Here is a 144,179-nt window from a genome sequence, read left to right as displayed (position 1 = left end):
CCACCTCTTTCACCATTGAGCCTCATGTTGTTGCAGCTCTTTTCTCCTCAAGCCTCTTCCATGAGCCCTCTCTCTCCCTCTAGTAGATATCCTTTTCTCTAGTCTTGTGAGTCCATATCTCTCTAGTTCATTCTCTTTCTATTAGTAGTCTTGGAGCCCTCTCTCTCCCTCTGATAGATATCCTCTTCTCTAGTCTCATGAGTCGATATCTCTCTAGTTCATTCTCTTTCTAATAGTAGTCTTGGAACTCCCACTCCCTCTTGTATGTATGAAACCTCTTCTTCTCCCTTGTGTTTGTAGTATTTTGAGTTGCATTTGAGTAGAGTCTCACTCTATTGGTAAGGTCACTTTAGGTTCTCTCTCTTGAGTGTCTCTCCCCTTTTTCCATTGCTTTGTTATTCTCTCTCTTCCAAAGTCTTCAAAAAGTTTTTTTTATTCAATCGCTCACCATGCATACATGGTTTATCCATTTCTTGAGCCATGATGGGATCTCTTCCTTCTCTCATAGGGGACCTATGTGGGACTTGGATCATTGATAAAGTCTGAGCATGGAGGGAGTATCCTCCCAAGTGGGAATTAGTAGGAGTAGGTGTTTTTCATGACTATTTGACCCCATGTTAGTATTTTGCTCATAACTTCTTGCTTAATGCTCAATTTTGACAAAACTTATATCATCTCAAATCTCTCTTGAAGACTCATCATTTTATGTATTCATTTTTTGTATTGAATCTCAAATAATTAAAAAAGTAAGAGTATCTATGTGTGACTATTTATTTTTTAGATAGGAAAATGTTTATAACTTTTCAATCGCTTCTTTGTTTCTTACAAAACTAAAAGAGCAAAGCCCATTTTAAGGCACATCTCCTTATGTGGTTGGATATTTAATATCATGTCTTTGTTAGAAGCTATAGTCCTATGTGTCTGATGATAGTTTGGAGATTGTTTTGAGCTACTTATAGAGGTATCTATAAAGAAGTTACAATGTTTCCCCGGAACCTACATATCCAACCCAATCAACCCCTTCAAACCCCTAGATACATATCATTTCATGTCATATTTAGTGACAAGATCTTCTTTCAACAACGTATCGCTCTTCTCTTTGGCACAAACCACGGCTTAGTGAGATTAGGGCCTCTGTCGATCCTTTCCTTCTCCCTATGCTAGAGTACAACATCACTTTGGATGTTACCATCTTTATTCTCATCTAAGGCAAGAAAGGAAAGAATGTGTAGTGTGGTCTCTTGACATGAATGTTTCTATTTTATCTCCCCTTTCCCAATGATGAAGATCTCTATCACTAGGCTTGGAAGTAGTAGGAAGCTAAGAGGTGCGTGAAGTTTTATTACCCCCACCTTCATGTCACATCTTTTGGTGGAGATGATGTCTATGTTTGGTATTGGATTCATCCCTCCTTAATGGTCTCGGGTGTATTGGATTCCATGTTATGCCTAATATATGCATGTATTCTTTGATGTGATAAAGAGGATGCCCATAAGAACTCCATTAGAAGAGATTGCAACCCCTTTAAGAGAACTAAAAGATTTTGAAGGTGATGCACAAGCTATTCACATGGTCATCATGATCAAATCATTTATGTTTTCACTATTGAATATGTTGGTGAATTGACAGCACCATCAAGCACAATGATAGATTGGGGTTTGATTAATGCATTGGCAACCTGGAGTGAAGAAGAGTTGAGTCTTTGGGTGGTTTTGGACTATAACAATGGAGTGGTGATTCTCAATGCTTTCAACTTCTTTTGCTATGCAAATGATGAAGAAAAAAATATCTTGAAGCTATTATGTGCACTTCTAATTGTTAAATGCATGTATACACAATGTTTTCACGGTGTTGGTGGGTCTCTTATTTTCAAAAATTTGGTTGAGGATCACATTGTGGAGGCTTTTGAACAAGTGGTTATGCATGATAAGGGGGACGAGCATTTTTCGAGCGAAATATTCTGAGCATCTGAGTGAAGGAAAAAAAAAGCTTCCAACTATGTAAAAATATGGCAACAATAGATCAGAACAAAACCTAGTTTCACATAAAAATATGTCTATTTTATACACAAATATTTACATGCAATGCAAATAATTAGGAATGGTGAGTAACATAATGGGAGGATTTTTAAGAAACCCACGTGTAGAGTAGACTTCTCTATGAAAATTCCCTTATAATCCTTCTTACAACTTTTACTTAACAAGGGGTGACATTTAAAATCCTCTCTCAACCTAGCCTATGAAAGGGTTTATCCAAAGAAACCTCATTGAGGTAAGCCATCAAGGTAGTTTCGCTAGCGAAACCCCTTTGAAGTAGGTCTTCCAAGGTAGTTTTGTTGGCGAAACTACCATGGACAGCACTTTTAAAAGTGGCATAACTTTCACATCCAATGTCCAAATATGGTCATTCAACCACTCAAATTGATCGAAAAACCCCATTCGAGGACATCTATGGAGTTATATTTTGAAAAATCTTTCATCTTTAGTACTAAATATTACATATATTATATGAGAGTGATATATAAGTCCGAGTTAATACTTATTTATAGTAATTTAAACTTCTTTAGAAACATATCCATAAATATCTAGTTATCTATGCTATTAAAATGCTAGAAAGCTCTTGTTATATTGATATAAATGTGTTTAATAAGTAATTATATATGTATAACATTATTACATTGAGAGTGATTATGAGGGATGTTTCTTAATGGAATTATTTTTCAACACTTTTTGAAGATAATGGCAAGAGTACAAAGGATGTCTATGAAGAAGAAAATTTGTGTTATGTAAAATTGAATGAGTGACAATTCTGTATGTTTTTATGATAAAGGGATCTAGTTCCAATGAAAATAAAAGTGTAAAAACGATGTTTCCTAAAGAAATATAATTTTTTAAATCTCTTGAAAAACACGCTCGGATAAATCCGCTCATAGGTTTTTGCTTGTAAAATTGACGCATCCCATGATAAGTTGGTCTTCATATCTATGGGAGCTTGCTTATATCTTGCTTATGATATTGTTTGGATCTTGGTGCTTCCTTTTTATGTTTCATCATGGTCAAAAATCTTGTGTTTTGAGGGACTCAAGGGGAAGACCCGGAGTCTTAGCTTTGGGACTTTGTTCAAGGATGCCAACTTTCTGGATGGTCCATGAAGGATCACATGGAGATTTTTCCCAATTTTCTTGAAGGTGTAGCCTTGAGTTGGCATGAGGCCTTGCTAGACTATACCAAGGAGGATGGGGACGAAATTGTGGATGCAATGAAGCTGAGATTTGGGGTAGTGGACTTGCCAAATGCTTTGATGTTGCAGTTGGACCAGTTCTATCCAAGGAGAGGGTGAGATGGTATCTATGTTGGCAACCTAGTATGAAACTTTGTGGACAAAATATGAAAGGGTAGCTTTGTGAGCAATGGCATCTGCATCATCAGCCCCTCAAAGTCTCTCAAGGATGGAGCACTTAAAAATGATCAATCTTGTGATGGCTTTGGAGCTTTGTCTTTGCTAAAAAATAATGAGTAAAGATCCAACAACATACATGGAGGCACTCCACATTACGACCAAGAAAGAATCTTCTCTACCGATCGAATCCTCTTTTGTGCCTTCACCAACTTCAACTTCTAAGGTGGAGGTACTCCTCATGTATTGAAGTCCTTTGAGTTAGATCATAATATCTCCCAATTGATAATAAAGTTTGCTGATTTGAAATTGCATTTCATTAATGAACGACAACAACCTAGCACCTACGAGTGAGGATAGGCCTTGAGATAAGAGTGGGGTCACTTTTTGCTATGAATGCAATGAAAAAGCTCACTATTGCCTTGAGTGTCCTAGATTGAGAAACAAAAAGGAAAAGCAAGTATCCTTGATAGAATCTTCTTCAAAGGATGAGGAAAGGGAGGTAATATGGCTAAACGAGGGCATGGTAAAGCAAAAGAAGAATAAGGAAGTGAGAAAGAAGTAAATGAGGGACATTAGGAAGAGGAATGCCATAGTAAGAAAAAGAAAGGCATCTAGAAGGAGAGAATTAGCCAATCAGACTTTCCTTTAAGACAAGGCATTGGAAGCTATGACTTATTATTTGACCTTAAAGAATATCACCTTTAGTCAGTTACTTGCTTTGTCTCCAAAATTACAAAAAGAATGTGGAAAGCTAGTAAGCACAAGGGTGTCAAAGAAGAAAAAGAAGAAAGGTGCCAATCCTGTTGTTCAAAGGTAGATATAATGTTGGTGATGATGTGCATGTGATCATTGTTGGTCAACTCATTTCCAATGTTTACATTGATGGAGGTGCATCGATAAATGTCATGCGTGAGAAGACCATGATAGATGTTGATTTAAAATACTCTAGTGCTACCTCTCCTTATTGCATCAAATTGGCTGACAATACTAGGATAAAAACCTTGGGAGTTGTGAAGAATCTAGAAGTGGATGTATGTGGAATTTCTATGCTAACTACTTTTCAAGTGATCCCTACCAAGCCAAATGCACACGCCTATCCATTGATTTTGGGAAGGCCTTAGCTACGTAAGGTGAAAGATATTAAAAAGGGTGATACTAGGGAATTGATTTTGTAGGGAAATGATAAGAAGGTGCGCTACAACATCATAAGCCACACAAAAAAAGTTGTCAAGGAGTCGTCTTCAACATTAGAAAGTTTGAGCTATGACGTAATTGATGAAGAAGAAGACACATGGTATAGTTGTGAGGAGTCTTCAACATTAGAAAGATCAAGCTATGATGTAACTGATGAAGAAGAAGAGACATGGTATAGTTGTAAGGGGTCCACTAACTCAGAGGGTGAGGTGGAAGGAGTGGCCTTTGGTCTTTGTCTTGGTGGTGCTAATCGGGTAGGAGTCGGGAGGAAACAAGGTGGCAATACAAGAGTATCCTACAAAGACACTTCACGTGGAGGATGTGGAGCATACTAAACGATGCCAATGCAATGAGAAGCTTCTTGGTGACTATCTATTAGGCAGTGAGAAGCTCTAGTACTTGGATATGTTACATAATTTCCTATATCTCTTTACAGCAAGCTATTCATAGGTTTGACCAGCCTTGCTTGTGGAGCACAAGATTGAGTTGAAGCCAAAAAGTAGGTCAGTTGTGCAATGCTTAAGGTGATTGAGGGTGATCCAAGCTAAGGCACTAAAGAAAGAGGTAACACAGCTACTTAAGGCTAGATTCATCACTCATGTTGTTGATTTAGAATGGATTGTTGGTAAACTGAAAGGAAAGCAAAGAGTGGACACAAACTCAGAATACTTGGAATGAAGAAGAGTGAGGTCCTTAAGTAGGCACCTCATACATGCTTATTGACATTACTGATGACTTCAGAGCTCCACAATCATCTCCTCAATCTGCTCCTAGATTCTCTCAATCATCCTATGTGTCTCTCCACCACCTAACTGTGCTTGTGGGCACCTAACTGTGCGTCTAGCACTCACACATAGAAACCAAGGTGTGCCTGAGGCATACACCTTGAGATATCCCATAAACCCCCCCTCAAGGGAATGCCTCAGGCTATGTCAAGGATACATCTAGTCTCATAGTTTCTCATGCCATCTCATGGTGGTCAAGGATAAATCTATGGCTAGGTTCTCATGCTAGCAAGGGTTCCCATGGGTGTAAGGTAAACAAAAAGGGATTAAAAAAAACCTTCCAATGGTTATCTCCCCTGCATGTACATGCACACAATGTCTGCAGGAGGTACCATGGAGCAAAACGTACACATGGCCTACATCATAAGGTGACCAGAGGTGTTTACAAAACACACAAAACACAATAGTTTATTTCATTCATTTTGGAGGACTATCCAGGCTGAGTACCTTGACATAAAAAGAGAGATTTGGAGCATACATAGAGATGATTTAAAATGCATAATCTTCATGGGATGCCTCATCTTGTGGAGGCTCATCAACTAAAAGTAGATTTGCATTTTCAGTCTTTTGCTTTGGCTCTGCAAAACTTCTCATGATGGTTGTTCTTGCCACAGTGTTTGCATGGGTTAATTTTGAAGCAGTCCTTTGAAAGGTGATTTGTCTTTCCATAGTGATTGCAAGGGGTATACTTGCCCTTCTGGACTTTTACAACATAAATAGTGTCATTGCCTTTCCTAAGCTCCATATGCCTTTCTTCTTCTTGGAGAGCAGAGATAATACCTTCAAGATTAGGATTAGGAAGATTTTTCAAAGTGGTAACTATGTGATCATAATCTTCAGGCATACTCTTAAGTAACATTGCCATAGCATCATCTGGAGTAATAGGAGAGTTGATAGAAGCTAATTGAGTCATAAGACTCCGCATATAGTTGACATGAGCTGCCAAAGTAGTGCCACTAACCATCTTCAATTCAAAGAAATAGATTTTAAGTGATAATTTAGAGATGTGAGAGCTAGCACCAAAAATCATGTCAAGCTTCTGCCAAGCTTCTGAAGGAGACTCTAAGTCAGAGATGTGGTGAATATAATCATCTCCTAAAGCAAGAGCAATGATACCATATGCTTTCTCCTCTCTAGCGGGATCCCTTGTCGGGCGTGTCGGAGTTGAGGATTCTCCAGCATTGGAGGCTGTAGAAGAAGCGGTTGGAGTCGGTTTGACAAGTCCCCAGAGGTTCTCCCTCATCAATGCAAATTTCACCTCATCTGCCATGTGTGGAAGCCCTTTCCATTGAACTTCTCTAGATTCAATAGGGTAGCCATGAGAGGGTCTAACCCAGATATTAGGCAGTGTCTTTCTCTCTTACAAGGCAAAAAATAACTGAAAGGCTTCCAAAATATAAGCACTTGATGTAGCAAAGACTAGTGACCAATATTCAATCAATGATGCTTCTTCTTACATGCTTCATAGAGGTGGCTAAAATGAATAGTTTCCAATCAAAACCAGGTCTAGCAATTCAAAGAAAAACTGAAGCCACACTTATACTGATGCTATTGAAAACTTCAAAAACTCAGAAGTGCTAGAGTAGCATTTTATGTAGCATCATCTTCAAAAACTTGTCAAAATTGTTAAAACCAAAGGACTGAACTTGGAGGGCTTGTAGCTCACTCTTCAAAGCAAGGAAAAGAGGGCTTTCTAAAGCAAAAGAAAGCTCATATACCAGAGAGGATCCAGCACAGAGGTTGGACGAAATGGCATGCGCTATTGCCCGGGGGAGTTGCTGTAGGCTGAACCTGAGTTTTGATGATTTCTCCTTTGTTACTGAACCAAATGAGCTGAAAAATGACTCAAAATCTTCGTCTTGATGTCGCCCATCTACTCCTAAGAGGGCTCAAGCAATGGCACAGCAGGCAGGGAGTATTGTGCAATAGAAGAATGGCAAAAAAATGCACTATTTGGAGAATGGCAGCCAACAGAGACGTTTTTTTTTCAATTGCTTGCAGGTGGAAGTTCGCCCATATAGAGGAGTTTGTAGCTCAGACGGTTTGGGCAATGGTCATTTGTAGGCAGAGAACCAAGCTCTCAAAGATTTTGGGAAGAAGGAGGAAAATGGGGAAGAAGAAGATGAAGAAGAAGAAGATGATGTGGCAGAAATGGGCTCAAGGGGGATCAAAGGGCTCTGATACCATGTTGGTAAACTGAAAGGAAAGCAAAGAGTGGACACAAACTCAGAATACTTGCATTATGGAATGAAGAAGAGTGAGGTCCTTAAGTAGGCACCTCATACATGCTCACTGACATCACTGATGACTTCAGAGCTCCACAATCATCTCCTCAATCTGCTCCTAGATTCTCTCAATCATCCTATGTGGCTCTCCACTACCTAACTGTGCTTGTGGGCACCTAACTGTGCCTCTAGCACTCACACATAGAAACCAAGGTGTGCCTGAGGCATACACCTTGAGATATCCCATCATGGATATCCCCTATACTTGTCACACCAAAGAAAGGAAATAAGTGGTGGGTTTGTGTGGACTTTTGTCCTTTGAAAGCATGCACTAAGAGGGATAATTTTCCTTTGCCATTCCAAGATGAAATACTAGACCAAGTAGTAGGGCATGAGATGTGTTGATGGGTATTCTTGGAACTTTCAAATTCGCATTTGGGAGGAAGATCAAAAGAAGACATCATTTGTCACACCTTGGGGAGTCTTTGCTTATAGGGTGATGCCTTTTGGGTTGACCAATGCACCAACTACATTTTAAAGGTTTATGAGTCAAGTGCTTGAGCCTTACTTGGGAAAGTTTATAAGGTTGTTTTTGGATGATTTCTGCATTTATTCTCAGTGCATAGGTCACATATGGAGAAGTTAAAGATGGCCTTAGCCAGAATTGATGTAGCAAAACAGTGTCTAAGTCCAAGAAAGTGTCATTTGGATCAAGAAAAATTAGTTTTGTTGGGGGATATTGTGTCTGAAGAAGGCTTGCAAATGGATCTTGACAAGGTTCAAGCAATCATGTCATTGCCAAGTCCTAACAATGTGACTGGTGTTCACGGAATTCTAGGAAAGAGCAAGTATTATCAACACTTTTGTGATGATTTCATAGAGATAGTGCATCCAATGAACTTGTTGACAAGAAAAGGAGTTTCTTTCCAATGGGGTGTGGAGCAACAGCAGTCTTTTCAGCAACTTAAGGATCTGCCATGAGTAAGGGCCCAATATTGAAGCCCCCTAGTTGGATTGCCAAGACTTTTATGTAAATCCATGTGTATCTTTGCATAAAATTGGTGATGTATTGCTACAAAAAGGAGAGGCAAGTAGAATGCAACCCATCTATTATGCCAACCAATAGCTTACAGAGGTGAAAGAAGGTATGAAGAAATGGAGCAACAAGCTCTCTCTTTGGTGTTTTCACTCAGAAATTTTTGCTTCTATTTATTGCCTCGATCCTTTTTCTTCCTTACATCTTAGTTTGTATTAGCATATCTATTTTGCAAGCCTAATCTTGGGGGGAGATTCACAAAATGGTTGTCAGAGCTTCAGGAGTTCTATTTCTCTTTTGTCTGAAAATACCACTAGATCCACTATGGCAGATTTGCTCACATGACGGGAGGATCTAGGAGAAGAAAATAAATGTAAGGACTCGCATATTAAGGATGAAAGGAAGACACCACCAATATATTTTATTTTCTACTTTGATGGGGCTTTTAGTCCTTCATGCCAACAAGGAGACAAGGGGATGGTCTTGATGAATTTTGAAGGTCAAAAGGTATGGGCAAGAGGACAAGAGCTTCCAGGTATCACAACTAATAATGCAAATGAGTATAATGCTTTAATTCTTGGTTTGGAAAGTTGTCTTCAAAGTCAAGTTAAAGCATTAGAAGTAAGAGGAGATTCTCAGCTTATTATAAAGCAAATGCAAGGGCATTACAAGACAAGAAGTCCTCATTTGAAGGAGCTTAATCAAAAGGCTATGGCACTATGTAGTTAGTTCGATTTTTGCAAGTTTGTTCATATAATCAAAATAAAACCAAAGGGCAGATGAATTAGCTACTCAAGCCATTGTAGTACAAGACAGGGGGTGGTTTCTTTGGTAGACACTAGAGGGCAAGGACTGCAAGATGTTTAGCAATATGTGGAAGAAGGAATGTTTCCTCAAGGGTTAACTCCACAATAAAATCATAGATTAGTAAGGAATGCTTGCCCCTATACTATTGTTGATGACATTCTTTATAAATGGGAAAAGGGAAGGTGCTTTGTCAGGTGGTCCATCCTATGGAAACTAGGAGAATTCTAGATATAGGATTTTTTGGGGAGATCCAAGCTTGTGAATTGAAGGGAAAAGCGGACTCCTGCGACCTTTGTTGACACACCATTCACTATTCCCAAGGGTTTAGCCTGTGAATCATCAGCAAGGCATATGTTGAAATTAGCCTTTTGCATTGGTGGGAGGCCCCATTCATCTTAGAGCTCCTTTGATAAGACATTTACACCTGCTCCACCATCCACTATGGCTTGGACTTCATTATATGCCTTGTGGATCAAAGGCACAGTAATGTTGCATATGTCATCTCTCTCATCCATCCGCACAAGGATATCTTCGATGTTGTTCATAGTTGGAATCTCTCAACATGCCCCCTCCCCCCCTTCTAGCCTACACCCCCCTCCAACTCCAACCCCAACCCCCCCTCACCCCCTTCTCTCTCTCTCTCTCTCTCTCTCTCTCTCTCTCTCTCTCTCTCTCTCTCTCTCTCTCTCTCTCTCTCTCTCTCCCCCTCTCTCTCCACACACCTCTCTCTCCCTCCCCCTCATGCCTCTCTTCCCGCCCTCACTCATACCTCTCAACCCACCAGCCGCCTAAGCAGTGGCCACCTTTGTCGTCGTAGCGCGCAATGCCCACCAGCGGTGGCAACGGTCCCCCCAAGGCAGTGCTTGCCCATGCTATGATAGTGGTGCCCACCATGTAGATGGATGCTTCGCACTATGCAGCGCTCACCTACCCATAGGATGCAATGCCCACACACACACACCCACCAACCGATGGTGCCTCCCTACCTACCGCCCACTTGCTTGCCCCGGTGCTTCTCCTCCCTCACAAGCCTCCACCACCACCCCATGCCATGCCACCCCAACAAGTTACCACCTTTTGTGCTTCTTCCACCTCTGTGCTCCTTTGCCCCACCTAACCACCGCGTTCCTCTGCCTCGCCTGACCAGCGCGCTTTCGCTCCGCCACCCTACTCTCATCTCCCCGCTTTCCCCCCCTCCTCACACCCCTCACCCTCCCTAGCCCCTCACACCCCTCCGCCCATCCCCTTCCTCTCGACCACTCGCCCCCACCCCCCTTAACAAAAAAAAAAAACTAACCCTACCCCCACTAATCCTAGGTTAGTTAGGCTAGATTAGGTTATGTTACTAGCTAGGTTAGATTAACTACAGCTAGCTAGCATTAAGTTAGGTTAATAGTCAAGTTAGCTTAATAGGGATTAGGTAGGTTAAAGAACTAAAATTAGGTTAGTACTAACTAGTTAGGTTACTTAGGTTAATTGGGTAGGTTAGGTTAACTATGTTCAGGGATAATTAGCTTAGTTGAAGTAACTAGCTAGCAGACTAACTAGACAATTAGGTTTGTTAGATTAACTGGGCAATTAGACTAACTAAACCGAGCTTATTTCATTGAGTCTAATGTCCATTTAGACTTGCACTTAAAGTCCAAAGACCCCTAAAAACCCTAAAATTACCACAACTTTGAGGGACCATAACTGGCCCATTCGGGACCCATAATGAACCCGATTTAAACCTAAGTTCACACACAAAAACATCACAATATGGGCTATTTTTCTAGCCCATTACACACCATTTCATCATGGCTAGAACTCATTAATTTGCGGCCCCATGTGGGCTAGATTTTGCACTAATTCGATCATAACTTTCAATCATGACCTCCAATTTGACGATTTGTTTGCACCGGTGCACACACACTCTCAAGGGGGGACAATCCTAGGCACATTTTCTAGCACAACATTTCCCTAATTACTAATGCATCTCTAACCTCCATAATGCACACAACTCAACTTCTAGGCTAAAGGAAGACACACTCAATCAACACATGGCAAGCGTGCATGCAATTATGATCCGCGGTCGGCATCTATGACAACCCTCCTCACTAAATCCCCCTCCTTAAATTAATCAAAACTTTCATTCTCGTCCAATCCACAACATGGCAGATTGTCATCATCACGATGATGATGATGACCTAGATTTGGACAACAATGGCAAGAACTTCTTCAACTGCCCAAACTTCAACAATGGAAGAATACTCCTAAGAAAGCTTAAACTTCCAAATGACAATGGCGAAGGTGATCTAGAGAGGTTCCTTCAACTCTTTGATGTTGCTTGTAGAGTGGGAGGTGATCAACTTAACGAGATTAAATCCACTTAGTTTCCCATGGCATTGGTCGATGAAGCCTCCAAATGGTACTTAGATCTTCTGGTCAAGGAACGTACCATAGGGGCCCTCCTTTCAAGTCAATTCAAAGCAACAATTCAAAACGGAACGTCTTTAAGATAACTCGGCTCTCCAATTGGGGAAGATCAAACAAGGCTATTGAGAAGTCATTCGCACATATCTAGGCTAGATGATGCACCTAATTGCCACATGTGAGCCACACCTAAATGACAAATACATAATGGCATGGTTCATTGCAAGACTAAAAAAGAAGATTCGTAAAGAAATGAAGAAGATAAGTAGGTACGAGACGTTTAGTGCTACTCATGTGGCAGCCGATGGACATTGAAGATGGCATGATGGATTCTCACTCCAATAGTGATGATGGCAAGGACAGATGCTCCAAAAAATGCAAGTCTAAAGCAACTATAGAAATGTATGATCAGGGTCACTTCTCGGCCATGATCATGAAGCTAAAAGACAAAATGATGCAATCAATGGAGCAAAAGCTTCGCATTTCTCAACCACAACCTCCAACATATCCAAGGCACAAAAATTGTCTAGTACCCACATTGCATGGCAAACCATACTGCAAATGAATGCTCTATCTTGAGGTATGGGATCAATACACAATCCAATCCCCCTCCAAGACTATGGTGTCATATTTGTGCAGTAGATGGGCATGATGAGAGCACTCATAGCAATATGCAAGAGCACCAAATCCCCCTCCTCTAGCAGTTCCATTACAACAACTTCAAGCCGAGCATGTGGATCCACCATTTGAATATGAAGTTGAATACCCAATGTACTATGTGGAAGGAGCAGAACGATTGATATCAATCCATGCAAATCGAGTTCGACCAAACACATTTTGAGCACAATCAAGTGCTATGATCGTGGGAAGAATCACTAAGTGCCCCCATCGTGGTAGCCTTGCTTCTTTCCAACCACTCTATAGAGACAGTGGCACTGGCCAAGCTTGCATGGATTGTCCCCTTAGGTCCAAACCCTCACAACAAAATGAGGCTAAGCTTGATGTTCCTATAGGCATCATTGGGGTTGATCAACAAAGTGTAGGGCCCAAAAGCACTATGTCACCACTTGTAAATGTCATCACACGGCAACAAAAAGAGGCAAACAAGCAATCAATTCCTATCCAAGCAAAATGGTTCCTCAAAAGAAAGCACTAGTGCCAATTCCTTTGCCAAGCAAAGAAGCACCGAGTACTTCAACCTCCAATTTAGATCCACTTGTTGCAAAAATGCTTTATACCCTGATGCTAAATTGGAGATGGCTTGATTTCAAGCACTCAGGCAATGGGTAGAGAAGGAACAAGCACAATTTGAAGCTGATAAGAAAACACAAGATCCAATCCCTGTCTTGTCTCCACCAAGTATCAACACCATAATTGAGCCTTTGTTCCCATCACCCAAGGCTACAACATAATGCTCTACAATGCCAACTAGAAGGTGCATCCCTCTCAAGCATCCTGAGTTGCCCTGTCTCCATTCCCATTGGCATCCTCTTATGGAATTATTTTCCCAACCTTTGGGCAAGTTTCAAGGGATGGGTTGAATTAGCAAATCTCCCTCCACCTATGGAAGACATAGAAGACATCCCGATCCAATTGGGTGAGCTAGATGACATAAGCAATATCACCGTGCCTTTGATCCATAAAGCACATGATGAGGACCAAGCCATTGCAGATGGAAGTGCAAGTGTGAATGTTCTAAACTTGAATGGAATCCAAAAGGACTTCAAGGAGCGTGCACAACAGATGAACCATTACTTGGGAATACTTTGCCAATGGAAAAGTTAACCCACAATTCCCAACATAAAAAGTTTTATAAATTCAAACCTCATGTGAGAACGAAGAGTGATCCTGACACTATAGCAAAAGAAATGCACTAAGGTATTAAAAGGAATGATGGTGATAATAAGGCCCCTGATGATGTTATCACTTGTTCAAATAGTTCAAAAAAATCAGAGGTGGATATCCATGAAGTACCAGATTACTTCAAGAACAATACAAGTGGTAATGCCCCCATAGCAATGTCAAGACCACTAAGGGAGTCAGAAGTACAAGAATGTGATAGCATTATTGAGACTCTAGTTTATGAGGGCCTAAACAAAACCAGAACAATCAACCTCGCCCTTGAAGGGGAGGAAGAAAAATTAGTGTTCATTAGGAAACAAGCTACCCAAGAAGAAAAAACAAAACTCAAGGCTCTTCTAGTGGAATACCATGACTGCCTAGCATGGTGATACAAAGAGATGAAAGAAATTTCACCAGAAGTGTCCGTACACACCATACCTATATAAGAAGGTGCCCACCCTAAGCTATGTGGACCATATCGAGCAAATCCCAAATATAGCACCATGGTGTATGATGAAAAGCTATTAGATGTAGGATTCATCTATGAGATAGAGCACACCGATTGGGTTTCCCCCATCTTGATTCTGCCTAAACCTAACAAGAAGCTATGGATATGTATGAACTTAAAGAATGTGAATGTTGCCACCATCAAGGATCACTATCCCTTGCACCTAACAAAAATAGTATTAGAAAAGGTGGCAAGATTGGAAATATACAACTTCTTAACTAGATTTAGTGGCTATAATCAAGTGCAAATAGATCCTAAAGATCAATCTAAAATAGCATCTACGACGATAAATGCAAAATATTAGCCTACAAAGTCATGCTATTTGTATTATGCAATGCCCCTAACACATTCCAACGAGTCATGTTCATTGCCTTCAAGTCTCGACTCAATAAGTTTCTACAAGTCTTCTTGGATGCTTGTGCATCCATTCCAACAAGCAAGACCATGTTTAATGCCTTGAAGCAGTTCTCATCAAATTCAGCCAAGGAGTACAATATCTCCCTAAATCCAACACAAAGTTTAAGGTCACCCACGGAGTTGCTTTGGGACACGTCGTCTCTTGTGGTATTGCAACCAACATGGGCAAAATCAAAATCATCATGGAATTACCATCCCTGCATAATTCAAAAGGAATACAGGTCTTTATGGGACATGCCAGCTACTATAGAAGATTCTTCTTGAGGTATGCCATGATAGCTCGCTCTCTATACAAGTTGTTGGTGGAATTCTTTTGGACAGAGGAGTGTGACCAAGCCTTTGAGCTTCTAAAATGGTGCCTAATCACAGCATTAATGCTCATAGCTCCCGATTGGGATATTGATTTTCATGTCCACATTGATGGCTCTAAGTATGCAATTGGGAGTGTATTATGCCAACCTAGGGATCACAAGAAGGATTACCCAATTTATTTTGCCAATAGCCACCTCAATGATGCCAAAATCAACTACACAATCACCATAAGAGAAGCACTGGTAATGGTTTATAGTGTCGAGAGATTTTGACACTATTTATTAGCAAATTATTTTCTATTGTACACCGACCACCAAGCACTATTATATTTAATGAATCGTCCGCATACGATAGGCAGAATAACTAGATGGCTTCTCTTGCTTTAATAGTTTAATTTCAAGATAGTGGTCTAGAAATGTGCTCAACACTACATTGTCAATCACTTGTCTCGTGTCAGATCTGGGGAGAAGAATCCACTAGAGTCAAAGATGACTTGCTTGATGCCACATTATTCCAAATCGAGGAAGTCCCAAAATGGTGTACTGAAATCATTGGATATTTAATAATGGGAAGACCCCCACTATAGTTGCAGCCCATGGAATCTCACAAACTCATAATCAAATTTGCACCATATCAACTCATAGCAAGCCAATTGTACAAAATCCAGCTTGTCATCCATGAAGTGCATGAAGGCATTGTAGGAGGACACTTTGCTGGAGAAGCCACAACTTGATAAGTTCTTTTAGCTAGCTATACCCACAATATGGAATGATGCCTATGAGCTTGTTTAAAAATGTGATGTATGCCAACAAACTGCCAAACCCCAACACAAAGGCTTCAATCCCCTAACTGCAGTCATGGTGCAATAGCCCTTTGAAAAATGGGAAATTGACTTTGTAGACCCATGCATGCTACTGCTAAAGGAACACAAGCCCAGTACATCATTGTGGCAACATATTATTCACTAAATGGGCTGAGGCAAAAGCAGTTGCAAAGCGAATGCCAAAAGTACTCTCAAGCCTCTGCCAAGTTCCTTTATGAAAATGTTATCACATGGTATGGTTGTCCCTTGGAAATAATCTCTGACCGAGGAATGCACTTTGTCAATGATGTAATCCAATAACTTCTCTTCAGATTCATTGTTGTACACCAAAAGAGCACTCCCTACTATCCCCATGGGAATGGGCAAGAAAAATCTACCAATAAGACCCTTTGCAATATTCTTAGAAAGGTGGTGGAACCCAAACGCTCTGACTGGATGAAAAGGCCTAACTCTGCCTTATGGGCCTATCGAGCCACTTTTAAGATCAGCACAGGTTTTACACCATTCTAACTCGTATATGGGTTGCAGGTAGTAGTCTCATTATAATTCATTATCCGCAATCAAAAGTCAGATGATCTGCACTCCCACAAGGTAGCCATCTCAAAGCTTAAACTCCAATTGCTAGTGCAAAACAATGAGGTAATGTATGACACCACAAATGAAGTCCCACTATAGTGGATGATCGTGGTGTACTACAAGCTTGTGGCTACTCTATAAGTCGAAGATCATCTTAGAGCATGAGCACTCATCCAATGGAAATAGATCCAACTCAAGATCATATCTACTCACCCAAACATAAATTGGAACATTCCATAGGGGCAAAAACTCTATACAAAATTTGCCAAGACTTGTCAAAAGATGAAAAAAAAAAATATGCCTATTCACACATGCAGGTTTACTAGCATCCCACCCTTGTAGCCGATGATCCCATCTCACCAACAAAAAGAAGTGTCTGAGGATGATATGGCTTATCTCACATCTAACTTGCCATATCTAACCACTCTCTATGCCAATCTCATAACCTTACTTTCCCTTGCTGCTACCACCCTCTTAACCTTCCTCGAGCTCTAGCCAAATATCTACTCCCTTCATTTTCTCTTTGCTCATTCCTCTCACCACTTCCAATTCACCCAACAGTCGCAAACTTACCAGCCCCTCACTCCTAACTTCTTCCCTACCCTTGCTAATCCTACCCTCGAGGATTACCAACTTGCTCAATCCATTTGACTAGCTTGTCCCTCCCTCACCTCAAATAACCCTCCCACATATAACACTCTTCCATATTATTTCCCCATGTCCCCAGATTCTCTCCATGCACCACCATAGCCTCCAACACTACTTGAGATGCCATCGAACATCAATGGACCCTATCTTTGATTTTGAATATCAAGATCTAGATAATCCAAATTGCACTCCCATGCCAGATTCCAATGATGGGTATGATTTTGATATAATACCAAGTCCAATCAACCCCATCAAGGATTTCTAGAACAAAATATCCAGATATGAAAACTCGAGGTGGATGAACCCTGAAAAACTTCACAGTCAAACTTCATCACCACCAGCAGTTTACTGCAGCTTGTATTTGCAATTTGGATCCCCAACCTAGCTGGCGCTGCCCCAAGCTCTTTAATGTAAAATTCTTGAATAAATACCTCCGCGCACCTCTAGGCCTTAGAAACCATCCCAACTTCTATAGCAGTTACATGATGGCACAGATGGGAGGCTAGCATACACACTTTGGGAGAGGAACACACTGTTAGTTGGACAATGATTGAGCCATACTCTGGCGTAGAATGGAGCATCCAGAGCACTTCAAAAGCAATGCGAGGCAACATTGACCGCATCCTCCGCCAAAGTGCTATATTTTGTAAAACCTTGGAGTATATTCTGGAGGTCCCTAGCCACATCGACCATCATTTGCCTACACTAAGTTCAATCCTAATGGTCGGATTGATGCTCACACTACAAGTAGACACTATCAAAGAGTCATGTTCTTAGAAGCATGCCACATATCGTGGATATGAGCTTCCTGGAAACAGAGTAGAAATTGTATGGTGCAAAGGCATTACAGCATGATCACTAGCACACCACAAGTTTCATGCATGGCATCCCAACTCCATGATCACAATAGGCCATAACCCAAGGAGGATGGGGAATAAAATAGATCCAAGGGTATGTTAACTCTGTGTCAACATGGACTCAAGTAGCATAGAATGTGTGTGTGGAGTAGTGGCAAAGCTCCGCTTATACTTACATAAGGCTAGGAATATTCTCTCTTAGGAGTCCAACATGCAAGTTCTACATTACGATTCCTACATGCAAGTCCTATATGCAGTTTCTACATGTAGTTCCTACACGCAACTCCTTCAACATGCAAATCCTAGATGCAAGTTCTACATGTAGAGAGAGAAAGTACTAAAATTCCTACATGCAGAGAGAGGTTCTCCAACTTGCATAAATATCCCATAATGGAATGAAGCCCACACTCTTTGGGGCATTGTGTTGAGTTCTATTTTCATGTTCATTGCAATTGCCTCCAAGTGTCCATCCTCCCTTGCACTCCACATCCAAAAGCATGTCCTAGCCTTGCCTCCTCTCCCCTCTCCTCTGACGTTCCAACTCCTCCTCTCCCTCTCCTCCTCCCTTGTCCTCTCTCTTCCCCACTCCCATCCTCTTACACCTTCTTCCTCTCTCACTCCTATGCTTGCCGTAAACCTATACATAGTCTCATATGTTCCATATCCAATATTTCCATTGATATAAATCTCCTTCTCCACGAATAATGTCACAAAAGTCACATTTCTTACATGATGTAGGCTTTTTTTTTTACCTCCTTGCACCTTTCCTTTCAACATGGCATGTCTCCTTTCTTAGCTTGCTCGGTTCACTCCTCAACCATCCCAAATATTAATGTTGAATTTTTATCCCAACTTTGAATCATGAGGATTTTCTTATCATATCATAGGATGCTACTTTTATGCAAAGACCATATTGACCCCCATCTACAATGCTATGATATTGTTCTTCTCCATGATGAATGTCATAAAGTCACATTCCTTATATGATTAGCTTGTTGTTGATGATTTTGTGCTTCACCCCCTTGCACCTTTCTTTTCAACATAGGGCTACCTCCTTCCTCAACTTGCTTGGCTCCTTAGCTATCCCAAATATTAATGTGGCCTTTTTCTCCCAAATTTCAATCATGAATTTTTTCTTGCCATATTGAAGGACTTACTTTTATGCAAAACCCATGTTTAACACTCCAAATGTGATGTAATGATATTATCATGCAAATGACTAACTTGCAACATATGCTTCTCTAAACTATCCCATGACACTACCTATGTAGGATTAAACCCAAAGCAATGCATCAGATTCCCATTTCATGATACTAACAAGGTCCTTATTTTGGGCATGTACTTATAGGAACCTCCAAGGTCCTTTATAGCCTCTTGTTTCAAATTTTATAACATATCTATGCTATCTTCGTAGCCTTTCTCTCTCTCTCTCTCTCTCTCTCTCTCTCTCTCTCTCTCTCAGGCATGCTGTTTATTTGCTCTTACAATTGTGCTTGAAGCACTTGGTTGAATCGCTTGCATTATGACTTTGTTAACATAGTACCAAGCTTGCTCTTAGAGCTAACATAGCTTTGTCTTGATGCCATCTCGTAGAAAAATTGTGTGCGCCTAATTTTGCAAGTTGCATTCAATATCTACATATGGCAACCCACAAGATCCACATGTTGGTGCAACTTGTGGTGTATAGATGTCTATTGAATGGACATCCTACATGTTGCTCAGCTAACACACCCTATGTGCATATGTAATTTTCATTTAGTAGACAAGTTGCTTGTAACACATGATGACACATACACATGACTTTATCCATGCATGACTTTAAAAAAAATACATGAAACTATGACACAATCCAAGTTGCAAATGGTGCATGCCTGACATATGAGGCATGCATGAGTGTCTTAGATATTGTGAATTATTTTTTGTTTTAGGTTGAGTAAGTTATAATACGGAATAATTTGTTGATATCAATGCAATTTAGAATAAGTAAATGGAAAATATAAACATGAGCAAACTAATGAGAGGATTGGGGGGTATGGAGACCTTACTTTCCTATAAAATTTATTAATTAGTTGAAGGGACATGGTATAATGTTTAACAATGAAAAAACTAACTTTCTCGCTAAGGAATCCACGCACACGGATTTACATACACGACACTCTTGAAACATTTGAATACATCTACCTACTAGAACTGCTTCAAGCTAAATGCTTCTTGATAATGATAATGTGGATATTGATAATAGAACATTAAGAAATGCAAAGACTAATGTAAGATGGGAAATGGAAACTTTGAACTTCAAAATTTGCATTTCTAATAACTAGCATGCATTTCTATTAGTAAGCTAGTGTCAACATCAAACACAAGGTCCAGTCCCAAATACAAGCTGGGTATTTAAAGAATTCCTATCTTGATGGAATCTGATGCTGGTTGCTTGCAAGAAAGTAACGCTTGCACTCATGAATTTTCAATTATTGGGAAATTTCACAAGAGTTACGTCATGCCATTTGGTAAGGAATACGATTTGCATATAAAATTGATTATGTTCCCTTTTTGAATGAAAATTCAAAATTCAAATTAGTATTATTCTCCCTCGTCAATTTATGTGTGTGAAGCATAGGAGAGGCATCGATTAATAAATTATAATGTTTATACAATATTAGTACATTAATAAATTAGGGTATTAAGGTGGGAAGGTGGCGCATCATGAATTGATCCCAGTTTGAGGGGGGAGGAGGGAATATGCATTGAGGTTAGTCCCATTCCTACCACTGCAATGAAAGGTGGAGGGATAGAGGGGGGAGGGAATGAGAGAAGAGGGGAAAGGGGGAGGGAGGGAGGGGGCACTTAGTGAGCGAGGTAGAGGGTGGGGAGTGGAGGGGGAGGGAGAGATGGCGAGGGAGGTGCTGAGCAACAAATGGTAAGGGGGATCATGGGAGAGGCTACGGTGGTTAGGGAGAGGAGGGGGAACATGGGGAGAAGGTGAGAAGGGTGGGGAGCGAAGAGATTTCTAGGAGGGTTTGGGAGAGGGTGAGAGGGGCGTAGGAGAGACGGGGTGGGGAGAGGGGGAGGTAGATGGCGAGGGGGATGGGGAGTGGAGGAGATGGCGAGGGGGAGAGCGAGATGGCAAGGGGGAGGGGGAGGGAGTGATGGCCATGGGTAAAGAGAGTTAGGGCTGCATAGAGTGGGGGAGGGAGTAGGTTAGGTTGAATTAGGTTAGATTAGGTTAGATTCTAGGACAATCTTGTGCTTGGAATCATGCTCATTGGAATTATGTAGCATTAGATATCTATTTAGAAGAAACTAGAGCTATTGTATTCTCATTGTTTGGAATCATTTTATCATAATAGTCATATGTCACATATTCATAACTATGGATTGGTATAGTTTTTCTTTAAATGATTAAGACACATGATGTAACTAAAGTCATGGTTACAAGACTCTCAAAACAAAACCATCTATACAGCATGCTCATTTGGACTAGTATTTGTTGGTTCCCCTTGACTCCCTCTTATGCCACCTTCCTCCTTTCGTTCACCTTCAGGGATAGATGAGGACCAGCTATCATCCCCAATCATACAAGTTCGAGATATTGGTGCAGAGAAAGTGTGTACCTTTTGGGTACCTCTCTAGTCTAGGCTACCACTGTAGGCCAAAATAGCCATAACACCGAAGTCAAGGCCACTATAGCTCCCTTGTCATCTCCATTGTCAACTACCCCCCTGGGGCACCAACTCAATATGTATTATGTTACTAACCTCGTCCAAAATCTAGGGTATCGGGGGATAAGGTCCACATAGAATGCATGGATTTGCTTAAAAATTTTCAAATATGCAAGGGAAAAATATGAAAATCTCATGTCCCCCTTCCCATAAAATATAAGGCATATAGCTTGAAAAATATGCAAGATTTTAAGATTTTTACATATTTTTCATAATATGTGAGGCCCAAGGGCGGGTCTTTTAGATGAGGGGGGGGGGGGGGGATAAAAAGTACACTAAATTATGAAAACCCATCTCCTTTCAAATTAATGTAACTTTTTCATGTGTTACCTAAATTTCAAGGTGTAAAGACATATTTGAAGCTCTTTTAGTGTAGAACACAACCATGTTAATTTAACTAAAATCTACTTATGGCATGTTGTTAAATTCATCTCATACTCAAGATTTTGATAGGTTTTTTTGCTCAAGGGAGTTGGCACTCTAGGACTACCCCTATCTTGACCCTCCTCTCAGTAGGGCTTGAGTTAACTTAATTTTGCTCTTTAACTCGATGAAAGAGACACATCAAGAGTAAAGTTAATATTATAATAGTCATATGTCACATATTCTTAACTATAGATTGGTATTGTTTTTCTTTAAATGATCAAGGCACATGATAGGACCCATTTGTGAAAAACTCCACAACACGAAGGAACTAAAGTTATGGTTACAAGACTCTCAAAACAAAAATATCTATACATCATGTTCAATGTTTACTGTCCATTGACATCCAATCACAAGAGCTTCCTTGATCCAATGCCTGAGAAACCTCCATGCGGTGATCACATATTGATCCTTAGAGATGTTAACATAGACATGATGAAGAAAAAAACATAGACACGATCACATGTGGATCCTTGGTCATATAAGATAGAGATGATGAAGGAAAAAGCACCAAGTTTATCTCTTGAACAAATAATACAAAAACACAATCTTCAACAAAACTACATAGGTACAACAAGATTTAAAACCAAGAATCTATTAAAGGTTCTTTGCATATTCGACTAACATTTGCTGGCCCCCCTTGACTCCCTCTTTATGCCACCTTCCTTCTTTCGTTCACCTTACTGCTTCCATCCTCACCCCCAGTACGAAAGGCCGACATAGTTGTGTTCTACAAGAAACAAACACACAAGATATGGGGCGCATCGCGGTTCACCGAAGAGGGTCGGAGGGATATACAAGGACCAACTATCGCAAGATATTGGCGTAGCGAAAGTGTGTACCCTTGTTAGGCCTAAATAGCCATAACAATGAACTCGAGGCCACTATAGTTTCCTTGTCATCTCCATTATCTCTCTTAACCATGTCTTTAACTCGATGAACTTGCCATATAACTTTGTCTAAGGGGGACATACTACTCTCGAAAGGTCTTGCAATTTGAAAGAAGAGTAAAATTAATTTAATAACAAATAAAAGACCCAAACCAGGACTGCACACTCCTTAGAATCATGGCTAACGTCCCAACAGAGACACAGAGGCAGCAAAAGGAGCTGGAGGAGAAAGTATCCGTGTTTCTGCGTGCTTTCGCGTCTGGATCGGGACAGCAACATTCAGTTTTGTAAGAGATTGTGATTGAGTTCCTTTCTTTCAACGAGCGCATAATGTGTGAGTGTTAGCTGAACTGGATATTCAGTTTTTGGCCAGGTTGGAATTATGGCGGGATGAACACGCCAAGTTCCTTCTGAAGGGACTGGAGGATTTGGGTCCTAGCTACTGCGTTTTGGATGCAAAGTGCGGTACTCCTCCTGGTGGTTTTGCGAGAGAGAGAGAGAGAGAGAGAGAGAGAGAGAGAGAGAGAGAGAGAGATGATGATGATGATGATTGCATTATCGTAAAGAGCTATGGGACCCAAACAAGAAATCTGTGCAATTGCCTTAAAGCAGTCTATAAGACATGCAAACTATGGGAAACGTTAGTTGTACTTTTATACGGAAAAAGAATTCAATTGCAGTTATAGCATGGCTTGGTAAAAGCTGATAGAGCGTGGCAATTGTGGTATCGATGAAGACCCATCATTCCTTGCGTTTTCATATAATGGACAATTTTTGAACTTCACAAGTCCTGCAAATTCCTCTTTTGTATGTGAAGCTGAGGAATTTTGCCCTGGTATTGTTTATTAGAGTCTACTGGCATGTTAGTACTCAGCCCTGGTATGTGCCTTATAGTAAAGGTCAACTCCTAGAGTTTATTTCACTAGTCAACCATATGGTTGACTTGGGGGCCAGATAGGCCACCCCTTTGTGCTTTCTCATCATCCATTTGTTAGAAATCGGCCAACAGAGGGTACGCACAGCAGAACACTGATATAGCCCAGGAGCTCACATAGTGTGGTGTGGGGTGAGGAATCACAAACTTCTTAAACTTATGTGCATAGGATAGATGTGCAGACTCATCAATAGACAATGAACCAGCCATATATAGAAACCACCAAAATAATATATTTCCATCCAAGCTATGGAGACAATACAAAAGAGAGAGGTCCAGAGTCCCACCAATGGTGTGGTCCTCTGATCTTAACAAAAGGTACTTCTCCTATTTGCCGGCTATCTCTAGACTCGAGCCCACGTGCTCCACCTCGAGCGTAAATAGACTTTCCATCTAGATCCCTTCCACCTTGCTGTCTTTGCACCAGCCTAGGTAGGCAGCACTCTGAGCTAGGTCTGCAGCTCTACAACCCACTTGTCTCCTTCTGGCTAGAGGCCCATAGGTGGCTGATCTGCTGCTCCTTCTACTCCTTGAACTGCTGCTCCAAGTGATTGAATGAGGGCCTAGAGGTCCTCCTCCTTTTATAGGCCCCCAAGGGGCTGCAATAGAACTGACCAGCCATGCCTATTCTGGCCGACCAGTCAGTATGCTGGCTGACTTGGTTGGCTGGTCCAACCAGCCCTATAAAAGGGCCCTAGCCAGGCCCTTTTGGGCTGCTGCTATGCTGCCCTTTGCTGCAGCTGTTCCAGCATCCACAGGCCCTTGTGTAGGTCCCAATCCTGCCCCATACGTGTGCACCTTTGCTGCTGCAGCACCCCGCTATCACAAATGCCTCTGCTCCCTCTGAACATGCTCAAGAGGCAGCAAACATTGCTCACGATGAGTGGGCATTTGTTGTGACATGCCATTACCATCCAGAGAAGCATGCTACAGAAGATCGGTACTTTGACAGTGGTGCTTCTAAGCACATTACTTCCTACAGATCTATCTTTTAGTCTTCCACATTGTGACACAGTGACATATGCCAACAATGCATCTTATCCCGTGAAAGTGATTGACCAAGTTGAGGTTACTTGAATATCATTACTTGTGGCATGCTAGATTTCTCAATTATAAGTCTGGTCAAAATGCACTCAAAATATATGGTGGTTGCATTCCCACCCATGCATGCATCTACTAAACATGTTTGTAACGGTTGCTTATTGGGCAAAATGCATAGGTTCTCATTTCCAAAGGATGGGGCTGTTCGTACATAGTGATGTATGTGCGTCGATCTGGACAGCATCACTTGGAGGCTACTTATATTTTTCCACGTTTGTGGATGACTTCACCAGGTTCACGTGGATTTATGGCATGAAAGCCAAGTCAGATGTCTTCTCATGTTTTAGACATTTTCTTGCCATGGCTGAAAATGAAAGTGGGAATAAACTCGACTCGCTGCGCTGACAGGGGGGGTGAATACATGTCATGTGACTTTTTTGAATTTTTAGCAGCCTGGGGTATCATTCATCAGTGCACAGTGCCATATACTCCGCAGCAGAATGGGATTGCAGAGAAATCGTACAAAGATGGAGATGGGCAGATGCATGCTGAAGGGCAAGTCTTTGCCAAACAAATTTTGGTTGGATGCCATCATGTGTTCCAACTATGTACTCAATTGAGTACCCACCTGAGCATGGAAGACTATCACACCTATGATGCATGACGGAAGCCTGTTATTTCACATATGCGGGTGTTTGGGTCATTGGCATATGTGCAGTTCCATCTCAGATGAGGCATAAGCTTGAGGACAAGGCCATCAAATGCATATTTATTGGCTACCGCTCAGAAAGCAAGGGATATCGGTTGTATCAGCCTAGCACAGGCAAGGATCATCAGCAGTAGGGATGTTGTTTTTGCTGAGAATGTGCCTTTACCTTGGCTGGATTGCAAAAAACAGCCATCCATTGAGGCCTTAGATATCTTTGATTCTTTGCTGCCCCTCTTCCAATCACCTATAGATTCAGAACAGCCAGTGCAGAGCACAATGCCACATGCTTTAAGCAGGTCACATCCTCCTCTCGTTGCTCCTGCTCAGCTTGATATGCCTCCAATTGATCACCATGCTATCGAGCAAGCAGTTGAAGAGGAGAGAGCTGTCATTAGACTGCAAATATAAGTCCCTCGTTGGCTTTTGGACACCCTCAGGGATAGCAAGCGGACTGAGCCTTTACCTGCCTGCACTAGACATGCGAACAAACAAATGCAGGGTAATTTCTTGGCTGCGGCTTTGATTGCCACTGCTTGTCATGAAGAGCTTCTATGTCACAAGGATGCTTTTGACAGCAAAGAATGGATGGATGCCATGAGAGCTGAACTTGAGTCCATTCGTGCAAATGGCAGTTGGGAGTTGTGTGACTTGCCGGCAGGCAAGTGTGCTATAGGCACAAAATGGGTTTATAAGGTCAAACAGCCACTTGGCTTTGAGCAAAAAGGTTTTGAAAGTCCGGTTTTCCGGCTGAAAAAGGCCCTTTATGGATTGAAGTAGGCACCCCGAGCATAGTATGCCAATATATATGGATATTTGACAGCCCGTGGCTTTCTGAACAGCCCTAGAGAGGCAACCCTTTATGTCCGAAAGAGTGTTGCAGAATTTTTAATTATCATTCTTTATGTGGATGACATGCTTGTCATTGGGCCAGATATGGGAAAAATTACAGTTTTGAAGGCTGATTTGCAGAAATCATGACAGACATGGGCCTATTGCACTATTACTTGGGCATCGAGTTTGCATACGTTGAGGGGGATATAATGATGAATCAGTCCAAGTACATTGGACAACTCTTAGACTGCTTCCAGTTTGAGGATTGCAAGCCAGTTTCTACACCATTGGAGCTTGGCTTCCGTTTCTCCTATGAAAATAGGAGTGTCCTTTATCAGTAGGCTGTGGGTTACCTCATTTATTATGTTATATTCAGCTTGATCTTCAGTATGCCATCTCCCAGTTGAGCAGATACATGCATAAGTCCAGCACACAGCATTGGCAAGCATTGAAGCGGGTCTTCCGTTACTTGAAGGCCGTGCAAAATTTGGGACTGTTCTATGGTGATGAGTCTTCACTAGTCTTGCATGCTTTCACAGACAGTGATTGGCAGGTTGTTATGACTCAAGAGTGTCCCATAGTTGTTAGAATTATTATTATATTCTAGCAGTGACCAATGTAATGTAATAAGTAGGTTAGGGGCACTTTTCCCTCATTTGAGGTTTTTTCCCCTAACCACAATTAGTTCACTAACTACGGTTAGTGAAGGATAAGGTTTTGTCACTTAGACAAAACCTATCCCACTTCTTGTACTACTCACTTCATCTATTGCAAGCACTACGTTCAGCTCTCTTGCTCTCACACTCTCTTTTCTAACATTTGGTATCATAGCAAGATCTTGCTCTTTGCTTCCTAGCCCGCAAGCTCCCTGCTCCCAGCTCCCCGCTCCTTGCCCGCAAGACCTCCCTGCTCCAAGCTCCTTACTCTTGTCCGTACAATTTGTACGGACTGATTCTGTACAGCAGCCCACGCTTCAGTTCTCGAGGTGCCGTACACCTTGTGCTGTATGTACTTGCAACGCCGTCAGGTCCATACAGCCGTACAAGCACACGGAGCTCCCGCATTCTGTACATTTGCCGTACAGTTGTCGTACACCCGTTGTACTATTTCCATACATTTGTCGTATGACGTCTGTACATGCATGTGTGGATCGTCGTACTGCTTTCGTACACTTACCGTACACCTTATGTACAGTGTCGTAATGTTATCGTACACTGTCACAGTACATTCCGTACAGTCGTACGGACTGGTTCTGTAGATCTTGCAAAAATTTGGGGCATTCCGTATTTGTGGATAGACATTGCAGTTGGGTTGCAAGTTGTCCAAGAAATTGGGGCTTTTGCAATTACACTGCAATTTTGTAGTGAAATTTGGGGCTTTTGCAGGCAGAGTGCAATTTGTGCAACATTTGGGGCTTTCAGACCTTTTGTCCTCTTTTGTATGCAATTTCCCACAAGAAATTGGGGCTTTTGCATTTGAGTTGCAATTTTGCAGGTAAAAGAGCATTTTGGAAGTCTGCAAACAGTTTTGGACTCAGTACGAGTCAAATTGCAGACTTTTGCCACTTTTTGCAGAGTCTATTTGGGCATTGAGCAGAGCATTGTGGTGCATTTTAAGCCTTTGACAGGCTGTGACAATATTTGTCACTGTGGGCATATTTTTCTTTGCAGATTTTACTTGTGCATTTCATATCCCAGGAAGGGATTTCACTTGGTCAGTTTGCTGTATTTTTTGAGATTATCTGGTGCAAATGGCTCAGAACAACTCAAATGAGGTGTTCGGGGTTCTCACACAGGAGGATAAGCTGGATGGCACCAACTACTCCTTGTGGAGTTTCATGGTTCGCAATATCTTGGTTGGCATACATCTTTGGGATTATGTCAATGGAGATGAAGAAAGACTAGATACAACGCCTATACCTGTCACTCCTACTGCTGGAGGCAGGGGAATAGGTACAAATACAACACAGGTGATTGGAGCAGCTGCTTCAGGAGCTCCCACAATAGAGCAAAAAAGATGGGACTCTAGAGATGCACAAACTCTTTCAGTAATTTCTCTTTCTGTCAAGAGGTTCATTATACCTCATATTCGGTCATGCAAGACATCTATGGCAGCTTGGGTAATACTTGAGAGTATGTTTGCAGCAAGAAATGATGCCAGGGTTTCCTTTCTGAAGCGAGAACTTTCCCATACAAATATTGAGGAGGGAGATTCCATGAACTCTCACCTCACAAAGCTTCAGGATCTCAGGGAACAATTGCTGAATATTGATGAAGTCATTCCAGATTCAGAGATGATCACTACCACTCTGAACTCTCTTCCTGAGTCCTATCTCGGCTTCCACACCTCGCTGAATTTGTCATTGAGGGGGGGCAGCAATCCTCTCTTCTTTCACGAGTTGGTAGGACTTCTGTTGCAAGAACAAACGCGTAGAAATATGGCAACCCGGGCTGGTGAGCATGCTATGCTCTCCAAGTTCAAACCCAAGGGTAAAGGGCAGCATAAGCCACATGCCAATCAGCCCACACATCAGCATGAAGCTGATTCTGGACAGCCTTCTTATAAGGCAGAGGGTGATACAAATAAGCAGAAAAAGAGGGCATCTGTCATTATTGCAAGAAGCCAGGTCATTATATTGGAGAGTGCAAGAAGTGCATAGCCAAAGAGAAGAAAAGGGATTCCGGTATGGCTGTGTCAGATGCATCAGTTCCACATTCTCATGATGGAGGAGATGTTGCAGCCAACTTGGTTGAAGAGCACTATGCCTTTTTGTCTTGCACTTCAGATTTTTCAGTGGGTAGTTCAGATACTACAGCCACTAATGATGATGATCCATATGCTTTCTTGACTTGCAGTTACGATCCTTCAAAGGATGAGTGCTCTTTTAGTGTTGATGAGACACTACATACTTGGTATTTTGACAGTGGTGCTTCAAAGCACATAACTTCCAAGAAAAATCTGTTTGTGACTCTACATTCTTCACCCACCAAGAAGAAGGTAATTTGGTGCAAATAATTCTTCTTATTCAGTGTGTGGAGTGGGAGACATTATTCTCACATTCACTGATGGCACAGATTTCAGAATTTCAGATGTACTCTTTGTGCTAGGCATTAAGAAGAATTTACTTTCAGTGTCCTCCCTCAATAGAGGAGGATTTCAGGTTGTTTTTTATGATAACAAGTGTGCAGTCAGAGACAAAGAAAATGACTATGCTTTGAGGTTGTCTGGCTCTTTGTATCGGGGTCTTTTTCAGCTTGATTTATATGAAAAAAGATCCCATCTTGCATTATCAGTTAGCACTCCCACTGCTGCGATGCAGAATGCGGAGTTATGGCATGCCAGGTATGGGCACATGAGCTATGACAGCTTAATGACACTTCAGAGGCATGATATGGTTGATGCATTACCTCCTTTGGAGTCGCCTCCTCCTCATGCATGTGAAGGTTGCAAAATGCATAGGCTTCCCAGCAAGAAACAGTCTACAGTGGCTACCTCCTCATGTGAAGCTGAGTATAGGGCAGCTTTCACAGCGACAGTTGAATGTGTTTGGCTGCGTCGTTTGTTTGCTGATCTTCATCTTTCATTGGAAGGTCCTTCTCCGATTCTCACTGATAGTCAGAGTGCTATAGCAGTGGCAAAGAATCCTGTGTTTCATGCTCGCTTGAAGCACATTGAGGTTCACTATCACTATGTCAAAGAGAAGCATGCAGGAGAGATCAGTATGATCTATGTGTCAACACATGACAATGTTGCAGACATCTTCACCAAAGCACTTCCACGTGAAAAGTTTGAGGCATTTCGCAGTGCCCTGAACTTATTTCCTTTTGGTGATTGATCATTTCCTTGTACATGACATTGGCACTGCAGGGGGGTGTTAGAATTATTATTATATTCTAGCAGGGACCAATGTAATGTAATAAGTAGGTTAGGGGCACTTTTCCCTCATTTGGGGTTTTTCCCCCTAACCACAGTTAGTTCACTAACTACGGTTAGTGAAGGATAAGGTTTTGTCACTTAGACAAGACCTATCCCACTTCTTGTACTACTCACTTCATCTATTGCAAGCACTACGTTCAGCTCTCTTACTCTCACACTCTCTTTTCTAACAATAGTGGCAGCTGTTTCATGCATCTCATGGTTCAGCAAGAAGTAGCCTACAGTTGCTTCTTCCAATTGTGAAGCTTTCGTAGATCCAGTAGAGTGTGCCTAGCTCTGCAAGTTGCTAGCAGATCTTGACATCAGCCAGCCAGCTTCTACTACCATCTATACTGACAGCTGTAGTGCTTTGGCGGTTCTACGTAACCCAGTGCTTCATGCCTGTACAAAGCACATTGAGGTTCATTATCATTATGTTGGAGAGCGATTGTTAGTTGGATGTTGGAAAGGTCACCTCCCCATCTGTAAGTCCCCACATGAGGAGAGCATGGGGGAGGGAGACCTAGGGCATTTGCTTAGAGGGAAAAGCCTGGAGAGGGGGTTGCCACATGGGCAACACCTCACAGTAGATAGAGGGGCTGCCACATGGGCAGCAAACAGGCTGCCATGTGGGCAGCATATTCATGGACTTACTTGGCCAAGAGTGGAACCTCTGGTGGAGTAATCCTGTACGAGGTGGACACATGGCTGGAGCAGACAGGTTGCAGCAGTTCTGGGCTGGTTCGGGGCTGTTTGGAGCTCCAGACAGAGGCGGAGATGCTGCAGCAGATGAGCAGGCTGGAGGCGCCTGCTTGGCGGGCTATCTGGCAGCGAACGTGGGCAGGCTTGGGGCCTGCATCAGGCCTGACAGAAGGCACAAAGGCAGCAGCCCAAAAAGGCCTGCCAAAGGCCCTTTTATAGGGCTGGCTGGGCCAGCCAACCAAGTCGGCCAGCATGCTGACTGGTCGGCCAGAATAGGCATGGCTGGTCGGTTCTATTACAGCCCCTTGGGGGCCTATAAAAGGAGGGCCTCCAGCCCTCATTCATCATTCTCTGGAGCAGCCTTCACACAAGCAGCAGGAGCAGTCTTCTACCCATCTTGGAGCCTATACTTCGGAGGACCAAGAGACCTAGAGAAGCTGCAGACGGAGCTTGAAGGGTTGCCCACCTAGGCTGACCTATAGGCAGCAAGGTGGAGAGGATAATTTTGGACAGAAAGTCTACAGACGCTTGAGGTGGAGCATGCAGGCTCGAGTCTAGAGATAGCCGGCATTTAGGAGAAGGACCTTGTGGTAAGATCAGAGGACCACACCATTTGTGGGACTCTGGATCTATCTCTTCTTGTATTGTGTCCATAGCTTTGGACGGAAATATATTATTTTGGTGGTTTCTCTATCCGGTTGGTTCATTGTCTATTGATGAGTCTGCACACCTATGCTATGCACATAAGTTTAAGAAGTTTGTGATTCCACACCGCTCACCACACTGTGTGAGCTCCTAGGCAATTCTATCAGTCTTCTGCTGTGCGTACCCTCTGTTGGGTGATTTCTAACATTGGAGACATAGAATTGTCCTATGTTCCTATGGAGGAAAACTTAGCAGATCCCTTCACGAAGGCCCTATTGTGACCCAAGTTTGAGGCTTTTCAGTTTGCCTTACACTTGTCTCCATTTATTACGTGATGATGATCTCCATGTACTATCATAGGTTGCTATATCCATCTTGGACAAACATGTGCAACCGTGATATAGATTCTAGGTATTGGTGAGACGTTTCCAAGATACTTTAGTGATACCATGGAGGGGGGTTCGGTAGCACTTAGCCCTGGTATGTGCCTTGTAAGTCAGGTCAATTCATAGCCTCATCATCCATTTGCAAGTACTCACATTTGCTTCAGCTTGTTGTTTGCTCCCTCGCACTCCACTCCCATTCCATTGCTTCCTGCACCTAACATGGCAGTCATACAAAGGATAATGTAATCAGCTTGGACACTTGGAAGCAGCCTGGTTTAATTTGCAGTAGATTAAGAATTCGAATTTTAGAGGAAAACATGTATCCAATCACTTCTTCTGGGAGGAAACTGCAACGGATTGCTTTTGGGGTGTGACATAGTTGCCCGAGCATAAGTCAATTGGATTTTGATGACCTAAGCTCACTTCTCCTAGAGGAGGAATCTATTCTCATCTCCCAGGGGAAGCTTAGGATTAGTTCAGGTGCTACTCCAAGTGGCACTAGTTCTAGGTCACCCCAAGGGTCATAGCCAAGGACGGATTCTGGCGGGTGTGTGGGCTGCTTCTGGCCCTAATCAGTTAAATCTTGGCAAGTAAGGTAATAGTGTGGAGCCATGAACCAAATGCATTCAAGGTTTACAACTTGATGGCGTTGGGACTATGGACCTGGTAAGTACTGGCATACGAAGTCTGGAGTTCTATTTGTGATGAGTTCACTGGAGGATTCAGGTCGTGGTGGATACCACAGACGATTATACCCACTAGGAATTCAATGCAATTGGCTCGGCAAATCACACTCGAGGAAGATTCCTTCTCTGTTCGAGGTGGCATTTTGGTGCGGAATGAGGTGAGGGTTGCCTATCTTCGCAAGCAGTTGAAGGACTTGAAGAGGGGGGTAATATGGATGCCTATCTTACCAGTGTGAAGGATTTGAAAGAGAAGTTGGCCAACATTGATGAGGTGGTTTCTGATTCTCAGCTTGTTTCTAATATCCTTGATGGGTTGTTTGACTCATACCAGGGCTTTGCTACTACTTTGAGGTTAGTTGTAGGTGGCGTAGTGATCAAGTCTTTGCTGCATAGCATAAAAACAAGGCAAAGGCAAGGTTTCAGCTGGTAAGCCCCCTCATACACATGCTGGACTCCCATGATGCCTCTTCTTTTTGGGAGAAGAAGAAGAAAAAGAGATGCAACTATTGCAGGAAACCTGGACATGATATCTCTGAATGCAGGAAGGTGAAGAGAAGAAGAAAGAGTCTGGTCTTGCAATTTGTGGTTCTCCTACTCCAAATGATCGACATGAATCAGCTAATTTTGCACACGACCAACATTGGGATTTTCTTGTTACTTGTCAGTATAATCTTGATGTTCATGATGCCTACACGATAGTTTCCTGGTTCTTTGATAGTGGTGATAGCAAGCACATCACTTTCTGCCAGAAGTTGTTCAGCTCACTTGAGCATGCATCTAAGGGAGGGACATGTACATGTGCAAATAATGCATCATATACAGTGAAAAAGTTGCCATTACTTCTGTTTTTTGTGCTTTATGTTCCAGGCATCCGTAAGAACCTTATGTCTTACGTGTGGCTATTAGGCTCTCTTTGATGGTGTTGGGTGTGCGGTCTATGATGCTACACATGCCTTTACCATGGTGTTGACTGGCACATTGACTAGAGGTCTCTATAGACTTGATGCATATGATAGGCTTGGATGATGTTGGACTTGCAGATGTAGATGCCTATGCGGTTGATACTTCTACCGTGTCAGATACTCATTTGTGGCATGAGAGGTTTGGACACCTTAACTTTGGGGCTTTGGTGAAGTTACATAAGGATGGTATGGTTGTTAATCTTCCTAAAATGCATATGTCTTTAAAGCATGTTTGTGAAGCTTGCTTGGTTGGTAAAATTCACTATTCTGCATTTCCAAGGATGGGAGAGTTGGTGCATCTCGCAAGATGTATTTGATTCATAGTGATGTTTGTGGACCCATGCGGGTTGCAGCTCTTGGGGGATTTTACTATTTTGTCACATTCATTGATGACTTCACCATATACACTTGGATTTTTGCCTTGAGATCCAAATTTGAAGTTTTTGCATGCTTCAGATATTTTATTGCCTTGGTAGAGAACGAAAGCGGGCTGAAAATTGCCCACATTAATACAAACAGGGGGAGTGAATAGATGTCAAAGGAATTTGCTGATTTTTTGGTCTCACGTGGCATACATCATCAATGCACTGTGTCTTACACCCCTCACTAGAATCGTGTGGCTAAGAGACAGAATAGATCAGTCATGGAGATGGCCAGGTGTATGTTGAAAGGCAAGCACTTGCCTAACAAGTTGTGGTTGGATGCCGTTATGTGTCCAAATTACATTTTGAACAGATGTCCCACAAAGGCATTGAAGACCATTTCACCTTTTGAGGCTTGGGTAGTCATAAGCCAAGGATTTCTCACATGAGGACTTTTGGATGCTTGGCATATGCACATGTGCCTTCTCAGACACGCACAAAGTTGGATGATAAAGCTGTCAAATGCATTTTTATTGGGTATAGCTTCAAGAGCAAGGGCTACAAGCTCTATCAGCTCCACACGGGCAAGGTTTTTATCTATAGGGATGTTGGTTTGATGAATTTTCCTCTATGCCTTTGCTGGACTGTCAAAAACAGCTCATTGTTGATGTCCCATATCTCTTTGACAGCTTGATGCCTTTGTTTCCGTTAGACTCTCATGATGATGTCACATTTGAGGTTGCTCCTCCTTCATCTATTGGTCATTTGCAGCCACATGTGCAATCTGAAATTCAGCATGATTTACAGCCTGATATGCCTCAGCTTGATCAAGATATTGTGTACAGGGGTCTTGCCAAGAGAGAGCTGAAATACAGGAGCCCAAAAAAGGTCTCCCCTTGACACTATAAAAGACAGCAAAAGTGGGTTTATAAGATTAAACGGAAAGCTGATGGTTCAGTAGACCGTTACAATGCCGTCTTGTTATGCACAACAGCAAGGTATTGACTTTGAGGAGACTTTTGCCCCAACTTCCAGGATCACTACTATCAGGGTTGTTATTGCCTTTGCTACCCACTTTCATTGGGAGGTACATCAGCTTGATATTAAGATAGCTTTTCTTCATGAGCATTTGTAGGAAGAAGTCTATGTTACCCCACCTCGTGGCTTTGAGGTTGAAGGTTTTGAAAGGAAAGTATGCCGCTTAAAGAAAGCCCTATATGAATTGAAGCAGGCACTCCGGATTTGGTATTCCAGGATACATACTCATTTGCTTAGTCTCGGCTTTTAGAATGGCCCTACAGAGGCTACCCTTTAAAGAAAGCCCTATATGAATTGAAGCAGGCACTCCGGGCTTGGTATTTCAGGATACATACTTATTTGCTTAGTCTTGGCTTTTAGAACAGCCCTACTGAGGCTACCCTTTACATCCGTAAGAGTTGGGCAGTGGCTACTTCTAGGTGTGAGGTTGAGTACAGAGCAGCTTTTACAGTTACAGTGGAGTGTGTTTGGCTCCGGAAGTTACTTACAGATGTTCATGCTTGTCAGATTGCTCCTACCATCATCTTCACTGATAGTCAGAGTGCTTTGGTTGTTGCACAGAATCCAGTTTTCCATGCTCGCACAAAACATGTTGAGGTTCAATATCACTATGTTACAGAGAGATTATCAACAGCAGTTGATATTCAGTTGTCTTATGTTCCCGTTGAAACTTGGCAGACCTTTTTATGAAGGCTCTTCCTCAAACTAAGTTCGAAGCTTTCCGGCAAGCTTTGAACGTAGTATCTTTTGTGACTTGATCTGTCATGCTCTGTACAGTCATAGGTTGCTATATCCCTACAGGATGAACATGTGCAAGCATGACATTAGTTATTCAGGTATTTTGAGACGTGTCCATGATACTTCAGCCCATACCATGGAAGGGGGGTTTGTAGGCCATTCTATGGGCTATTCATAGGTGCCACTCATTCCTTGGTATGTGCCTTGTAGGCCTAGTTATAGGCAGTTAGAACAGTTGGTAATGTTAGTACATGTACCAGCTAGGACACTTAGTCCAGTTAGGACACCCTGTCCTAGGGTTTTGTTATATTGGGTGTCTCTTGTACTCTCATTTAGTTTTGCAGTAGTTCATTATAGAAGCTCGTTTTTGCCTCCATTCCTTGCATTCTTGAGCTTCCATTGCTTGCCCTAGCCTACATTGGGCACTCCTTGTTGCTGCTCTTCATGATGAAGAGTTTCAGTTTGTGAGTGCTCCTCTACTCTCTGGATCCCTAGACCTCCCTATTACTAAAACTGAAGCCACTTCTGAGGCACCAGTCATCTTGTGGGACGATGCACAGAGAATTAAAAGAATGAGGGTGCATATGCAATCCTCAAAAATACCTGGCAAGACCTTAGAAAACCTGAAATATATTTGGGAAGACTCATGAAGATGGAATCCTGGTATTGGTTTATGATAGCTGCTACTGCAAACACTTACAAAATTGAAGGCAAGATAGTTTGTCTTATTTTAATTAAGAAGGTCACATTTTTATGGTACATTGCGAATGGAGCTAGGTTGAAGCAATATAGCACCGTGAGATACCACCAGATATGATTTCTGAGGAAAGGTGTGCATTGGGGTATGATGGATTCCCTGATGCTCTCTACATGCAGCCAATGTGGGGCTTTGTGAATGAAAAGACCCTTGCCAAAAAGCTTTTGTATATAGGGCAGTGATTGCGATAATTCTTTCTATCTTAAATGGTGCATTGCCCTACCAGCTAGATTTATATTTAGATGCTCGTTTGGGAGAGACTAAAATGAAATCGTTTAGACTTCACAAGCAGTTGTAGCTTGAATGAAGAGATTTGGACTACTTTTTGATTAGCCTTCTCCTTTAGTGCTAGCCTTCATCATGGCTGAGTTTGCCCTTCACCTCCGGAGTGCCGACAGAAACTCAGTACGGAGACTTTGTATAAATGGATGCTCAAGTATGTGTGGGTGTGTGGATTTGTATGTGTGAGAGCATACTTTTATACTATGGTCTACACCCACTGTTGGGTGTTGATGACGTCAGTGGGGATGTCATAGTAGCTAGTTCCTGCTATGCGTGATGGAGTTTATGGTTTTCAATCTTATGAGTGACTCTCGTGAGATTGAAACTGCACTATGTTGTGTTTTTTGAGGATGAGTTTGGGAATGTTCCTGGATTCATCTAGGTATAGGGCAGTGAATGCCGTGAATGCCTGCTAGATCGGATTGACCAGATCAGTTTCAGCCTACTAGTAGAGATTGGGCCGATCCAGCCTGTGAAGATGCTGACGTCAGCTGACTGTACTTGCCGTATAGGCAACCTATAAATAGGCATGTACCTTGTGATGTACGCTGCGCCTATACCCAGCCTCTTTCTGCAGTGTGTGTTGCAGTCCTGCGCCTATTGCTATCACCGTGCCGCAGTCTCTGCCAACCTGTGGCAGTCACAGTTGAACAACTTGAGGCATCTGCCGACCTATTCCTGCTACCCTGCTGCCCACTTGGCAACTCTCCTTTTTCTCAGATCTGCCCCTGTGGCACCCTTCTCATTTGCCCATGTGGCCTCCCTTTGAGCCCATCCTGTGTTGCTGGTACAACTCCCCCATGTCCTCCTCATGTTGGGCTCACAGGTCGAGTTGATCTCATTTGCCCATGTGGCCTCCCTTTGAGCCCATCCTGTGTTGCTGGTACAACTTCCCCATGTCCTCCTCATGTTGGGCTGACAGGTGTGGAGTTGATCTCGAACCTCTGACATGAGTGACCAATGAGATATTGTGATGTGGATATTTTTTACCAAATCGTTCCTAGCATGCTAAGTTCTATAGTCATAGAACAGAGGTCTTTGATAACAAAAAGTAGCATATCTACTCAAAATTTTAGCTATGTTAGCCTTCTGGTTTTCATTTTACCTTCCTGTGCTTTTCCTTCAAGCTGCTCCATATTGCATGGCAGCAAAAAACTGAAGTGGCTATAACAATCAAGAAGGATAGCTTCTCTATATCTGCTCATTAAGTTGCTACAGTTTTATACAAAACAAAAATGCTGTTTTATTTATCCGGTTTTTGAATCTCTGAAGGCTTCTCTTTCTATCTCTTCCTCCTTGTTGCGGATTTAGAAAGAAGGGTTAACGTAGCAAATACGTAGACAGGATAAGGTCCTTCAACATACCTAGTCTTGTCTGTCAAAGTTTTCTTACAAGAATCTATTGTTGGGATGTACACTGATGGAATCTATATTGACAACATGCTCAACCTTTAACTGAATGAAATGGTCTCGCAATTGTTGTATTTGCATCGTAGTTTGTGCACAATTTTGGAGGAAAAAGCATGAGACTCCTATTTGCTACGCTTCTTGTTATGTCTTTGTATAGTGGTCCATTGTTGTAATTTCCTGTGGCTTGTCTTGATTCTACGATATTTGATTTATTGGCATGTTGGGCTTGAAGGTTTAGTTGCTTTGAAGAAGTAACTGGATCAAGTTTATGATTGACATAATTATTCTCTTGTTCTTTCTGAATTTCAGCCGACCTTGGCTATGCTACTGGATAGTGCACTCTCTTGCCCTTCTTGGAGAGCCCATTGATGTAGAGCTTGGAAAACGCATGATTGACTTCGTATCACGGTGCCAGGTTACTTGCTAGCCACCTTACTTCCTAAAACTCCCCATGAATCATTGCAACATGTATCTATACTTACAGTTTTGGTTTTTAATGCCGGCATTTAAGCTTGTGTGTGAGTGTGCACTTGTGCATCTTTTTTCTTTTCAAAGAAAAGACTTCGATGAAGTATGAATGAAACTCTGAGAGCAAAGCTCAAGGGAGAAGTACATCATGTGAGGCATGAGAAAACAATACCGAAATAGGGCAAAATCAAGCTCATAAAAGAGCTAGAAAATATCCAAGGTTGAGGCTGAAAGTGCCACCTCAACCGTGTGGGCGATTTTGAGAAGAATAGGGAGCCACTCCACTCTGTCAAGAGATTATTACTCATGGTAGAGGGTTCTCGTGAAGACCCCTGAATGATCCCGCAAATGGCTCTAGGGTGTGTACCGTGTCTGTTCAGATACTAGCCAATGTGTGTGCGGGGTGGACCTGGGAACCATCTAAAGCCTATGTACATCTAGATCTCTAAATGTGCCATGCTGATATGCTTGCCAAAATCTCCCATGCAATATCCACAGATGCATGCGCATGTTTATACAGAGAGCTAGAAACATCGTCTAGAGAACATGACTCAACCAAATGTCATCGAATTGAAAGACTTGTGCGTCGTTTGTGTGTGTGTGTGTGTGTGGATGGTCTGTCTGTTGTGGTTTGTGTCGTTCGTCATTTATATTGGTGTGTTGTCATTTGTGTGCATTCGTGGGTTAGTTAGTTGGTTGTCTCGTCTTCATCTCAGGCTGCACCCAGAGAGGAAGGAGAGCTGCTATAAGCAGCACACAAGGCTACGAAGGGCCTGGAGCAAGTGTGTGCAGGCAATAGACTTGGTGATCAGCCTACTAGTACTACCTCCCCCTAGCCTCATCATGTGCTGCCATTGAATCTCACTAACACCCCGCAGTGAGCAGGGTTTCCAAAGACAGCACACAAGGCCTTGAAGGCTCCGGAGAAGACACAAACAGCCCAAGAGGGGTTGCCAATTTCCAAATAAGTCGCTAGATGAAAATTCGTTTGGCATTTCTGCCCTTAAAGCTTAATCATCTGAACCCACTAGCTTATCTCCAATGACAACGCATTCAAGTTTCAAATTTTGTTAATGAAACTGGATGTAAATTGTATATTTTTGTCCACCTTTGACAAGCTATATTCCCTTTTTTTATTGCATTTTTTAGATTTCCATTGTATTGCATGAAAGCATATACAATGCATTCCAGGTCCAGGATGCCAAAAGCACTCCAGAAGTGGATAGACTCTATCCACTTACTACTTCCATGGAGGGCTTCATAGTGCTCAAGGAGGCAATGGTGTTATGCTTGAATGAGCTTGATGACATTGATGCCTTGAAAAAGGCGAATGAAGCATTGAAACAGAAGCAGGATGAGCAAGCCTCCCACCTCAAGGCTCTTGAGTTGGAGTTGGAGCTAGCTAGACAAGAGCTAAAGTAGGGAGTAAGGGGGTACTTGGATGCCATTCTCAAAGAAAACGCTGCATTGAAGACGAGCTTGGAAGAGGCAAAAAGTTGCCCAAGGTAAGGTGGTGGAGTGTTCCAAGCAAATGGGCGCTAAAGTGGAGACAAGCTAGAAGAACATTCAAAGGAGCCCACGACATGGTCCAAGATGGTAAGTGGCATAATCCAACAAGATCATCTAAGATACCTTCTAGGAGGAAACTAGAGGATGCAATTAAGCTCTAAATCTCAAGACTCATGGGGATTAAGGAGAATGCAACCAGCTAGGAGCTTTATGCATCAAGAATTTGGGGTGGAAACAATGCAGCTGGGGCGTAGAGTGTAGGGAGAGATGCTATGACGGAAAGGCTCCTTGTTGCTAAGTTTAATGATGCATGGATAAGCCAAAATGTATTTTTACCAGTAAATGTATCTTGAAAAATCGTGTTTGCCAATGAAGATGGAGCATAAGAGAGGGTCTTGAAGCTTATGAGCATAAGAGAGGGTCTTGAAGCTTATGGACGCCTAATGAAAAGGCAAATGGGCTGTTTATTGAGACGGAGAGTTATCATCTAGGATTGGAGCCCCCCCTCCCCTTTTTGTCAATGTAGATGGAGCATAAGAGAGGATCTTGAAGCTTATGGGTCCTAAGGAAAGGGCAAATGGGCTGTTTATTGAGATGGAGAGTCATCATCTAGGATTGGACCCCCCCCCCCCCCCCTTTGGACACAAGGCTTGTGAGGCCACTAGTTTTTTAGTGGTTTGCTATAGTTGTGCGGTAGCAGAAGTGCAATTCCTAACTAAATAACTTAATAAACAAAGAATTTCAAATAGTCATAGCCATGCATCATTGAAGATTCACCCAAGTGGTAGGGTTTAGAGAGAGAGAGTAGACAATTGCACGTGTAAATGAGGTACATTATTTACCAAGGCTAATAACTAGTATAATTCTTTATTGCAATTGTGCAAGGCTTCTATTTCAATGTAATATAGATTATTGAACAAAGTCCATCACCTACCAAGGCTAACCCGTAGTATGTTTCTTTGTTACAATGATGCAAGGCTTCAATTACAATGGTAATACACATTGGGATAGAACCCAACAGACCTAGAAGTCCTATAATGTATCAATGGATTACAATGATTTTGCCTTATAAGGAAGTTAAAATTTGTGAACCAAAATAGGAAAAAGTAGCCTTATAGTCCCTAGAGATATCTAGGTGTAGAGGAGGTCCAAAACTCCAGATAGAAGCTACTTTCAGCAAGAATATCAGGGCTGAGGTCAATACACTCATTGTATAGGCAACGTTTGCCTCTCAGGAATGAATTGGACAATAACATCAACTATCCCTTGCAGTTCTAGTTTAGAAAATAACAAGAATTGATAATATTCAAATCCAATCGAGTTAGAACCATTAGATCAGGTTGGGATACATAAGATATAAGTAGATTTACCTCCAGGTACATATATAGATGACAATCGTGGCATAGGACTAGAAAATTACAGCATGTGCTGAAATCACAGGTTGAAAAGTGGGAGATTGTGCAAAATGTTTTGGCTTCTAGGTATGCTTGGCATATAAAGCAAGTAGAAAGGAGATTCTTTGCTAGTAGATATAGGCTAGAAGGAGAATAGATGATGTAACATGCAAGATTCGTAGGCATAAGTGGCTAGACTAGTCCATTACTGAGATTAGTGTCGTTGAGAGATATAACCCTCGATAGAGCATTGCTATCGATTGAGCTGTGTGGTCCTCTATGGCTGCCTTGCAGTAGCTCTCCATCAGACAATTGCTACTGTCACCCCAATTGGCTATGTCCCCAGGGCAGCGAACATGGAGGAAAGATGCTTAAGCCTCATATGTGTGTCAACACACTGGTCGGTCTGTCGTGTCTCTGTCTTTGCATCTCGGGTCTCAGTTGTCTTACCTCCTTGTGGACTGCTGGTCCATGCTGCTCCTCTCTTATCGAATGGACTAGGAGACTGGAGAGAGGTTCAAATGCATCTCTGAATAGACAATGGTGGTGGCCTCAGATTTCAAAGTACACAGGACATCTGAAAGCAAAGTGCTCTAACTCAACCTCTTGCAGGGTGCATAAATTGCAAATGCAGCCCTCTTGAGCCCATTGCGTCTCAATGCGTGCATATCCTCAATGACACTCCTGGTGTGAGTATGTGATCCATAGCCCTATGGTCTCGCCTGAAACCGGCCTGACCCTCTGCTCTGAGCCCTCTCATCTTTGCGAACAGGCTGACCGATGCATCCAATACAGCTGCATAGATCTTGGACATCACGTGTCCAATCATGATAGTCTTGTAGTTACTCGGGTCCATGGGATCCCCTGCCTTGTGGATGGGGGTGATGGTGCTGAGTGTCCAAGTGCGGGGGAAGCCAAGGCAAACAGCGTCATTGAATAGCTTTGCTAGGATCGGGGCTAACGTGTTGATCCCATATGCGATAAACTCAGTGCATAGCCCCTCGTGATCCTTAGCTCGGCCATTGTGCAGTTTCAATGTCGTGTCCTTGACTCCCCCTCTGGTGAACAACGTGCAAGTGGTGGGGCGAGGTGTGTGTATGAGATCTAGAGTGGGCTGGTGTGGGACATCATAAAGATGGTGTGCATACGTGTGCCAGACTCTCCATCACAGTTCCAAATGGTGCAGGCTAGGGTCTCGAAAACCTGAGTCTCATAGGCCCCCCGTCCCCCTAGGGGGTACGGGTGCTGGTCAACAACCTACCATCTCGGACCACAGCCCATTTCCCCTCCTTGCGGGCAGCATCCCATTGTTGCAGAAGAACTCGTCGCTTCTCAATCTATAGTGGTGTCAAATCCTCGTCCATGAACAGGGTGGGATGCTCTCGTAGAGCGGCTCGGCGTCGGAGTGTCGCTAGTCAATCTCTCAAGCAAATGACTAGGGGCTGCTCTCGGTTGGGATCTCTCCCAACATGCCATGCTTCCTCTATGCCATGGTTGGGGACCCCCATGGTGGTGGTCACAAAGGTGATCGCCTCCTCCATGGGCATTATAGTGGTGCAGGTGTTGTCTCACGTGATCCCTCGTATCCAGATGTTGAGGGCCTTCGAAGCCCTCTGCTACTGCTCTTGTATGGCGGCTGAAATGGTTGCCTTTGCAGGCTCCCGTTTCGCCACGTCCACCCATCTAGTCATCTCTACTATAGCCGACTGTATTGTGGCTATCTGTGCCTCCATCTCTGTGACTGGGGTCCCTCGAGGCGCTGCTCTGAGGGTCTCGAGCTCCTCTCGAAGTTGTGTGATGTCGTGTCTGAGTCCTTGGATAAGGGTGCCCTGCTCGTGTATAATGCGGATCTGCTCCTGGGTGTAATGTGTCAGATCTGCCTGACGGGCCCGGATGCTGTGTATCTCAGCCAATAGGGAGTCCCAAGCATTTGGTGGGGGCCTAAGATGTCCTGGTCCAGGTGGGAACTGGATCTCGAGAGGGGTTGGAATGAAGGTGGGCTGCTGAGGTTGTACTGAGGGTGGGGACAACATGATCTGGGCGGGGGAGTGGTATGTAGGAGTAGCGAGGCCAGACGAGGTGATGAAGGGTGGCTGACTGAGAGGTAGAGGTGATACGAGGGGAAAGTACTGTGGAGTCGTGGCCGGTGGGGCCAGTGGTGAGGCTACTGGAGAGGAGACCTGTGATGATGATGCAGGAGCGGGGGAGGAGAGAGGTGGCATAGATGATGAGGCGGATGATGGTGGTGAAATAGTGGTGGTAACCATAGAGGTCGAGGATGTGGTGAGCGGCATGGGCTTTGGGTGGGCCCTTTTCTTCTGGGCCGCGGTGCTGTCCACTGTCAAACCGCTCCAGTTGCCTACGTTTGTTGAAGTCCTCCAGACTGAGTTGCTTTTGTGTTTTCCCCTTGTCACCGTTCCCCTTCCCCATCTCCACGCGTATGCAAATTTGGACCGAAGGGTCTCCCGCCTAGTCTCCTGTCCTCATCCCCCTGTTCCCTTCATTATGGGTGGGGGGGCGGGGGGAGACAGCAACGGGCAAAGAAGGGATTGCAGGAGGTCGGAGCTGTTGGAGAGGGGGGGGGAGGGGTCGAAGCTGCAAGCGGGGGTTTAAAAAAAAAAAAAAAAAAGAGCGAGGGGGTGTGGGGGTGGGGCTGAGTGAGGGGTAGCGGGGGGGGGGCGGGGTAGCGAGGGGGTAGCGAGGGGGAAGTGGAGGGGTAGCGGAGGGGGTGGCATCGAGGGGGCAGCGAGGGGGTAGCAACGAGGGGGCTAGCAGAGGGGTAGCAGCGAGGGGGTAGCGAGGGGGCAGCGAGGGGGTAGCACACACAGAGAGAGAGAGAAGAAGAAGAAGAAGAAGAATATATTATCGTCCTCTGAAGACCAAAACCGGCCTATGGGACCTGAGCAATACAATATCACAAGTACATGAAAGCTCCTCCCGAAGATGGGAGGGTGGAAAGAGAAACCACCTTCTAGGATTCAGGTGGATTCCTATGCTTGAAGAGCTTATACACAAATGTTCCTAAAGCTGAAGGTGACCCTTTATGCAGCAAATCAGCCAGTTTGTTATGTCCCTCAAGGAGGTGATTGAACTCTTCCCTAATGTGTGCATAGTGAGGGCATATCATTACCATGTGTTCTTCTGTTTCAACCATACCTTGATCACATAGTTGGCATATTCTACTCTCCCTTGGCATCTTTTTCCATCCCCCTGTTTCTATTTGCAGCTGGTGTGATCGGGTGCGAAGTGAGGCTAAAGCCCTCCGTTTATGCACTGCTATAGGTGTACATATGTACTTCTGCGTTGTTGTCTCCCTTCCTGTATAAATTGACCAATATTCGGGGTTGATATATGTGCGATAGTACTCAAATTTATCTTTGTTTTCTGCTATTTGCCATTTCCTGTGTAGTGCATTCAGCAGGTCATAATGAAAAGCCTCTTCATCAATCTCCTCTGAAGAGTAGTTTAAATACTCTTCTACTTCCCACTTCTTGAACCATTTTTTTAGGTCCTGTGCCCATCCGGATGTCAAAATCTTGCCCTTGTTTGTCTTTTGAAGCTTCTGACTTTCATTCCATGCTCTCTTTGGTAGCCTTTCATTATCCATGCACTTGACCTTTGTGATGTATCTGAGTACTCTCTTCAGAGCATGTAGCTCTATGGGTATACATCCTGTCTCTAGGAGTAACAAAGAGTATGGTGTAGTAGCCTTGATGCCCAGGTGCCTCCTAATGAAAGACTTTTGCATTTTCTCTATCTCATTCCACGTTGATGGAGATATACTCCCACCCCATACCTCTACTCCGTAGAGTACTGTCTGTATCACATATGCCCCAAAGATCATATTTCGTACTTGCCACCTTCTCGTATTGCTATTGTTGCACTCATTTTCAAATTGGAAGTATTTTGCCCATCCTGCATCAAGTCTCCGTTGCACACAGCTGTTCCATCTATTATTGGCAGGGATTTCAATACCCAAGTATTTGAATGAGTGCACTGTCTCAATGGGTTGTCCTTTATATAAGATTTGGAGGGGGCTGCTTGGCTGTATAGTCTTGACTATCATGAGTTTAGTTTTGTTGACATTAATAGCCATCCCACTCTCTGCACAAAATATGCTGAAGATATCCATCATTTTTTGCATCTTACTTTCACTATCAGTGAAAACAACCACATCATCGGCGTAAAGAAGCAACCAAATCACGAGACCTGCTAGATGAGGGCTGTATAACTCATCTTTACATGCTTCTTCATTCACCAACTCCTCAAGTCTATCAATGCATAGGCCGAACAAAGTGGGTGAGAGCGGACATCCTTGTTTTACCCCCATATTACTATAGAACTCTTGTGACATCCCATCCTTACATTTTAGTTGACATTTTACTTTCTCATAAAGTCTAAAGACAGCAAACCTTATTTCCTCGGGCACCCCTATGCCATTCTCTCCCATAGCACATCCCTAGGCACTGTATCAAATGCCTTCTTAAAGTCAATGAAACAACAGAAGAGTGGCTTCCCCTTGAGGCGGCTTTCCTCCATCAAAACTCGAAGAGTGACTAGGTGATCCACTGTACAGTGTTTTGGTCTGAAACCAGCTTGTCCCATTGCTCTTTTATTTTCTTTCTCTGCCCAAGCACTCAATTTTGCCTCTACTATTGTGCTATATAGTTTGGCTAGAGTGGAACATACCATCATTGTTCTGTAATTTGTTAATTGATTGCGGTCACCCCCTTTGTAGATTGGTTTGATCCAATTCTCTTGCCATTCTGTTGGGAAACCATTCATCAAAGCCTGATTTAGTGCCATTGCTATGTGCCTTTGCGTGTGCTCATTGGTCCACTTAATGAGTTCAGCCACTAGGTGTAGAGTGTCTGCTGCCTTTCCATTTACCATTTTCTTGAGGCCATCTTGTACATCTTTCAATGAGAAAAGACCCTGAGTATTACTGCTGAGAGGTATGCTCACCATGGGCCGAGCCTTGGGATGTGTGTAGAGCTGTTGAGCATATTCCAGCATCTGTGTTTCTGTAAAATCTCCCATAATGTCATTTGACCTTTGTTTAATTCCTTTCCATGCTCTTCTAGGATGCTTGATAAAATCAATTGCATCAGTCCATTCCTTGTTCACAATATGTGCACGTCTTTTTTTACGTGTAAGTGCATGGAGTTGTTTCTCAGCTGCTCTTTTCTCATCCCCCATTGGGATCCCCTTTAGTGCATTCCTAGCTGCCTTGCACTCAGCATCAAACCAAACATTGTATGGTAGCCCTTTCTTGCATTCTTTATTGCTCTTTTTGTACCCCAAAACTGACTTGGCTGTAGTGAGAATAGCATTTTTCAATTCTGTCCACCCAATTTTCTGTTTTCCCAGCAGACACGTCTCTAGAGTTTCAGCGTACTCCACCTTCTTTGCCTCATTTATATGATAGTTGCCTTCAACTGTTTTGCGCTCTTCTAAAGTTGCCTTGGCAAGTAATATATTAAGCTCCACATATAGTGGTGTGTGATCTGAATCAGGGGACTTTGAGCCAAGTGAGAAATTGTGAATGAGATGGCAAGCTTCCAAACCAATCAATGCATAGTCGATCACACTAGCCCCTCCACTGGCAGGGAAACAAGTAGGGGTATTTGATTTTGGGAAAAGGGCTGTGCCATTCACCACCAACATGTGCATTCCATTCATCAATTGCTCCAATGCCCTACCATGTGCATTCACTTCCTTATCCTTAGAGCATCTACACCAAATGGGGTCAATGTCTATCTCATGTTCCTTGATGTATTCTTGCTGAGTGGGATAGTGAAACTGTAGATCTCCTATCCGTGCATTGAAATCACCAATGAGCAAAACATTTCCTTTTTTGTTGAACATAGCTATATCCAAGCACAGGTCTCCAAGTGGCTGGGTTGGGTCAACCTCATGTCTTTGGTAGAAGGGAGATTCTCTATGAGGAATGTAGCACCCTGCAATGTAAAGTGGTGAGTGCATTCCTTTTACCATGATCCATATGAAGCGTTTGTGGATGTCATCTTTGGCTATGGAAATCATGTCTTGTATATGCTCCTTGTATATGCATGCTACCCCTCCTTGCCCTCGTAGGCCAACTTGCTTTTGCCAGATGGAGTGCACCACGTATCCATTAATTTTAGGAATTCTGCATATGTCCCTTTCCCAAGTCTTTGCGAGAAAAATAATGTCTGCATCATGCATAACTTCATTCAATCCAGCCCCTTTATGCCAAGGGAAACCTCTACAATTCCAAAACATGATCTTCAACTTCTTTTGGGTTCCATAGGCCGCGTGTTCCTAGAGGGCCTGTTCAGCTCCTTGCTCTTTTTTTTTGATTCGGGCCTCATACATACGTCTCCTTTCTTCTTGCTGCTTGGGGGTGCGGTCTTCTGTCACGTAGAAAGATGTTCCCTTTAAGTAAATCTTGCTGCTGTCCAAAATGATTTCTCTCTTGCGCGGGTCAAGCATGGTGCAAACAATTGCTCGCTGACTCGAATTTTCATATCTCTTTCTCCCTACTCTGTGTGCCCCAAAGACCACAACCTCTTGCATGGCAAAGTGCTCCACAAAAAAGTCCCCTACATCCTTTGCAAGTGAGAGGGGTGTTTCCTTTTCTTTTTCTACTAGACCTCGTATGACAATGTTCTGTGATCTTTTTTCTCTCTCTCTATACTCATCAACATCTATCTTATCTTCTGATTTTCCCCCCTTGTCTAGATGTGCATCTGGCGAGGCATGTCCATTTACTATATTTGCCCATGTCACTGAGGTGTTTGTCTGTGGCTTGCATTCTATTTGAGGCTGTGGTGCCGTATTTTCTTTCATCTTTTCCAAAGTCTGTTCCAGCTCACATAATTTTTCCTCTTGACTGATATTTTTTTCCTCCAAACTGTTTATGGAGCTCTCTTGCATGGCCACCTTTTGCTCCAAATCTTTATTTCTGTACTGTAAGTGTTGGCACTTCAAAGAGAGTGCATGTATCTCTTGCTGTTGGCGATCCAATGTGCTTTGCAGAGGTGTTAGAAACGCCCAAATTCTAGATTCATTAGGAAAATTGTCTATTGTAGCTCCTTGCACTGACATGAGCGGGGCTGCTAAAATGTTTCCTTGAACAGGAATAAAAGGGACTGCTTGTCCATCTAAAATGGTGGGGGGTGGCTCATCTCCGACTGTCATTTGCAGAGTACCTGTTTTAGTTGGTGTTAGAGAAAAAGAGTTTTTCATACTTGTACTTCCTGCAGAGCTCTTCGTCATTGGAGTGGAGGCTGCTGCCAAACCACTCCTGTTGACTCTTTTGTTGAGAGTGTTGGACGCCAGGATGAAGACTGGCGACGCGCGCGATAGAAAACATGTGCACCTGATATCACAACAGCATGCTATGTGCTGGGGCGTAAAGGGATCCTGACGGCCAACTGCGTTGGAGTTTTACCCCCTTTCGGAGCTGATGGTGGCCTCAGATTTTTGATCTGAATTGAGCAACTACCTGGAACTTCTTTCGCGATCGCCGCGCGCGGCAAATAACAGGAGCCACCGGGTACACAGCAGGGCTAGAGATGGGGGACGCAGAAGGATCCTGACGGTCAACTGCGTTGAGGTTTTACCCCCCATTCGGAGCTGTTGGTGCAGTCCAAATCGCCATCGAGAGAGAGAGAGAGAGAGAGAGAGAGAGACGTCCGCAAAAGGCCTCGCGGGCCTATGGGACAAAGTATAGCGCGCTAGGGCCCTTGTTGAATGCTATGCCATCAGAGAGAGAGAGAGAGAGAGAGAGAGAGAGAGAGAGAGAGAGAGAGATCTGGATTCAAATTTCATAGGGTTTTGCAGTTATCATGGAAATATGTATTAGGTGAAGCATATATATCCTTAACAGTATAGATATTGAACACAATATTGAAAGGAACGTAGAAGCTTTTGAGAGAGAGAGAGAGAGAGAGAGAGAGATTCCAAGTCTATCTTTGTGAGTTCCGTTGTGGCCTATGCTTCAGCAAATGGTTGTCACCTCATTAAAGGTCATGGTCTTGCTATTGTCCTTGTGTGGAGCTGCTTAGTCTGTCGGCTGAAGGACCTGTTGCTGTTGAGGAGGGATCTATTATAATTCTTCGTAGTTTCTCCAAGATTCGGCTGCTTGTTCATCTTAGAGAAAGCATTAATACTAGGAGGTTTTCTTGATAGTTTGCTGGTCCTCGAGTGTTTGTATTTGGTCAAGTAAATGCGGGCTCTCGATTTAATTGGCCAAAGGGATCCAAGGCATAATTATAATTATCTATTAAATTTTTATAAAAATAAAATCTCTCTTTCAATATCTTAAATGTCAATAAAGATTCTAACATGCTTTTCTCATGAAAAGGGGAAAATCAATTTTGGATTTGCATTTGGCAAAACCAAAATTTTAACCCAACTGTACAATCATCACATAGACAAGCCCGTAGACATGCAAGGCAACCTTCATCCTCTTTCCAACTTAAACAATTCTCACAATTTCGAACTTGACTTCAAATTGAAAATGAAAAGGGACACGGACAGGATCGGTAACACAGTGTGGCGCTCAAGTAGATAGAGCATATGCACCAGTATCCACAGCACGTGGACATCAAGGCAATCTCTCACACAATTTGATTGGAAAGCAATCACACAAGGTCACATAGACACTTTCTCATCTCACAAAAATCCACTAAACTAGCCTCTTCAAACTGATAGCGCATCCACACGCCTTCTCACAGGGCCTATGATCCTCTGAAAACCAGCGTAAATCCCATGATCTCAATCGGCCCATCCTTTCGTTGATGGCATAAATTTTTTGGAAATCAGGCTTGGCCACCTCCTGGCTGATGGTGGAACCCACAAAAAACCATGACTGCTCTCTAGTCCTTGTCTCTTGGAAACAACAAAAGCTCCCTTATGGCTGAGCTCTTGCGAAATCAAATTGGCATCCTCCTCTAGATTGCTCGTGACGTGCCCATGCCAACAGTAAAAGATTCGAGCTAGTTCTCTTCAGCAATGTTGATTGCTCTCTTGCGTGCATGATCCATTCCCTAGAACTCTCCAGCAATTGCAATCTCCAAGTGTCATCGCCAACTCGCCATCCAAAAGCATGGAGATTAGAGTCACGTAGCCACCACGCATGCAACATGCACGTCATGCTTCATTTTCCATATTTCCAGCCACGTAATCAGATCGATTTTACCACTCTTCCATTCTCTTCTGAAAATCTTAGACCAAGACAATTAAACCTCGCTTTTAGACCTTAGGCACCACCCCCACACACAAACTTCATGAGGGCAATTTATGCATGAATGCCCACTATGACCACTCTTAAATCAACCCAATTCCATAACATGGATGTTCAGCTGACTCACAACAAGATGGAACCCACACATAACAACATAATCACACGACAATGAATAACAATGATAGACACGTGTCATCCCAAAACCAACACTAGATACCATGATGCTCTGGAGTGCCTAGTGCACCCACATTGCAACTCATCATCCCATAGGAGTTCTTGCAAAACACATTTTCATAACTTGGAATATTTACATCAGTCCATAATTACTTGCAAAAGAGCACCCACTAAATCCCAAAGCCCCTAGCTACACTAGCTATGTACATCTAAGTGTCTACCTCCTATGTACATGCAGTTCACAAAAGCCTTAATACATTTTTAAGCCTATCATCGCTCTCATCTTGGAGGAACCACGAATTGCTTCAAGAAAAAAATGGTAAGGAAAAAGAGAAAGATGCAACCTCTTTAAAGGATGAAGAAAGTAAACGTCTGGGTGAGCATGCTCTCTTTCTGAAAAAGCCATGTATCTGCTATTACTGCAAGCGGCTTGGACGTATAATTAAGGAATGCCGTAATAAGCAAAGAGATGAGAAGGTTAATCATAAGGATGCCTCATCCAATGATCAAGCTAATCTTGCTATTTTGAAAGTATATTGTAAACTATGTGATGTTACATTTGTTTGTGATTAAACAAGTTCTTAGTGAGTCTTAGGGTCCTTGGTCAAGCATACCCTACGTGGTATGGATGCTTGATCAAAAGGGAGTGTTAAGAAATGGATGATCATAGCATCCATAGGTAGTGATTCTATGTGGTGATTCTATATGGGAGATATGTTTTACTTTCGTTTTCTCCCCTCCGGTCACACGAGGTCAACCAGGTAATCCGTGAGGATCTCTTACAGCTACACACATTCTGGACCTGGTTGGGACCGAGCGAACTCCCAATAAAGCTTAGCTTCTATAGAGATCACAACTTACAAATCACAGAGGAGGGTTTCATTGACTCACTAGGATACACACAGATCCACTTACCTCACTCACTGAGGGTCTCTATTGGGTAGTTCCGGGTCTCTTCACATAGACTTTGTATCGAGAGTGGCAGAGCAGAGCGCCTACCCAAGGAGAGGCGCTTATGCACATTATGTGACATGCAGGAGGTTGAGACAGAGGAGCACAGGTGTCCTGTTTACTATAAGATCCGAGGGTGTTTCTACTGCCTTTTCAGAGATAGCTATGGGGTTTTGTCCCGATTCCTCTCCTATCCAGATCAGAGATGCTTGGCAGGCTTCATTCATGAGGTAGTCAGGTACCACGACGAGTGGATACTCTGATCATAGAGACAGGAGCGGATTGCTTCTTCCTTGGCAGACCCCTCTCAGAGTTCTATCACAGAGGTCTTTCAGCCATATCACTTGGACCTCCACTAGATGAGGCCTCAACATGATCGTGACCTAGAGCCAGTGACTCCATAGCTCAGACAGAGGGTTGACGCTTAGATCACACTTGGGGAAATTCCCTCCATGTTTAGCGTTGGAGCCCGGCCAACAGGGGTTACTGTAGCCTTGGTTAGGGGCAGAGCTATGACCAGGAGACGTCATAGGGCTGCACCCTCGAGTGGTCGACAACACTCTATCACCGATATCATGCTTCCATTACCTCATCCACCCTGATGTCCTGATGATGATGAGATTGATATGTAGTCAACTATCGACATGACTATGTTGTACTTAGTACTTAGTACTACCATTCTGCATTGGTGTGGATGCTCGTTTAGTAGCTCCACCCTCACGGCTCGTTTGTACTAGGATTTTTATAGTCTCATAGACCCATCGGTCTTCCAAATTTTCTTTCTTTCTTTCTTTCTTTCTTTGTGAAGAATTAAACTATGTGTTGCTTTGTGACATCTTGCCTCCATCTCTCATTCCAAGTTTCTCTTCATCTCTCTTCCTAAATGTTTAACACATGATGGTGTTGGGGCCTGGAGATGAGAGCACAAAACAGATTACAAATGGTTGTGTGAAATTGTAATGGTAACCTCTGGTCCGACCTCAAGGGCTTCTTAAAGACACACACTTACCAAGATGTGATTTTTTACATTGAGACCCACGAGAGCCCAGAGAGGGGATTGCCCATGGTGATAGGATACATGTGGGAGTCAACCGATAGGAGGGAGACGTGGAGAGATAGTGATGCATGAGGCTCTGGAGGAGTGACAATCCTTTTGAGATCACACTGGAGACCTTGCATATTTTTGATGCGGAAGGAGGAACACACATGTCACATGTGGATGCAAATTCAGCCACCTGACACGCATGATCTTCATTGCAGTATGTGACTTCCCCCGGGACACATCATCATATGCGCATGAGGTCACCATAGAGGGACATAGCGCATACGAGACGAAAATCGATGATATCTCAGAGTTCTCCAGGTTGGGAGAGATCCTCCTTTCAGGTGGTTTCAATGCGTGTATAGGGAGCAGGCAGGTGGGCCTACTTGACTTTGCGATTGACCCCCTCAGAGTATCTGTTGGGATCCATGCCACATAGCTCCCTTTTCTTCTTACATTTTCTCATTTTCCATTCTGATGTTCTAATTGCACACATCTCTACCTTCCTCTTTTCTCCCCCTCCTCTCATATCCGGCACTCTGAGGATATGCTATCATTACACTTAACTCACGAGATTTACGAATCAAGATTCTCTGACAATCTTACAAGTTGAAAGGGACCAAGGTATGGATAGCCGAGGAACTCGCACGAGCTCAATTGAATGAATTAGCCAAGATTAAAGCTGCTAGGAAGGATAAAAAATGAGCTACTATACCACGAAGCCATAGCACTCATCAAAGAATTTAAATCCAAACCAAAAGACTCTTAGTCTTAAACGGATCTATAATCAATTATGTTTTTCAGACTATTAAGTACTCTGAAATACTAGATGTTTTTTTGCTGTCCCATAGATCTGTTGGTCTCTTGTGGACATTGATAGAGTTTCTTTCTTTCTTTCTCTACTATGAAAGACAAAACTACTGGTGATGATGTGGCGTATTATAATCAGAAGACCTGGCATTTCCATGTTTCCCCATTCTTCCCCTAGCTATGCTTGTAGCTCTACATAACTTTACTCATATACTAGCAATTGTCTCTACCAAGCTGTCATCCGGGCCACAAGACGCCGATTGGCATGCTACACAAGCCATCATGCATGGGCTGCAAAAAGCAAGGTGGTTGACAGGGGGTATTGGAGCCAGGGTCAAGGGACCAATTGGTAAGTAGCCACAACCGGCCCATGAGCCATCCGTAGAGCAATTAATCCATTGAGTGGGGTGTAGACTAATCAGATTTAGAAACTTGTAAAATCCCCTTCCAATGTCATCTGGATTATCCATGGCGTACAAGTAAAGTTCTAGTTAGCATAAGGAAAAAGCACTTTATTCTCAGCAAGACAGTCTGCTGGTCATGTGTCATTGCCAAGACTTAAGGGAAGACACTATAAGCAAATTGCCGCATAGTTCTCTTGATTAAAGTGGAGCACAGCAACACCCTCTAATCCACCTTGCCTGAAATTGGAGAAACAAAACCCATTCACATTTTGTTTGTCATCATCGACGATCACCAAGCAAGCAACAAGCTGATTCAGAATTGCTACAGACCATCATTTCTAACTAGTTAAAATCTGGCATTCACTCCAAATGTCATCGATGCCGATGCTCTCCATCATTTTTTGCATTCTTATTTGAGTCTCGCCACCTTGATACAAGGCCAATCTTAAAACTAGATAGGTATTGCACATCTAGGCAAAGGTTTGAGCACTAAATACTTGCAGCAACACATAGCAAGAAGCAATATATAAAGTTTTCTCAGATACTTTTATGTAACAAACCACTATCATTTTTTTAATGGTGACTAGTCATCAGTCCCATAGATCCTACAACGTCTCCAGAGGACTTTAATACAAGTACATCATATCAGCTCTAATTAGGTTAGCCCCTGGTATGGCCTTGTAGGCTAGTGTTAGTTTAATGTGGTAGCACACTAGAACTATTAGTGCATTATACCTTAATTTTGCCCCATGGGGTTGACCAAGCTAGGGTTTTAGGCTTAGCCTCAGAGGGATATCTTATCACTACAATTGCCCTTTTTCTTGAACTCTTGTGCTGCTGCAATAACATTCAGCTAGTTTTTCTGCTCTCTTGCTTCGTTGATTCCACGCAACACTTTAGTGGCATCAGAGCCAGGTTCCAGCCTTGACCTGTGCATTCCAGCCTATTTGGAGCAATTCCATTGCATGAAAAAGGGAGCTAATGCCTCAAATGACCATCTCTGCAGTAGCCACCATCTGCAACACGTTTCCTGCATATTTGTGACCTATCCTGGAGCGGTTTGGATTTGCCTAGAGCTGTTAGGTTGATGTGCAACTTCATCTGGAGCTATCTGGATCTGCTCACAGCTGTTCCCCGTTGTGTGACTTCTTTTGGAGTTGTTTTCAGCTGATTTCTGCTGCGCAATAACTTCTGCAACATTTCTGAGCTCAACTATTGCAGTTTTGGAGCTCTAACAGCTTCTCTTGAAGGTGCATTTTAGGCGACTCTTGTCTGTGTGCATTTCTAAGCTGCTCTGTGAATTTTGAGTCTGTTCAGCTCTATTTCAAGACATTTATGTGCACTTTTGTGGAGCAGCTTCTTCAAAAGAACATCTCGAACTGTTTTGGCAGTGGTTTTCTCAATTTGTGAGCTTCAACCTCAGTTTTGAGGTTCACTTCAGCTCTCTTTTGCTGTTCAGAATGGGTGGGGCAGTTCAGCAGTGCTTTTTCTGCCATTTGGTGCCCTTTGGAAGGATGCAGTCATCCTTGCTTGCAGCAGAATGTTACTTCAGTTAGGCCTTGTTGCATTTGCTGCACTCGCCGTGCAAGCTTTTCTGTAAAGAAGTTGGGCCTGCTTCTCCGGGTAGTGGGGCCTGGTATTCACTCCATCCTCTGATACTCTTAGGAAGTGGTCACGGTAGGACTGGATATTGATGGGAAACTCCAAGTCCGTGATGTATAGAGCTAGAGTTCCAACAGTATGTTACAGTTGATCTCATCTGTTGGGATCTAGAGGATTGGGCATCCAAGCTGTACTGAAAGGGGGGGAGGTGATCCATCTAAATACCCTAATTACGAAACCATTTGGATATGCGTGCATACCAGGCTGTGCTGACCCCACTCTCAACCAGTCGTCTGGATGACTTTAATGCCAACCTCGGTACCCTTCAGCTAGACAAAGCCCATATCTTGTGTAGATTTATCATTGTCTAAAACATGGCATCAATTTGCAGCATTGGTACCACAGAGAACTATGCCTGTATGATCTGATGAGGGACCGAGGACTTACTCAGAATCATCCTCAATCCCATAATCACTTGTGGCCTCTCAAATCTCCACCACTCGACTGTCGGTAGGTCACCCCCTAGAAGGGTGCTGCATATGTGGTTGTCGGTCTCACAAGTGTATCAAAAAGCCATCCCTTTGTCGGGGGGTCCTAGAAGTGTTCTTGGAAGCACTGTCTCTCTAGTCAAGCTAGAGCTCCCTGACCTCGTGTGAGTTGTGCCCCAGCCGCGTCATTGTGAAGACTAGCCCTGTAAAGACTGCCACAAGGTAGGTCTATGACTATACAATCTCCATTGGCTCTCCTTGGTGTGTGAAGTTGTGTCAATGAAGTATTGCTCGTGAAGTGTTGAAGATCATAACCTTGGGCTTGCCAATCGACCGTCAGGTCTCTCTCCTACAAAACACCTCTAGGGCCTCTAGATGTCGTTGTAGGCCTACTACTGAAAAGGAGATGGGGACTGTGTCATTTGTGTACAACAGTATCTGTATCATCAAATTAGCAAGCAAGAATCCCTCCCATCCTAGGCGATCAATTAAAGTCGAGATCTCATCGATGTCGAGCCCAAAGAGTGTCGGGGAGAGGGGGCATCCTTGCTTCACCTCCAATCGTGCTCTCAATTCAATCTGATAGAACTCTAGGGGTGCATCCCTCTGGCTGACTCATATAGGCTCATCGCCCCCCAGATCATGACTCCTGGTATCTGCATCTCTCGGAGTCTCCAAATCATGCGGGCTCGTGGGACTGTGTCAAAGGCCTTCCATAAGTCTCCAAAGCAGGCATAGACTTTTTTGGATCTCGTTTTCTCATCCTCAATGATTGCCTGCAAGATCAAGGGTGGAATGCTGCCGTCGACTGTCCCAATGCCATGTGCCTCTTTGTGTATGAGTTGATCTCTCTCTCTAGCACTGATCCATAGATCTTGGCCAGTGTGTGGCCTATCCTTAAGTACCATAGTTTCCCATGTCCAAGGGGTCCCCTGCTTTGTATATCGATGCAATAGTGGTGGTACTCCAAGCAGGAGGGAAGCCATGGCGTAGTGCGTGATTAAGCATCTGTGCTAAGATTGGGGCCAAGACCTCCTGCCCATGTGCAAAGTACTCCGTCCTCAACCCCTCATGGTCTAGGGCTTTCCGGTTGTGGAGACGGCATAGCGCAGCCCACACATTCTGTGCAATGAACCAGACGCCCGAATCAATGATGGGAATAGGTGACTTACCTTGAACGAGGAGCCCCCACACAAAAGTGGGATCCCCTCCTCAAAAAAATCTGATCATCTCATCCATCTTATACGAGAGAAAAGCTCGTCTCTTTCGATAAGTCAAGTGACGTGATATTCGTTGTGCCTCAGTCCTTGTAAGGTGCCCTAGAGCTGCTCACATGTGAGGTGGGATCTCATCTCTTGACACTCATCATCGAACCATGGGTTCTGGGGCATCTGCCTAGTTGGGGAGTGTGATGTAGATCGAGTCGTGGGGAAGGACCTAACCGCGACATCTTGAACAATTGATACCAAAGTGTCTTAGGCATGGGCAATGTCTGCATCATCTCCAAGGGAGGCATGGTGGCTCATGGGACAGATGGCCTCTGTACTCAAGGGCATGGTCAAAGTGTACCTAGACTTGAGTGGGGGCTGGTGGATCCCGTCTTGTGGTTGGCACAGAGGTCGAGACACTGAAAGTCAGATAGGATAGTCAGCGCCTAGTGTGTGTGTGTGGGGGGAGGGGTGAGATCATGTATGTGTGACACAAAAGTTGGGCAATGGTGAGCTGGGGAAGCAACGTGGAAAGATCTTAATTAATCACAAAATGTATGACGGCTTGAAAAGAAAACGCTTGAAAGTCAAAGCGGCTGGAAAAGCTGTTTTTGAAGGAGCAAGCATTGGTGCATACACATGCCTGAATATTGTTGTGTAATGATGGGTAGAGGTCTCAACTCCCTGATGCTTTGAAATCTACAAGTAACAGCATGTAAGCTTAAGGCATCATTTAAGCTAGCTAGATGAGCTCCATTGGTAGTTGCTTGCCAATTGAAAGATCTATACTGGTTATACTTCAGGACTGGTCATTCCATTGAACAGTGATGTGAACTTCTTCATACGTGGGCTTGAGTTGAGAGCCTAGAGGTCGAGCAGGGAACGAGTACAAAAGTGTCTGTCAAGTCTCTTTGTTGTGGAAATTAGAATATTCTGATAAGACATGGATATGCCGTCTCTCTTGCAGTTTTTTCGTAGACATTTATGCTTGGGTTTTATGTTCTGTTTTATTTTTATTATAAGACACACTAGGGAGCAGCTTATAATGGTCTTGTATTTTGAATACCAAGGTCTCATTGTGACTACCGGTTATTAAGAAGTATTTTGCAAAAATTGTGCTTTGTATATTTGTTTTTTGGAGATTTTCTTTTTGAGCTTTTGAGGCTTACCAAAAGTTGTATCATAGTGAACTGAACTGGCCTGAATGTGTCTGTCTTCTATGTCAGGACCCTCATGGCGGCTATGGTGGAGGGCCTGGCCAGGTAGGGTATGAGTTCCTTCATATGGTTTGAATCAAACTATAAGGTTCTTTATAGTTTGAATCAAACTATAAAGATTTCTTTAGTATGGAAATTTGCATTTATTATAGGTGATCTTTATTTGTTATAGGTGAATGTATTCTGTATACGAGGCTTTTCTTCCAGATTGTAAAGCTTAAGCATTTTACATTCATTTAATGACAATATTTAAATATGATTCAGATGCCACATTTAGCAACTTCGTATGCAGCGATATGTGCTTTGGTTACTATTGGGGGAAATGAGGCCTTGGATTCAGTAAACAGGTAACAAATTCGAAATCAAATCAATGTTAACGTTTTGGCATGATGCTCCTGTATACATGCAACTGCACTGCCTCCAGTTTGTCTTTCATACTTTTGTAAAGGATCCAGTAGAATTCTTGATACATGCAACCACCACCAGTTTCGGCCTTCATATCTCCACCAAGATATGCTCCGTATATGGCATCACACTCTTGCATTTTCCACTTTGGCAAAGAAATCACACATACTTAAAATGCCATGCTTTAGTAGCTTTTTCAAGCTCTTTAATTTCCAGGCCTGAGCATGAATAACATATAAGATGTAACCTCAGTTTCAGTCTTAAGACAGATGTGAGAGACATAACTATCACTTATAGAAGACAATGGCAGCATCTAAACTTGAGAATAGGTGTTACACATGGAGAGGATGAAGTAGATCTGAATAGATGCTGCCAAAAAGGCTGAAGCCGATGCCACATCACCTACTGACGTTGTAGGATCTTAGAGCATGAAACCTTACAAATGAATGAACACAAATTATTATGAAAGAGTGCTCGATTGAATTTTCACATTTGCAAACTGCCAGACTTTCCTTCTTTTCTAAATCATATAACCTGTAAGCTTTTGACTGATCATTATATTTTTAAACGTGCACATTACTGCTTTGTCCCCAACCTTTCTTCTTTTTGCTCTAAGCACGTGAGCATATGCTACACAATCAAACATCTCAACACTAGGTTCATGTCCACAACCAGCTTCCTCTGGTGTCATGTTCTTCATGTAGGCCATCTTCTCCCAGTTCTAGTGATGCCCTATGGGCCCTGGTATGTGCCTTGTAGGCATAGTTATAGGCACTTAGTTTATTTTGTGCCTTTTATGCCACATAGGACACTTAGTCCTATGTGACACCTAGGATACTTAGTCCTAGGGTCTAGGTACAAGTACTATGTACTTCTCTTTTCTTAATACACTAGTTGACGTGACGGCGGTTCTTCTTCCACCCTTGTACCTTGTACTTGCTCTTTCGTTTATCGATCCTACAGTGGTATCAGAGCTTGGTTCAACTTGTATCCTGCCCTTGGATTTGCATCTATTCCTTTATCCGTACAGTCCATATGATTGTATGGACGCCCGTACACACAGCCTGCACACAGGTCGTACAGCCGTACAGAAGTTTCCGTACTTGCTTTGTACTGTGTTGTACACTTTTCATACATCCGTACGTTTTGCTCCGTACTCTGTGCTTCGAACTTGTTCCGTACATTGTACTGGCGTTTAGTACAGTCACGTACCTGAGTCGTACTTGCATCTGTACAATCATGTACTTGCTTCATACCTGCATTCGTACAGTCATGTACATGCACCGCACACTGCAATCCGTACCTGCACCGTACAATGTACCCGCTCCGTACATTGCACTTGCTCCGTACGTTGTACCTGCACCGTACAATGTACCTACTATGTACAAGTATATCTGTACTGTCCGTATAGGTATACATGCAGTGTTGTCCGTACAGCTTGTACTTGTTCCGGTTTTGCACGTGCGAAGCTATATACATGACATTCTCAAAATTTGGGGCTTTTGAGGGCTTTTGCTGTCCTTACCTTCCTTTTATTGTTTAAAGTTTTATCAAGCTATTTCAACAGTTTGGAAAGCCTACCTCTTGAGGTCTATACGTTGGGACAATTGCACTTTTGCAGTCACTTTGTGGACAGCAAGTCCTAATTTTGCAGTTGCAAGCCTTGAGGCTATCTTTTGGGATTTGGTCTGCAATTTATCTTTTGGGATTTGGTCTGCAATTTTTTGTTTGATTGTAGTACATTTGGGTCAGATTGCAGGATATCGAGTCACTTTTGCAGGACATTGGGTCACATTTGCAAAAATCTCAGCAAAATTTGGGGCTTTTCTGCATTTGCCCTCTTTTTGGCCTATTTGCCCTAATCAAATTTGGGGCTTTTGCCAGATTTGCTGTTTTTTGTAGTGAGCATTGCCTGACATAGTCACATTTGGGTCAAATCTACATTTGCCCTTTGATTTGGGTTGGAAATTTGCAAAACATTTATTTGCAGATATTTGCTGTCATTTTTGGACAGCCAGCTCTTTGCAGTGATAGCCTTGAGGCTTTTGGGTTTTCAGGTCTTTTTCAGGGTATCCCATTTGCAATGGCTGGCAACAATCATGATCTATTTGGCATTCCTTGTGAAGATGATAAGTTGGATGGCACCAACTATCCGATGTGGTCTTATCTCATGAAACATATTCTTGTTGCAAGGCATTTTTGGAATATTGTTTCTGGGATTGATCTGAGGCCAGCCAATGCTCCAGTGGCTGCCTCTACTGCTGGTCCCTCTGCGGAGGGTACTCCTCCTGATGCCTTATCTTCTAGCACCCCTGTTGCTGCTCCCCCAACTCATGAACAATTAAGATGGGATGCAAGAGATGCAAATGCACCTGCCTGTATTGCTTTATCATGCAAGAGAATCATTATTCCACACATCCGGTCTTGCAGGATAGCAAAGGATGCTTGGGACAAATTGGCTTCTCTTTATCAGATTCACAATGAGGCATGTGTTGCATTTTTAAGACGACAATTGCAGGAAGTTAGTATGAATGAAGGTGACTCTATGGATGCATACCTGACAAAGGTCAAGGACCTCATGGAACAACTTGCCAATATTGATGAGGTGGTGCCAAATTCTCAGCTTGTCAGTACCACATTGAATGGACTGCCAGATACATATCAAGGGTTTGCTACAACCCTTCGATTAGTGGCCATGGGTAATCCAGACCACTACTCTTTTGATCAGCTAGGCACATTGCTTTTGTAGGAAGAGCAAAGTCGAGCTAATAGACAAGCTATTATTCCTGATCATGCATTTGCTTCACAGTAGACAGGAAGAGGCAAGGCTTCCAAGCCTATGGGCAAGCCTAAATATGGGCCTAGCAGTGGCAATTCCTCCAATGCATCTAAAAATACAGCAGATAAGTCAAAGAAGAAAAGATGCAACTATTGTCGCAAGCCTGGATATGGCATTTCAGAATGCAGGAAGCGTATTGCTTCGGAGAAAAAGAAAGCAGGATTGACAGTTAATGCCTCACATGCAATTGAATCCCACGAGCCAGCAGATGCTTCACATGCACATGCTCTCCAGGATGATTGGGCATGGGCTTTCCATTGCTCATTTGATCCCTCCAAAGTTGATGCACTCTTTACTGCTAATGATGCTCAGTCTTGGTATTTTGATAGTGGTGCTTCCAAGCACGTCACATCTTGCAGACAGTTGTTTCATTCCTTAGCTGACGCACCTTGAGGAGGGACTGTCACATTTGCTAATAATGCTTTCTATGCTGTAAAAGGAATTGGAGATGTGCAGCTCACATCCATTTCAAGCAATCCTGTCACTTTGACAAATGTTCTTTTTGTGCCTGAACTTGATTTCAATTTCAGCAATTGCCACTTCAGGTTTCAGAGTGATTTTTGATGGATACAGATGCCTAGTATATGATCTTTGTAATGACAATGCCATAGTTCTCACTGGCACTTTGAAAAAGGGCCTTTATCACCTTGATGATCAATCAACTGCACTCTCTATTGAAGCATTTGCTATTTCAGATTCACAGCTTGTTGAAATTCATCTTTGGCATGAGAGAATGGGTCATTTCGATTATAGAGCTCTTGCAAAGCTACATTCACAGCAGATGGCAAATGATGTACCTCAAACTCACACAGTTTCCAAACATGTGTGTGAGGGTTGTCTTTTGGGTAAGATGCATTAGTTTCCTTTTCAAAAGAATTGTCCAAAACTCTAACAAAGGAAATTGCAGCTAGTACACAGTGATGTCTGTGGCCCAATGAAGACAACTTCCATTGGAGGGTACAAATATTTCATGACTCTCATTGATGACTTCACAAGATATTTTTGGGTATATTCTTTAAAAGCCAAATCTGAAGTGTTCTTATGCTTTCAGAGGTATGGTTGAGAATGAATCAGGATGCAAGCTTGTCACCCTCAACACAAATAGGGGGGAAGAATATATGTCAAAGGAGTTTGATGCATTTTTGTCTTCACGGGGCATTGTTCACTCATGCACTACTCCTTACACTCCTCAGCATAATCCTGTTCTTGAAAGGAAAAAGAGGTCCACTATGGAGATGGCCAGATGCATGCTTAAGGCCAAGTCTTTGCCCTATAAATTTTGGCTTGATGCAGTGATGTGTGCCAACTGTGTGCTGAATAGATCACCTACAAGGGCATTGAAGACTATAACACCTTACGAAGCATGGAAAGGCAGGAAGCCTTCACTTCCACACATGAGAGTTTTTGGGTCTCTTGCATATGTTCATGTACCATCTCAGCTGAGACATAAGCTTGATGACAAGGCAATCAAATGCATATTTATTGGTTACAGTCAGGAGAGTAGAGGGTATAGGTTATACCAACCAAATACTGGGAAGATTATTGTCAGTAGAGATGTAATCTTTGCTGAACATTCGGCTTCTCCTCTTGTGGACTGCAAAGCTAAACCAGAAGTTGACCTATTTGATGCCTTTGAATCTTGGTTACCTTTGCCATCCTCAGAAGAGGACTTTGACCAGCAACATGAGCCTCGTGCAGGCCCTCAAACAAGCAATGATCAGCCAGTACCCCATGCTGATTTGTAGGTTTCTCTTCCAGCACAAAATGATCCCACTATTCATGATGTAGTGATTGAAGAAGGAGCTGTCAATAGACAGCAAAGGCAAGTTCCCAGATGGCTTCTTGATACATTGAGGGACAACAAACAAGATCAGCCTTTTGCTGCCCGGACAAGATCAGGGAATAGACAGATGCATAGTCACTAGTCACTTTCTTGAGTTTGCACTCCTTGCTACAGCTTGCAATGAAGAGCCTTTGTGTCATAAAGATGCTTTTGACAGCAAAGAGTGGATGGATGCAATGAGAGCTGAGTTACAAAAATGACACATGGGAATTAGTAGATCTCCCTCCCGGCAAGCATGCCATTGGTACCCAGCGGGTCTAGTATAGATCGACACAAAGCCCGTCTTGTTGCCAAAGGGTATGCCTAACAACAAGGCATTGACTTTGAGGAGACATTTGCTCCCACATCCAGGATTACTACCATTAGATATGTCATTGCCATTGCAGCCCATCACCATTGGCAAGTGCACCAACTTGACATCAAGACTGCTTTTCTTCATGGGGATCTGCAGGAAGAAGTCTATGTGACATAACCTCCTGGCTTTGAGGTTGTTATTTCTGAAAACAAGGTATGCAGGCTTAGAAAAGCCCTTTATGGTTTGAAGCAGGCACCCAGGGCATGGTATGCCAAAATTCATGCACACTTACTATCCCTTGGTTTTCAAAATAGCCCCACAAAACCCACTCTTTATGTCCGTGGGAGTGGATCTGATTTCTTAGTGCTGATTTTATATGTGGATGAAATGCTCATCACGGGCCCAGATACTCAGCATATTGCAGCTTTCAAGGCTGATTTGCACCAGGTTTTTGAAATGTCAGACATGGGACAGCTCCACTATTATTTGGGCATTCAGTTTGCTCATGTTGAGGGGGGTATCATGATGTCAGAGTCCAAGTATATTGGATAGCTCCTTGATCGTTTTCAGTTTGAGGATTGCAAGCCAATCTCTACACCACTGGACCCTGGCTTCAAGTTTTCAGCTCATGATGGGAGCCCACCATGTGATATCACTCTTTACCAGCAGGCTGTTGGATGCCTCATTTACTTATGTCACACCAGACCTGACTTACAGTATGCAGTATCTCAGCTCAGCAGATTCATGCACATGCCCAGTTCACAGCATTGGCAGGCAGTGAAGAGAGTTTTCAAATATCTCAGAGACACTCAGGATTTAGTCCTCTTCTATGGTGATCAGGGTTCACTTACCATGCATGCTTACACAGATAGTGACTGGGTAGGACGTTCCGACACCAAAGTGTCACATACCAATTGTTTTTTGCTTGGCAATTCATGTATCTCTTGGCTTAGCAAGAAGCAACCAATAGTTGCCACATCTAGCTGTGAAGTTGAGTACAGGGCAACCTTCACCGCTACAGTAGAGTGTGTCTGGCTTTGACGATTACTTACAGATCTTGGTATTCACTAGACATCCTCCACTATGGTCTACACTGACAGTCAGAGTGCCTTGGCCATTGCGCGTAACCCAGTGTTTCATGCGCGTACCAAGCACAATGAGGTTCATTATCATTATGGTCGAGAGCGGTTGTCAGCAGGAGACATAGAGTTGTCCTATCTTCCCACAGAGGACAACATAGCAGATCTGTTTACAAAGGCACTTCCTCGTCCCAAGTTCGAAGTCTTCCGACAGGCTTTACACTTGGTTTCCTTTGTTACGTGATCTGACATACCTTGTACATTCATAGGTGGCTATATCCTTTTGGATGAACATGTGCCACCATGACCAAAAAATACCAGGTATTCTGAGACGTTTCCAGAATACTTGAGCCCATACCATGGAGGGGGGTTTGTAGGCCATCTTCTCCCAGTTCTAGTGAAGCCCTATGGGCCTTGGTATGTGCCTTGTAGGCATAGTTATAGGCACTTTGTTTATTTTGTGCCTTTTATGCCACATAGGACACTTAGTCCTATGTGACACCTAGGACACTTAGTCCTAGGGTCTAGGTACAAGTACTATGTACTTCTCTTTTCTTAATACACTAGTTGACGTGACGGCGGTTCTTCTTCGACCCTTGTACCTTGTACTTGCTCTTTCGTTTATCGATCCTACACTTCACAGCCTCTGTAGGACTCTTGTTTATAATATATGCAGTTGTGTTTACAGCCTCAGCCCAAAATCTTTTCGGTATTTGTTTTTCGTTTAGCATACATCTTGCCCTTTGAAGCAGGTTTCTATTCTTTCTTCCAGCTATACCATTATACTGTGGAGAATGTAAACCAGTGTATTATGCTTATGTCTCCTGCAAGAGCTTTTGCAATCTCCCAGCATGTACTCACACCTCTGTCACTCCTAGATTCTTTATTTTGCATCCTGATTGCCTTTCAGCACAACTTCTGAAGTCTTTTAAAACATGCAAAGTTTTTGATTTTTCCTTCATAAAATACACCCCATACCTTTCTTAAATAGTCATTAATAAAGCTAAGCATATATTTGGCTTCACTTAAGGATGTTGCATTCATGGGCCCTGGAAGGTCTGTATGTATGGTGCACCTCATGAGCTGCTCCTTTCCAAATGGCTTCCTGTGGATGCTTCACACATTCTGATATTCATGTATGTTGTCAGTGCATTTAATGATTTTCAGATTTCTCAAGAGCTTGGGAGCTTTGTAATTAAGATGTCCAAATCTTTTGTGGCAAAGTTCACTGAGATGATCTTTAACTGCTTTGTAGGCATGGTCTTTTAATTCCCTTCAACTCTGAAAAGTCCTGATCTTTTGCAACAAAATTCATATCTTTAGGATCCTGCGGGTCTTTAGAAACACACTATAGCTGCTTATGCTTGGGCACTGATGATGACATAAGCATTGCTCTACTTGCTAGGTATGTCTACCTTTTGTTTTTCAAAAAATTTTTGTTAGCTCATTTTTCTTCTCTTTCGCCCCCCCCCCCCCCCCCTTTTCCCTTTCTCTTTTATTTTCATTGTAGATTTTTGGACTTGAGAACAACAAAAATCTAAATTTGTGCGATTGGATATATTCTAGTCTTACAAAGGTATATGAACTTCATCTCTCTCTTTTTGTCCATCTCAGCATTCATCAATATTAAACACAAACTTATACTTTTGAATTAGCAACTTTCTGACTGAAATTGTTTTCCTGCTAAAGTCCGGCACATAGAGTACATCAGCCATGGGTTGTTGTACATAAGGACTCAAGGAAGTCCTCATATTTATTATTCCATCTCTTGCAATATACTCCTTGCCTTTTGCAATTTCTACTGTTTCATGTGGAGTCTCTTGCAATTTTGAAAACCAATTTTTTCTTCCAGTCATGCAACTAGAAGCTTTCGAATCAAAATACCAACAATTTAAAGAGGCTGCATCAATCTGGCTGTCTTTTTCACATCTGCGGCAATACATGAGTTTGCATTTGTGCTTGCTGCACTTTCTATTGGGATGTCTGAATATCCATTTGCATATCCATACATCAGTTGGCATAATATCTCCTTCTGGTATAGTTATCATTGTATTGTCCCACTGTAGGCATGGCTACACACACCTGTTCACTTTCTTGTGCCATGAGCAAGCTTTCATTCTTGAAAGTTGTATTTTCTTGCAGCATATGACCTTGCTTAGGTTCATTGATTTTTTCTTCTACATGTCCATGCTGACTTCCCTTCATATCAGCTTGCTTCTTTTCACTTTCATTTTCCCAAAGACTGGTTTTACCACAATCGTGACAAGGGCCTTTGCTAAAGCCATGATTATGACCTGAATTGGATTTATTACCATGGGATGAAGCGTCTTTGTGGAATCAACTTTGCGGCTGAAGAATGGGCTTTTCTTGCATGCAGTTAAATTGCCAAACTGGAAGTTGCATCACTTAGTGTGGCTGACTTCAGATGCTGTTTGGTACTTAGATAGTGGTGCATCCAGGCACATTATCTCATAGAGGGAGTTATTTTCAGATTTGCAGGATGCTCCGGTTGGCAAGAAGGTGTCCTTTGTGGCAAGAAGGAGTTGGGAAATTAGTGCTGTCATCAGTTGATGGAACTGGTTTGTGTCTTCTAGATATACTTTACGTGCTGGGATTTAATAAGAATTTTCTTTCAGTTTCTTCTTTTTGGAAAAGAGGTTATGCTGTCACCTTCGAGGGTGACAGGTGCATAGCCAGGGACGGTAAAAAGGATTATGAAATGGTTACTACTGGCACTTTGTACTAGAGGTTATACTAGGTGGACAGATTTGATAGCGACAAGCATGATACTTGCTTGGCAATCATCTCTATCTTGACATGAAAGAGGCAAAGTTATGGCATGCTGGATTTGGACCTGTAAACTATGAAAGCTTACAGCTATTAAGGAGACAAACAATGATACTGAATATGCCTTTACTAGAATCACCTCCTAGACATATATGCGAGGGATGCATTTGGGCGAAATGCATTTCCTACGGATGGATTAGTCAGAGCTGACAGGAAATTACAGCTCATTCACAGCGATGAGTGTGGTCCCATGAGTACACCATCACTTGGGAAGTGTCTTTATTTGGCGACCTTCATTGATGATTACTCCACATTTGCTTGGGTGTACCCTTAAATGCAAAATATGAGTTATTTATAAGTTTTCAGCGTTTTGTTGCAAGGATTGAAATTGAAACAAGCTGCAAAGTGCAAACCCTTCGTATAGATCGAGGGGAATATATGTTTGATGCTTTTAAGGCATACTTGAATGAGAAAGGCTTAAGCATCAATGTACAGTTCCATACACACCTCAACAAAATGGTGCTGCTGAGAGAAATAATAGGTCTCTCATGGAAATGGCCAAATGCATGATCAAAGCAAAGGGGTTGCCACACAAGTTCTGGATGGAGGTAATCATGTGTGCTGCACATATTTTGAACAAATGCCCCACAAAAGCTTTAAGGAAACCCAAAGCGGACTACTTTAGTGTGTTCGGATGCTTAGCCTGTGTACATGTGCCTCCCTAGATGAGATGCAGACCGGATGATAAAGCTGGCAAGTGCATTTTTCTTGGCAATAGCAATGAGAGTAAAGGTGACCACCTCTACAGTCTTTTGGTACATAGGGTGGTTGTCAGTAGAGATTTGGTGGTTGCTGAAAATCCAGATCCATCCATGACTGAGTTGAAAAACAGCTGTAGACAGTTTAGACAATGTGTTGGATATGCGTTGCCCTATTAGCTAGATTGTCTAAGCATTTTTTTGCTTAGGTGCTTGTTTGGGACAGAAAGAAAGAAAGAAATTAATTTTATTAGAGTCTTCGGAAGACCGATGGGTCTATGAGACTGAAAGAAAACCTGATACAAATCACAGTAAGGGTGGAGCTACTGAAACGAGCATCATCACCCGTGCTGAACCCTAAGTCTGATCATACATAATCAAATACATTTGGATGTAACAATGAAAAGAAAAGAAAAGGACTAGAGCGGAGCGGAATCCTCCGTATGTCATGTCGCCCTGGCTGGTGCATAGCTGGTCATGGGACGCTGGCGCCCGTCAAGGTGTGCCGTGCGTCTCGGTCTCTTGGACGAGGCTCGACACTAGACCAGAGCCACCGTGACTCCCATGGGACGTATCTAGGATCTAAACAATGACGGGAGGTCCTCGAGAGTGATCTGTGTCTCCCCTCGATGTCTCGTGTGTCGTGTTGTAGTCGTCGGGTCGGGGTCTCTGTCACGTCTGCGGCTAGAGACTGGACGATCAATGTCACTCGATGGGAAGAACTCTGTGATCTTGCTCTGAGAGGTGTCTGATGATGTGGCCAAGCCTCGTCGCTTGAGTAAGTACTCTGTGTCGGACCCCCTCGTGAATGAAGGCCGCGAGACATCTTTGATCTAGGTAGGCGAGGAATCTGGAAAGGAGCCCGGAGCCGTCTCTGAAGAGGCAGTGGTAGCGACCTTGGATCTCGTAGTACACTGGGCACCTAAAAATAAAATGCTCCTCCGACTCAACCTCCTGACAGTTGCACAATATGCATAAGCGATGCTCCCTAGGAATCCCCTCTGCTTTGCCGCTCTCTATGCGGAGGCGGTGTGATGATATCCGAAACTGTCCGATGGAGATCCGTAGTGAGTGAGGCATATGAAGCTCAGTGTACCCCGGTGGTGTGATGAATCCCTCCTCCGAAATACAAAGACAATAATCTCTGTAGAAACTCAGCTTCACTGGGAGCTCCCTTGGCTAACCAGGTCCTAAAGGTGTGTAGCTGCAGGAGATCCTATCGAATGACCTGGTTGGTGTGTGGCCCAATGGGGATGGTGGGTGGGAGTATCGGAGGGGCATCTAAACTGTACTAAAAAGGAGGTATCCTATCGATGTGGAACCCTAGTCTCACAAACCATCTGTGAGTCCGTGCATATCAGCATCGCTCGTCTCCCTCTGCTGCCAACCTCATGGAGGGATTGAGAGCCAACCATGGCAACCTCTGTCTCCCTGATGTACAGTCCCCATATGATCTAACCCGGTGTAGATATGTGATGGGCTGAAAGGCTGCATCTAGCTGGAGTGGAGAAGCACCAAACTCGGCCTGAATGATGTGATGTGGTACATACGGTTTTCCTCGGATCATCCATGAGAGCATGAGGATTTGCAGGCGTTCCACCCGTGTCCACTCTATCTCTGACATGTCAGGCCCCTAACAAGGGCTGCCGTACATACCGGTTGGTCGGACCAAGGAGTCGAAGAGAAGAGCCTTGGTCCGAGGGTCCTGGAAGTGGGAGTGAAAGCATTGTCTCTCTAGCCGAGCTAGTGAGGCGTATCCCGTGCTTAGTCTGGCCTGCATTGCTGGTCTCATCGTGAAGATCGGGCCGGAGAAGATGACCCCCAAGTAAGTGTATGAGGATACGATCTCAATTGGTGACCCACCGAAAGTAAAAGTAACCTGCTTCCGTTGCATGTTTGCTCGAGAGGTGTTAAAGATCATGACCTTGGTCTTACCAAGGTTGACCTCCAAATCATGGGATAAACAAAAAGCATGCAGTGCATCCAGGTGTCGTTGGAGCCCCTAGGGTGTGGACGATAAGAGTGCCACGTCATCTGCATAAAGAAGAATCCAGATGATGATCGTGGCAAGTGAGCAACCGGTCCCTCCGAACGCCCCCATGAAAGTCTCAAGCTCATCGATGTAGAGGCCAAACAGGATCGGTGATAAGGGACAACCCTGTTTGACCCCTATGGTACTCAAGATCTCATTTGTCCAACTTGCGCCTGTCCGAACTCTGAGACTCTCTCATACAGTGCCATGACTGCCCATATGATCTCCTGATCAAATCCCAGTGTTTGTAGGCGTGTGATGAGACAAGCTCGAGGTACTGTGTCAAAGGCTTTGCGGAAATCCACAAAGCAACAATATACCCTCTTCTTCCGTGATCTGGCCTCCTCAATGACACTCCTGAGTGTGAGTATGTGATCCATAGTCCCATGGTCTTGCCTGAAACCGGCCTGACCCTCTGCTCTGAGCCCTCTCATCTCTGGGAACAGGCTAACCGACGCATCCAATACAGCTGCATACATCTTGGACATCACATGTCCAATCATGATAGTCCTGTAGTTACTCGGGTCCATGGGATCCCCTGCCTTGTGGATGGGGGTGATGGTGTTGAGCGTCCAGGTGCGGGGGAAGCCAAGGCAAATAGCGTCATTGAATAGCTTTGCTAGGATCGGGGCTAACGTGTCGATCCCATATGCGATAAACTCAGTGCAGAGCCCCTCGTGATCCTTCGCTCGGCCATTGTGCAGTTTCAATGTTGCGTCGTTGACTCCCCCGACTCCCCCTCTGGTGAACAACGTGCAAGTGGTGGGGCGAGGTGTGTGTATGAGATCTGGAGTGGGCTGGTGTGGGACATCATAAAGATGGTGTGCATACGTGTGCCAGACTCTCGTGTCGGTGAGGGGTGATGGGGACCTACGCTCAAGGAATCTCCGCCGAAAATCCTTAGAGTTGCTGTTGTACAAGATGTGCAGCAGCTCCTCCTCATTTCGACGAAGAAATGCCTGCTTCTTCCGACGTACGAGACGTCGGTACTTGTGTACCGTGTCTGGTATGTTTGGGAGGTGACATCTGGTTTCAAATCGGAGCTGTCGGCAGTTGTAGTTTGAATGAAGAGAATATTTGATTAGCCTTCTCCTTTAGTGCTAGCCTTTGTCATGGTTGAGTCTGCCCTTCACCTTCAGAGTGCTGACAGAAACTCAGTACGAAGACCTTTGTATAAGTGAATGCTCAAGTATATGTGTGTGTGTAAATTTGTATGTGTGAGAGAAAATGTTTATACTATGGTCTACACCCATGTTGTGCGTTGATGACGTCAGTGGGGATGTCATAGTAGCTAGTCCCTGCTATCATGATGGAGTTTATGGTTTTCAACCTTATGAGTGATTCTCATGGTATGGAAGCTGCATTATGTGTTGTGTTTTCTAGAGGATGCGTTTGGGCATGTTCCTGGATTCGTCTAGATGTATAATGTGTTGGATATCTTGCTCTCTTTGACTGTGGACAGCAGTTCAGAACAGCCACTGGAAAATCAGCGAATGAATGCAACATGCATAGCAGCATATGGATGCCCCAGATGAGGTCAATGATCAGCCCAATATTCAGGATGATGTGTCAAGAGTCATCAGAGCAGAGAGAACAGCAACTCAGGACTCTAGATCAGTCCCTAGGTGGTTGATTCAAACTCTTCAAGGGAGTAAGCTTACAGCTCCTCTGACTAGAAGGACAAGGGCTGGTTCTAGAAGTTCTGACGATGCACATTTTGTGGATGTTGCTTGAGTGAGCAACTTATGTGAAAAAGATGAACGTGACAGCTTTGAGGATTCTCCATGAGTGAGCATTGGATGAGAGCCCATGCAGGCTGAATTAGGACCTTATCCATAAAAACAACACATGAGATCTGATACAGCTGCCCATTGGCCAAAAGGCTATTTGAATAAAAGTGGGTTTATAAGGTGAAAAGAAAATCTGATGGTACCATTGAAAGTTACAAGGCAACCTAGTTGTTAAAGGCTACTCCTAGCAAGAGGGGATATACCTTTGCCCAACACTTCTAGGATGATAATCATCAAGTGTGTGTCACAGCATTGACTGCTTGAAATTGCATTAGTTGGACATTCATACTTCTTTCGTTAATGGGGGTTTGCATGAGGAAGTCTATGTGAGTCAACCCAGTTTGGGATGCTTGGATAGGAAGGTAAAAAGTGTGTAAGCTGCATGAAGAACTTTATGGTCTCAAACAAGCTCTTCTCGCACACGTGGGGGCTCCTATTGCGTTTTGGAGTCCTAAACCAGCCGCCATACTTGCTGGTTCTTCATCTGTTGCTGCGAATTTGTTACCTCAGTTTGCTACTATGGGGCCTCGTCCTCGTGGTGAAGACCCATCAGCACAACTCCCATCTTGGGATGAGCAGAATGACAAAGCATTGGCGCCCTTTTTTTTTTTTTGGCAAAAAAGAGACTTCTATTAAGTAAGAAAGAAACTCGCTAGAGCAAGCTCTATGCGGAAATACAACATGCTAAGCATGTAATAAAAAACACCTCAGAGGAATGAGGTAGAAAGAAACCAAGGCTGAGGCTGAAAATGCCAACTCAACCCTGTAGAAGTCTCAGCAAAGAAGGGATAGTCTCTCCAATCTCTGAGAAAAGTAACTCTCTTGGAGGAGGTTGCTCGAGATGATCCTTGCATGGTTGCCCAAATGGCCATTAGAGTGTGTACCGTATCTGTCCAAGTACTGGCCAAGATCTGAGAAGGGTGAACCTGAGAACCCTCCAAAGCCTCAGTGCATCTGGCTCTCCAAATGTGCCATGCTGCAATGCTAGCTAAGACCTCCCATGGAGAGTCGACCGAGGAATGAGCAGCCCTGAAGAGAGTGGCCAGAACATCCTCTAGAGAGCACGACTCCACAAGGTGTCGTCGGATGTGAAGAGCCAAAGAGGAGTCAAGTCTCTCAAAAAAGACCTGGGGCCCTGAAAGAGTAAGCCAAGCCACTGATCCCCAGGTCATATAGAAAGGTAGGCGAACAAAAGTGCTGAAAAGTCTTGCAATCCCCTTCCATATGATTCTTGCCTGTCTGCAATCCCAAAGGCAGTGCTGTATTGTCTCCAAAGCAGAAAGGCAACGAGGGCAAGAAGGGTCAGCTCCGAACCTGGATCTCCATTGGTTTACTGCTATCCCACCATGAATAGAAAGCCAAAAGAAGAGAGTGATTTTTCTATTCCGGTGGGATTTCCAGAGCTTCTGCCAAAAAAACTTCTGCAAGTCAGCCGAAATCTGAAAGTTCTCCCAATGATGCGCTCTGGTAGGTCTCCAACCCCTACAGCTGAGCTGGAATTTTCTAGCATGACTAACCGTGTAACGAAAGAAGTGGATGCCCTTCTCTCGGTGCCCTTCATCTATCCATTCCCATTTCCCAGGGTCCCACTGCAAAAACTTAATTGGGACACCTCCATAGAACCACAACCTCCATGAGCCCAGGGCGATGAGAAGTGGGTCAGGATCCAAGTACTACTGTGAAAGAGAGCCATGCTTCATGAAGCCCACTATCCTGACTGGCTGAAACGGTACCTCCAACAAGATATTGTCTGTGGATCTGGACAGCCTGCCCCCCAAAGAAACATCAAAGACTAAGGCATCCTCGTGTCTCATGAAAAGGAATCACCTGTAAAGGAACTCCTAGTCTGGAAAATGCCCCCATCCAGGTGGAGCAAGTAATAGGCATGTCATCTATGTCCACCCAATCCAAGGGCAAGGTTGCATCAATCTGTCGGACTCTCCCTGCACTCCCTCTGAGATTAAGAACCATCTGGGCGTGTCGGTCTTCAGGAAGCTTCCTGAAGGCTTTCCATGCTCTCACAGTAGATGCAGGGCCCCTCTCCCATCTTGGTCACTGCATGTAGGGAGAAGCTCCAAGTGGTCTGCCATGCTCATCCAAAATCCTGTCATTCCACATGATAGGCTGCCTTTCAATCTCCACAGGTGGATGGGGGAATCGTGCGAAGAGTACTCCTGAAGCTGGCCCATGCTTTCAGGATAGCAACCATAAGAGGGGAAGAGGGAGATCTGAGGTGGGCTGTGGTGAAAACCCATCTGGTACTGTGTGTCCAATCCTCTCCTGAAGTGGGTGTGCGAGACTGTATGCATCTGATAAAGAAATCCTTCCAAGGCTCTTGCCCTGGCATAAGTCCTCTCACTGGCGCTTATTGGTGTGAGGCTGGCTGACAATCTACTTCATCATCTTGACCTTAATAGTTCAGCCAAGGAGACATTTGACAAGCTCAAGAATATTTTTTTCACCACATCTACTGGACCTGAGGAGCAAGCTTTATCTACTGTTTTCCATGATCTATCCCTCTCTGAGGTGGTAGATGATGATTAGTGGTACTAGTCTTGTTGTGTGGAGTCAATAAAGGTCCTTAGCCTTTAGTCTCTCTAAAATGAATGTATTTGGAGTCAATAAGGGTACTCTGCCTTGGATTGTCCCCCAAAAATGATTGTATGGTTTTTTACTTTGGTATGATGGTATTGACTACCTAGTTCAGAATAAGGGGGTTGCCGAGTGATGGTCTGTCCTTGCCAGTCGCAAGCTAACTGAGAAGTCACTATCACATAGGAGGTGTTGGATAGTTGGACTTGCTCTTTGCAATATTCAGGAGGGATCGGTCTACTCCTTACATGTTGGGTCTCACACTCTTATCTCTGAAGGGGGGCGTTGGAGAAATCATATCCAAGGGGCTTTAGCTGTTGAGGATAGACACAGGGAGCTCGGAGCTGCTTGGTGAGCTCGGCCCCCTCGACCGCGGCGGCTTGTTGCTCCGTTGCCCTCTGCTCGCTGCCCCGTTGCCCTCCGCTCCTCCTCGCCTCCCTTCCACCTCACTCTCCCCTTAGCCTCTGCTTCGCCATGCCTCCCCCGCCTTCTCGCTCTCCTGCCCCCCTTGCTACTCCTCCCCTCCCGCCTTCTTGCCTCCCCGCCTCCTACTCCGCCAGCTTCGCACCTCCCGTTGCTCCCTGCCTCTCTCGCCCGAGGACCTCCCTCCGCCATTCCGTCTCCCCCCTTCTTCCTTCTCCTTTGCCTCCTCCCTCCCTCTTCCGCCTCTTCCTCCCCCCTCCCTCTTCCGCCTCTTCCTCCCCCCGCAGGCGCTCCCCCCCAACCCTCCTTCCACTCCTCCACTCCATCCTCCTCCTCTCCTTCCCCTTCTCCCTTTTCCCTTCCCTCTTACCTCCTCCACCTCTCTCCTTCGTCTCTTCGCCTTGCGTCCGTCTCTCCTTCAGACACTCTTCTTCCTCTTCCTTTTTCTCCTCTTCCTCCCTACAGTGGGAGCATTTGCGCTTGTTCAGGTGAAAGAAAATCTTGGTGGTGACCCTTGGTCTGGCCAAAGGGGCTCTATGGCAACATCCTCGACTCCCATAGCTGTTAAGGTTCTTCTTTCCCCAGTTGACAAGCAACAGGTACAATAGGCAGTTCAGTCTCTCCAAGACAAGGCGCTTGTGGGCAGAATTGTGGGCCTCACGCCTACACGGAGACAGGTGCGAGAGTGGATACAGGCAAGCTTGGCATTAGAGGGCGACCACATTCAGGAGGTCACCATCTATGGAAGAGGCGTTTTCCTCATCTAGCTGAGCTCCCCTGACACTGCCTCGACACTCGTGGAGCAGAGCCCCATCCTCCTTGGCCCGCACCTAGTTTACCTCTTTCCTTGGTATCATGGGTTTACAGTGGAGGACATGGACACGACACATCATGTTCCTCGTTTTTCAGTTACGCTCTGCTTTCTAGGGCTCCCCAAGGAGTATTGAGCTATTCTGCCCTCCATTGGTTGGGCATTTGGCACTGTGCTCGAGTCCTCGCCAGAGTCGGCCGCCTTAGTTGTAGCAGATGATGGAGTCCCCAGGATCAGACTGGTGGTTGAGAGCCCAGAGTCCCTCCTAGAGTTGATCCTCCTTGAGACCCTTGAGGGGGGCACACTTTGCCAGCGTGTGGAGATTTCTGGGCTACTAGGCCAGTGTCCTTGGTGCACCTCCAGATCCCTCCTCCCTTTCCCCTCCACTCCCCCCTCCCCCCCGCCCCCCGCTGTGATCACTCTTACCACCCGCCCCCTCCCCTCCGCCCCCCACCTCCTCCTGCCCTTGCAGCCCTCCTCTCTACCTCCGCAGCAGGTTCCTTAGCCTCCCCCGTCTCCCAGGCTTCGACACCTGTGCCAGCAAGCAAGGGTAAGATGTCCCCTTTTGATTCCTCACCGCAGCATCAGGCCATCTTGGGAAGGAGGCAGAGGGACGGGGCTTGTCCTCTAGGTCAGCCACCCCCCACATCCAGCGTGGGGCACCCATTACCGCGGGACTTCTGGAGGCTAGGACCCTGGAACTACCTGGAGATCCCGGACTCCTATCCTCTACCACTGGAGGTAATGCTTATGATCCTGTAGCCACGGTAGGGGGTTTTGATTAGTGTAGTGGGCTCTTAGACACACCCCGTTTGGAGCTTTTAGTTTGCCTCCACAAGAGGTGTTTGATGCTATTATGGGAGACCAGATAGCACGCATGATGGATGAGTGGATGGGAGCATGGGGACTAGACCTTTGGTATGCCCATGGGGCGGAGGTGAATTTCCAGCTGAGCTTCACGCGAGAGGAGCCAATATGTGGTTTGGCAGTAGGAGTTATCAGATTGCCGCTTGATGCATACTACTAGCCCCTCCAAAAGTGTGCGGAGCGGTTTGGGGTGGAAGTCTCCTTCATGATGAAGTGGGCACGGAAGATCGGCATTTAGCTAGTATCCACCCTAGTACGTCGTCGTACAGACACGGACTATACGCCCTCAAAATCCCCAACTAAGTCAGCATACACGTTTAGGATCCCAATCCTGGACTCTCCCGACCTGACTCCCATCAAAACTGCCAGTACAAGGATAAGCTCGCCTTGGTCGTAGACCTCTGGAGCCAAAGTCTGTGAAACCGAGATGCAGATCCCTCCACTCCGTCCTACTGCAGGGGACCACTTCTCCGGACCTCTCCCTGGGAGGAGGTGATGACGCCGCTTGATGTCTGCTGCTGAAAACATATGCTCCTAAATCAAAAGGATATCCACTAGCCGTCCTACCATGGCCCTCTGCAACTCCTATCGGAGTATCAGGTACTGCGGTTGACTACGAGCATGGTCATGGAGCCCGTGCACGTTCCAACTCACTATAGTGTGCAAACAACACCGCCCGGCCTTTTGGAGGAGACTGACAGAGAGTCTTCCGGATGTAGACTCTTGGATTGTTGGAGGAGGCTTCAACAACCTAGAGTTTGGTGAAGACAAGTAGGGCCACGCCTCATTCGCTGAGATACCTGCAACAGAGCGTAGCACCTGGGAGCAGTTCATTTTCATGATCAGTGTAGAGACCCGTGGCGAGAGCTGGATTTCAGCAGGATACCTGGCAGCCTCCTATTCTCTTTTGGACAGAGGAGACATGATGGACTGCTTGAGATACTAGACTGTTTCTACGTTGGGGATTGGTCATTGCACATAGGCGGCTCTACTGGGATTTTGGCAGGTACCACGATGTCAGACCACTCTCCCGTAGTACTTCACTTAGAGCAGCCCCGTCGAGGTCTCCCCCAGAAGGGGGTCCGCATCCCAGAGGACCTCCTGCAAGATCAGGAGATTCAGTAGGCCATGGCGGAGATTTGGGAGCACTCAGAGATGACACTGGGCGAGGGATGGGCTTCGTGGGTGGCCGATGCAATTCAAAGGAGCAATGAGGAGCTACAGGCTCACACTCTTAGGCGGAGGAGGATCCTTCAGGATCGTGAGCGGGCTTTGAGGAGGGACCTCGCCTCCATAGAGCGGCTTAGGGAGCAAGACCCAAGTTCCCAGTGGCTTAGAGACAGGCTTGAGAGCGCTCGCCTTGAGCTTCAGGACACGGAGATTCGGTGCGCTGAGTTCTCTCATCACTCTTCCCAAGCCTGATGGGTACAACATGGGGATAGGATGACGAAGCAGTTCTTTCAGAGCATTGGGCCTTGTTCGACAGGCACAGAGCTACAGCGTCTCCGGGATCCACAGGGCATCATGCACACTGATCCGCAGGAGATACTAGACCTGACCATAGATTTCTACAGCCAGCTTTTTCAGATGGAGAGGATGACTCTTGCTGGTATAGTGGCCCGAGAGGTAGTTTGGGATCACGTTCCGGTAGTGGTCTCGCAGGATTTATGCAGCAGGCTAGAGGAGCCTTTCACCGATGAGGAGCTCTGGGATGCCGTCAAGGCTCTGCTGACCTAGAAGTGTCCTGGCGAAGATGGCTTGACTCCGGCCTTCTTCCGAAACTTCTGGGAGATCATCTCCACCCCTTTCCGACTAGCATGCCAAGAGATTTTTGACACGGGCTCCCTCTCGCAGTCCTTGAGCAGGGATTGGATTTGTTTGATCCCGAAAGGGGAAGATAGGTCCGACATCCGACAGTGGAGACCGATCACTCTGCTTGATACTCTTACAAGATCCTCGTCAAGGTCTTGAGCTTGCAGTTATGGCCCATCTTACAGACATCATCCACAACACATAGACAGGGTTTGTCCAGGAGCGCAACATCTTGGACAACATCTTCACTTTTTGGGAGGTAGTGGATTGGCCCAGGGAGGAGTCACAGCCGTTGGCCGTCCTTCTCTTGGATTTTGAGAAGGCCTATGAAAGGGTGGAGTGGTCCTTCTTGGAGGGCCCTATGCAGAGATTGGGTTTCTTAGAGAGATGGGTCAGAGGAGTTTCAGCGCTCTATGCATGGAGCTCTAGCTAGATGCTTATCGGAAGACACACTGCCGAGGCCTTTCCTCTCTCGCGCTTGTTCCACCAGGGCTGCCCAATTTGAGATCACAGGTGGCGGGCCTCATAGGGTTGAGGCTCCCAATCTGTCAAGAGGAGGAACTGCTTGACTCTTGAGTTTGCAGATGACACGGCCTTGTATCTTGAGGGCACCACAACGAGCTTGGAGAGAGTTAGGGGAGCCTTGGCTATCTACTGCGAGGCCTCAGGTGCGCGGATCAACTGGACAAAGTCTATAGGCTTCTTCACGGGCCAGGAGGAGACACAGGAGATCCACGAGTGGGGGAGTGATTTTGGCTTCAGATGGATACCGCGGGGTCAGATAGCGAGATACCTCGGTTGCCAGGTTGGTATTCATATTACATCAGAGCAACAGATCGCCTCGGTCCTAGAGAGTGTTCGGCACAAGCTTCTCTACTGGAGCCCGGCCAAGCTCTCCCTAGTAGGGCGTGCCTTAGTGGCAAACCAGGTCCTTCTCGTCACGGCCTGGTATATCGCCTCCTGCTGGTGCTTTCACAGAGGATGCATTGGGCAGCTCCACCGGTTGGTTCGGAACTTCCTTTGGGCAGGATCGGACGGCACGCGGAATACTAGAGCCCGGGTCGCTTGGCAGATGGTGATCTTGCCACATGCATTGGGAGGCTTGGGTATCATAGATCCGGAGATGCAGAGCAGAGCCCTCTTGGACAAGTAGGTTGTTCGTGTTACATAAAGAGAGAGTGAGGGAGCAGGAAGCAAGAGAGCTGAACGTAGTGCTTGCAATAGAAGAAGTGACTAATACAAGAAGTGGGATGGGTTTTGTCTAAGTGACAAAACCTTATCCTTCACTAACCATAGTTAGTGAACTAACTGTGGTTAGGGGGAAAAACCTCTAAAAGAGGGAAAAGTGTCCCTAACCTACTTATTACATTACATTGGTCACTGCTGAATTATAATAATAATTCTAACAGTTCGCTGCCTCACTCCAGGCACAGAGCCTTGGAAGCTCCTCTTACAAAGAGGGCTTCTCAGGAACACCCCACGCACCGGAGGACAGTGGCAGCCCTCACACATGTGGATCTTCTCAGAGGCTCCCCTTACAAGGAACGGTTCCCCTTTGATGCGGAGCCTTCATAGGGTCTGGCAGAGGCTAGCAGGGGGTCTCATTGGTGCTCCGCCCAAAAGCAGAGAGGAGTTTGAGCAGACAACGGACGCACATTGGTTGGGCACAGTGGGACAGTGGCCCGGTCCAGTCTTTTGGCAGATGGAGCAGATTACCCATGGAGTCAGAGGCGAGGCTTGGCACTGTAGCGCATCTGCGAGGGGTAGGGCAGTGGATGAGAGAGATTGACCTAGCCATCCCCGAGTCCTGGTGGGAGGGACTTCAAGCTTGGAGGGACAGCACTTGGCTGGGGCGGTTTTCTTGGATTGGTGTCCCTTTGAGGATGATGATGCAGCGAGGTAGCACGCACCTGGGCTTTTATCATGTAGGATCGGGAGGCCTACTCCATCCGCTCACGGAGAGGGACCCTAAGATGGATGGGAGTCTTGATGGGATTCACTGGCAGATGATCAGAGTGGTGGGACGTTTGGGGAAGGAGTGGCACATTGACTCTCCTAGTATTTCAGAGCAGGATGCCTCCAGATGGTGCCTTTGGCTGTGGGAGGGTAGACCCTTGAGGGAGGTCCAGTGGGATCTAGGAGACTTTAGATGGACTCTTTGAGGTGGACCGCCTCAAGGGAGCGACATTGGGTGACCCAGAGAGTGCCCCGGGATGTCCGTTCTAGGTTTTGGACACGGCTATGGTCCAGTTTGCGGTGGAGGAAGATATCCTACTTCTTCTGACTGGCCGCCCATGGAGGCTTACCCATCGAACCATGGTTGGAACAGATGCGAGTGGAGGGGCAATACCATTGTTGCTCTGGTGGTTTCCTGGAGACGATTCCGCATTGCCTGTGGAGCTGTCGCAGAGCAGCGAGGGTCTAGATGGGAGCCCTCCAAATCATGACCAGCATGTAGAGTCTTCAAAGGAACTACACCGGGGGATGGTGGCCTGGTTGACGGAGGGAGGACACGCGTTCCATATCGATGAGGTCTCCTCAACCTACCGGATACAGGGTGAGAGCATACAGAGGATAGAGCTCCATGAGGCAGTCCATGGGGATAGCCTAGCTCCCCTCTCTCCTCCGGAGGACAGCGTTTGGGAGGTGGTAGCTAGCATCACTGCGTGGAACATCTGGGTGGCTCATTGTAGTCTCGTGATGGGTGAGGCCAGGTTCCATCCTCGGCTACCATGGTCGCCATCTGGCAGGATATCATCTATACTCTACGCTCGACCTAGGAGCGTGGGCCTCTAGGCTCTAGAGCGACTATTGAGCGGCGAGCTCGTTTCCGCAAGGCTTGGCCTGTAGGAGTCTTCTACATCTTCACTCTGCGAGGGATTCGCTGGTAGTCCCCCACTTGGTTGTTAGCCCCAGTACCAGAGATTCCCTAGGCAGTGAGCTGGGTTTCTCTGGAATAGGTTGGTTTTTCTTTCAGCCTTTTCCTGGTTTTTCTCCATACTCAGTACCTTCGGGGCTGCTTTTTTGTATGAAGTTTTTCAAGCATTAATAGAAGGTTCCTTTCTTTGAAAAAAGAAAAAGAAAAAAAAGAAATCATATCCCAAGAGTGTGTTGTGTGAGGTGTTGTACTAGGAGATCTAGTAGTGGTTCATGTTTGAGTGCCATGTGTCATCTTGGGAGTTATCCCATATGCATTGGTGCTGGTGTGTGTGTGTCTAGCCTATAAAGGTTTGTACTTCACTTGTCTCATTGATGTTAAATGAATGAAAGCTTCTTCATTTGGGTATCACTTCCTCTCTCCCTAGCCTCTCTCTCTCTCTCTCTCACACCCACACACACCCACACACACACACTTTTTTTTTAGTGAAAGCTTTGATTGATTATATTACAAGAATAGTCACCTCAGAAAAGAGGCGCTAGAAAATACATCAACTGAAGATTTCAGTATAAGCCAAATATACATCCTGATCTATCTGGCGAGTCTGCAAGCAATCAAAGAAAGATTGCTGCAGAGAACGCTTAAAAAAAGCAAATAAAGAAAAATTGGGATCACTAAAGACTTTACAATTGCGGTTTGTCCATAAAGTCCAAAGTGCCCAATAACGAGCTCAATAAAGAAAAGATGAAACTCCGGTCGCTGTGGATGAAAATCAAAGAGCCAAAAAAATTTCCCAAAGAGAGGGGTCAGAAATCTCGCTCGTAGCCTCTGTCGAAGGGAATCTAGAAATTGTCGAGAAGACGGGCAATGCCAGAATAAATGAGGCACAACCTCTTGAGAAATCAGACACCGATGACATAGAGCAAGAGCAATGTGCCTATGGGCCAGCAACTATCCAGATGGAAAAATTTCCAGAAGCACTCGCCATAAAAAAACCTGTTGCCGAAGTGGAACCTTGTAAGCCCAAAGTCGCCGCAGTCTTTTTCTCCACCACTTAACTGGGCAATGCATTCGCCAAATAGAATTACCTCTTTCTGAAACCCAGGGTTGAGGCAAAAGGATTTTGTATAATGTAGGCAGAGTAATCTGAGATAGCCTCAAAGGACGAGAGGAGGATCCAAGGGAAGTCAAAGTCCAATCCTCTAATCGATCTTGGAGTTCCAAAGGGGGAATCGGAACCATAGGGGAAAGCATATAAGTGATTTGCTGCCACAAAGTACGATAATGAGAACCCAAACCATACTGTGAGGCTGCTAGAGAAAAGGGAAGCATAGAGCCATCATCATGAATAACATCAGCAACAATATTGATCCCTTTAAAAGAAATAAAGTAGGAACGAAGAGGTTCCTGTAAAGCAAGTGGATGCTGGAAAACTTTTGACCAGTGAATGCTTTCAGCCCGCAAAGAGTTACCCATCAGAGATTGTCGACCATGCCATTCAAGGTGAGACAGATTATGGTTCTAGTCAAGAAGCAAGTTGGAGACCATAGGGCAGCCATGCAAAAGCACCCAAACAAATAATCCCACTGAGTGGGTTGCCAATGACCAAAAGCATCAAAGCATAAAGATTAGGCTGAGTATTCCTTGGAAAGTTGGAGTAAAGAAAGAATCATCAGCATAGGCCTGAGCAACCATGCTGCGATTTTCATCCAGTTCCAAACCATGGAGAGAATCTGTAGCCACTAGATGATCAATGTATTGCAGCATAGGATGAGTAGCAATGGCATACAGTAAGGCACTAAGGGGACAGCCCTGATGAACTGAACTACGAAGAGTCCATTCTTCAGAGATGTCTCCAGAAAGAATACAAGCAGCATTGCTATCCCCATAGAGCCAATAAATAACCTGCTGCATTTTATTCCAAAGCCCAAGGATTGCATTGTTTGCAAGATGAATTCCCATTGAACTGTGTCAAAAGCTTTGGCAATGTGAATCTGTAGGAGCAAAACATCCTGCTGCATGTACTTGGCATATTTAATTCCAACATAAGCATTAGTAGCAATATTGTCCATGCTATGCCTACGAGGAACAAAGCCATATTGAGAAGGATGCAGCCCATCATGTAGATAGCCTTTGATAGGGTCAATAAGCATTTTAGCTATGATCTTGTTAATGACTAGCATGAGCGTGATTGGTCTCCAATCAATAATAAAACCAGAAATCTGCTTCTTAGGAAGGAGCTTTACTAGTCCCTTTTTCCATGACAGGGGCATTTGCTGTTGAATTAGCCATTTGCAACAAAGGGAATTTGAGGCTATCCCGAAAAGCAAGAAAGAACTCAACAGTGAGGCCATCCCATCCTGGAGATTTCCATCTACCACAGGATTTAACTGCATTTGACAATTCCCTCTTAGTGAAGGGAAGTTCTAGTTCCAAAGCCTGAGCTTGAGAAAGAATTGGATGGACATGCTGTAAAAGAAGCTGACGTGCAGAAAAAATCTCAGGAGAAGGAAGCTGGACCTGACAAATTTTTGTAGCCTGTCGTTTGTAATGTAAACTTTTGAAAAATTGCTTCGAAGAGCAGCCTTTATCCAAAAAAACCCTTTTGTCGAGATCCGGTTTGCCATTTAGCAAGTTTTCTTCAATGATTGGAGACAGAATTTGGCTTGACATAAGTGCATGCTTTCATCTGAAGACAAAGGCCAAAGGTGACTAAGCTTAGCTAGATTCTGGCAAGTGAGTTTAGCATGCACAACAGTCTCCCGTGTGGCTCGCATAAATGATTTACCATAATCTCGATTCACAGCTTGCATTCGAGCAACAAAAGCCTGCCATGCATAATCCAGATCAAAAAGCATCTGAGAAGAGAGAGGCTGAATGGCCTTAGAGACCATGGCTTTAAAATCAGCATGTTCCAGATAACTGTTATTCACCAACAAAAGCCTTCTGCAAGGCAATCTGCCATCAGGAAAATCATGCACGGAGAGCCTCAACCAAAGAGGTGAATGATTTGAATATGTGAAGGCATCATCAACCCAAAGTTGATAAGTAAAGGCATCACAATGCTGCGGATCAACCTGATACCATCTGTCTAGGCGTGCTTGATAGGAGGATTGAGCATTGTGTTGAAAGGTATAGCCAGGGAGTGTGGGCTGTAATTCCTTCCATAGATCCACCAAACGCAGCTAAACCGAAAAATCAGACCATGCCTACTGTTCATAAGCCAACATATGAGTGTGGCCCGAAGTATTATCTCCCGGTTGAGGAGCATTGTTGAAATAACCACAGATGAATGCATAGTGTCTCCATGGATAATTGTGCATGGCATCCCAAATCAATGCTCGACCATTGGAAGATTGAGGGGCATAAACCGATGCAAATTGAAATATTTCTCCTTGAAACAAGCATTGCATTATAATCCATCTACCATGGCGATCATTGAGAGCCACAACGGGTTGAAGATCATGCCTCACCAAAAAATCCACACACACACACACACACACACACACACATTTTTTTTTGGTGAACACACTTTTTTTTTGGGGTGAAATCATTGATTGATTATATTATATGAGTAGCAACCTCAAAAAAAGGTGCTACAATTACATCAACTGAAAATTTCAGTATATGCCAAAAAGACCTCATGATCTATGTAGCGGGTCTGCAAGCAATCAAAGAAAGATTGCTGCAGAGAACGCCTAAAAAAGCCAAACAGAGAGAAAGTAGGATCACCAAAGACTTTACAATTCCTATATGTCCATAAAGTCCATAGTGCCCAGTAGCAAACCCAAACGAAGAAAAGATGAAACTCCGCTCTGGATGGATGAAACCCAAATAGCCAGAAGAACTTTCCAAACGGAACAGATGGGAATCTTGCTCGCAGGTGCTGTCGAAGCAGATCAAAAAACTCACGAGAGCACGGACAATGCCAAAACAAGTGAGGCACAGTCTTCGAAGAAGCAGAACATCTATGGCAAAGTGCAGGAGCAATATGTCGATGAGCTAATAGCTGTCCAGATGGAAATACTCGCAAAAGAACTCGCCAAAAGAAAACCTATTGCCGAAGCGGTACTTTATAGGCCCAAAGTTGCTGTAATCTTTTCCTCCACCACTTGGCTGGGCGATGCATTTGCCAAACAGAATCACCTCTCTCTGAAACCCAAGGTTGAGGCAAAAGGATTTTATACAATGCAGGTACAGTAATCTGAGATAGCCTCAAAGGACGAGAAGAGGACCCTGGAGAAGTCAAAGTCCAATCTTCCAGTCGGTCCTGGAGTTCCAAAGGAGGAATCGGAACAAAGGGCGAAAGCATAGAAGTAATTTGTCGCCACAAAGGATGATAATGAGAGCCCAATCCATATGTAGTGGCTGCTAGAGAAAAGGGGAGCACAGTACCAGCATCATCTATAACATCAGCAACCGAGGTGATGCCTTTAAACGAGACAAAGTAGGAACGTCGAGGTTCCTGTAAAGCCAAGGGAGGTTGAAAGACTTTCGACCAGTGAATGGTTTCAGCTCTCAAAGAATTCCCAAGCAAAGATTGCTGTCCATTCCATTCCAGATGAGAAAGAACATGCTTCCAGTCAAGAAGCAAGCGGGAGACAAAAGGGCATCCAGGCAAAGTGCCATCAGTGCAGCCAAAAAAGAAATCCCAGTGATCGAGTTGCCAATGACCAAACGCAGAAATACTGATATGAGTGACTAGAGTCCTAATCATAAGAGCCCAAGGCTGATCACCTTGCAGAAATTGTAGCAACATTTTCCCCTTGTGGACAAGAATATGCACATGAATATCCGTGATGTTCAATCCACCATGCATCTTGGGAGAACAAATGTGATGCATCGAAAGCAGCCTGAGACTTTTTCTGCCATGTTTGGATCGCCAGAAGAGTTCCATAAAGACAGACATGAAAGATGTAAGATCTGCCTTAGTGAACATGATCAATGGCAAGCAAAATTGAATATATGCCACAAGGATGGACTGCACTATTCGAAGACGAATGTGCAAAGGCCAGGTTGCCAGTTTCCAATACTCAAGCTTTTTCCGAAGCTTAGCCAAAACCCAATCAGTTTGTTGTCGACGAGTGAGTTCCCACCCCAAAGGGTAACCAAGATGACGAACAAACTGAGTGGGTGGAATGATATCCCCGGGCCATAATAGACTATGCCAGTCTTTGGAATGCAAAGGGAGCAGCTTAGACTTCTGAAAATTAACATGAAGACCAGTTGCCAAACCATAAATAGAGAGGGCCTGCATCAATGCACCAAGATCATGGGGTGTATTCTTCGGGGTAAAGAAAGAATCATCAGTATAAGCTTGAGCAACCATGTTGCGATTAGCATCCAATTCCAAGCCACGAAGTGATCCTGTAGCCACTCATATGTTGGCTTCTGAAACACAGGCATGGTCTGATTTTTTGCTTTAGTTGCGCCTGGTTGATCTCTGGAAGGAATTACAGCCCATGCTTCCGGGTTATACCTTTCAGCATAATGCTCAATCTTCTTATCGGGCACGCTTGGACAGATGGTATCAGATTGATCCACATCATTGTGATGCCTTTACTTGTCAAATTTGGGTTGATCATGTTGTCACACATTCGGATCATGCTCCTCTTTGGTTGAGGCTTTCCTTACATGAATTTCCCACTGACAGATTGCCTTGTTGAAGGCTTTTGTTGATTAATAATAGTTATTTGGAGCATGCTGACTTTAAAGCCTTGGTCTCTGATGCTATTCAGCCTCTCTCTCGTCAGATACGCATTGGTTTGGATTATGCCTGGCAGGCTTTTGTTGCTCGGATGCAAGCAGTTATTCGAGATTATGGCAAATCCTATATGCAAGCCACAAGGGAGACTGTAGCACATGCCAAATTTACATGTCAGAGTTTGACTGAGCTTGCTCATCTTCGCCCTTTGTCTTCAAAGGAAAGCATGCTCTTATGTTAGGCTCAATTCTCTCTTCAATCTAATGATCGCAGAAAGCTTGCTAAATGGGAAACTCGATCCAGACAACGGGTATTTTTGGGTAAAGGCTGCTCTTCCAAGCAATTTTTTAAGAGTTTACACTGCAAAAGACAGGCTGCCAATATCTGTCGGATCCGGATGCCTGATGGTTCTTGGTCAACATCTCGTTCAGAGCTTGCTGATTTATGTGTGTAGCACCTCTTCACTCATTTTGGGCATCTGGATACTCTTTCTCCTCGGGTCGTGTCTGCACATCAGCTTCTTTTGCAGCATGTTCATCCAATTCTGTTTGATGCTTAGGCTTTGGAACTTGAACATCCCTTCACTAAAAGGGAATTGTCTGATGCACTGAGATCCTGTGGCAGATGGAAATCTCCAGGATGGGATGGTCTCACTGTTGAATTTTTTCTTGCATTCTGATCTTCTTAAATTCACCTTGCTGCAAATGGTAAATACAGCATGGCAAAATCAGCAGATGCCTTTGTCATGGAAAAAGGGTCTTCTCAAGCTGATTCCAAAAAAGTAGCTATGTGATTCACTGGGTGATTGGAGGCCAATCACACTCATGCCAGTCATTTACAAGATCGTTGCCAAAATGGTGGTTGATCGGATTAAAGGGTATTTGCATGATGGGTTGCATCCCTCCCAATATGGCTTTGTTCCACGTCGCCATATCACAGATAACATTGCCAATGCTTATATTGGGATTGAATATGCCAAAGACACGCAGCAGGATGTTCTACTCTTGCAGGTAGATATTGCAAAAGCCTTTGACACAGTTCAATGGGATTTCATCTCGCAAACTATGCGAGCTTTGGGGTTTGGACAAAAAATGCAGCAGGTTATTTACTAGCTTTACAGAGATAGCAATGCAGCTTGCATTATCTCTGGGGATATCTCTGATGAGTGGATTCTTCGTTGTTCGGTCCGCAAGGGATGCCCCACACACACACACACACACACACACACACACACACACACACCATGTTTCCTTCAAACTTTGGCTTGGACATTAAAACTTTGGGTACATTTCTTTTCCTAGGCCATTTCTTATAGCTTCTTTTTGAACCAGAAATGAACTAAGTACTTTTGAATTTCTTTTTCTTTGGAATAATTTCAACCCAAGATGTTCTCATATGATGGGGGTGGACTTCTAAGAATTCACTGCACAACTTTTGCATCTTCTATTGATGAGCTAGTGACAATAATGTACATAATTTGTGTCCATTGAAAGTAAACAAATGTATTCCTGTGGTAGAGTCGATTTCAAAATCTCTTCGAGCAACGTCACATAGTCTTGGAAGTGCTGCTTCTATTTCAAAAGCATAGATAGGAGCTGATGATGGAGCTGGGAGAAAGCACTTTAAAAAAGTAACCATTGCCAGAGCAGATGGGTCTTCCAACCAAGGTTGTCTTGTGAACTTTAGGCAGAAATAAAGAGTGCAAATCCTGTAATCGTTCTGTGGTTTCTGTAAGATATACTCCTTTTCTTGTCTAGAAAGAAATGCAGCTTTGTTTTTTATGAACCTTAACTTGTCTTTGAGTTCTTGAATATTGACCTGTCTTGAGAATCGTGTTGGCCAAAGTTGGTTATTCCCTAATTGATTGAAGCTCACTCTAGGCTCCAAGTCACATCTGGATAGAAAGCCCCATTTGAATGCCTTTTTCTTCTTGTATGCCCTAGTCCCCCTTTCATAGCCCATCAGCCCAAATTAAAATTTGTAGGATAGGCCATATCGGCAAGATAGAACATAGCTCTCAAGTTTTTAAATTTAGTTCTCTTTTCTCCAATTGTAGTATGCATATGCAAGTCCTACATCCAGCTTAGGTTAATTAGGGGTGTGCTTTATTTTTTTTTCTCTTGTCTATCATTCTATTTAACTATCTATAGCAGTTGGAGTAGACATTGACTAGTCTAGCTAGCTAGAAAGGTAACAAAAGGCCCGATCTTGTATCAAATGCCATGTAATTGAGAAGTAGTTAAAGAAATGTCAGAGTGGTGAGGCCACAAATGACCTTTCCAAAGGGGTTGGATGGTGGGAAGAACATGGAAAATGGAGCACCAAAGCTTTGATGTAGAAACACACCAGCCTGCCCAAGGAACCCTAGGGCATGGATTGGGGCAGTTTGCAGCTAGCTAACTTTGGGCTCATCAATGCCCATGTCATTGGTTATATGGAAACAATCCATCACAGTAATGTGTTACGTCCATCATACGATGATGTAATTAGGCTTCATTGGCCAGCTGGTCCTAGGTACTAGGCTTGGGATCTCTAAATTCATATCTAGGATAATATCTTTTCTCAATTATTGTATCAAGAAATATGTTAATATAAGTATAATGCTTTTGTGACTACATGTTCCCCTGCTTTGTTTGCAATGAGAAAGGTTTGGAGTTTGTATAATATTTTTCAAGATTTGTGGTGAATAAGTTTGTGGATGATTCACTCTGAACATTGCAGAAGTGCAGGGACAAGATGCTGGAGTTTTTGCTTCAAATGAAAGATCCTTCAGGAGGTTTTAGGTGAGTGGAAACTCTTGTGTGAACACAATCTCTTATTAGGTATTTTTAATGTGGAGGCTTTAATAATCATGTATGCACACGTTGAATGCTCAAGATGCTTGTTTTGGGACCTTAGTTTAGTGAGAGATTGTCTATATGGAATCATTTCCGGTTTGGGGCTGTGTATTTTCTATTGTGGCGGGAATGTCAAAAATCAAAGAAATGACTTTGAATTTGAGAAGTTGGTTTAGCTCAACAAGATTCTTACAAGAAAGGTTTCATTTCCGGGACATTCTACTTTCCATCACAATGGCATGCAGCAGGGCAATATTTTTCGGACCTTACTTTTTAATGTGCTCGTGTTCATCCTAACTGGGTGTTACAGGTATAGTAAATGTTAATCCTTTGATTCTTTGTGGTTTGTATGGTTTTTTGGTAGAATGCACAAAAATGGAGAAATGGATGTGCGCGGCTGCTACACTGCCATCGCGGTTAATTTCTCTTAGCTTGTAATCTTGCTATATTGATTTCATTTGGAAGATAAGCTGGCTTGCTCAACAAGGAATTTGAAATTAAACAAGTAATTGCATGTGTGTATTCACAGGTAGCACATATTTTGGGTTTATTGCGGCCAGCTTTAGTTGATGGCCTTGCTGATTACATTGTCAGGTAATCCCATTACTATTGTTAATCAAGAAAAAGAATTCTAATAAGTATAATAAAATACAACCAAAAAACCAAGAGAAAAGAACTCGTGTGATGAATGACCCCATAAAATAGTAACACATAATCAGGCTGAAAATGAAAATTGCACAAGCCAATCAAGTGTGTGAAAATGCCATGAGGGGCTGGTGGGCGCCATTCCCTCATCAGAGATGCTTTCCTTGCTTGAGCAACTTGGGATGAGCCATGAATCCTATTCTAGATGGCCGATTTTATAGTGTCATGCCAAATGAGGCATAGAGACTGGGTGGTGTACTTGAATTGCCACATCTTCCAAGATGTTAGACAGGTGATAATTTCCCATGCAGAGTCTATGGAGGAGGAATGAGGTGTGGAGGTATAAAGGCATGGCATCCAGAGCAATGATGTGGGGATTCCTTTATGAATCACAAGTACTATATGTGCATCAGCTCCCTCATAGGACATCTATGGTCAATGCTTTTTCTTGGGATTCATCTACATGGATGGCAATCGATTTTAGTATTAATTTGGATGTTTAGCGACATCAAGTTAGAGGTCTAATGATGGAGCTGGTTGTTTGAGAGTAGTCCCAACTCCATTTCTAGCTTCATCCAAGGGTAGTGGCATGCATAGCAGCGGGTCTGCTAAGCGAATCAAAAAGGGGTGAGCTTGCCTTATCTCACGAGTTCTTGACATCGCATATGAAGTCGATGGATTGCCGTTCTAGGATCGAATAGCCAAAAAGTCGAAGGGGAGGTGTTGTGGGAGATAAAGGGGTACACAACACACTTTTTTTTAATTAGTGAAAGCCATGATTGTTTAATGACAAGAAATGCCACCTCAAAGCGAGGAGCTAGAAATTACATCTTTATATATGCTAAATATACATCATGATCGATGTAGCAAGTCTGCAAGCAGTCAAAAAAAGATTGCTGCAGAGAATGCATGAAGAAAGCAAATAAAGAAAATATTGGATCACCAAAGACTTTACAATTCCTGGTGTGGGAGATAAAGGGGTACACAACACACATTTTTTTAATTAGTGAAAGCCATGATTGTTCATATTACAAGAAAAGCCACCTCAAAGCGAGGAGCTAGAAATTACATCAGCTGAAAATCTCTATATATGCTAAATATACATCATGATCAAAGTAGCAAGTCTGCAAGCAGTCAAAAAAAGATTGCTGCAGAGAACGCTTGAAGAAAGCAAATAAAGAAAATATTGAATCACCAAAGACTTTAAAATTCTTGTTTATCCACAAAGTCCAAAGTGCCCAATAACAAACCCAAACAAGGAAAAAGATCAAACTCCTGAGTGCGCGGATGAAAACCAAAGAGCAAGAAGAATTTTCCAAAACCAGGAGTCGGGAATCTCGTTCTCAACCGCTTGTCAAAGAAAATCCAGGAACTCACGGGAGGACGGGCAAAACCAGAACAAATGAAGCATAGTCTCTTGAGAAGTCAAACATCTGCGACATACAGCAAGAGCAATGTGTCTACGTGTCAGTAATTGGCCAAATGGAAAAACCCCCAAAAGAACTGTCCAAAAAAAGACCTGTTGCCGAAGAGGAACTTTATATTCCCAAAGTTGCCTTAGTCTCTTTCTCCTTCACTTAGCTGGCTGATGCATTTGCCAAATAGAATTAGCCTTATCTGAAACCCAAGGTTGAGGCAAAAGGATTTTATATAACGCAGGCACTGTAATCTGAGATAACGTCAAAGGACGAAAGGAGGACTCGCGGGAAGTCGAAATCCAATCCTCCAGCCTATTCTGAAGTTCCAAAGGAGGAATTGGGACAAAAGGTAAAAGCATACAAGTAATTTTTTGCCATAGAGGACGATAATGAGATCCCAAGCCATACCGTGTGGCTACGAGAGAAAAAGGTAAAATAGTTCCTCATCATGGATGACATCCGCAATAGAGGTAATTTTTGAAAGTAATAAAATAGAAACATCTAGGTTCCTGTAAGGCTAGCGGAGGGTGAAAAGCTTTTGACCAGTGAATGCTTTCAGCCCTCAAGGAATTTCTTATCAGAGAATCGCGGCCATGCCATTCCAAGTGAGAAAGGACGTGCTTTCAATCAAGAAGCAAGCTGGAGACCAAAGGGCAACCATGCAATGTACCATCAAAGCAACCAAGTAAGAAATCCCACTGAGTGGGTTGCCAATGACCAAAGGCAGAAGTATTAATCTGCTGTAACAGAGACAGCCCAAGGCTAATCACCTTGCATAAATTAAAGCAGCATTTTCCCTTTGTGAGCAAGGATGTGCACTTGGATATCAATGATATTAAGACCTCCATGCATTTTTGGTGAACATAGTCGATGCACTGAAAGCAGTCTTAGACTTTTTCGACCATGCTTGGATCGCCAAAAGATTTCCATGATTACAAACATGAAAGAGTAAGATCTGCTTTAGTGAACATGATCAGAGGCAAATAGAATTGAATATAGGCCACTAGAATAGACTGCACTATTCGAAGTCGAACATGCAATGGCTAGGTTGCTAGTTTCCAATGTTCAATCTTTTTTCTGAGCTTGACAAGTACCCAATCAATTTGCTGATGACGGGTGATCTCCCAACCCAAAGGGCAACCAAGATGACAAACAATCTGAGTGGGTGGAATTATTTCCCCCGGCCATAAGAGACCATGCCAGTCTTTAGAATGCAAGGGGAGCAGCTTAAACTTTTGAAAATTCACACGGAGCTCAGAGTACTCATGACAGATGCTTGACAATACATGTTAGGACATGATAGGAACTACTCCCAACACATGGAGTCTTTCTTGTCGTTGCTAGGTTTGCGGGCTCTTTATTTGATCTCTTATTTTTGGGAGTGTGATAGACACCTCCAGTTCCCATGGAAGGTGTACTTTCACATTGACTTCAGTCTCTTGGTCTCCTAGGTTTTTATGGTCTTCTGTAGACGTTATAAACATCTCTCTCTCTCTCTCTCTCTCTCTCTCTCTCTCTCTCAGTTTGTGTTCTTGTTTTGTGTCAATTTTTGGACCTTCTTGATGAAGATTACATCTGTGTTGAAGGGGTGTAACTGGATGTTCGATTTGACATCAAGGTCATTAAAAGTTTGCGCTTCTCTATGCAGCTGCCAGACCCATGAAGGAGGCATTGGAGGTGAACCTGGGTCTGAAGCACATGGCGGGTACGTGCATAAATGTATTTTGTTGTCATCATGTTTTAACTGTAACTTAAAGTTTTCATCAGGCTTTGGAGGACAGGTATAATAAAGCCTAAAAATCAATTTATGCATAAGAACACATTCTCCTGATCCAAATGAATATAGTGTGCAGATAACCAAAACACTTATATTTGCCTTGAATACTATTGCAAAATGAGGTAAAGCAGTCCACTAACATATGTGTCTTTCTACTCATGCTAGAAAGTGCCATTTCTAGGATAGAGGTGCTCATGCTTTCTGCACTGGAAGGGATTTGGTATGATGCTTTTTGACCAATCATTCAGTGCCGGATGGAACAAACTTTTGTAGTGAACGATGTTTTCTATGCAAACTGCTTAGTTGAAGATCATCCTATTATAATAGCGTCCTGTCCACCCTATTGAACTGGAAACCTGTTCCAGGGAGACAGGTATGACCTGATCTGTTTTGATATATTTGTAAATATTGTAATTTTCAGTTCATTCATGGAGACATTCCTCCTGACTAGATTTCTCATAAAATGAGTCACTCAAAATGATTGATTTGATTTCCCTAGCTCTTTTCCTCCGTAAATGGGTCCTCCTTAGCTCCACCTGTTTCCTCTTTGTGCTGAAATTTGGACAGATGAGGTCTGGTTTCTTTTGTTGACCGTTAGATCCAGATTCTACAATGACTGGAGGAGCTGCTCAGTCAGTGAAACTGAGAACATAGCGATCCTCATGAGTGGAGATGAGGATTAGGCAGAGTACTCAGGGTTTGTGACAGGAGGAACCCGGAGACATCAGCTGCAGCACCAGCTCAGAAGTCCCAATGGAGGCTACACGGCTAGCCACCATGATCCCAACGATAGTTTGTGAAATCTGACAGGTGAATTCAGGGTCAATATTCTCTTTGCGTTTCATTGGTGAATTCGGTAGATTGCTTTGTGCACATTGTCTATTCAAGTGCTCTCAAATTGCCAGGAGAATGGAAGATGAAGATCCTTGGGAGAGGCAGACGAGGAGGCTAGGTATCTGAAACCTGCTGCAAGATTGCTGTGGAAGAAAGTGACACGGTCTTTGAAGAGACTGAGATGCAGTTGTTCGGAGGCCCTCAGTTGCATGACATTGGAGGTCTATATGCGTGGTTGAGGACTTTGTGTTTGAGATTGCGGAGCCATCAGAGGATGCTGTGGTGACCTTGGACGACTCAATGTTAATTTCTGAGAGGAGCTTGACAGGTGCTATGGTTCAGAGACAGGTATAGGCAGGTTCAGGGGTTTTGGATGAATTCATAGTAGAGGGGTTTTATGTGGAGCATCCACAGGATTCTCTCTGCACAGGTTCATTTTATAGAATTTGCAGATTTTTCCAAACAGTGGACGGGTTGCTGAAATAGGTCCATGATATTTGGTACTATTCATAGAGGGAGTTCATGTGTTGGTGGCTGATTGGGTGACACATGAATGTACATAGGCATTGCGAATGCCATGAATTTGTTGTTGTGTACCTTTGATTTGCTCAGTAGGGTTGACACAGTTGACGATGCGAGGCAGCTTTGGGTGAAAATTGCAACAACGTGCCATGAATAAGATGAGAAATGGCAGGACCGGTGTTCAAATTCCTACTAGTATGTGGTAAGCTCTGGGTCTCTTGTCCTATGGTTAACACTCAGTGTCGATGCATAATCACCATTGTTGAGGTTTCCGTCCAGTCACCACTTTCATGGCTTTAACTCTGTCTCTCTGTCTGGTGACCTTCACCATGAAGAGGGTCTTGGTGTGAGTAGTCTATGATCTGGTGCATGTTTATAAAACCCTAAGTGAACAAAAAGTGGTATCAGCCTCAAATCTTGTAGGAACGAGGGCACCTCATTAGCACATATTTCTCTGACCTCACATCGTGTCTGCTATCACATAAGGTGCATAATCTGAGGTCTCTACTCTGTGTGTCCTGCTAGTTTCTGGTCATGGTGGCACATGTTCATCCAAAAAGATATAGCCACCTATGAATGTACAAGGAATGTCAGATCATGTAACAAAGGGAACCAAGTGTAAAGCATGTCGAAAGGCTTCGAACTTGGGACGAGGAAGTGCCTTTGTAAACATATCTGCGATGTTGTTCTCTGTGGGAAGATAGGACAACTCTATGTCTCCTGCTGACAATCGCTCCCGAACATAATGATAGTGAACTTCAATATGCTTGGTACGCGCATGAAACATTGGGTTACGCGCAATGGCCAAAGCACTTTGGCTATCAGTGTAGACAATAGTGGAGGATGTCTGGCAAATACCAAGATCTGTAAGTAACTGTCGAAGCCAAACACACTCTACTGTAGCGGTGAAAGCTGCCTTGTACTCAGCCTCACAACTAGATGTGGCAACTGTCGGTTGCTTCTTGCTAAGCCAAGAAATACATGAATTGCCAAGCAAAAAACAATTGCCAGTATGTGACACTCTGGTGTCGGAACATCCTGCCTAGTCACTATCCGTGTAAGCATGCATGGTAAGTGAACCCTGATCACCGTAGAAGAGGGCTAAATCCTGAGTGCCTCTGAGATATTTGAAGACTCTCTTCACTGCCTGCCAATGCTGTGAACTGGGCATGTGCATGAATCTGCTGAGCTGAGATACTGCATATTGCAAGTCAGGTCTGGTATGACATAAATAAATAAGGCATCCAACAGCCTGCTGATAAAGAGTGATATCACATGGTGGGCTCCCATCATGAGCTGATAATTTGAAGCCAGGGTCCACTGGAGTAGAGATTGGCTTGCAATCCTCAAACTGAAAACGATCAAGGAGCAGTCCAATATACTTGGACTGAGACATCATGATACCCCTCTCAACATGAGCAAACTGAATGCCCAAATAATAATGGAGCCGTCCCATGTCTGACATGTCAAAAATCTGCTGCAAATCAGCCTTGAAAGCTGCAATTTGCTGAGTATCTGGGCCCGTGATAAGCATATCATCCACATATAAAATCAGCACTAAAAAGTCAGATCCACTCCCACGGAAATAAAGAGTGGGTTCTGTGGGACTATTCTGAAAACCAAGGGATAGTAAGTGTGCATGAATTTTGGCATACCATGCCCTGGGTGCCTGCTTCAAACCATAAAGGGCTTTTCTAAGCCGGCATACCTTATTTTCAGAATTAACAACCTCAAAGCCAGGAGGTTATGTGACATAAACTTCTTCCTGCAGATCCCCATGAAGAAAAGCGGTCTTGATGTCAAGTTGGTGCACTTGCCAATGATGATGGGCTGCAATGGCAATGACACATTGAATGGTAGTAATCCTGGATGTGGGAGCAAATGTCTCCTCAAAGTCAATGCCTTGTTGTTGGGCATACCCTTTTGCAACAAGACGGGCTTTGTATCGATCTATGCTGCCATCAGATTTCCTTTTTAATTTGTAGACCCACCGCGTTCCAATGGCATGCTTGCCAGGTGGGAGATCTACTAATTCCCATGTGTCATTTTTGGCAATAGATTGTAACTCAGCTTTCATTGCATCCATCCACTCTTTGCTGTCAAAAGCATCTTTATGGCACAAAGGCTCTTCATTGCAAGCTGTAGCAAGGAGTGCAAACTCAAGAAAGTGACCATGCTGTCTATTCCCTGATCTTATCCGGGCAGCAAAAGGCTGATCTTGTTTGCTGTCCCTCAAGGTATCAAGAAGCCATCTGGGAACTTGCCTTTGTTGTCTTTGACAGCTCTTTCTTCAATGACTGCATCATGAGTAGTGGGATCATTTTGTGCCGGAAGAGAAACCTGCAAATCAGCATGAGGTTGAGGCTGATTATTGCTCAGTGGTGGGCCTGCAGGAGGCTCATGTTGCTGCTCAAAATCCTCCTCTGATGATGGCAGAGGTAACCAAGAGTCAAAGGCATCAAACATGTCAACATCTAGCTTTGCTTTGCAGTCCACAAGAGGAGAAGCTGAATGTTCAGCAAAGATCACATCTCTACTGACAATAATCTTTCTAGTATTTGGTTGATATAACCGATACCCTCTGCGCTCTTGGCTGTAACCAATGAATATGCATTTGATTGCCTTGTCATCAAGCTTATGTCTCAGCTGAGATGGGACATGAACATATGCAAGAGACCCAAAAACTTTCATATGTGAAAGTGAAGGCTTCCTGCCTTTCCATGCTTCATAAGGTGTAATAGTCTTTAATGCCCGTGTAGGTGATCTATTTAGCACATAGTTGGCACACATTACTGCATCAAGCCAAAATTTATTAGGCAAAGACTTGGCCTTAAGCATGCATCTGGCCATCTCCATTGTGGACCTGTTTTTCCTTTCAGAAACAGGATTCTGATGAGGAGTGTAAGGAGTAGTGCATGAGTGAATAATGCCCCGTGAGGATAGAAATGCATGAAACTCCTTTGACATATACTCACCCCCCCTATCTGTGTTGAGGGTGACAAGCTTGTTTCCTGATTCATTCTCAACCATATTCAGCCATCTCTGAAAGCATAAGAAAACTTCAGATTTGGCCTTTAAAGGATATACCTAGCAATACCTTGTGAAATCATCAATGAGAGTCATGAAATACTTGTATTTTCCAATGGCATTTGTCCTGATTGGGCCACAGACATCACTGTGTACTAGCTGCAATTTCCTTTGTGAGACTTTTGGACAATTCTTTTGAAAAGGAAATCAATGCATCTTACCCAAAAGACAACCCTCACACACATGTTTGGAAACTGTGTGAGTCTGAGGTACATCATTTGCCATCTGTTGTGAATGTAGCTTTGAAAGAGCTCTATAATTGAGATGGCCCATTCTCTCATGGCAAAGATGAGTTTCAGCAAGCTGTGAATCTGATATAGCCAATGCTTCAATAGAAAGTGCAGCTGAATGATGATCAAGGTGATAAAGCCCTTTTTGCAAAGTGCCAGTGAGAACTATGGCATTGTCATCACGAAGATCATATACTTGGCATCTGTAGCCATCAAAAATTACTCTGAAACCTGAAGTAGCAATTGCTGAAATTGAAATCAAGTTGACTTCAATGCCAGGCACAAAAAGAACATTTGTCAGAGTGACAGGATGGCTGGAAATGGATGTGAGCTGCACATCTCCAACTCCTTTTACAGCATATGAAGCAGTATTAGCACATGTAACAGTCCCCCCTCGAGGTGCATCAGCTAGAGAATGAAACAATTGTCTGTAAGATGTGACATGCTTGGAAGCACCACTATCAAAGTACCAGGACTGAGCATCATTAGCAGTAAAGAGTGCATCAGCTTTGGAGGGATCAAATGAGCAATGGACAGCCCATGCCCAATCATCTTGAAGAGCATGTGCATGTGAAGCATCTGCTGGCTCATGGGAGTCAATGGCATGTGAGGCATTAACTGTCAATCCTGCTTTCTTTTTCTCCGAAGCAATGCGCTTCGTGCATTCTGAAATGTCATGTCCAGGCTTGCGACAATAGTTGCATCTTTTTTTTCTTTCCCTTATCTGCTGTATTTTTAGATGCATGGGAGGAATTGCAGCTGCTATGCGTAGAGGAATTGCAGCTGCTGTGCGCAGATTTTGGCTTGCCCATAGGCTTGGAAGCCTTGCCTCTTCCTGTCTGCTATGAAGCAAATGCATGATCAGGAATAATGGCTTGTCTGTTAGCTCTACTTTGCTCTTCCTGCAAAAGCAAAGTAACTAGCTGGTCAAAAGAATAGTGGTCTGGATTACCCATGGCCACTAATTGAAGGGTTGTAGCAAACCCTTGATATGTATCTGGCAGTCCATTCAATGTGGTACTGACAAGCTGTGAATTTGGCACCACCTCATCAATGTTGGCAAGCTGTTCCATGAGGTCCTTGATCTTTGTCAAATATGCATCCATTGACTCACCTTCATTCATATTCACTTCCTGTAATTGCCTTCTCAAATATGCAACACGAGCTTCATTGCGTATCTGATAGAGAGAAGCCAATTTATCCCAAGCATCCTTTGCTGTCCTGCAAGACCGGATGTGTGGAATAATGATTCTCTTGCATGATAAAGCAATGCATGAATGTGCATTTGCATCTCTTGCATCCCATCTTGACTGTTCTTGAGTTGGAAGAGCAGCAGCAAGAGTGCTAGAGGAAGAGGCATCAGGAGGAGTACCCCCTGCAGAAGAACCAGCAGTAGAAACAACCACTGAAGCATTGGCTGGCCTCAGATCAGCCCCAGAAACAATATTCCACAAATGCTTTGCAACAAGAATATGTTTCATGAGATAAGACCATATCGGATAGTTGGTGTCATCCAACTTATCATCTTCACGAAGAACTCCAAATAAATCTTGATTGTTCCCAGCCATAGCAACTGTGATACCCTGTAAAAGACCTGAAAACCCAACCCATAAGCCTCAAAGCTATCACTACAAAAAGCTGGCTGTCCCAAAAATGACAGCAAATATTTGCAAGTTTCTGACCCAAATTAAAGGGAAAATGCAGATTTGACCCAAATGTGACTGTGACAGGCAATGTTCTGCAAAAACAGCAAATTTGGCAAAAGCCCCAAATTTATTGAGGACAAATAGGCCAAAAAGAGGGCAAATGTAGAAAAGCCCCAAATTTTGCTGAAATTTTGCAAATGTGACCCAATGTATGATAATCTGACCCAATTTCCTGCAAATGTAACTGAATGTCCTGCAATCTGACCCAATGTACTGCAATTTAAACAAGAAATTGCAGACTAAATCCCAAAACTCCAATATTCTTGCAAGAAATTGCAATCAAAGTAGGTGAAAGGAAATGAAAGCCCCAAATTTGCCAATGTCCTGCAAAAGCCCCAAAACTGCAAATGTTTGTAGATGACTACAGTGAGACCAAGAACCTGAATCAAGCCAATGCCAAAACAGGTACGGAACCTGTGGTGAAACTGTACGGAATACCCAGATTAAGTACAAGTTGTACGACTGAAGGTACGTGTGTACGGGAAGCTGGTACAGGCTCTTGACGACTGATCTGTAGGTACGATGCAAGTACCTTGTACGGAGTTCCTACGCAGGTACAGTTGTACGGCGTAGGTACCTTGTACTCCTACGCAGGTACAGTTGTACGGCGTAGGTACCTTGTACGGCGAACTGAAGGTATGTCGATGTAGGTACGGACGTGTAGTACGGCAAAGCGACGTGCAGGTACGGACGTGTAGTACGAACACAAATACCAGGTCTTCTGTACAACTGTACAGAAGGGAATGCAGTTATACCTTTTGTTTGGGAAGCTGGACGCCTGGATCTTGGACAGCAGCTGAAGAGCCTCGAATAGGCTGGGAATGTGTCGACCAGCACGGCAGAAAACTGACAATGAGCAATGGAGGACTCGGGGGCTGAGGAGAGCTGAAAGACTAGAGCAATACCTGCTCTGATACCACTGAAGGTACGAAACGAAGAGAGAGAGAGAGTGCAGGTACAAGACGAGTCGATTCAGAGTAGTCACGTCAAATCTTAGATAAGATGAAAATACACAAGTACAAAGTACTTGTACCTAGACCTAGGACTAAGTGTCCTAGGTGTCACATAGGACTAAGTGTCCTATGTGGCCTAGAAGGCACTAATACTATAAGTGCCTACACTTATGCCTACAAGGCACATACCATGGCCTATAGGGCATCACTAGAACCACCAGAAGATGGCCTACACTTACATGTCAGTATTACCCTGATGTTAATGATGTTCATGATGCCTGTATGACGTGGTCTGGTCACTCTAGACAATGCGCTTTATGTTCCAGGCATTTGCAAGGACCTCATCTCTATTTCAGCCATCGCTACTTGTGGCTATTAGGTTCTCTTTGATGGTGTTCGGTGTGCCTTTACCATGGTCTTGACTAGGACATTGACTAGAGGATTCTATAGACTTGATGCCTATGACAAATGTTTGGATGATGCTGGACTTGCGGATGAAGATGCCTATGCTGTTGATTCCTCTTCCATGGTAGATACCCATTTGGGGCATGAGAGGTTTGGACACTGTAACTTTGGGGCTTTGGTGAAGCTACATAGGGATGGTATGGTTGTTGATCTTCCCAAAATGCATATGCTTTCCAAGCATGTTTGTGAACCTTGCTTGCTTGGTAAGATGCACCGTTCTACATTTCCCTAGGATGGGAGAGTTGGTGCCTGACGCAAGTTGTATTTGGTTCATAGTGATGTTTGTGAAATCCAAATCTAAAGTTTTTGCATGCTTCATACATTTTATTGCCTCGGTTGAGAATGAGAGGGGGCTGAAAATTGCTCACATTAATACAAACAGGGGGTGAATATATATCCAAGGAATTTGCTGAATTTTTGGCCTCACATGGCTTGTGCCTTACACTCCTTAGCAGAATCCCGTGGTTGAGAGAAATAATAGATAAGTCATGGAGATGGCCAGGTGTATGTTGAAAGGCATTTATTTGCCCAACAAGTTGTGGTTGGATGCTGTTTGTGTGCAAATTATATTTTGAATAGATGACCCACCAAGGCAATGAAGACCATCACACCTTATGAGGCTTGGACAGGTCATAAGCCCATGATTTCTCACATGAGGACTTTTGGATGCTTGGCATGTGCAACATGCACCACTTAAGATAGAATGAATTTATCGCAATACCAGCAAGCTACAACATGGATGAAAACTTCACAAGGTGAAATTTTCATGTCCACTAGTATTGTGGGAACATCTATCTAGATGAACCCAGGAACATGCCCAAACACATTCTCTAAAAACATGACATGGTGCATTTTTTTTTTTGTAAGAAAAGTACTTCATTAAGTATGAATTAAAACCGCAGAGCAAGCTCAAGTGCGAGAGTACAGCATGTCAAGCATGAGAAAAAACAGCTCAGAATGAGCAAACAAAAATCTCAGGTGGCGGCTGAAAATGCCACCTCATCCCTGAAGGAGAGTCAGAGAAGAAAGGAGAACCCCTCCAAACTCTGAGAAAAGCAACCCTCCTAGCAGTAGCAGTCCTGGAGGTTCCCTGTATGTTCGCCCAAATGGCCATCAAAGTGTGTATAGTATCTGCCCAGATACTGGCCATAGTCTGAGAAGGGTAAACCTGGGAGTCCTCCAAAGCCTCTGTACATCTGGCTCTCCAAATATGCCATGCTGTAATACTAGCAAGAATCTCCCAAGATGTGTCTACAGAAGCGTGGGGAGCTCTGAATGGAGTAAACGGAACATCCCAAAGGGAGCATGCCACAAGGTGTCGTCGAACAACGAAAGATGTGTCCATGTCATGTCCCTCGAAGAAAGCCTGTGGACCAGTGAGTGACAACCAAGCAACTAATCCCTAGGTCCATCTAGACAGTGCACTGCATGTAGTGTGACATGCCCAGTGATCTGCCATGCTCATCTAGTATGCAATCATTCCACATGACGGGCTGCCTGTCAATTTCTTCACGAGAGGAGGGTGGAACTCTCTGAAGAGTACTTCTAAAGCTGTCCCAAGCTTTCAGAATGGCAGCCATGAGAGGGGAGGTAGGAGATATGAGATGGGCTGACGTAAAGATCCATCTAGGTCTGTCCATCCAATCTCCTCGCTGAGAAGGTGTGCATGTCTGTATACTGCGTAAGAAAAAATCCTTCCAAGGCTCCTAACCAAGCATCGAACCTCTGACCACCATTTTGCAAAGCAAGGCTCTACATTGCAAGTCTGGATCAATAATATTGAGACCCCCTTCCTCAATGGGTAGAATAAGAGTCTCCCAGGCCACCCTGGCTATCACATCTGAAGTGCCGTCTAATCCACTCCACACAAAATTCCTGATAGGTCTCTTGAGCTGAGTGATACTGCTTGTAGATCGGCACTAGCAAGAGCAAACAAACCAGACTGTAGCCAACAGTACTTGGTTTACAACAACCACTCTGGATGCAAGGTCAAGTCTGACCGAATCCCAAAATAGGAGTTTCCTCCTGATGCTCTCTAACACGGGAGCGAACTGCTGTGCTGGAGAAATGCCCACCCCAACCTGGCATCCAAGATACCTGACGGAGACACCCCTCTGAATCCAAGTAAAGCCAATATCAACACCCCAATCTGGAGTGTCCTCATCACTAATCCAGAAACCATTGGATTTGTTCCAATTAATGTGAGCCCCTGCTCCAATGCAAAACAAATCCAAGGCTATCTTAAAAGAGGTGAGTGTCTGTGGAGTGGCATCCAACATGTAGTGCAATTTTAATCTCATGATAGTCACTCATAAGGTTGAAACCCATAAACTCCATCACGCATAGCAAGGATTAACTACTATGACATCTTGGATACCAGGATTAACATGGGCATGATCAAACTAATCCCTAAGGGGGGTCAAAAGGAGGACCTAAAGAATTGGAGACCACTAACTATGCTCAACACTTGCTATAAAATCTTTGCTAAGGTACTGGCCATTAGACTAAGATTCAAAATGCGGGATTTGATCTAAGAAGAGCAGAAAGGATTTATAAGGGGGCGTCACATTTTAGAGGCAATACTGACTTTGTGGCAAGGGTTGGAATATGCAAAAGAACATGGACAAGATATTTGTTTCATGAAAGTTGACTTCGACAAAGTGTATGACAAAATGGAATGGGGCTTATTCAACAATCTATGCAAGATATGGGCATTGGGCCTAACTACAGAAGATTTGTGGATGAACTCTTGCAGCAAGCAAGAGCTAAAGTCGAAGTCAACGGCAAAACCTCTAACTCGCTTCCCTTGAGGGGATCCATAAGCCAAGGCTGCCCCCTATCACCTCTGCTTTTTGCATTGTTGTAGACGCCTTGGGGTGGCTCATTCAAAGAGAAGTTGACAATTGGAACATAAAAGGCATTCAAATAGAAAGAAACCACCAAATAGTATGCCAACATTTTGCAAACGACCCAACCTCACGCCCGTTAACGACCCTCAGTCTGTTGAATCAGTGATGCAATGTCTCGAAACATTTCACGCATCAAGTTCTAGAATAAACCACAGCAAGACAAAAAAATTTGGCACGGGAAATCCTCCCCCCAATGTTGTGATGGAAAAAGGATGCAAATGGCAAAAAGAGGGTGAGGCTTTTCATTTGTTGGAGATTCGAATCGGCTTTAGGTGCTCTAATAAAAATAAGTGAGTACAGAAGATCAAAGAGAAAATTGCTAGATGGCAAGGACAACAACCAACATTAGCTAGAAGGAAGTTCGTCATGAATCACTACATCTACCCTTCTGTGATCTATTTCATATCATGTTGGTTTCCATCAGAGAAGGCGTCAAATCAAATCAATGCGCTATTCAGAACGTTCCTTTGAGGAAGGGAACTTGGGGCAAAGGAAAATGGCTAAGGTCCAATGGAAGTTATGTACTATGCCTAAAGAAAAGGGAGGGCTAGGGATTGTAAATGTTGAACAGTTTTTTATGAGATTTATGGGACAACGGATCCTGAAAGCTTACCAATCACCAAATACGGTGTGGGCCTCACTGGTCAGGTATTGCATCAGCAGGGTAAAGCCTATCATATGCAAACATTGGAAGGCATTGATGGAAGGGATCGCTGTTTTCAGCAAGGAGCCTTGTAAAGCAAAAGGCTCAGAGCTATGGAAGGGTACGTGGAAGGTGTGAGAAGCTTCGTAAACGTTGTCTAATCTAGAAAGGTTCACTAGGAAAACTAGCACATTTTGTAGCTAGGACTCAATCTGGTTTTCTATTATCTGGGGACAATTTTCAATCAGTAATACAACAATCAGGAGTGCACTCGGACTAAACAAAAAAGGATTGAGATGTTGGCAGGACCTGTGGGACATAACAGAAAAAACTTGAAAGAGTGAAGAAGAGCTGAGGAGAATGTTCAAACTTAGTCGTTTTGACTTAATCCTCAACGCTCATCAAAGAAAGACAAAACCTCTAGGACAATGAAACTTTGGCTTGGATGGGGGTATCAGAGAATCTAGATGGACGGGTAGAAACCAAGTATTCCCTATACCTATCATGGATGAATGTCAAGATAACTGATTACCCATCTTAACCGAGAGTGGTTCATAAGAGACTCAACAAAGAAATGGGAAGTCAAGTTTGAACAAATGTGGGACAAAAATATTCCCGAAAAACTGTTAGGGATATTAGTGCATAAAGGCGTGTGGACAGCCAAAAGGGCCAGGAGGATCAATCAAGGGGACGATAAATGCCAAAGATGCAAAAGGAAGCGTGAGGACATTCCCCATCTATTCATATATTGCACTCCTAGCACTCCTGTCTAAGGGGGTGCTGGGCCCTAGCCTGGGCCCTGGCCTGCTGACTCTGCCTGCCCCACTCCTGTCTAAGGGGCTAAACGTCCCATCTGCCTGCAACGACGACACTGGCTTGGCAAATCGGAGATCTCCACTCTCTGTCCCCCTCGAGGGTCTCGATGAGGATGAGTTTGTCGAAGTGTACCTCCCTCGAGGGTCTCAAGGAGGATCAACTCTGGGAGGGACTCGGGGCTCTCAACCACCAATCTGATCTTGCGGACCCCGTCATCTACTACCACAGATGCTGCCGAATCTAGCAGGACTCCAACACCGTGCCAAACGCTCTGCCAATGGAGGGGAGGATGGCTCTGTATTTCTTTGGGAGCCCTGGGAAGCGAAGCATCACCGTGAATCAAGGAACATGTGCCGTGACCATGTCCTCCACTGTAAAGCCATGGTACCAAGGGATAAGATACACTAGATGCGAGCCAAGGAGGATGGGGCTCTGCTCCACAAGTGTCAAGGCGGTAGCAAGAGAGCTCAACTGGATGAGGAAAATGCCTCTTCCATAGATGATGACCTCCTGGATGTGGTCCCCTTCTAGTGCCAAGCTTGCCTGGATCCACTCTCTCACATGTCTCCTTGTGGGAGTGAGGCAAACAATTCTATCCACAACTCGCTTGTCCTGAAGTGACTGGACTGCATGCTGCACCTATTGTTTCTCGACTGGAGAAAGGATAACCTTAACGGCTATGGGATTTGAGGGTGTTGCTATAGAGCCCCTCTGGCCAAACGGAGGGTCACCACCAAGATTTTCTTTCTTTGAATAAGCACAAAACTCCCGCTGCAAAGAAGGGGAAAAGAAAAAGAAAAGCCACCTGGAAGGTGGGCAGGGAAGCTGCCTCACTCCCAAGAAAGGCTAGGGAGAGCCCTTGAAAAAAGAGACACCTTGAGGAAGCCCCTGTGACCCAAACTCGAACACACCCAAAGCCGGAGGGTCAATGGAGAAGACGAGAAAGGGCTGAAGGGCTGCAATGAGGTCCTTTGAAAAGGAAGCAGGAGGAGAGAGGAGAGAGGAACGGGGGAGAGAAAGGCGGCGAAAGAGCCAGAGAAGGGGGCTAGATGGAGGCAAGGAGGAGGCAGGGGAGGAGGCGGAGGGGAAGGCAGAGAGAGGTCGGAGAAGGCAAAGGAGATGGAGGGGAAGGAGGCAGAAGGGGAGTCGGGGATGGAGGCAGAGAGAGGGTGGGATGGAATCAGAGGGGGAGGCGGGAAAGGAGGCAGAGGGGGAGGCAGAGATGGAGGCGGGGGGAAGGAGGTGCGGAGGGAGGCGGAGGTGGAGGCGCGATGGAGTCGAAGGTGGAGGTGGAGGTGGGGAAGGAGGCGGAGGTGGAGGTAGGGAGGGAGGCGACGGGAGAGAAGGCGGGGATGGAGGCGGGAGATGATGGTGGAGGGAGGAGGCGGAGGGGGGCTGGAGGGAGGAGGGAGAGGGTGAAACCGGCCTCTAATCACTCAGAGGGCAGTGGAACTAAACCTTTAATCACTTCAGCACTTATTTACAGCTCACAAAGCATATATCACAACCATTAACCATTGCATGATCACCATTTGGCATTTACCCATTTGTTCACAAACAAAACCACTGAAAAAGGGATGGAGGCTAGAATGCCCCTGCTCAACAGACATAGACAAGTGCACCCGATTGGCCCCAAACACCGTGGCGCCCCTTTCGGTATTTCTTTATATTTCACAGTGAAATGATTACAAGTTGCACCTGGGAGACCTTCCCTGCAACTGAGCACGCAGCCCCAATTCACTAAGCCTTCGCAAGGCTTTCAAGCATAGAACACCATCACATAAGTGCACTTAACCCATAGGCTCAACCCAAAGGCATTCTCTTTTCCGAGTGCAATTCCATTGGCTGTCCAGATGCAATCACACTGCACCCCAGCTGCACTCTCTTTGAGTGGTTTCCAGATGGCATTCACAAAGCTTTTCAAAGCTCCAAAATAAAATCAGCAAAGTACCCAACCAAGGAATGACTCATGTAGCACTGCCTGGGCACCTGTGAGCCAAGAAAGAGGCGGCACACGAGGCCAACCAATAGCTTATGGCAAAAAGAAATTGCAGTAGCAAAATCACAACTCACCAAGCCCTGAAGACTCGAACCAAGTCCTCAATCGCCAAGAGGACATAGTAGCCAATGCCCAATTGCATTCTCAGCCAAAGAGGAGTGCAAAGGCATGAAGAAAGAGCATTTACAAGAGCCGACCAGCAAGAATTCCATTGAAAAATGCGAAAAGAAGCACTTCTGTCGCGAAGAAGTGGGAGTTCTTGGGCTCAAAAGAAGCGTGCTTCAGAGAGGAATGCATTGAGAAGGCTTTGGAGAAGTTTCATCGCCGGAAAGTCCTCCTAAACTGAGAAAAACCAGTCAACCAGCGCGTCAAACCACTCGAAATTCAACAGAAAGCTGTAGCTTTGCAAGAGGAGAGGCCCAGGAGGCGGTAGAAGAAAAAAGGTCCAGAAAAAGCCACTTTTGCAAATTCGACCAGCAAAAGAAGTGCTCAGCTCTGCCCGTTCTACCAAACGCACGGAGGGAAAAGCATATCACTACGAAGGGGAGGCAGAGGGGAAGCCATCGGGCCAAACGGAAGTCGAGGAATCCAAACGGGTGAGGAGTTATGAAGAAAAACGGAATTCAGCTGAAGGAGGCTGAAAAACCAGTCCAAAATCTCAACAAAGGGAGAAGATGAGAGAGAAAACCACACATGTGAAGTTTAGAAGGCCCAGGAAGGTCCAGGAATGGCAAAGGAGCATGTAGAAGGCACTAGAGCCACCTGGAACTCTAAGGGGGCCACTGAAGGTACATGGCCCTCTAGGGGGCCCATTAAAAATGCCACGTCATCATTTCCCAACAAACTCTTTTAATTCCTTGGAATGCCTTTGGGCCTAGGGATTAATTACGCCTATGTGCTAGGCACCATGCTGCGTTTAATTACACATTATTAAGCCCACGCTTGGACTTTTAAAACCAAAGTTGTCACGGTCTTGTAGTACATTAAAGTACTTAGAATTTCACGCCCCCGTGACATACCCCTCTCTTGAAACAGCAAACCACAGTTTCAAAACACAGGAGCGAGCATGAAATATAGCATAAAAGAGTATACAAGAAAGCCGCAGCTATAGTATACAGAGATAGTGAAAATATGGCTAGGAGAGGCATGCATCCATCCATATATACTGCTCAAAATCTATGTGATCCTCGGCGATCAATAGTCAAGATGCATCAATAGGATATCTGGCTTTCACCCAGACGACCCGGGTTCAAATCCCGGCAATGGAACCAATGAAACCGGCCTCTAATCACTCAGAGGGCAGTGGAACTAAACCTTTAATCACTTCAGCACTTATTTACAGCTCACAAAGCATATATCACAACCATTAACCATTGCATGATCACCATTTGGCATTTACCCATTTGTTCACAAACAAAACCACTGAAAAAGGGATGGAGGCTAGAATGCCCCTGCTCAACAGACATAGACAAGTGCACCCGATTGGCCCCAAACACCGTGGCGCCCCTTTCGGTATTTCTTTATATTTCACAGTGAAATGATTACAAGTTGCATCTGGGAGACCTTCCCTGCAACTGAGCACGCAGCCCCAATTCACTAAGCCTTCGCAAGGCTTTCAAGCATAGAACACCATCACATAAGTGCACTTAACCCATAGGCTCAACCCAAAGGCATTCTCTTTTCCGAGTGCAATTCCATTGGCTGTCCAGATGCAATCACACTGCACCCCAGCTGCACTCTCTTTGAGTGGTTTCCAGATGGCATTCACAAAGCTTTTCAAAGCTCCAAAATAAAATCAGCAAAGTACCCAACCAAGGAATGACTCATGTAGCACTGCCTGGGCACCTGTGAGCCAAGAAAGAGGCGGCACACGAGGCCAACCAATAGCTTATGGAAAAAAGAAATTGCAGTAGCAAAATCACAACTCACCAAGCCCTGAAGACTCGAACCAAGTCCTCAATCGCCAAGAGGACATAGTAGCCAATGCACAATTGCATTCTCAGCCAAAGAGGAGTGCAAAGGCATGAAGAAAGAGCATTTACAAGAGCCGACCAGCAAGAATTCCATTGAAAAATGCGAAAAGAAGCACTTCTGTCGCGAAGAAGTGGGAGTTCTTGGGCTCAAAAGAAGCGTGCTTCAGAGAGGAATGCATTGAGAAGGCTTTGGAGAAGTTTCATCGCCGGAAAGTCCTCCTAAACTGAGAAAAACCAGTCAACCAGTGCGTCAAACCACTCGAAATTCAACAGAAAGCTGTAGCTTTGCAAGAGGAGAGGCCCAGGAGGCGGTAGAAGAAAAAAGGTCCAGAAAAAGCCACTTTTGCAAATTCGACCAGCAAAAGAAGTGCTCAGCTCTGCCCGTTCTACCAAACGCACGGAGGGAAAAGCATATCACTACGAAGGGGAGGCAGAGGGGAAGCCATCGGGCCAAACGGAAGTCGAGGAATCCAAACGGGTGAGGAGTTATGAAGAAAAACGGAATTCAGCTGAAGGAGGCTGAAAAACCAGTCCAAAATCTCAACAAAGGGAGAAGATGAGAGAGAAAACCACACATGTGAAGTTTAGAAGGCCCAGGAAGGTCCAGGAATGGCAAAGGAGCATGTAGAAGGCACTAGAGCCACCTGGAACTCTAGGGGGGCCACTGAAGGTACATGGCCCTCTAGGGGGCCCATTAAAAATGCCACGTCATCATTTCCCAACAACCACTCTTTTAATTCCTTGGAATGCCTTTGGGCCTAGGGATTAATTACGCTTATGTGCTAGGCACCATGCTGCGTTTAATTACACATTATTAAGCCCACGCTTGGACTTTTAAAACCAAAGTTGTCACGGTCTTGTAGTACATTAAAGTACTTAGAATTTCACGCCCCCGTGACAGAGGGCGGAGAGGACGGGCAGCGGGAGCAGCCACGGGGCACACTCTGATCCTCTATTGCTCTAATGCTTCAAAACTAATCAAACCGTAGAGTGTGGTGTTGATACAGTATGGTATGCACGTGTTTCCACATGGTTTGACAGCTGGCAAAGAATTTGAACACCATCGTTGCAAGATACAGGGATGTTATTTGCATTGTCTTCTGCGAGGACTCAGTGTTTCAGAGCATCGTGGATGTTTGCCAAGCATATGAAATAGGGAAGATATCCTTTGAGGCACCAGAGCACATTGCAACTCAAAGGAAAGAAATAAAGAAACCGATGTCTATTATTTGGTGGAGAGCATTAAGGTTTGTTCCAGATGCAATAACAGAAGAAGTATGCAAGAAGATCCTAAGTGGTGACTGCCTCTTTGGAAAGAAGAGCAAGCATAGCAACTTGGATGAAGTGGTCACCCGAATGATTCAAAGTGAGGCTGCTCTCTCGGCACTATTATTTTTATTGAAATCTGATGATGAGTTAGCTGGCAAGTCAATTGATGTGGATAAGAAGAAATGCCCTATCAGCTAGATTGTCGAATGCTTAGATGTACCTTTGGGAAAGACTAAAATGAAATCATATAGTCTTCACAAGTAGTTGTAGCTTGAATGAAGAGAATGTGGACTCCCTTTTGATTAGCCTTCTCCTTTAGTGCTAGGCTTTGTCATGGCTGAGTCTACCCTTCACCTTCGGAGTGTTGATAGAAACTTATTATGAAGACCTTTATATAAATGGATGCTCAAGTATGAGTGGGGGTGTGGATTTGTTTGTGTAAGAGCATAGGCTTATACTATGGTCTATACCACCGGTGGGCACTGATGATGTCGGTGGGGATGTCATAGTAGCTTGCGTGATTGAGCTTATGGTTTTCAACTTCATGAGTGACTGTCAGGGGATTGAGACTGCATACGTTTTGTGTTTTTTAGAGGATGAATTTGGGCATGTTCGTGGATTCATCTAGATATATATAAGCAATAAACAAGTAGGCAGCTCCACAAGTAAGAGACAGCTAATCAAGTACATATGGCAGGATCTAGGGTTATCAAGGATTCCTGGAAGGAAGTAGATTAGAAATCAAGGCTTTGCTTTCCAGATAGGAAAACGTACCTCTCAATAGATAAGTCTTCTGAGCTGTTATTTGATTTTCCATTTGATTGTAGAGTAAATCATCCTCATGAAATACTACACTTGGGTACACAGCTTGTGCTTCCTACCACTAAAATAGAGCTTTTTAATGAATGGAAAATAGCTAGTTACATATACAAGACCAACTGTCTTAGGGGATTCTTTCAGCCTCGTTAATGCCCTCCATAAGTGGTCCCCCCCGCCCCCCCCCCAATCTCACACATTCCTCCCTCTTTAATGCCCCTCCATAATTCAAGCTCTCCCTCTCCCCCTGCGTGAGACTAATTATTGTCCCTCCCGCTCCCCCCTATATTTACTTCAAGCCGTCCCCCCTTTATCCCTAAATATTTTGCCATCATATACTTCTCCCCCTCCCCCCACACCAACTAATTAATTAAGATTAGGAGTTTTCACCAACTGGGGGGCCCTATTCACAGAAGAACACAATATTGTGAGGAGCTCTTTCTATATCAGACCAGTTCAGTATGACTTACGCTTAAGTTTCATTTGAACGTTTTTGTAAAAAATCCACTTCACATGAGGCAATTGTGCTTTCGGCTGTGTTGCAGGTATACCTATTGCGGACTTGCAGCACTTGCACTCATCAATCAAGCACATTTCCTTGATCTTCCACGCCTACTGGTAAGTGGACTGGGGACCATACGAAGTGTAATATCAAGCACATTTCTTTGGTCTTCTGTGTGTATTTGTAAGAGGACTGGGAACCATATGAAGTGTAATATTCTGTAATGCTTATGCTTCCCTGCCCCACCCTGCTCGTCCCTTTAACTTACCAATCCCCCTCCTGCAGGCCCCCTTCTGCCCTTTTTGTATCATACAGAATAGATATCTAGATTTAAAGGTAATTCAGAAGATGAAGCACTGCTGTTTTTCCATAGCATCAAGCTTACACAGGAAAATACGGTGAGGAGGCCTTTGCTTCTGTCCTGGTTCTCTCATGTTTTGAAGTTTCTAGCTCCCTCATCCTTACTTGTTGTCAGTTAGTTTAGCCAGTTTGTGGCCAATTCTGCTTCTTTATTGGTTTAGACTAATTAGCTGCTTCCTAATTTGAGGACCTGCATGTGAGCACTGATTTGCACATCGCTTGTGATTTGCACTGCTGTTCATAGGTCCTATTCAACCATGACATTGCTCAATCGCCCTGCCAAATTTAGGTTCCATACATGACATATATTGTATCAGTCATGAGCACTGTATATGTCATGGGCACATCCCGCCATATTTTTTACACCATAATTAGAGTGCTTATTGGTAAATATAGCCTATTATCAACAATTTTGATTTTACAGGAAATATTTGCTTTTTACCATCTCGCTTCAAGAGAAATTAGATCACACTTGTAGAACATCCATGTTTTACTGTTGTGCACGTTTTGCTAAGCTGGGTAAGGTGGGCCGTCTATGGCTTGTTGCCTTTCATCATATGCCTTCTTCTAGCACACCATTATACTGATTTCCATTCTTTTTACAATAGAGACAGGCTGGTTTGGCTCTCTTGGTTGGCATTCATCACTTGATTATGACGCTGCATTTGTTTTCTGTGGTTGTCCATGCTTTCTTTGCCAGAGTTCGTCTCTTCTTTCTTGTTGTAAAGTAAGGAAGGTCCACTATCATACATTTAGTCCATCATGACCTACCCCAATGTCTCTGTGAGGAGAGAATGATGGGTGGTAGATCTGCATATTTAAGCTACAGCAGCGAACACTGATACACAATATGCACATGAGGGTGGAAGGCTCTTAATAAAAGCATCACAAACTCATCTTCCACATGAGCACCCGATCAAACTGGTTTAGAAAAATAGACTGCATTTCAGCAAGATGAATCAGCATTTCATCCATTTTACTCATCTCTATGTTTATCTATTTTCTCTTACAGTTACAGTTTTCATTTGACATTTCCTTGTTCTCATGCATTATGGACAACAACTTTAATGTATTTGCTTATTTGAGCTTAACAACGTGCTGAAATGAGTAAAATTAAGGCTCTCTTTCCACTTCATGTAGCAAATGCAAGAAAATATCTGACAGGTCGTAAGAAATCAAAAAACATGGTTTTAGAAAATGGACAATGTTGACTCTGTCAAATTATTGACTTGATTGCATGCATATCAAGGTTGATTCTAAGCTAATTGCCAGACTGTTTTGCAGAAGGAGCTACCCCACATGATTATCGATATATCTATTCATCTATCTATGCATGTCTATGTCTGTGTCTGTCTGTCTCTCCGTGTATGTACTATTTGTCTGTGTCCACTCTATCTTTCATTTTTTGCATGTGTGTGTGTGTATGTTTTTTCTAACGAATACTGCTTTTTACAAAAAAGAAGTGTGCGCGCGCGCATGTAATCGCATCTGGTCTATGACATACTCTTCTCGGTGGTGGTGGAAAAGACTGCAGAAGATTTGTGTGTTCAAGCTCCATCTTTGGCAACTTGGCTCGTAGTCATATTGCTCCTGCCACTTGTTGATGATGTTTTCCTCACGGGAGTCTATGCCTCATTTGTTCTGGCATTTCTCTGACTCTCATGATTTGTGCGTTCAAGCTCCATCTTTGGCAAAAAATTTTCTTGTGACGAGTTTTACTTGGAGTTGTTCTATTTGGACAGCTGTCGTCATATTGCTTCCGCCACTTGTTGATGATGTTTTCCTCACGGGAGTCTATGTTGCTCCTATTACAGCTACAGCTATAGGCTCGTTTCCCCGGTGTTTATTTCGGCATGAATGTTCGGTTGTTTGGTTTCCATCCTCAAAGGTAGGGTTATGATCTTCTCTTTTATTGGGTTTGTTATTGGGCAATGTGGACCCTATGGAAAGATTGCAATCAGCGATCTCTCTCTCTCTCTCTCACACACATCCCCCTCGTCTCCCCTCAGCCCCCCCGGATCCCCTCCCAGCCCCCACTAGGCTTCTCCTAGCTTGTTGTGGGGCTGTTGTAGCTCACCCCGCCCCTGCATTTCTTTTCTCGCGGGGCTGTTCTACCCCCCTGCCTATTCTTTCACTACCACGAACAGCCGCAAGGCTGTTTCCAGTCCCCCTTGCATAACACAAAGTCACGGGGCTGCTTCTACCCCCCCGCCTACCCCCTTGGTATGAGTACATAATAGTAGGGCTGTTTCCAATCCACAATGTTCCAAATGCATTTTCCTCGTTTTACTATAGATACGGATATCATAAAAAAATACCACAGCAAACTTGCTTAAATATGGCCTCAAGACACTGTTCATAAATCTCCTAAAAGTTGCTAGAGCTTTAGTTAAACCAAATGGCATTACTTTAAACTAAAAATGTGTTGGAATATGAAGCCAAAGTGAGTAAAAAATGAGTGTACTAGGTGTCTAGGGGGTGTTTTATAGTCTAGTGAGTCCTAGACATGCCACGTGTCATATTGGGAGTAATCCCATATACACTATGGCTTTCTAGAGTCTAGTGTCACACTATATCTGGAACTGTAATGGCACCTTATGGTCAGACCCAGGAAACTTCTCGCAGTCTTATACAGGACGAGACATAGTCTTTTACACGGAGACACACCAGAGCCCAGAGCGTCCACTACCGATTGTCAGTGGCTACACATGGAAGTCAGCCTTCAGGGATGAGACGAGGGATACAGGAGGAGTCCGAGGATCAGGCGGGGTCGCAGTATTGTACAGGTCTTCCCTCGCTGGAGCCATCTCCATTGAGAGGAAGGGACGCACACTCCCGATTCATGTGGATCCGGATCCGACGCACAGACACCCGTGACCTTTTCATAGCAATATGCTACTTCCTGCCAGACACATCCTACTTCGCCAGAGTGGCACGAGAAGAGGGTGAGACATCTCCATATGCACCCTTACATCAGGATATCCCAGACCTTTCAGCCCGCGGGGAAGTTCTCCTTGTTGGGGACTTCAACGCCAGGACGAGTACGCGATAGACACCACTCCTGGACTTCTATCATGCTTCCAGACATGGACCTAGATGGAGTAGGTATGACTAGGACCTCATCGGACCGACACGGGCCTGTTACACCATATGGACACGCGCTCCTTTTGATTTGGGCAGGATGCATGATGTCATCATCTACAACGGGCTCGACCTATGGCACTCTCAGGTGGTTTTACTTGCTTGCCACACGAGTGTAGTAGAATACATCATGGGATCCCCTACCTTCACTTCATGTATCACCGACTTCACCGTAGCACCACTCCCTCCAGGAGCTGATCACACATACCTATTCTTCACTATCGCCACCCCATGCTTAGCCACACCACACACACCACATAGGAAGCACGACACCTACCACGACATACACTTTGATCACAGCCTCTCATCGGCCTACTTTGGACGCCTAAACAGACTCCTAACCTACATCGATCACATACCACTCATAGAGGACCGTGCTGCCCTGATTAGTCGCACACTCCACGAGGCTGCCCTCCAAATCTTTCCCCACACCACACGGTCCACTAGACCAGCACCTCTTGGTTCTGTACCCTGCAACAATTGGTACGATGCGGAGTGCAAGGCTTATCGCCGACAGCTCTGACTTGAAACCAGATGTCACCTCCCGAACACACCAGACACGGTACGCAAGTACCGACGTCTCGTACGTCGGAAGAAGCAGGCTTCTCTTCGTCAAAATGAGGAGGAGCTGCTGCACATCTTGTACAGCAACAACTCTAAGGATTTTTTGCGGAGATTCCTTGAGCGTAGGTCCCGATCACCCCTCACCGACACGAGAGTCTGGCACACGTATGCACACCATCTATATGATGTCCCACACCAGCCTACTCCAGACCTCATACACACACCTCGTCCCACCACTTGCACGTTGTTCACTAGAGGGGGAGTCAAGGACGCGACATTGAAACTGCACAATGGCCGAGCTAAGGATCAGGAGGGGCTATGCACTGAGTTTATCGCATATGGGATCGACATGTTAGCCCCGATCCTAGCAAAGCTATTCAATGACGCTATTTGCCTTGGCTTCCCCCGCACTTGGACACTCAACACCATCACCCCCATCCACAAGGTAGGGGATCCCATGGACCCGAGTAACTACAGGACTATCATGATTGGACATGTGATGTCCAAGATCTATGCAGCTGTATTGGATGCATCGGTCAGCCTGTTCGCAGAGATGAGAGGACTCAGAGCAGAGGGTCAGGCCGGTTTCAGGCGAGACCATGGGACTATGGATCACATACTCACACTAGTGTCATTGAGGAGGTCAGATCACGGAAGGAGAGGGTATACTGTTGCTTTGTGGATTTCTGCAAAGCCTTTGACACAGTATCTCGAGCTCGTCTTATCACATGCCTACACACACTGGGATTTGATCAGGAGATCATATGGGCAGTCATGGCACTGTATGAGAGAGTCTCAGGCCGAGTTCGTACAGGCGCAGGGTGGACAGATGAGATCCTGAGTACTATAGGGGTCAAACAGGGTTGTCCCTTATCACCGACCCTGTTTGGCCTCTCCATCGATGAGCTTGAGACTTTCATGGGGACGTTTGGAGGGACCGGTTGCTCACTTGCCGGGATCATCATCAGGATTCTTCTTTATGCAGATGACGTGGTACTCTTGTCGTCCACACCCGAGGTGCTCCAGCGACACCTGGATGCACTGCAGGCTTTTTGTTTATCCCATGATTTGGAGGTCAACCTTGGCAAGAGCAAGGTCATGATCTTTAACACCTCTCGAGCAAACATGCAACGGAAACAGTTTACTTTTACTTTGGGTGGGTCACCAGTTGAGATCGTATCCTCATACACTTACTTGGGGGTTATCTTCTCCGGCCCGATTTTCATGATGAGACCAGCGATGCAGGCCAGACTGCAGGGGATATGCCTCACTGGCTCGGCTAGAGAGACAGTGCTTTCACTCTCACTTCCAGGACCCTCAGACCAAGGCTCTTCTCTTCGACTTCTTGGTCCGACCAGCCGGTATGTATGGCAGCCCTTGTTGGGGGCCTGACATGTCAGAGATAGAGTGGACATGGGTGGAGACGGGTGGAGTGCTTGCAGATCCTCATGCTCTAATGGATGATCCGGGGGAAACCGTCTGTACCACATCACATCATTTAGGCCGAGTTTGGTGCTTCTCCACTCCAGCTCGATGCAGCCTTTCAGACCATCACATATCTACACCGGGTTAGATCATATGAGGACTACACATCAGGGAGACAGAGGTTGCCATGGTTGGCTCTCGATTCCTCCATGAGGTTGGCAGCAGAGGGAGACGAGCGATGCTGGTATGCACGGACTCACAGATGGTTTGTGAGACTAGGGTTCGACATCGATATGATACCTCCTTTTCAATACAGTTTAGATGCCCCTCCGGTACTTCCACCCACCATCCCGATTGGGCCACATACCAACCGACGGGGCTTGGTCACATCAACAGACACCTCTCAGAGCAGGATCACAAAGTTCTTCCCATCGAGTGACATTGATCGTCCAGTGTCTAGCCGCCGACGTGACAGAGACCCTGACCCGGCAATCGCAGCACGACACACGAGACATCGAGGGGACACACAGATCACTCTGGGGGATCTCCCGTCATTGTTTAGACCCGGGATACATCCCACGGGAGTCACGGTGGCTCTGGTCTTGCGTCGAGCCTCGTCCAGGAGATCGAGACACACGGCACCCCTTGACGGGCACCAGCGTCCCATCTTTAGCTATGCACCAGCCAGGGGGACATGACATACGGAGGATTCCGCTCCGCTCCAGTCCTTTTCTTTTCATTTTTACATCCAGATGTATTTGATTAGTGTTTGGTTTTCATTGAGTCTAAAGGTCCTCTGCCTTGGATAGTCCTCCTAAAAAGATGTATTGGTTTTTCTATTTTTTTGGCATATGGCTTCCTAACATGTCCTGTTATGAAGCCAAGGGGGGATGTACTGTGGGAGCCAGATGTATTGGCTTTGATAGGTCTATTTGTTTATTAGGCCTGGCTTGAGAGTTCCAGGATGTTGGTGCATTGGTCTCCTAGACCTATGAGTTGGTCATGCATCCATGCATGATGAGCCTTTGAGCCATGCTAGATGAGATTTCTATGTTATGCTCACTAGCCTCTGAGCCATGCTCACTTACCTCTGAGATTGTGTGGGAACCATGTTTAGTTCTAGTCCGGCATGCACAGTTCTGATGATCGTCATTGTCATGTTTTGTTCTTGGTTCCATTCCAGTAGTCTCTCACCTTGCCTTCATTAGGGGGTGTTGGAATATGAAGCCAAAGTGAGTCAAAAATGAGTGTACTAGGTGTCTAAGGAGTGTTTTATAGTCTAGTGAGTCCTAGACATGCCACGTGTCATATTGGGAGTTATTCCATATACACTATGGCTTTCTAGAGTCTAGTGTCACACTATATAGTGTTGTACTTGTCTTGAGTCTTTAGATATCAGTCAACATCAAGCTATCTACATGTGAGTATTTTGGTTATCATTGCCTAGCACTTGTTCTTTCATTTTTGCTTTTCATTATGCTTTTCACATTTCCATTTCGTTCCTAGCTAGCTACTAGATCTCTTCAAAATGCCCATACCTAGTACGAAGTGATGTCTTAGGGACATCATCATCTCTAATTCGCACTTGGTGATATCCTAATCTTAAATTAATTTTAGTAAAATATTTTGTCCCTTGCAACTGATCAAAGAGCTCATCAATGCGAGACCTAGGATACTTATTTTTTCTTGTTATTTTATTTAAGGCTTGGTAATCTATACATAAACACATAGTACCATCTTTTTTCTTTACTAGTAAAACCTAAGGTGAATTTGGCCCTTCCTAAGGTATTCAGTTAATTGTCTCTCGACCTCATCGGTTTGACTAAGTCTATATGGTGTTTAACAAACAGGGGCAGATATTAGAATTATGTCTATCTTATGATTTACATCTCACTCAAGGCGTAAACCATCAAGCAAATTAGATGGAGAAACATCCTTAAATTCAACCATTAAAACATCAAAAGAAGATTTATACTTTTTAACAACATCAAGGGAAATTTTATTATTTTTAGACGTAGCAAACAACATCCGTTCTGTCGAGATGCATAATTTGGAAATCCAAGGCATCCAATACATAATTTGAAATTATGTATTGCAATATCAGCGACCATAATTCTTGCTTTTTTCCCTCGACTTTTTCATGCATCCTCAAAATCATGAGGACCAAAGGTGGGCTGCCACATTGCCGATGATAGGCAACACATGTGGGTGCTATCCTTAGGATAAACCTCTACCTCTGTGTACTTTTCAGTACCTTTAAGCGATAACAACTGCACCACGTGTATTTGTTTTTATGGAGGTTTATTTAGGGCTTTATCTCCCGCCTGTTTATTTTTAGGGCAGTTCCAAGTAGCATGATCTTCGCCTAAACATTTAAGGATTATATTTTCCTGCTTGGCTTCTCATAATCCTCTTTCTTTAGGAGAGAATATCTTTGTGTTTGAGGTTTCTTAGGCGGTGCCTGAGAACCTCCTTCTTGACGTGCCCCTTCCTTTTAAGATTGGGAAATTTATGGAACCTAGGAACAAAAACAGTTTGTTCTGAAGTTTCAGCTTTCGATTTTCCCATAGTGTCGTCATATATTTGGGCATATTTGATAGCTTCCTTAAAGATCTTGGGAGAATTTCTTCTCACCTTAACCTTGTAGGTGTCTTTTAGACCTCTCTCTAAACCTCTTTTCTTTTTTAAATTCATCAATTCCCTTTAACTTAAGGATTGCCTCCTATATTTCGCTATGTACTGGACTAAAGTATTCTTGCTCATGCTACAATTGTCCCAACTTCCCAAGCCCTTTTAAACTCATTTTCAGGTAAAATTCCTTTAAGAAATCTTGTTCAAATTTAGTGAGGCTCATCCACCATTTATAGGCTTTACTTTCAAGGAAAAGACTCGCTTCCACGACTTGACTTTCAAGATGGGTGTTCCTAAGTTGATAGAAGTCTTGCCACTTTTGCAAGAACGTGTTTATGGCATCCTTGTTGCGTTCTTTCTCTTCCCCGTTGAAAATTGGTGGTTTTAAGTCTTGAAGAATGCTTGAGGTTTCTTGAAGTTGAGAGAGGTAGACCTCTCAATTTGCCATTAATAGATCTAACAATTTTTCTATATTTTGTGTTCGATTTTCTAGTTTAATGAATTCCGAACATGGAATTCCATAATCATCGTAATCAAAATCCTCCAACTCCATACTATCCTCATGGATTCCCTCATGTATTTTCTCTTCGACTATAGCCGTTTCTTTTCTAGCCCCTTACTCGCTTTCCCTAATCATTTCATCTCTTTCTGGACTCGTCATTTTAAAATGAGATTTTTAAAGATATTATAAAGCAAAAAGCTTTATAATGAAGAGAAAAATGCAATGCCCACTTCCTTGAAATTTGTACGAGGCTTTGGATTTATCTTTGAAGCTGAAGCAATTTTATTTATTTTTGCTTCGTTATCTATGCTTTCGATTTCGCTCTTTCACCGTCCTCGATCCCGATCTCTGAAGTCCCTTTCACTTTCCAATCCTTGGCTTTGAAATAGACAAGGCTAACAACTTGAAAGGGTTGATATTTATAAAAGAGAGAGAGAGATAAAGCCTTTGGAAGGAAGAGGGGATTGAAATAAATCCTTGGAGAGAGGAAGGAAAGGTATGATGTGGCGTTTCCAAGGTCTTATAACGTTGGATGACGTGGCTCTTAAACTCTTCTTGATTTCTCTGCACAGGTTCCATGAATCGCCCTGTTCTTCTCTCACTTCTACTTCGTGCTCTCTTCTATCTCTGCTTTCTAGTGAAGCTTGTGACTATCAAACTATTGTCCATCAGCTGATCATCCAGAAGTTGCCCTTGGGAAGGAAGCTATTCACAATCTTCAAAGAGCTGCAAACTTTATCATTCGGTATTAGTCCACTACAAATCATCACATGACGCGTCGAAAAGCCTTCATCCTTTGAATCTCTGCCCAAATTGATACTCTTGCTAGTCCCATCCCCTTGTTTGTAGCTATGGCATTGATAAATACTATCCGGAGAGGCACCATGGTCTCAGTTCACGTCCAACAAGGTAGAGAGGCAGGCCTGTTTTCTTCTCCGTACTCCTTGGCCGTTCAATTCGCCTCTCTTTTCTTTTGTCTCTATCCTCTTGCACAGCTTGCTGTGAGTATACTTAGCAAAAGCCATTGTCGAAGAGTGATTTTGTTCCAGTCATCTTTCATTATAATTCGCGCCGATAACTCAACTTTCTCTCACAAACGGCTCCAGGCTCTAATACCAATATTACGTGAACGAACATAGAGGGCTTGTTCCTTCTAATCCATCTAGCCGTGATTCCTAGGGAGCTCCCTGCTTCCTATCCCACTGTGAACTCTGTCTAGTTCCTTCTCTTTCTCTCTCTAATTCTTTCCATGTGGAGCCCTCTCTCTAGACTTCTCTCCCAAGCCTAGTGCATGCCATGTGGACCTCGATGCAAAGTGTCCTTCCAAAGGGCCTTAATCACTTAGCCCTTCTTGGCATCCCTCTCTAATGCGAGGACGAGCATTTTCCGAGCGCAGGAAAAAAAAAGCTTCCAACTATGCAAAAATATGGCAAAAATGAATCGGAAGAAAACATAGTTTCACTTAGAAATATGCAAAGTATTATAGCAATGCCTATTTTATATAGGAATCTTTACGTGAATCTTTGGGAATGGTGAGAACATAATGGGATGGCTTTTGAAGAAACCCACATGTAGAGTAGACTTCTCTATGAAAATTCCCTTATGATCCTTCTTACAACTTTTACTTAATAGGGAGTGATATTGAAAAACCTCTCTCTACCTATCTTCATGAAAGGGTTTCTCCACAGAAAACTCATTGAAGCAAGCCATCAAGGTAGTTTCGCGAGCGAAACTCCTTTGAAGTAGGTCTTCCAAGGTAGTTTCACTGGCGAAACTACCTTGGACAGCACTTTTAAAAGTGACATAACTTTCACATCGAGCGAAACTACCTTGGACAGCACTTTTAAAAGTGACTTAACTTTCACATCCAATGTCCAAATATAGTCATTCAGCCACTCAAATTGATCAAAAAACTCCATTTGAGCACATCTATGGGGTTATATTTTGGAAAATCTTGCATATATAGTATTAAATATTACATGTATTTTATGAGAGTGATATATAAGCCCAAGTTAATACTTATTCATAGTAATTTAAACTTCTTTACAAAAATGTCCATAAATATCTTGTTATTAACACTATAAAAACATTAGAAAGATATTGCCATATGATATAAATGTGTTTAATAAGTAATTATTTATGTATAATACTATTACATTGAGAGTGATTATGAGGGATGTTTCTTAAAGGAATTATTTTTCAACACTTTTTTAAGGTAATAACAAGGGCACAAAGGGATGACTATGAATAAGAAGATTTATGTTATGTAAAAATGAATGAGTGACTAGTTTGTATATTTTTATGATAAAAGGATCTAGTTCTAGTGAAAATAAAAGTGTAAAAACCTTGTTTCCTAAAGAAATAGTATTTTTTAAATCTCTTGAAAACATGCTCGGATAAACTTGCTCATAGGTTTTTGCTCGTAAAATTGACGCATCCCTCTAATGCTAGGTTTATATTTTGCTAGACATTAATCGCGTGTGTCCACCACTACACTGTCAAGCCGTCTTGGTTTCCCGCCTCATCATAACCAAGGTTCTGACTTCCGTGATTATGGTTGACTTAACATTGAGGGGGCAAGCAAGCTAGAGATAGATGATGCCATCCTTGGTCTTGGAGGGTCGGTTTACATAGAGCCTCAGCTTCCCCGTGTTGGTATGATAGTTCTCTAGGACATGGGTGCTCTTGAGGATTCAGTACAATGGCAATGCCCTCGGTACCTTCCGCCCCAAACATTATTAAGTGGGTCCGGGGGGGTTTTGGGTAGCCAGAGATAGAGGGAGACCAAGAGTTGGATGAGTCCTTGTAGATGCTTGAGTGTTAGTGCATTGGAGTAGTGGGTTATCTAGGCAAGATTTGGTCCATCAACCCAACACCAGGATTAAAACAAGAGGCCTCTCAGTTATAGAAGTGTAGGTCATTGGCCAAATCTTTTAAAATAAAAGAGTGGTATATTCCATTCAAAACAAATCATACAACAGGTGGGAGAGAAAGTACTCTATCCCTAGCCTCAACAATGTGGCAAAAAAGCCATGGAGGTGGTCTAAAATGCCACGACATCCCAAAAGGGGTCAAATGAAAAAATAATGAGCAGTCCCATGTCCTCATGAAGGATATAAGTCTCCCACGAGTTGCCAAAGAGGTGCCTGTACACTGCTCCCACTGACTCCTGAGAGTGAAGATAATCTCCGCCCAAATGGAAGCGAGAGTGTCAGCCTCCGTGCATAAATGGCCCCCAAGGACAAAAGAACATCGCTAACACCATATCCGCCATAGGGTAATGCTGGAAATCACCTCCCATGCTGACCCTGCAGCTGAAGTAGGCATAGAATCCTGAGCTGGTACCGGTACCAAAAGTAAATCCAACGGCTGCATGATGCTGGCCTCCGTGGGACCCCGTCTCTGGCGACGTTGCATGAAGAAACCATGGTCTCCTGGCTCTAACTCAAAGAGAGTAAAGGCTCCAGATCCTCTCCCCCAAAGGGCAGCGCCCCAAGTCATCAGAAAGGACTCAGATGTAACATATGAGAACAACCTGAAGATACCTGTCCATACCACTCTAGAGCTGGTGCAACTCCATAAACAATGCTTGCTAGATTCCTCTGCAAGCTGACAACGCATACACAAGGAGGGTCTACCCATATGCTGGAAGCCAAGTACCCACGGGTATGCCCCTATGTATAGTGAGCCAAAGAAAGTAGGAGACTTTCGTGGCTCTACTGATGCCCCAAAAGTGGGTCCAGTAGCTCTGCAAGAGCTCTGCAGTAAATCCCTGTGCGTGCCAATGCTGGGAAGCAGATGGTAGGTGATGACAGTCTCTCTGCTGAAGCCTGTAACCCTGCCCTCGTCAAGTACTCGAAAAATGAAAGAGGACGAACGCCTGCCACCGGAGCAGGCCATGCCCACTCACCTGGGTCCCAGTTAAGCTCCGCAAGAGGTCGACCCTGAAAAATCCAAAGTCTCTATCTAGTATCCTCTGCAATGGTCAACCTGGAAGGATTTGTGGCCCATTCCTTACCCAGGCAACCAATGACCCTGACTCTCTGCCAAAGGAGCTCCTGTCGATCCAGGGGCTGAGTGGGATACAATTTGTGAGAGGAGTCCATCTCAAAATAAATAAACGGTGCCGGTCCTAAACGAACTCCAATGCATAGACTAGCCTCACTAAAACAACTTGACCAAGTAGAGATGGGATGAACATAGGCTGGATCTGTAAGTATATCCCTCCACTCCTGAGGAATAGCTCTCATGATCAGTAATCTAGTGGCAGCAATCTGTCCAAGTGGCCCATGTCTATCTCTGATCACCTCCTCTGACATCTCCACACCTCCCCTGAACCAATCTCTGACTGTCACAACCCCCTGAGCATGCCATCTGGCCAAGGGAGTCCTAAGTTCTGTACCAGGGGAAGATCCCTGGTACCGAACCAGGGGGTTATGGTAAAGTGGCTGTCTGGCAATTTCCTCTCTGGAGGAGGGAACTGCTCTGATGAGGTGCTGTCGAAAATGATCCCATATCTGAATAAGCCTTTTCACAAGTGGTGAGGAAGGCTGAGAATGCTGGTCCGTCAGGAAGATCCAACTGACTCTACCTGCCCACTGACCTGCTACTCTGGGGGTGGACTGGTGAATCCCATGTAGTAGGAATTGCTTCCATGGTTGATCTCCTGGAGTCAAACCTCTAACAAGAAGTTTGACTAAAAGGACTCTGCTCTGCATCTCCGGATCAAGAATCCCAAGTCCTCCCTGCGAGAAGGGGTAAAGTGATAGTATCCCATGAAACTTTGGCCCTAGTGTCCTCAGAACCATCACCATCACTCCACAGAAAGTTCCGAAGCAATCTCCTCACTTGACGGATCGAGCCAGCATGAAAGCACCAACATGACGCAACGCACCACATAGTCGCTAGTAGAACCTGGTTGAGTATCAACGCTCTTCCGGCCAAAGAAAGTCTAGCCGTACTCCAGTAGGCTAGCTTTCTCCGGATACTCTCAAGAACGGGGGCAAACTGTTGCGTCGGGGACACCTCAATGCCAACCTGGAAGCCTAGATATCTCGTGGAGGTGCCTCTGGGTATCCATACAAAGCCTCTGTCTCCTCCCCATGTTGGGGTATCCTGCTGAGCTCCAATCCAGATGCCTTTTGATTTGTTCCAATTGACAAGTCCCCCTGAGGCTAGGCAGAACTTGTCAATTGAATCCACAGCAGTAGCAAGACTATATGCATCTCCTCTGACTGTCAGTGCCGTGTCATCAGCAAACTCGGTGTCCAGAAGCTCCTGCTCCTGCCGGATAGGCAGATGAAGGCCCAAAGTGCCATGACTGGTAGCCTGCATAAAGTATCCCATAGCCTCCGCTACGAAAAGGAAAAGGTAAGGTGCAAGCGAGCATCCCTATCGTACCGATCTGGATAGCTGAAAAGCCGGTCCTGTGCCTCCACAGACCACCATCCTGCTAGAGGAGTGAGAGTAAAGTGAGGAGACCCATAAGATCCATCTATCACTGAAGCCTAGCCTCCTCATAGTGCCCTCCAAGAAACCCCAGTCCACCCTGTCATAAGCCTTCTCAAAATCGAGAAGGAGAACTGCAATCTCCTGCTGACTCTCCTTCGCCCAGTGAGTGGCCTCCCAAAAAGTGAAGATGTTATCCAAGATACTCCGATCTGGACAAATCCTGTCTGAGTAGCTCTGATGATATCTGGTAGCATAGGCTTTAAGCGAAGAGCCAAGGTGTTCGCTAGGATCTTGTAGGCTGTCCCTAGAAGTGTAATGGGTCTCCATTTACGTAGGACTGTCTTGTCTCCCTCTTTCGGGATGAGACAAATCATACATGTGCATAATGTCTCGCCCAAAGATCTTGTATCGAGAGCCTATGAAAAGGCAGAAAGTAGATGAGGCCCAATCGTATTCCAAAGAGCTCTAAAAAGAAGTGGCGACAAACCGTCCTTCCCTGGGCATCTGTCTCTGGGCAGCTCATGTAACGCATCCGTGATCTCCAGGAGTGATAGTGGGCTATCCAAAACATGACTCATCGTGTCTGAGACCAACATCTGGGGGACATGACTCCAAATCTCCTCTCTGGCTCTGATCATCTCCTCAGTGACTGGATCGGCGGTGTAAAGAGTGGAACAGAAGTGATCTCAACAAGACGGTGAGGTTCCGTCTGAAGAGACCCGGCCTCATCCACAAGTCTACGAAGACTGTCTGAAGAGTATCTCTGACCCACTGCCCTGAAGAACTCTCTAGAGCATCTATCCCCCTTCTGGATCCAGAAAGTCTGCTGGGAGTAAACCCTGAATTGGGCCTTCCTGCCCTGAATCTCCTCTAGTCTCTCCTGAGCCTCCGAAAGCTGCCCTTTGATGAAAAGAGAATGAGGAAAACTCTGAATCAATCTCTGAAGTCTGGATACCTCCGCCCTTGCGTTTCGATCTCTGATTCTGAGCTTTTCCTTCTCCTCTTTTGTCCTCAACTGGCAGGCCATGCTGACTCTAGCCAAAGCCCCCTCTACCCACATCAACCAGCCCTGATCCACAGGAGTGTCCTCTGACAACCAAGCCTCTCTCAACCGTTCCACGAACTCTGTGTCCTGAAAAACAAAGTCTGGAACTCTCATAGAGCCTGTGCTCTCCAATCGAGAGGTAGGGAGAATCTGTAATAGGACTGGAGCATGGTCAGATAAAACATAACTCGGGTGGATCCCAATCTATCCTCGTCTGGCGTGGCCCCATTGGCCAATATAAAACCTGTCAAGTCTGACCAAAGAAAGAGAGCCATGGCAAACCCCGGACCAAGAGAACTGAAGACTGTCAGCCAAGTGACAAAAGTCGTCCAATCGAGCTGCATCATGAGGTCCAGCATGCAAAACAAAACTATCCCACTCCACTCTCTCCCTATCAGAAAGGCCACCCTCTGTCTGGCCCGACTTGTCTTCAGAGAATTCAACCATGTTGAAATCTCCAACAATCCAGGTGTCTGCCTGAGGAAGGGACTCTCTGAGCTGTCTCCAAAAAGCCCGTCTGTGGGCTGGATCCGTGGGAGCATACACATTGAGAACACCAACTGCTGTGCTCTCAATCTGAAGAATAACATAGCATGCCCTGCTCTCCACGAGTGTACCCTCTTGGGTGATCTCAGAGGCCCACCTGGCTGAAACTGAAATGCAAACTCCCCCCCTCGTGCCATCTGCTGGGCTCCAATATGTCCGGCTCTGTCCTCTGAGTAAGGATCTGCATCTGTCAATCCTGTCTTGGGAGAGCTTATGCTCGTGGATAAGCACAATGTCTGGAGGGGACCCTGAGGAAATAAACCGAAGGGAGTCCCTAAGCAACTGCAATCTAGGAACTCCCGATCTACGACTATCTGCATCTGAGGTAAATCTGCGGCCGTTCAGTCCTCTTACATTCCAAGAAATGATGGACAACCTAGACCTAGACATCGGATGGAAGTGATGGGGTGCCAGTGGCAGCGGCACAAATCACTCTCTCTAACGGCGCAATCCAAAGTCGGTCTCTGATCAAACTCCAAATCTGCCCCAACTCATGTAAAATGGCTCCATCCAAAGGAATAGTACTATGGCGCGAATTGAGGAGCTGAAAGTCAAACCAACCAGCACTCCTGGGCAAATCAAAGTCTCCCTGAACCTCAAAGAACAGAAACAGAAAGGCCCTGCCACCGAAGCCAGGTCGAAGAGTCCTAGGGCAAGAATGAATCTGCGAGCCGACAATACGGTGAACCGAAGAAAACTGAGTCATGCTCATGAGCTGTCTAGCAATCTCGTTGTCAAGTAACTCAGCTGACCAGCTTTCGCTCCCCCGAGATCGAAAGCGGAGAAACGAAGAATGTGCCCCTCTCTGGAGAGAGTAACAGATCCCAAGTACTCCTCTACCTCCTTTGACCGTCGACAAAATACCGGGAGAGGTTCCAATCGAGTGAGGGAATTTGTGGAAACCCCTCGAGCCAAAAAGGGCCAAAACTCAACGGGCAAATCTCTGTCAACCACCCTGGGGTCAGGTCTAGGAGTTATAAGAGCTGAAAAGGGCTGAGCCGTTCTAACTCTGCTCCAGGAATAGGTGATAGGGAGAGGAAGAATCTGCGACGAGGTGCCTGTAAGCATGGGTGACTGATAATCTCGCTCGATCTCATCTGCTAGGATCTCCCAACCCTCACGCCTGTCTAGGTACTAAGTGAAATCTGTGACCGCACTCGCAAAAGATCTGGATAAACCAAGAGTGAAAAGCTGCGAGGACGAGGCTGTACTAGGAGGGGTGTCTAAAAGGACACTCCGTATAGCAACAAAAGAAGGTACTATGCGACGGGGAAGAGAAAGAGGTCTCGAGGGAACCTCATACAGGCGCATGAGATCCTGGGACGGGCTCTGACTCTGACCTGTGTCGTGAAATACCACTCTCTCAATGGATTGCTGGGAAGAGGCATCTGTCACCGTAACTGCAGCCTGAGCAGTCTCCTGCTGGATAACTGTCTTAGTAACCAAAATCTGAACCTCCGGGGTAGTAGTGTCAAGAGTCATCAAATCCTGAGCTACTGTCTCCTGCACAGTGTGAAGACCTGCCTGCGGATGGTCCTCCGCATCTCCCCTTTCCGGGGTCTCCTGCACGTGTGTCTCGACTCCCTCAGCTACCATCTCCTGCACAGTGTCAAGACCTGCCTGCGGATGGTCCTCTGCATCTCCCCTTTCTGGGGTCTCCTACACATGTGTCTCAACTCTCTACCATCTGTGAGCTTGTACCTGGGGCTGCTCGTACTGCTGACTCTCCCTCTGTCTCCGTCTCCTCCAAGCTCTCCGTGAAAGCTGTTCCGCTGGAGGCACCTCCAAGTCCTCTGAGTCCACTGGAGGCTCCCCCGGAGGAGTCTCCTCTCGCTCTGCTGAATGAGTCGAAGCAGGCTCAGAGACCCCTGGAGGCTGAGCTGTAGGTTCTAGGTCACTCGTAGGATGAGGTGGATCCGGAGTCTCTGATCGAGGTCGACGGTTGAGGCAATCCCTAATAAAGTGACCTCTCTTCCGACAGAAAAGACACTGATCAGGAAGACCCTCATGCAAAACCCTCTGCTGCATCTGGACCCCATCTCCCATGGAGTACGAAATCAAAGTAGGCAAAGGTCGAGGAGGGGGGAACTCTGAAGTGAGTCTGATCCTCGTAACACCTGTACGAGCAAGTGACTGAGCATAGGAAAGTCTAGCACCTGATGGGATGACTGTACCTGCCACACTAGCCATATGCTCCATAGCTCTGCGACAAGAGCTGACCTCATTAGGAAGTCCAGGGAAAAGCATCCAAAAAGAGACCTGGCGCGGTCCCGGGGAAGTAGAACTGAAGTGCTTCCGCCAAGGCCACAAATGGATGACTCTGCTCTGAAACTGAATCGGTGAGCTCATAAGTACTCTTTGAGCCTGCTCTGCAGACTGAAGGCCAAAAGAAAAGTACCCTCTGCCAAGCAATCGGAAAACCGTAACTGAGACACCCAATGAGGCCATGCTGGTGTACACCCAATCACATAATTGTTGGCGTCTACCGGGTAGAAAGCCAATGATGTGCGTCAAACGAAAACCCTCCTTTGCTACCTCAATCATCTGCACAATGTCGGGAGGAAAAGAAACAGTGACTTCAATCTCCTCAGGTTCGGCGACGGGAGTGGCATTAGTGTCCTCCATTGTCTCAGCTTGCGCTGTCCTGAGGGGAGGAGCTACCTCTGCTGAAAATACCCACCAAGAACTCGCAACCAACCACAAGTAAATCCCCAAAAACCTGTATAATGAATGCCCTGAACTTCAGCCTGCGTGGGATGAAAAACAGGCCGCTCAATGCTGAAGCAGAAAGCTCCGCCAATGCCTGGAAACAGCCCAAGAACTCAGCTCCCTGGAACACGAGCAGAACAGCCCCGGAGAGGGCCCTGAAGCAGCCCAGCCTGAAACGCAAGGGAGGGGCGGGCAACAGCAAGGGAGGGGCCTGAAAGGCGGCCTGGATGGCGGCCTGAAGGGGCGACCTGAAGGGCAAAGGAGCGCGACCAGCAGGGCGCGGCCAGACAGCAGGCTGAAGGGGGGGCGCGATGCGCGGCCAGACGGGCTGAAGGGGGGGCGACCTGAGCAGGGCGCTGCCAGGGAGCCTGCGTGGCCAAGGCAGCAGGGCGCTGCCAAGGGAGCTGGGCGCGGCCAAGGGAGCAAGGCGCTGCCACGGGGCTGGGTGATGGCGACAGGCGGCGGCGGGCAGCTGCAGACGGGAGCTCCTCCAACGATTTTTCCCACAGACTTGGCACTTGTTAACTCTGTATGTGGACGTGCAAAATCTTTTCCCAATGTAAAGTTACAAATAGTAGCCCTGCTAGCATTTTCAGGGAAAATTTATCAAATTTAAGGCTCTAAATATAAGGCCAATGTATTTTTGGGTGTATTTGTTAAATTTGAAACTCTAAATATTAACTTGGAGATTGGGCTAAAATTCGCCACTAATTTTTCCCCTGCCCAACAACAGTCACTTTGGGAAGGACCCGTTGCATTGGCAGCTCTTGTTGTGGGAGGGTCGTCCCCTTCAAGAGGTTCATTGAGATTTGAGAAAGTGGTTCTGGCCTTCTAGAGTGGGCACTCGAAGTGGATTACGGAGGTTCCCTTCTTCTCGTACACTACACACATAGGTTGCTGTCTCCAAGTGGAGGCAGCTGCTTGGACCCCTTTGAGAGAGCAGCATTAGGTGCCCCAAGAGGTTATTTTAGATTTGACTTGCAGATATGGACCAGCCTCTGACCATGTAAGATTACATATTTCCTTTGGATGATGACCCTGGGTGGATCGCCCATCAGCCCATGGTTTACACCAAGCAAGCATGTTCCTCTTTGAGAATGTTCAATGTTCAATAATCTATTAATGTATGTGTTTTTGCCTTAAAGATGACTTTCTGTGGTTCATGAAAGAATCAATTGAGTGTGAAGTTATTTTCATGCTCATTTCTCCTCCTGATAGAAATTCTCTGTCAGTCAATATATTTCAGAAGGGTTTATATATACGAGACGATGGATTCTTGCAAGGTTTTACTTGAAATAGCAGCTGTGTTATTTGCATTTCCTTGTCCACAGAACTGGGCTGTCTTTCGACAAGGGAAAGTGGAAGGTGGTTTTCAAGGCAGAGTCAACAAATTAGTAGATGGATGCTACTCTTTTTGGCAGGTGAAGAGCTGTGTTTCTTTTCCTCAAGTCTTACCTACTTTCTGCTTTTCCAAGGTATGGAAGTTCAATGGCTGTTAATTGTTGGTTTAATTTATGGCAGGGAGGAATTTTTCCATTGATCCAAAGGCTTACACAGTATGTAGTCTGTCCGCAAGCTTTGGTTCAGAGATCTTTACATACTAATCTTGCACAGGGCAAGGTAACGAAAATAAGCACGACTACTGCATTTTCATTTCAGATCCTGTGAAACGTAGAGGTGCATGTTTGAGGAGAAGGCCACTACATGCAGAAGCTCTAAATGAGGGCGCTAATATTACAGTTAGTGCATGAATGTTAATAATGTGAGATGGATGCAGGCAACATGCGAAAGGGATGAGGAAACAGGGTTACAAAAAGGTGAATATTCTCACAGGATCCGTACAAACTTTCCAGATGAGTGTCAATTGGGTCCACTATTCAATACACAAGCTTTGCAAGGCTATATATTGTTGTGCTGCCAGGTATAAAACTCTACCGTTGGATGTTGCACTCATATAACTCATCATATGCTGCTTCCTATTCCTGATGGTAGAACAGATATTGTACTTTTCTTATGTCTTTCTCCTCTCATTGGTGTGCTGACTGCTAGCAAACTATACAAATTTTCAAGTACACGTGCTGCTGTCAAATTTTTCATTTGGCCTCTTGTGCTTCTCATGCTGAACAAAAAATCTAGATTAAGCACGCCTGTTTCCAGATTGGTCTCTTTTTATACAGCAAACGATCCTCACTAGTTTTGCTTGTAGGTGTTGGATGGAGGGCTACGGGATAAACCAGGAAAGTCACGTGATTTCTATCATACTTGCTACTGCCTAAGTGGATTATCCACGGCTCAGTATTGCTCTTCAAAGAGGCTGGGAACCCCACCAGTTCCATCGAATGTCTTGGGTCCCTTCGACAACTTGCTGGAAGCAACTCACCCACTTTGTAATGTAGTTCTAAAAAGGTATGCTGAAGCTCAAAGATTTTTCACCAAACTTTCAATTGACGACTATTGATGTAACACAGCCCATGTCTGTGGTCAATAGGCCAAAATTGTAGGCCCGATTTTCCTTGGTTTAAAAAAGAAAGTATTAAAGTATGATATAAATACCTCTTTCTCAGGGTGAAATGTTTTCTAAAATTGATGTGGGAAAACAATTGTTCGTGCTGTTATTGACCCTTTCTTAGAGTAAACGGCTCTCTAAAATAGATGTGGACAGACACTTGTTTGTGAAGAAATGTCATTTAGATGATAGATTCAATGAGATGAGGCTTGTCCTTAAAAGGGAATCAAAATAGATGAATGACAAGCTAAATCCTTGTAAATGCTTTCATAATAGAATTTCTGCTCATCTTTAATAAGCTCCTCGAGCAGAAGCACAATCTGAAAAGTTGGGATTGTTCCTGCCTGCACCTGCCTGCTATCCCTTGACTCACTGTACCCCCTGCCATCTCTGCCTCTCTTCCGCCTTCTTCTTTTCCTCCCCACCTCTTCTTCTTGCTTTCCTCCAGTCCCGTGTCCCCTGCTGCCAGTTTTTGGGCTTGGCTGCTCTTCGTTTGCAATCCAGTGGGGGCTTTGCTGCTTTGTTAGCCCTTGTTGCCTCTCAGCCTCCCCCTTCCTTGATTCACTCCTCTGGGAGGAGATTGAGTCAGAGAAGCACCTTACTTTCAGACGCCCTGTGATCCGAGGTCGGCACCATTCAGAGATGGATTTGGGCCCCTCTCTAGCCTCGTCTCAGCCAGATCAGAGAGTTTGGCAACCTTGTCCGTATGACACAGAGATAGCTGCCCATGGCACATAGATGAGATCAGGGTGCTCAGCTAGATTTCACCCAAAGTGTGATCATTGCAGTCAAATAGCATGGACCAGCAAGCCCCAGAGAGATGGCATAGCCAAAGCCCGAAGACTGACACGTTAGCTTGTCGATGCATAGATGAGGCTTCATGGTCTTCCCTCCATGTTCACACAGGTGTGACTGGCACTTGTCCGGTGCAGAGCCAAAGCTAGGAGACCGAATCAGACCGCATATATTGACCTACGTCGGCACTCTATCACAGGTTTCATGCGGCCACGGCAGCCTGCCCACCACTGGAGCCTCTCTGCCGAGATCCTATTATCCATTCTTAGCCGCCCAGTGGACTTAGGTCCTCACACAGCATACAGGGGACTACCACATTGACGCCACGCCACACGTCCATTCTCTCCATGGGCTCAGACACTTTTTACTAGCTTTTATGTTTATTTTTAATATGTTGTGGTGGGTACAGATGCCGGCTTAGAGGCTCCACCCATTTAGCTCATTGTATCTGGTCAGAGGAGCACTAGACACGATGGCCCAATGTTTTGACAGGAAACAGAGGGTTTTGGTATGCCGGAAACTCACAAACTGCTTACCAGAGGTGGACTATTGGGTTGTAGAAGTTGACTTTAACAACATATTTTGTGTAGGACAAGCTTGGGGGCACATCCTTCTGGTGGAGAGGGGGTTGTGGGAGCAATTTATCTTCTCTATTAGAGCAAAGATTCTTCAAGGCAGTCGGAATACAACCCTGTTCTTCCTCTGGGCAATGCAGACAGGCACATCCTTTTGGTAGAGGAGAGGTTGTGGGAGCAATTCATCTTCTCTATTAGAGCAAGGATCCTTCACGGCAGTCGGAATACATTCCCTGTTGATCCGTTGGGTAATGCAGACATGATGGTCTATTGGAGGTTGGATCTCTTTATGTCAGGGGATGGGCCATGCAAAGAGGGGGCATGGAGATCCTTGTAGGTAGTCCTCCTCTTGGAGCAGCTATCTAAACTCCATTGACAGACCCATGGGCAACATTGAGGTTTGCAATAGTTGACGGATGAATACGATTGTACTAATGGATCTTTAGACAACAAAGGCTAGTGTGCGGAGTTGTCCTACCTTTCATTGGCAAGGCCACACTACCATTGGAATTCGTTTGGCCATTTGAAAACCGATTACACAGATATCATATTGCATCGGGAGTGACTATTTTAATAGGGAGCTATTTTGGATGGCTTATGAGCTCTAGTTGAGATTAAATTTTTGATGGAGTAGATCCATAGCATCCTTCATGCAATTCTACCCTTAGAATGAATTTCTACTTGGTACTCCACCTTTGATAGAGGATTCATCAATTTAGTTTTTATGTGCATGATAATGTTAGTAATTTAGTTTCGATGCAAATTTTGAGAGTTATTTCGATGCTTTTAGGTGGAAACTCAATCCTTGCAATGTGGTGTCTTTCATGGTTTTTATTTCTTGTTTTGTTTGAGATGGTTTCAAGCTCCCTTCCATCCATCCTTCTCTCCCCTATTGTCCTCTTCCTTCTTGCTCTACCTTATCCTCTTCCTCTTTGCCTCCCCTCTTTTTCTTTTCATTTCTTCCTTATCCTCCTCTTTTATTTCTTGGCACATGCATTAGCATTGGATAGGGGAGCCCATTTTAGTGGCTCCACCCTTAGGTTTCACTGTATCTGGTTTCTTTTCAGTATCATAAACCCTTTCGTCTTTCGTAGACGTTGATAAACTTTCTTGTTCTTTCTGTATCTCCTTGCCTCTTCATCTTTGTCTTACCTCTTGTCTTTACATTTCTTCCTTGTCTCCTCCTCTCCCCTTTCCCCTTTCTCTTTCTCTTCTTCTTGCTCCTTCTCTCCCCTTTCCTCTTTCTCTCCTTTCTCCTTGTCTCCCGTTTCTCCTCTCCTCTTCTTTCCTTCTCCCTTTCCCCGTCGTCTTCTTGTTTGTCCATGTCTCCCCTTTTTTCATCCTCTTCTTCTTTGTCCTTGTCTCCCCTCTTTCTTCTTTCCCTTCCTCCTCTCATTTTTTCACAACATGGAAGGCAATCAAAGAACTCTCCTCCCTCTAGTAATTTGAGTATACTTGACATCCAAAATGGCGTTTGTATTTTCTCAAACTCGAGTAGTAGGGGGTTTGGGAATTTAACCTCTCTTCTTGAAAACATCTAAAGTCAACATGCTTTTGTTTTAGACATAGCATGAGTGGGAGTGAACACTCTTATGGTGGGCATGCACCTAGTGAGCGCAAAATAAAATAGAGATTGTATTAATCGATATGACCATCAAAAGCAATCTCGGTTGCTAGCAATGATCATGTTTATAAAGCCAGTGATATATGTAATATCATTTGTTATATCGATGCAGCTTCCCAAGTGATGGTAGTTTTTAGGTCTATATAGATGTTTTTCTTCTTCTTTGTAAGGGTTTGTAATTGTTATCGAAATAATTATCACAAACAGGGTAAAAAATAAGAGGGAAGTAGTTGTGGAAGTGTAGGTCATTGGAGAAATCTTTCAAGAACACAGCTATGGAACTATGTATTTGGGCATGACTTCAGGTGGTACATGATCAGACATGACTTGGTTCAAGCCATGATTGGACTTCTTGTGGTACATGGTCGGACTTCAGGTGGCACATGAACCAGACTTTGGGTGGGATAGATGAAGGACCAACATAGCCCTCTTTGGTGACGGAGCTTGGTGACGCAGAGAAGCGAGGTAGGGGCATCCAACCGACCATAGGTCCAATTGGCCAAGATTCCCTAAGAGCACACACAGATATAACATATTCAAGAGTTATGGCACTACGCAGGAGTTAGGGCACTATGCAATGCAAAAGTTGACACCACGTAGGAGTTACGGCACCGCCAAGGAGTTAGTGCAAGTGTAGATGCCAAAGGATCATCGGAGGCATCAAGGGCGAGCCTGCATCCTTAAGGGGAGAGGACCACCCACAATGGGGAGAGAAGAATCATAGCAAGTAATGGAGGTACTACCACTGATGATCAAAGATGGGGAAGTGAAGATAGGGGAGAAAGGGGAGGGAATCATAATTCGCGGGGAACAGAGTAAAGCATGTGAGAGGAGAGGCTTGAGCTATGAGATCGTCCATTGTATTCAGGTATTATTTGTGAGTGATGTCTTTAGAGAGGTGGATCTGTGTACTCTCGGTTGGTAGTCTTGTTCTCTTCTAATTCCACTCTAGTATGCGCATCCTTGGTGTGGTTCTCACTAGCATGTGCATTGATCCTTGAGAATTTATTTTTACTTCAACACTTCTTGTTCTATTCCACACTTGCGCTTGTAGCAATCATACACCACAACCCACTTTGTATTCGTCCCCTAGTTGTGCCATCACTGCACAATCCACTGCACCGTAGCATATGATGCCACAACACACTCCTTGCACCTCACACCAGGTGCCTTTGGCCTTCGAAACGCCTACAGACGTGTGAGCAGACCTCCCTCAGATAGTCTATGGTGAGGGGAGAGAGATCTTATGTAGAGTGGTTTTAAAGACCTTGAGGGAGCAAGTGAGATAACAAGGAGTTACTTGAGAAGAGTGGAGAGGTTCTTGCAGACCAACATGATAAAAGAAGGATACATGTGGAGAAAGTTTGGGGAGTCCTCAAGCCGAGCACAAAGTGAACCTATTGGAGCACTTGCCCGAGCTAGCAATATCATCGAAGCTCTCATTCACTTGGACCAACAAGATCCATGGTGGTCAGGACTCTGACGGGGAGAACAATTTCAAATCAGAGAGCACGTGAAGGAGGAAGACATGAAGGAAAAGGACTCATCAAGAGCTCATCAAGGTTAAGACAACATCCTTTTTTCTTTTGCAACTATGTCTTCATCAACAGCTACTTCAGACAGGATTGGGAATGGCTTCAACACCTAACTCGACATGACATACTGGTCAAGCTACTAATTCGTATGCTATACAGAGTCCTGATTTGCTGTCAAGTCTTGCTTCTACACCCATTTCACCTATTGGTTCTCATTTTACTTCGGTCATGTACCTAGCACCGTCCATCAATATGCCATCTCCTCTCTCATCCATGGTCGTAGTTATTAGGGAACGGGAATGTTCTGGGACTTTGGATTTTGGAAATGGGAATGGGAATGAGAATGCCACATCATATGACACATCATCATAGGACATAAAACTATGCTAGAAAATGAAAGAAACTAACATTTTATAGCTTTGAACTTTCCATTTTAGCTTTAAAGTACCCATTTGGATTCTTTAGATATCTTTCTTTCTTTTTATTTTGGAGGGGGGCGCGGGGGGTTAAAGGGACGTCTCGATTCCCCCTTCGTTCCCGAAACATCTGAAACACTATTTTGGATGGGGAAACTATGTTCCTTGTTAACTATGTCTAGATTATCCTTTCGACTATCTCTATGTTGTTTTACTACTCACTCATCCTACACGACTTCCATTTCATCTCTTCCATTCCCAGCCGCTCTTGCATCTTCATTGACATCCACATCCTCTATGTTCTACCCTTCTGCATTTGCATCAATGGTGCCCTCAGCGCTTGCAATACCTTCTATGTATTCTCCATCTATGGCTACATTAGTGGTGACTTCACGATCGTGGTCTCCCCTAAAAGTCCTTGCCTTATCATCTCCACCATATGTCCCCATGGTGCCCACGCCTACTGGGCACCTATTGCTCTTCAAATAGGAGGCCCTTCAACTCTTGCAGCTGCTTCAAGGCCTGGAGTGGGTAGAGGCGTTACATTAACCATGGTGGTTCTTAGTCTTACAGAGAGAGGTAGCCTTCTTGAACTACTCAATAAAGTCTATGTGAAAACCTAGAAGTTCAAGGGTCAACTCCATGAGGATGCAGAAGCTCACGTCAAAACATTTCTCACGACTTGCAAAACTAAAGGTGTGGAGAATGAGCATGCCTTTTTCCACATCTTCCATCATCTTTAGAGGATGTAGCCACGTGCGGTACGATCAATTTTTGTCGGCTTATTTCCAACTTAGATGGACCTAAGGGAGGAATTTTTGCGGACTTTCAAGCTAGAAAAGTTTGAATGTATGATTTCCAAGAGTTGTCCATATACATAAGTAAGCCAAGAGATGAGTTGTCCATATACATAAGTAAGCCAAGACATAGGATATTTGAACTGTACACTTGATTAAGGGTCTTGGCTATGAAGATGTCGGACATGAAGGGCTAGTTTTAAAAGGCATTACCTCCCTCTAGGCTAGTTGACAAGGTAGTGATGTTGTCATGAAGGGGTGGTTTTTTAAGACATTACCTCTCTCCATTGCAATCAGTCTAGTTGAGAAACTTCATGCTGAGAAAGTTCTTGAGCATGCCCCTCTACAAGACTTCTAAAGGGAAGCCATGAAGATGGAACAGTCTCAATTAACCACCATAAGCTACACCCACCAAGCTTCCGAGAGAGGAGGATCATTAGAATGACAACATCTCAAGAAGGAGTTGGAAGAAATAAAAGGACTTAAAGAAAGAACAAAGGTAGATGGACCTTCCTCTTTTGAAACCTAGGTCAGAAGTGGTTTCTAGTGCATTGAGTCCAAAGGAAGATGGTCATGGTCACTAGGAATGTCCCTCTAAACATAGGGTACCAACTTCTGCCTCCTTTTGTATCTTTTGTGAAATTCATTGACATGATTCCTCTTAATGTAGGTATTTTATGGGGTTAAGGAAGCTTCTACCAGAGTATCCAAGAGGAGAAACCCTAGTTGCTATAGTCCAAATATCCACATTGACCACTTCTAATTGGGTGCTTGTACCCTTACTCTTGTGAATGCATTAGAACCACTTATCCCCTCTATTGTTTGGCTCTACTGCTTCCTCCTCTTCCTTTGCTTCAAGATCTTGCACCCAATCAAGTTGGGCCCCCATATTTTTATCCTCAGTTGTATTATGCACCGTCCCAACTTCAAGAATTCATTGCCCTTGTCTTCTACTATTAGCGGATCTAATAGAATATCGATGGGGATACGATCAACACGGACTGCCACAATCTGTAAGAGTGATACGTCTTCAACTAAGAGCCTGCTATATTCAGGCATTCTTGATGAGTGATATCTATTAAAGAGGTGGATCTGTGTACTCTGGGCTGCTTGGTAGTCCCATTATCTTTTGATTGCACTCTACTATACACACCCTTGTTGTGGGTGTCACTATCATGTGCATTAATGCTTGAGCATTTCTTCTTATTCCAACACTTCTTTTTGTTCTATTTTGCACTTGCACTTACACCACCATCCATACCATAGTTCACTCTGCACCCATCCCATAGTTGAACCATCACCGTGCGATCCACTGCATCATAGTGTATGATGCCAACATGCACTTCTTGTACCTCACACTAGTAAATATTTGGCCTTTGATAACACCTCAAGAAGTAATCGGACCTTCCCTCAGACAATGATGTTTATAGGTAGAGGATACCTTAAATTCCCACACGTACACATCAATGATCATGTCGTGAAGAGGATCTTATTGACATCATAGATGATTTCACACACAAATAAGATTTAATCCTAAAGGTCACTTGACCCTTTTCACACTAACACACATTCTAGAACCTTGTTCACACCACAAGAGCTCACACACAAATATCATTTTGGGGTGACTATCCAAGAAAGAGAACTCTTGTTGACTCAACACACATAGGATACCAAAAACAACTAAATCTTTTTGGAGTTTTAAACACCCCTTTATTGAGATGTGCATGAAGATGTTGCTTTCTTGCAATGACATTTCCAATACACCATTGTGTGGGATCCACACTCGTATAATGAGTTGTTTGATGGGCTTGATATTGTTAGCCAGCATACTAATGTCAATGAAAAAATCCATGCCAATGTTGATCCCATGGACAATGAATTAGTTTTACAAGACAATGTCCATATGCAAACGCTTTGAGAAATAAAAGCTACTTGCAGAATCTTGAAAGCCTCTTTCTTGGTGACAAAGACTTGAATATTATCCAAATTACTCATGTCGTCATTCTTTAAGAAGTCCATACCACTTTATTGGAGTAGTTTGATTGAGTGCTATGCATACATATCGTCTTGTGTAGGTTGAAATTCAAGAAATTAAAGCAAAGGAGGAGGTGGCAGGGTTTAGGCAAGGATCCCAAAATTCTCACTTTCTCTAGATATAGGTCTTTGATAGCTAAACTCAAGTCTTTAGATGCTCTTCATGATCCACTTGCTCCCTTAGACCCATTTGGTGCATTAGTTATAGCAGCAGGAGTTGTGGAGTTGAACCATCCAGTCAAGGCATCTCTGGCTATCCACTAAGTTTTGACACCAACCTATGCTGGACCATTCACGGCTGTGGTCCAAGAATGCAATGGGCTTATTGCCTTAGATAGACTGTCTCAAGATGAGAATCAAAGTTCTTGGTGAAGAAGACTTTAAGCTAATCCATTTGTAGTTTGTCTTCATACATCGAGAGGGACTTCACTACATATGTCATTGGAATATAGCTTGGCGTATTCTATTAATATGAAAAGAAGATCCCAAGGCTCTGGTGTATTCTGTTAATATCAAAAGAAGGGATGCATTTCAAGATTGAGTGCCTTGTTGTGATCAAGTATCCCTGTGATTGGTGGAAGGTCTTGATTGTAAACATGTTGTCATAGTTGGCTGCACTCAACACTAGGGTAGGCTTCGATGACCCAATTAGCATTAGGGCGAGTTGAATCACCACTTCATCACGAAGCCATTTATCCTCTCCTATCACAAATACTGATGTTGTGGGTACCTTCTTCATAAGACTGGAGTAGTTCCTCATCTACCTTTGCATTCCATACATCGTGCCATGGTAAATATGCCATATGATGTAGGACATTCCTCTCAGCATCTTTGTTGTTGTGGGGGATCTTCTATTAGATGAGGACCTTAAATATGTAAAGATAAATTTTGTCATTTGGCTATCCCTCTCCATTCCTAGAGGTAGTTGAAGCCATAGTGGTGGTAAAGGTGGGGGTGATGAGACAAGAAGTAGAATGCAACAATTTTCAAAAGCATGACAAGCATAAAGTAGTAGAGAGCTTAACCAATGAGAGTTTTCTTCGTAAAATAATATGAACTTGCTTCTACATGTAGCAACGACTCATTGGACAAGATGCGCCACCAAATTTAGTGTGCCATGAGACACCTCAAATGGAACAAGCTGATTTTTATTCTCATGATTAGCCTTACTTACATAGACTTTAGGATGCTTGCTACCACGTGGCATCGATCTTGACACGTGTGAGCTGCTCATTGTTTCCAAGCTTGTTGTGGTAGTTCTATTAACTCAATCAACTCAGGGATCACCTATCCTTGCAAATTAACCAATCAAACGGTGCCATTCTATGAACATCAATCAACATGTATGACCCATTTCAAGAAAAGTTGAGATTGGATTTTGACGGTCCAAATTTTGCATTACACCATAGCGCCGACTTCCCCTTTTCAAAAATTTCTAAACAATATGTCGGTCGTGCTAGGATTTTCTCCTCATCTGATTGGTCGGTCGTACAATTCATCCAGCTACTACAATCATCTCTTGATTGCTTTTGGTTCAACATAGTGATGATCAATGGTAACACATAGACTCAAGAATAAAAACTCTACTGGAATAATAGCTTCTAATCCAAAATCCATTTGACATGGTGCTGAATTGGTTGTGACTTTGTAAGATGTCTAGTAAGCCCATAATGCGATAGGAAGCCTTACATCCCAATCCTGTTGATTCGTACTCACTATCTTGGTGAGAACTAATTTAAGAGTTTAATTGGTTGACTTGGCCTGTCCACTACACCTGAGGTAGTACATGTCGCAACCCAATGTATGACCATAAAGTTATTTGTCAATAACTCAAACACTTCATTCAAAAAATGAGTTCCTTAATCACTCACAAACTCAATTGGGCATCCACATATGTAGATAATATATTCAAAAGAAACTTGATTGTAGATTGATCCAAGTTGTCTCGTAAAGATTTGGCTTCCACCCATTTTGTAGCATAACCTATAGTTGCCATAATATACTTATTCTAATTAGCTATATCCTTGAATTGAACCATAAAATTGAGGCACGTTGGAAGGATTCCCTCCATTCACTCATTTGCAAAGGCATAAGATTTGGAGGAAGCATTCAACCCCCACTTTGGTAGACATCACACTCAACATTATAATCCTGGGCATCCTTGAAACGAGTACTCCACCACAACCCATCTTCTAGCACCTCCCAAGCAGTAAGCTCACCACAAAAGTGACCTCCTATAGGGCCTATATGAGCCTCATCAAGTACTACAGCTCATTCATGTAGCATAGTCCATCTTCTTAAAATACCATCAACATCCTAAGGATATGATCGCCCACCAATCAAGCTTTATTTCCAAGCCTTCAAGGACAACTTCTTGCGTTTGGCTTTTGGCATGTACTAGGGACACGTCTACTTACATAAGTAGTGTAGCATTTCAT

The 144,179-nt window shown here is 44.3% G+C and overlaps 1 protein-coding gene across 1 annotated transcript; it reads left to right on the top strand.

Moving 5' to 3' along the window:
• The first annotated feature begins 22,947 nt into the window (after nt 1-22,947).
• Nucleotides 22,948-134,082, top strand: ERA1 (Prenyltransferase family protein). The gene is made up of 14 exons (XM_087369729.1): nt 22,948-23,160; nt 23,247-23,333; nt 38,580-38,685; nt 58,779-58,814; nt 59,034-59,116; nt 90,414-90,467; nt 90,886-90,937; nt 91,051-91,115; nt 94,233-94,289; nt 113,129-113,201; nt 132,791-132,880; nt 132,981-133,079; nt 133,237-133,380; nt 133,666-134,082. Exons 1-14 carry the CDS (start codon nt 23,051-23,053, stop codon nt 133,915-133,917), a joined length of 1,308 nt encoding a protein of 435 aa, XP_087225855.1. The 5' UTR covers nt 22,948-23,050; the 3' UTR covers nt 133,918-134,082.
• The last annotated feature ends 10,097 nt before the right edge of the window (nt 134,083-144,179 follow it).

The sequence above is a fragment of the Dipteris shenzhenensis genome, chromosome 31, assembly GCF_047967505.1.
Source record: "Dipteris shenzhenensis isolate YYH24624 ecotype China chromosome 31, Dip_SZ_1.0, whole genome shotgun sequence".
In the NCBI taxonomy this organism is placed as follows: Eukaryota; Viridiplantae; Streptophyta; class Polypodiopsida; order Gleicheniales; family Dipteridaceae; genus Dipteris; species Dipteris shenzhenensis.
Note: the sequence above shows the minus strand (reverse complement) of the source record. Positions and strands in the feature narration are given on the sequence as shown.

Excerpts from the sequence above, each read along its gene's own strand:
- ERA1 (XM_087369729.1), top strand. The coding sequence starts at position 23,051 with ATGGCTAACGTCCCAACAGAGACACAGAGGCAGCAAAAGGAGCTGGAG. Across the intron at positions 90,468-90,885 it reads GATCCTTCAGGAGGTTTTAG|AATGCACAAAAATGGAGAAA; the intron begins GTGAGTGGAAAC and ends GTTTTTTGGTAG. Across the intron at positions 90,938-91,050 it reads GCTGCTACACTGCCATCGCG|GTAGCACATATTTTGGGTTT; the intron begins GTTAATTTCTCT and ends GTGTATTCACAG.